Genomic DNA, 111,365 nt, shown 5'->3' with positions numbered 1-111,365 from the left:
TACAGAGGGGGGCGTTACATATAACCCGCAGCGCTCAAACAAGCCGATGCTGAATGGGACGTCAGGTCACGGGTTCATCAGATTTGCTGTGGCTATTATTTAGAATCGCTGCAGCTGTTTTTATATATATATATATATCTCCGTTTCATTCAAGGTTTGATCTGATATTAAGCAATAAATTCAGCCGCTCCTTCGGACGGCCACAAGTGAGTGCTGCTTTGATGGTCTCCTTGCGGCGGTGTTGAATTACGCCTGGGCGCTCCCGGCACTTCAAAGGAAGACATTAAACGACGCATGGTGCGAAATGGATTTCCTCAGCGCAGTTGAGGACTCACAGGTAGACCGATAAGGCAGCTGACAAGCTTGATGCGCCGTGTAGTATCTTGACTTGGGGAGCGTTTCCCAACACAGAAGGTGTGTGATGTGTTTGGAACAGAAATGACTCCCCCAAGGAATATTTGGGTTACTTACAAAGGTGCGGATAACTCACCTGCGCAAAGTTAATACCATCAATGGCTGCCGGTCAACGTCCTGCCTCCTTCTCCAAACACATGGGTGAGAGTGTGTTTTGTATAGAAGGATTGTAAGCGGGTTTTATGGTGTAGGGCTGATGAGAGAGGCTCTACATCCGATAACGGTGAATCAATGTGGGTGTGCGTGCGCGTGCGTGCGTGTGTTTTGCGTGTTTTCCGTCCCTCTCTCTCTGTCGCTTCTCTGTCCTTCCCAAAACCTCAATGATGTTGACACAGATCAGGCCTTAATCTCTGATGACTTTAATCAACGTGCCCCTCACCGTGACCATAACATTTGTGTGTGTGTGTGTGTGTGTGCGTGTGTGTGTGTTTGTGTGTGTGTGTGCGTGTGTGTGTTTGTCTGGGCGGGCCCTGTGATGGCCTGGCGGCCTGTCCAAGGTGTCTCCCTGCCTGCCGTCCAATGGCTGCTGGGATAGGCTCCAGCATCCCCACGACCCTGACAGCAGGATAAGCGCTTGGATAATGGATGGATGGATGGATGGAGGGATGGAATAGGGATGCTGTGGGGATCAGTGGTGGGTTTCATTGTGAAGGGAAATAACACCAGCTGCCTGGTGTTACAAGCACGATCCCAGTGCTCTGTTTTATTTGGACCTTTTGAATTTACCGTGTTTAGCATCAAGGAACGTATTTAGCTATGTTCGATTTATATTCAAATGTGTTTACGTGTTGGATTCAGAACTGGCATATACAGTTCAGGCGACCATCCCCTTGTCAGAGTTCCAGCCAGAACCTGTTTTATCAACGGGCATGTTTACACTCATAGGAATTTGACTTGGTGGTTGCACACCCAAAGTACACAGGCTGTAACACAACATTATGAAAGCTGGTTATATTTGTTAAGAGGTTAAGTCAAGGAAGAGACTTTATGAAATAATAGTGTGCAAAGAGAAAATCGGCACGATTGCACAAGTAGTACCATTATTCAAACTGGACTTGGGTTTTGCACATGTGGACATCGCTCTGTAAAGAAACGTGTGAACAGTGATAAATACAAATGTGGGGATTAGCGGTGAGATTGGCAGAGAGTTGTTTAAAATACCACCTAAAGCGTAGAGCAGAACGCTAACTTTCAAGTCTTGACTGTTCCAGTTTTACAGCAAGTATGAACAAAGTGTACCAAGTAGACGGGATATTGATGGGGATCACCTCTGGGCAGAAAACGTTATTCTTGAACCTGAATGCTTTAACTTTTCTTTTTTTTTTCCTGCTTGCCAGAGTGGAGTTGAATTTCTTCAGCTGCAAGAGTAATAAAACCTGCTGGTACTTGTTGATTATGGAGTCTGTGTTTTTCTCCCACTTGAGGTCCAGTCCTCTGAGACAGTGGTACTTAGTTAACGATTTCTGTTGAGCTAGTGATGTTGAGAGGCAGAGTGGTGTGCCTGCGTGCATGCATGTGTGTGTGTGTGCGTGTGTGTGTGTGTGTGTGTGTGTGTGTGCGGGTTGGGGTGATGGTGTGGTTCAGCATTATCTGTAGCGTATTTACAATATTGAGCTCCAGGTTGTTGTGGCTGCATAAAAAATCCAGCAGCTCCAGTCGATACACTGACCCGTCTTCATGGAGCATGAGCCCATTCAGCGGCTTTGCTGGAAAGAAACCTCAGGACCCTTACAGACTGGTCCTAGAGGTTGCGGCCATTGGGAGCTTCTGAGCAGGGAAGAGAGATTTCACCCTTGTGAAGTGTGTATACATCAAGAGTACATGCGACCTAGTCAGTTGGAGGGCTTGGCCAGTTTCATCCAGTCACACCTTGTGGTATGTCATGGAGTAAAACATTACAGTTGCATTAACAGTTCACAGCATCACTGCTCCCACAAGGGGCATGGTGCAGGATGGGCAGCTTGTTTGTGGACAGATTCCTCTTAGTGGCCCTCACAAACAACTCTACCAGTCACACACACACACACACACACACACCACACACACACACACACACACACACACACACACGCGCGCGCGCGCGCGCGCAGGGGTCGTCTTATAGCTCCTCTTCCACATGGTCAGAGCGAATTTAATGGCCATAAACCACCTATAGTTACAAGAAGTAGTTAGTATCTAATAGACTAATTCATGTGTAATATGTACTCTTTTGTCTCTATAACTACTATTACCTAAAGTTGCCCTCATCTGTGTCTGTGTATGCATTTGTGTTACTGCAAAATATTTTCCATCTCGGTCAATGTGTTGCGTGACACATGGTCAAAACTTCATACTTCATTCATATTTTCTTCATTTAGAAACTGTTGCTTTTTGCACACGGTATTAATGGATGGCTGGGATTCCATATGCCTTCACTTACTTGTCAACAGGTAATCTTAGATATCCTCAGGTATATAGATACTGTCTAGTTGATGTTCTTTACAGTGGCTTGCAAAAGTATTCATACCCCTTGACTTTTCCACATTTTGTCACGTTTCGACCACAAACATAAATATATTTTATTGGAATTTTATGTGAAAGACCAACACAAAGTGGCACACAATTGTGAAGTACAAAGAAAATTATACATGATTTTAAAAATGTTTTACAAATAAAAAACTAGAAAAGTGCGGTGTGCAAAAGTATTCAGCCCCCCTGAGTCAATACTTGGTGGAACCGCCTTTTGCTGCAACTACAGCTGCAAGACTTTTGGGGTATGTCTCTACCAGCTTTGCACATCTAGAGACTGAAATTTTTGCCCATTCTTCTTTGCAAACAGCTCAAGCTCAGTCAGATTAGATGGAGAGCGTTTGTGAACGGCAGTTTTTCAGATGTTGCCACAGATTCTCAATTGGCTTTAGGTCCGGGCTTTGACTGGGCCATTCTAACACATGAATATGTTTTGTTTTAAACCAGTCCATTGTAGCCCGGGCTTTATGTTTAGGGTCGTTGTCCTGCTGGAAGGTGAACCTCCGCCCCAGTCTCAAGTCTTTTGCAGACTCCAACAGGTTTTCTTCCAAGATTGCCCTGTACTTGGCTCCATCCATCTTCCCATCAACTCTGACCATCTTCCCTGTCCTGCTGAAGAGAAGCACCCCAGAGCATGATGCTGCCACCACCATGTTTGACAGTGGGGATGGTGGTGTGTTCAGAGTGATGTGCAGTGTTAGTTTCCGCCATGCATAGCGTTTTGCATTTAGGCCAATTCAATTTTGGTCTCATCTGACCAGAGCACCTTCTTCCACATGTTTGCTGTGTCCCCCACATGGCTTCTGGCAAACCTGCAAACGGGACTTCTTATGGTTTTCTTTTAACAATGGCTTTCTTCTTGCCACTCTTCCATAAAGGCCAGATTTGTACAGTGCACGACCAATAGTTGTCCTGTGGACAGATTCCCCCACCTGAGCTGTGGATCTCTGCAGTTCGTCCAGAGTCACCATGAGCCTCTTGGCTGCATCTCTGATCAGTGCTCTCCTTGTTCGGCCTGTACGTTTAGGTGGACGGCTGTGTCTTGGTAGATTTGCAGTTGTGCCATACTCTTTCCATTTCCGGATGATGGATTGAACAGTGCTCCGTGAGATGTTCAAAGCTTGGGAAATCTTTTATAGCCTAACTCTGCTTTAAACTTCTCCACAACTTTATCCCTGACCTGTCTGGTGTGTTCCTTGGACTTCATGATGCTGTTTGCTCCCCAATATTCTCTTAACAAACCTCTGAGGCCGTCACAGAACAGCTGTATTTGTACTGAGATTAGATTACACACACGTTGACTCTATTTAGTCATTAGGTCAACATTCGATCATTCAGCAATCATCAGGCAACTTCTGAAGGCAATTGGTTGCACTCAGAGAAAAGGGGGCTGAATACTTTTGCACACTGCACTTTTCATTTTTTATTTGTAAAAATTTTTTAATCATGTGTAATTTTCTTTGTACTTCACAGTTGTGTGCCACTTTGTGTTGGTCTTTCACATAAAATTCCAATAAAATATATTTATGTTTGTGGTCGTAACGTGATAAAATGTGGAAAAGTTCAAGGGGTATGAATACTTTTGCAAGCTACTGTATGCATGCTCAATAATCCAGGCAATGAATTCAAAGAAAGTTGACCTCTTCAGTCCAACTGACTGCAGGTATCCCCACCCTTACAAACAATACTGTGGCATAACGACCGAAACCAACAATCAGTTTCATATGCAAACTGATGTGGCATTGATTAGAGTAACAATGGCCATGTGTACTATTCACAGATAGAGGATTTGGGAATGGTTTGCAATCACAGCATTGTAAGATGGTGACAGATATATTCTTAGCCGCCCCCCCCCACCGGTTCAGGGATGGTCGTTCCCTCTTCACATAGATGGCCTCTTTTGACTCCCCATTCAGTGTTCTTCCCTATCAAGGATGTGCACATCCTCATCCCTGAAAGAGTGGCCACTGGTCGGTAGATGGGTGTAGACTGCAGTGTGCTGGCCTGACGTGTTAGCGCTCCTGTGTTGTGCCATCCTGTTGGCCGGTGTCTGTTTGGTTTGTACAAGCCACGGCAATCCTCCCGGCACTCTTTGTGGTGAGTACCATGGGATCTTTAATGACCACAGTGAGTCAGGGCCTCAGTTTTAGCGTCTCATCCGAAGGATGGCATCGCCTACAGCACGGTGTCCCCATCACTGCACTAGGATTTGATTTTTGTTGTTCCATTAGCGGGAGGCATGGTGACGCAGTGGTTGGTGAGGTCGCCTCACAACAAGAAGGTCCTGGGTTCGAGCCCCAGGGCAGTCCAACCTTGGTGGGTCATCCCGGGTCGTCCTCTGTGTGGAGTTTGCATGTCCTCCCCGTGTCTGCGTGGGTTTCCTCCGGGGCTCCGGTTTCCTCCCACAGTCCAAAGACATGTCAGTCAGGTGAATCGGCCGTGCTAAATCATCCCTAGGTGTGTGTGTGTGTGTGTGTGTGTGTGTGTGTGTGTGTGTGTGTGTGTGTGTGTGTGTGTGTGTGTGTGTGTGTGTGTGTGTATATGTCGGCCCTGTGATGGCGTGGCGGCCTGACCAGGGTGTCTTCCCACCTGCCGTCCAATGACTGCTGGGATAGGCTCCAGCATCCCACGACCCTGAGAGCAGGAAAAGCGGTTCAGATAATGAATGGATGTTCTATTAGCACCAGAGGGAAGACTGCTCCCTACTGGCCCACAAACACCACTTGTAGCAGCAACTCAGTTTTCTCGGGAAGTTTTTTTTTTTTTGAAAATGTATAAGAACAAATATGGCAACAATGATATTTAACAGGTATTTGAAAATGACAAAGAGATTGCCAAAGGGAACCACAACTTAGCAAACAGTCATAAACAGAATCATAAACATAAACAGAGAAGGTGTTTTAATATGTTAAGTTCTGAATGGCATGACTTAAAAAAGACAAAATAGGATCAATAAATAAAATATATAAACTATCAGTCAAGGGGAAATCCAGTTTCTTAGTTATCTAATTCAGCGAGGAATTTTTTTAAAAAAATATCACAACTTTTGTGCTTTTATTCCTTGTAGAAGTTTTAAAGAGTTCAAGTATAATTTAAATTCATTCAGGAAGATAACAAATTTGCGGGATTTGTTATCTTCCTGGAAATTGAGGATTTGTTATCTTCCAAATTTGGGGGATGAAAATTAAAAAAAAATCTTGCTAGACAAAGACATCTTGCTAGACGTACGTTACAACAGAGTTTATCATTTTTGCTTTGCAATATCATACCAAATGTTGTATTGTCTCTAGCGATAGAAAGTGGAAATGATGAATTTTTTTTGTTTTATCCATTTGTGGATGTCCAGCCAGGATGTATGAGTTACAATACATGAGAAAAACATATGGTCCGTAGCTTCAATATCATTTTCACAAAGCGTGCATATATTGTCATCAATATTCAAACTAAGTAATTCTTCTGAAAGATAAATGTTGTTCATAATCTTGAAGTGTGTTTCTTTTGTTTTGGGGGGGTATAGAGAATGTTAGATATATTGCTCTTAGTCTGTCAATGGAATTTTTATCAAATTTGCGCAAGACGTCGTTTTTATTTTGTCTTCTGGGGAATAATATTTCAGTAAGACAGTTTCTTATAAAATGATTACTACATTTTTTGTGCAGGATTAAAATCCCTTGAATTGATAGTGGGGCCAGTTGTGGTAGTATAGGTTGGTGTGCCAATATATTTTTTGTTAGGAAGACAAATTCTTGAGGAAGTGCTTTGTGTAAATAAATAAAGTCTGATTTTGAAGGGGTGCAATTATGTTTAGTGCAAAATTGTTCATAATCTAAGAAATTACCGCTAGAATCCATTAAGTCAACTATAGACCATATATTTCTCCTATACCAATCTTCATAAAATAAAGATTTATTCTGGTACAATACATATCTATTATTCCAGAGTATAGTAGTATGGGGTGAACGGTATGTACATATAACATTTTCCAATGTAACAATATTTGTTTTTGGAACTCTGATAATGATACAGGTAGTTTATCAATATTGAAGTCCATCTTAAGAAGACATTTGAATCCTCCAATTTTATTGAATACGTGATTTGGAATACAGTACCAAAAGGAGTTGCTATGTTTGATCCAAGATTCTAGCCAATTAATTTCTAAAGTTCCATTAAGGCAATCAAAATCAATAACGTTTAGGCTACCATCCTTTATTTCTTTAACCATATTACTTTTTTCATATAATGTGGTTTGTTTCTTCAAAGGAAATTTAGATTAATTTGGTTAATAGATTTTATCTATTTGGAATGGCACTAGAGTAGATTGGGTACATACAGCTTGATAAACACTCCATCTTTGTTAGATAAATTCGACCAAGTATTGAAAGGTCTCTTTGAAGCCATAAATTTAACTTGGCTTTACTTTCTTTTATTTTCTACGTTCAAAGATTGACTTCGTTTTATTTATTTATTTATTTTTGCCTTTTGTAGGGTAAACCCCCAGGTATTTGATTTATGAATTCATAGGAATATTACAAATATCTTTTAGTGGGGTATCATGCGTACTACATAGTTCACATTTGTTCACAGTGATCAGTTAGTGGAGCAGTAGAAATATCAGAGTTGATTTCATAACCGTGGCCGGATTAACCCACCAGGGGGCCCCGGGGCACGCACGTCCATTGCTCCCCACCCCCCACCCCATCAGATAGGCCACGCAAACAATAGTAAACATTGTTAAATGTAAAACTAATGCAAATACCCAACATGGTAGTGGACGCTATGCCAGTCTGCATGGGATTCGGATGGCGACTACAAAGTACAACACAATTTTGAATCGCAAAACGACGAACAGAGACGAGCATAGCAGCTCACAGCATCGCAAACATGTTGCGAAGCCTTCTTCCCACTTAAAACGGTTTACCAACAGGAAATAAATGTTTGTTTCAGAGCAAATAATTTAGTGAAATATGGGCATATTTTAGTAAAACTATCCGTTTAATAATTTTTTCAGTATGGGCATTCTAGCTAGCACATCCCCGCGACCCTGAGAGCAGAATAAGCGGTTCAGATAATGGATGGATGGATGGACTGCTGTCAGGGATTTTTTGGCAACAGTGGATGTTTTGGGGATTGCCAGGGACTTCATCCAGCACAACGACAGACGGAGACAGTTCCTCGGCAAATTGAAAGAGCAGCGGTGGATTTGACGTCCATGTATCCATCGTAGCTGTAATATCTTAACGATAGGAAAAGTGGCTCCGGCAGTCAAGTCGGTGAGCGAGGGGTAGTGGCGTTGTGGGTGGGGGCTGACGGGCCCGGCCACTCCTCAACCTGAAAGATGAGGCCAGGAGTAAAACAAACACCCAGCCAGGTCAGTAAGACATTTTGATAGATTGTGTTTACCTGAAGCATATGGTACCAAACACCTCTCTTGGGATTTTTGTTGCCAATGCCAAAAAGGGTTATTTCAGGTGCTCCTGAGGAGGAGTAAGAAGGCTTTTTGCTGTTGTTTCACTTATGAAGATGTGTTTTAAGGAGTGTCTCCTCTTCATCCTGTTACTAAAGAACAATAATTGTAAAAAGCTGTAAAAATAAATGCACAGCTTTGATAATTTTGCCATGGTCTTCTGTCTGTTTAAGTCTGTCAATTAGATATTGTAACGTGCATGGATAAGAAGACACGCTGGCCACTGGCGAGCGGGTCTGACCCTTTAGTTTAGTGGTTAGTGATGCCTCCTGCGGTGTGGGCGATACGGGTTCGCGTCCCGGCCGCGGCAGTTCATGTGGTTGCGTTGTCCCCCGAATTCGCTACAATATGTCATATTAAACTTAACACGCTGAGGGATAAATTGAAATGTAAATTGAGATTAGCAAATTAAGTTTATCTTGAAGTGTAAAATACATACTTTATATGTACATTTAGTTTGATTTACCTGCTCATACACATTTAGAAAAGTAAATGGGTGGAAATATAATCACAAAGTGACTATTGAACAAATGAACTCGAAAAACTGCACTTGAAGACAAACTTGAAATATTCCAAAAAAAAGCAACAATCGATATAACAGCAGGACTCTTGAACTGTATCCCTGATAACTCCAATAGAAAACTCAGTCCTGACCATGAACTCTGCATAGTCTTTTTAACTCTCGTTGGTATCTAACCATTCATGGGAGATGTGCAAATGCCTGTTTATTCCAATGTCACTCCACAATACACGATCAAATGGACCACATTAATCATTAATAAGACAAAGTATTACGTAGCAACAGGCATGGGCGCAAGTCCATGAATACTGGGATGGCATCCAGCACTTTGCCTGTGCCCCCGTCCATAGGGTTAGTGGTTCTGTGAGGAAGGGCATCCGACGTAAAATTTTGCCAAATCAGTATGCGGATTGACAAGACCATACCGGATCAGCCGAGGCCCGGGTTAACAACAGACGCCATCGGTGCTATGCCCTCACAGGGTACCGATGGAAACTGTTAAATCCACTGAGGCGGTTTCTTCTTTTGGCTTATGCGAAGAAGAGGAAAAAGTATTACGTGATCCATATCCATATTCTAGCCAAGACATATGAATTGAATATGGAATATTAACTTTATGAGTTATATCTCATTCAAATAGTATTCTCTCCCTTCCAGTGAACAGTGATGGGGGCAGGGATGCTGATAAATGTTTAATGGGCCCTTGCAAACTTGATTTGCTGGTCAGGCTTTTTTTCCGTTTTCTTTTTCTTTAATAAATCAGACATGGCATACAGGGCATACACAGAATAGCTCTAATTCATTATGGAGAGCACTGCACCTCATTGGAAAATGAAAAGTAACCCTTGACAATACAACCTGACTAAAAGCCTTAAAGTATCTGGTATGAACGATGATACTATGTTGAATGTAGGTTGTCCACACAACACACACACACACACACACACACACACACACACACACACACACACACACACACACACACACACACACACACACACACACACACACACACACACACACAAAGACACACACAAAGACACACACAAAGACACACATGTTGCTGGCTCTTTCCTCCTGGCTGACTGTCTGTCTGCTGTTCTCTGCTCTTCAGGGGCTGTCTCTGTGTCTTGTCTGTCTGTCTGACAATCTCCTCTCCACTTCGCCTTTCTCCAGTTGCCCTTAGAAAGACTTCTTCCAGGCTTTCCTATTAGTAAACTCGGTCACAAATTCATCAAAGTCCAAGTCCCTGACAAGTTCAGATTCGATGGCCATCAGTGACAACGCACTGAGGCCCTGTTGCATTTGCGTTGCTCCGAGTTCATTTTTCATTCTTGCCATCTGTGAAAATTATCTTTCTCCTTCGCAGTTTGTCATCCATCGGCAGAGTAAAAAATACATAGGGCTATGAACACGTTGGGGAAAGTTGATTGCAGACCATGCTTCAAGAGCACTTGCAGCAGTTTTTTGAGGAGACTTATCCTGCTCGCTCTGTACGAAGCATCCGAGTTGGATAATTTCATGATCTGTGGAGTTCTGATCTAAATCAGATGGGTACGAAGCGCAGAGTGTGCACGCCTGTTCATGGACACTGGTCAAATTCTCAGATTCCATGTTCAATAGAATCCCAAAGCTGTCATAGGCGGCGTAGGGGAGAGAGGGACGGGGGCCAGGGTCAAATGGCTCGACCAATCATATCATTCTTCTTCGATAAAAGGAATATGAACGTGTTTTTGATTTATGTTTTGAATTACGTTTTTTCTCTGCTTGAACGCCTATTGGATAATCCAGCCCAATGACTTTCATAGATTTGATGTTACAGATTTCCGTAGCACAGTAAAGTGTGTTTTAGTCATGATAAGGGCTACCATACAAATGTTGTCAGATCAGTGCCCAATCACCCACTGTTTTTGCATGACGTAATTATTATTTTGACCATCATTTTGACCACATTAAGCTCATTCCCACCATTTTTGTCTTTGCTCGGACATGCTGGGTACCAAAGCCCTGAGAAATATTTTTGGTTTGATGTGTGGTGTTGGGATCGGTGGCATCAGGCATGGGCTCAGTCCATGAATACTGGGATGACATCCAGCCCTTTACCTGTGCCCCCATCCATAGGGTTAGTGGTTCTGTCAGGAAGGGCATCCGACATAAAATTTTGCCAAATCAGTATGCGGCTTGACAAGACCATACCTGATCAGTCAAGGCCCAGGTTAACAACGGCCACCGTTGGTGCTGTGCCTTCACATGGTACCAATGGAAACTGTAAAATCCGCTGTGGTGACCCCTGAGAAACAGGGAACAAGCCGAAAGAAGAAGAAAAGTGTGGTGTTGTGATCATAATCAATGACAGAAAGAAAGCAGATGATAAATTGAAAAATTTCCACCGGCGGTGCAAGACTTACCCCTTGACATTTTTTTGTCATATACTAATGATAGAGAGTATCTGTGACCTTCTGCACACCTGAAGAAGTAGTTTGAAAAACCAATATGGGTGGGTGGGGAGCAGTTCATGAAAAAAAACTTAATAAGCCCCAAGTGTTGCTACATGATAAAAAAACAAAACTTTAAAAATTAGATGAACTGGCATCCGGGTGGCATAGCGGTCTATTCCTTTGCCTACCAACATGAGCATCGCTGGTTCGAATCCCCGTGTTACCTCCGGCTTGGTAGGGTGTCCCTACAGACACAACTGGCTGTTTCTGCAGGTGGGAAGCCGGATATGGGTATGTGTCCTGGTTGTTGCACTAGCGCCTCCTCTGGTCAGTCGGGGCACCTGTTCTGGGGGGAGGGGGAACTGGGGGGAATAGCGTGATCCTCCCACGCGCTACGTCCCCCTGGCGAAACTCCTCACTGTCAGGTGAAAAGAAGCGGCTGGCGGCTCCACATGTATTGGAAGAGGTATGTGGTAGCTGGCAGCCATCCCCGGATCGGCAGAGGGGGTGGAATAGTGACTGGGACGGCTTGGACGAGTGGGGTAATTGACCAAGTACAATTGGGGAGGGAAAAAAAGGGAGATAGGATGAATTAATATCTGTCCAAACTCATTTTCAACAGCGGTATCGATGAGAGCAAGACAGAAACTAAAGTAGAAATGGAAATATTATTTCTCACAGGGTCTGGTATGGTTTTTTTTGGGGGGGGGGTCAGGTTCAAAATAGTCCAACTTTCATGTTATTATCATTTTACTGTATGTGTGCTAATCACAGTTAATCCAAGACGGTCCATGACCTCTGAACTTTGGGTATTCTGTTCAGAAGAGTGATTCATATATAAAGATAAGAATCAGAGGTCTAATAAAAGACAAAAGCTGTGTTTTAAGAAGTCTGAGTTTCACAGTTTGAAGAGTTTTGAGCCATAGATGGATTATAAGTATTTTGTCTCTCAACTGACTGTAGGTGGAAAGAAAATGCCATTATATTCTATTCTGAAAATCATTATTTCGTCTGCATTTTTTATCTGCTTTTAGTTTTTGTATTGAGAGACCATTGAATCATTATGGGACAGAAATTCATACAAATTAGATTATTGACAGATGTTGGCAAGCACCTACAGAAACCTGACTGCACCTCACTATCTTTGCAATTTGAAGTCTGATATTGACCGGTTTCACTCATATCGGACGACCTCCATTTGAAGTCCTGTAACGCCTGCTGATATTCATTGGTCTGTTGTGCGTGTACAGGCGTAATTTATGGGGGGTCGGGGGGGACATGTCCCCCTCAGTATTTAGAAGAGGTGAATTTGGCCCCCCCAAAAAATATATCATGAATGACAATGTTAACTCCCTCGCCAAAAAAGGTAAAATAACAACACAGACAGTCGAACTACTTAAAATGTCATTCATGCTTGTTTTCCAACGATTTCATACACCCCTATGCTTGGACCATACCATTTTAACTTTGCCACTGGGATTGCCGACCTCGTTGCTGTCTTGCAGTTGCCCCTGACAACCAGGAGACCGGAGTACGAATGATCGTGTAAGCAAGTGTAAGTAACGTAGCTAGCCAGCTTGCTTGTCTAGCCCAGTACACAACCCTTTCTTACCTTTGGGGTTTCTGAGTTAGATTTTCTTACGTATTTCCGGATGAATTATAGCCTTATCTAGTTTATAACTTGTGTTTGGGGTTATCAGTTCAGACCCCCTCACGAACTAGCTAGCTAGCTAGCTAGCGCTTGCTAACAGTAGCCCCTAGACGTTTATGTAAGCTTAAATGAACTTGAACTGATAATTTCATTCAAATGCAAATGAAAAAGAGCCAACTTGATGTATACAAATTCACCAGAATGCAGGAAATTAAATGTGTGATGCTCAAAATTTCCAGGGGGAGGACCCCCTGACCCCCCGCTAAATGTCCCCCCCCGCATTGTTCAAGTTAAACTTACTCCTGTGTGTGTGTGTGTGTGTGTGTGTGTGTGTGTGTGGCTGATATTTATTGGTCATGTTGTGAATGTGTGTGTGCAAAGCATACCAATACTGATGCCCCAGGAAGATTCTTAAAATCAGCTGGGAGGATAAGCACACCAACTTCTGCCTCCTCGATGAGGTCAACATGTCTACTATAACTGCCACCATCACTCAAAATCAGCTGAGATGGACTGGCCATGTCCTCCGCATGTCTGACTCTCACCTCCTGAAACAAGTCCTTTACTCTCAGCTCGTGACCGGACGCCCTGCCCCAGCAGGCCAAAAGAAGCGATAACATCAAGACCCACACCAAAAGGTTTGGCATTGACCTTAACACCTGGGAACAAGTAGCAAAAAACAGGGAGGCCCGGGGACTGGCTGTCTGTGAGGGTGCTGGGCGCTACAACCATGACCTCCACCTTCCTGCTGAAAACAAGTGCAGACTCAGAAAGGAGCAAGTTACGAGAAAGGCCCAAACACACATCCTCAACCACTTCTTCACACCCTTGCCCACATTGCCCCAAAACATGCAACTCCAGGATCGGCCTCTATGGCCACCTGAAGACCCACAAAGACCTAGAAGGAGGAGAGTCATACTTGACTCCAAGTGACCGCTGATGATGATGTGTGTGTAAGTAAGTTCATATTGTTTATTTACAGCTGATGATTGCTTATGGCATGAAACAGGCTTGTACTGTCTCATAAAGAATTTACTTGACTCACTGGATTATTGTTTACATCTATATAAATTGTTCAGTTATAGTGGATGGCATGCTGGCTTAGTGGTTAGCACTGTTGCCTTAGAGTGAGAGGGCTCATGTGTGCAGTTAGCATTTTTTCCTATGCTGGCATGGGTTTCTTCAAGGTCTTCTGGTTTTCTCATACAGTCCAAAGATGAATGTCGGGTAAATTAGAAAATTCTTTCCCATAATGCAATGTGAGTGATTGCGTGTAAGGGCTCTGTTTTGGATTGATGACCTATTCAGGGCAACTCCCTGCCTTCCACCTAGTGCCTACTGGTATAGGCGCGTGTGTGTGTGTGTGTGTTTGTGTGGCTTATATTTATCGGTCATGTTGTGAATGTATGTGTGGGGGGGGGAGGTAGAACTCCCATTGACCAACTCAGCTTGGCTTGCCACCCATGCATTGTTGCTGTGCATTGTTGTAATCTATCTGGGCATGAGTGTTTATTGAAATAAAAGTGTACTTTATCTGCAACAAAAGCAGCATATCTGTCTCACTTAATCAGTATTAATAAACCTTTCTTGACACCACAACTAAATTTAAAAAGCAGCCATCTATTAGCTGCTCATCATTCATGGCCCATGAGTTTCTAGACTTTATCTGCAATGAGGTTGATGAGATCATAAAATTAGTTCTTCAGCTCCAGCTACTCCTGCAGAGTCTGTCTTATTTGGTTTTATCTAAAGGGATAGCTGTTTCTAATCTGAATGTCTTGCCAACCACATCTGCTGTGTCAGATCATTTTCTCATCAAATTTGAAGAATTATTGGCCTGTCCTGTTAATGTCGGCACAGATGAAATTGCCACTTGCCACATCGGTCCCTCCACTGTAGCTGCATTTGGCCAGCAGCTGCCTGAAGTCTTGGCTCCTTTCACTGTAGAGACTGACTCTGTTGAATATTTCGCTAGTGACTTAAATGTGGCCCTCTGTAGTCTTCTTGATTCAGTTGCACCTCTCACTACCACAGCTAGGCAACTAAAGAGGCCAACGCCCTGATTTAACAACGAGACACGTGCTCTTAAGCAGACCTGCAGGAGACTGGAGCAGAAATGGCGAAAATCAAAATTGGAAGTTTTTTAATTATCTTGGCATGAGTGTTTATTGAAGTACAAGCACGCCTTATCTGCTGCAAAAATAGTGTATCTGTCTCACGTAATCAATGTTAATAAACAAAAGCCCAGATTTCTCTTTGACACTGTATCTAAACTTACTAAAAAGCAGCCGTCTATTAACTGCTCACCATTCATGGCCCCTGAGTGTCTATACTTTTTCTGCAACAAGGTTGATGAGATCATAAACAAAATTAGTTCTTCAACTCCAGCTACTCCTGCAGATCCTGTCTTACCAAATTCATATCTATACAATGAGTCACCGATAGTCCCTGTTATTATATCTTTCGAGACTATCTCTCTTGATACTTTGACTAAGCTCATGTCAGCTTCTAAACCAACTACTTGCCTACTTGACCCTTAAAGACCTCTGGCCTTTCCTGGGACCTACAATGCTAGACATTGTTAGATTATCATGTACTACACTACTGGCATTGTTCCCAGCAGTTTTAAGACAGCTGTGTTCAAACCTCTACTTAAGAAACCACACCTCGATCCAGGGTCTCTTTATAACTATCAACCAGTCTCTAATCTTCCATTCTTTTCTAAAGTACTAGAGAGAGTTGTATATCAACAAGTTTCGACCCATATGGAAGAAAACTATCTATATTAACCTTTTCAATCAGCTTTCAGGGCCTGTCACTCCACTGAAACTGCTCTGACCAGAGTGGTGAATGATCTTCTACAAGCCTTTGACACCACTGATCATTGTATTCTATTAGACAGAATAAATTGTAATTTTGGTGTCTCTGGGCTAGCTCTCGCTTAGCTTAAGTCCTACTTATCTGGAAAAACACATTATGTCTACAATAATAATATTACATCGACATTCTCTGATGTTAAATATGGCATACCTCTGGGCTCAGTTCTTGGCCCTCTACATTTCCCTCTTCATATTTCACCTTTTGACAGTATTATATGCAGTCATGGAATACATTTCCAGTGCTATGCGGATGATACTTAGCTGTATGTACCTATGAAAGCTGATGATTGTACTCAAATGACTAACTTAGAGGCCTGCTTGGCTGCTGTGAAAAATTGGATGGCACTAAATGTCCTGCTTTTGAATTCAGATAAAACTGAGATGCTTGCCATTGGCCCTGCTAAACACAGACACCAACTCGATCAAGTAACAACAACAATCAACCACTCTGTGATTTCAGAAAGTGTGGCAACCTAAAAATCTTGCTGTTATGTTTGATCCCAGCCTTTCCTTTGATAAGTATGTTAAAGAAACTTACGCAACAGAGCTAAAATTCGGTCTTTCCTGTCCATGGCTGATGCAGAGACTCTAATGCACGCATTTGTTTCATCCAGACTTGATTGCTGTAATGTTCTGTTTTCAGGTCTGCCACATGCTAGTACTAAAAGTCTTCAGATGGTTCAAAATGCTGCAGCTAGAATCCTAACTAAAACTAGAAAATTTGACCACGCTACACCAATTCTTGCCTCCCTTCATTGGCTTCCTATCCATGTTAGATCAAACCTCATGTTGCTTCTGCTGACTTATAAAATCCTAAATGGGCTTGCCCCGTCATACCTGTCTGATGTCCTTAAACCATACATTCCATCTCAAGCTTTCTGCTCTCAAAATACAGGGCTCCTGTGTGTACCCAAAGTTAAAAAGAAGTCAGCTGGTGGCAGGGCCTTTTTCTTATCGGGCCCTGCTTTTGTGGAATAACCTGTCTGCTGCCATCAGACAATAAGAGTCTGTTGAGTCCTTTAAATCCAAACTTAAAACTCATCTTTTTTGCCTTAACCTACAATTACATTGAGTACTTCATGACCTGTACTGCATGGCGGGTCACTTTTTGTCTCAATGAATTTACCAAGTACTGTTCTGCCAACAAGATTATAGAGTATAGATACTGACAATTGCAAACAGTTATTTTCTCTTACATGTCTTTTCTCTCTCTCTGAATGATCTCTTCTCCTTTCTCTTCTCCTGTGTGGTGTGATGTGAGTCTCCCCCATGTGCATGTGGTCTGTCCCCCACCCAGGGCTCCATGGGGATGGTGGTCACCACCGGACACTGCTTGGCATCCCCCTCATCACGTTCTTTATATATCTTATAAATCCATATAACTGTGTTATCCTGTTTCAATGTTATATCGTTCTCTCACTCCAATGTGTGACTAATGTTTTTTTCTTTTCTCTTCTCCCGAGTATTTGAATGGTGTGATGGGAATCTCCCCTGTGTGCATGTGTAGTCTGTCCTCCTGTCAGGTCTACATGGTGGTGCTGGTTGCGTGGCTCAGGTCCTATGCTGTTCCGGTGGCATCTGGATTGCTTGGCATCCTCCTCATCATATTTTTTATATATCTTATAATTCCATTATACTTCTTTTATCTCCTATCAATGTTGTATTCTATAAATTGTGTTTTATTCTGTACATACAAGATCCATTTCAAATCTGTCCGTCTTGGGAGAGAGATCCCTCCTTCTGTTGCTATCCCCGAGGTTTCTTCCTATTTTTTCTCCCTGATGAAGGTTGTTTTTTTTTTATCCTTATCCGATGTGAGGGTCTAAGGACAGGATGTTGTCTTGCTGTAAAGCCCACTGAGGCAGATTTCTAATTTGTGATATTGGGCTATACATATCAAACTGACATGACTGTTTTACAGCGTCTCAAGCGCATTATTAAGCCAATACTGCCCTCGTGTGGTAGTACTGTAAAGCTCAGCCTCACCAGGTTTCAGCGTGGTTCATGCAAAGTAAATCTTCCTCTTGTTTAATGAGGCATTGATTTTCTGTTTTTCATGTCAAAGCAGATTTTTTTTTACAATAAACAATAAAACATTTAAATCCCTTTTCAATGCGGTTTTAGCACTGCGTGCTGTGACAGTCGTATCTTTTACAACGTGATCTGCTCACATGGTAGAGTCAAGTCAATCTTATTTGTATAGCCCGATATCACAAATTACAAATTTGTCTCAGTAGGCAAATTTGCAATTTGTGTGGCAAAACTATGCCAAGGTTAAGTGTCAGGCGGAGCAAGTGTATGTAATAAGATCAGAATCAATTAGGTAAAATGCAATGCAAATGCAATTAGAACTATGATCAGAGCCATTACCCACAAGCAACCCAAACCACTCTGCACAAACTCACAGAGGCATGCTCTCCCCAGTAGTGGTACACAGTCGTTCACTATCTCTATGTAAGGGGCAGCATTTGCACAGAAAACACACACACACACACACACACACACACACACACACACACACACACACACACACACACACACACACACACACAACAGAGTGCTCACCACAAACCAGTGAAGCACAGTCATCCCGTTGTTTTTTGACATCTGTTTCACCACACTTCTTTTTTGATGATCAAGTGTTGACAAACGATCAGAGCCACCAACACAGAGTTGTCTATGGCTCTTTCTCTCGTGCTTCTCGCCCTCCTAGTTTCCAGATTGCTGGGTAAGTGTCATTCTTATTTTCCTCATCTATTGTGTTTGGGACGATCCCCTACACGGGGCTTCCATGCAATGTGTGGTTTTCTGAGTGTAATACCAATCCCATGCCTTGATGAATACAGGATCAAGTGTATTTTCTTTTCTGTTCACAGGCATTTACTGCTTAATAAATGTTCCTGTCCAGCAAGGTGGCTCAGTAACTATCCCATGTTTATACCAGTCTGGGTACAGAAGCCATGTCAAATACATAAGAATGAGCACGCGGCCGTTTTGGGATTTCTGCTCTTATTTCGTAAGGTCTGACAGTACAGGAACAGATCGAGCCTCAATAGAGGATGACATAAACCGACAGGTTTTCACTATGACTGTGACGGAAATAGACCTGAGTGACGCTGGAAATTACTGGTGTGCTTTAGAGATTGATGGGGGACCAGATTACAGAGGAACCCACTTCCAATTATCTGTCAGTTCAGGTGAGTTGGGTTTCTTAACTTTTGATGAATACACAAATGATGTTCAGTATGTCGTGTATCTTAATGCATTTCTTCAGTATTCCGAATTGTCAAAATACTGCATCGGTCGCCGCACTAGCGCCTCCTCTGGTCGGTTGGGGCGCCTGTAGCGGGGGAGGGGGAACTGGGGAGGAATAGCGTGATCCTCCCACGCGCTACGTCACCCTGGTGAAACTCTTCACTGTCAGGTGAAAAGAAGCGGCTGGCGACTCCACAAGTATCGGAGGGGACGTGTATGGCATTTAAATAATTTATAGCTTCAAAATTGGCGCGAGCAGAAAAGCCTCCTCGCGAGTGCACAGAACATGCTGTAGCGAATTCAGGGGGCAACTACAGGAACCGCCGCAGCCGGGGCGCGAACTCGTCACTCTCGCACCGCGGGACACATCGCTAACCGCTCGACTAAAGGGTCCGACCCGTTAGCCAATGGCTAACGTGTCTACTTATCCATGCACGTTACACTACCCCCCCTCCCCTCGGGTCGGACCCTTTAGTCGAGCGGTTAGCGATGTGTCCCGCAGTACGGGAGTTACGGGTTCGCGTCCCGGCTGCAGCAGTTCCTGTGGTTGCCCCCCCCCCCCCCTCGAATTCGCTACAATACTGTATATCAGCGAGCAGAAAAGCCTCCTAGCAAGGTTGCATTTCTGCTCCACGTGCACAGTCTCCAGCCCTCCCCGGATCGGCAGAGGGGGTGGAGTAGAGACTGGGGAGAAGGGGGGAAATTCCAATAAATTATATATATATATACACACATACATATATATATACTCCATTATATATAAATTACTCAAGGGACTCAGATGACTGCCATGATTTCTACACCAGCACCTGAAGGTCATCGTTTTGTTGCGTCCTCCAAGTTGATACTAGAGCTACATTTGTGCACTTGGGATCACATCCTTATTGTTCCTGGTTGTATGTGTTTGTTCAGGAACTCCGAGGCTGTATGTGGAACAACAACAACTAAGCGGAGTTGATGGTGGAAACATCAGTGTCCATTGTTATTACAGTAACACTGGGCCCATGAGGTGGTGCAGGATGGGCAGCTCGTGTGTGGACTCGTATTTGGGAACGTTAGATGGAGCGGCAGTGGTCTTACAACGTATCCCAGATGGCACCGATAGAAAAGTCATGATCGTGAACATGAGTAAGGTGAATCTGCAGAACGAAGGCTGGCACATCTGCTCTGTATGAGACCTTCAGGTGCCTGTCCACATCACGGTCGTTCAACAAACAACAAGTAAAACTCCTACCAGCCTAAGAACACTGCAATTTCGAAAACACATGTGTTGACTAAACCAACTCTGGCCGCATAATTTGATTCCGTACTGTACTCGAGATAGATGTGGAGATTAAGTCAGAAGAAGACCAAAGAAAATCATACATTTGTACTCATCTGTCTTTCTTTCAGTGGTGTTACCGTCCCAAAGCACACATGAAATATCAACTCTCATGAATGAATCTACAACCACACAGTTCACATCACGACGTACCACAGCTATCAAGCCAAAACAGCAGCAAAGGTTTGTTTCCTTTACCACCAGCTGTGTGGGATACATGGTGTCCACTTTACTTTGCTTTGTTCCTGCCTCTGGCAGCACACGCACACGCACACACACGCACACACACACACACACAATTTACATGGCTATAATAATAAAAAATATTTTACTTTCAACAGGTGTGGCCTATTTCTTCTCCTGCCGAAAAGTTCAGTTTTCCTCATCCTGTGCACCATGTATGCTGCAATGAAATTTATGGAGGGACCAAACTAGACACGTCCAAAGACTGTGGGATTTGCCACAAGACAACTCTAGTTAATATTGTAGCGAATTCAGGGGGGAGCCCGGGTACCGCCACGCGAACACGTGTCTCCCACTCCGCAAGCGACAACGTTAACCAGCCGACTAATGGATTCGACCTGTTAGTCAAGGACCAACGTGTCTACTTATCCATGCACGTTACAATATTGCGTATTATACTGCATATTATACAAATGTCACATATTATGCACATAGTAGATCTGATGAATATTGTTAGTTTCCACCTTAAAATGTAATGTTCTTGTTCTCGTGCCTGTATGCTGAGCATCCCACACATTCTAAGTGTAAATGTACTTGGCTGTCAAATAAACACGAGCTTTCTCTTCTCTTCTCTTCTCTTCTCTTCTCTTCTCTTCTCTCCTCTCCTCTCCTCTCCTCTCCTCTCCTCTCCTCTCCTCTCCACCCGTCTTTGCCGAAATGTTTTTCGTTTGAAAAAGAGCATGAGACCACTCCTTTCAGCCTTATCACGGCTCAACCATTGCGTGCTCTGCTGACTGGCAGCGTTAACAGCGAGAACATTGTCACCTCAAAGTGATGTGCTGCTTCCTGCAACTGACCACAGAATTTGACCAGGACGAGTCATCGCATATTCAAAGTCCAAATGACCTACATTTTCTCCTGTTAGTTCAGCGCTCACTCACTAAGGCTTGCTTGTAAAGATACTACATGTGAGCGAAATGGTTCTGAATGAACCAACTTTTCCTGTCGTGTTCACTGCCAGTTGTCATGCTTATTTTCAAATCCTGATGCATTGGTGCTCACATATCGTCAGGAAACTGGAGTCACTATGGTGCACTGCGGTGCACCACAAAAGGTGTATTAGCTTTTTGGTTCAGGGTATAACCTGCTTTCTCAGTACAAAAGGAACGGTACCTATATCTATATATGCTTTTTAGAGAGACGCATACAAAGTATAATGATGCAATTGTAAAGCGCTTTGAGTGGCTGTTGCGGCTAGAAAAGCGCTATATAAAATGCAGCTTGATTGATGGATTGATGGATTGATTGGTTGGTTGGTTGGTTGGTTGGTTGGTTGGTTGATGTGGACCCCCCCCCAAAAAAGGCAGCAAAACAACATCCATCAAACTCACAGCACAAAATAAAAAGTAATAACTGAACCATATGGATGTAAAAGTTTCTTTGTTAACTTATTTAAAGAGTTTGTGCAATGTTTTTGTAATTTAATCTAAATCAGATGCCCGTTCTATCGCTTCTATCATTCGACGAATTGGTATACTGTTCATTGATTGTGTCATCGATACACCACACCTTGCTTCCCAGCTCCAGTTTTGGTTTGGTCAGATATCACTTTGATCGACGTACATCTTAACCAAGTGTCTAAATACCGATTTGAGGCGTGGCTGATGTTACACCAAATTGTGCGACCCGTCAGAATATGTGACCCTGCCCTTAAACGATTTCGGCCAAGTTGTGACGATACGGTCAAATATACAAAATACGAGGGGGAGGGGGATGCGAAATCTTGCTGCCTATTGCCAAAAAGTTATCTGATGGACAGAATGTGAAACTTGTATCTTAATGTGCAAGACTCTTGTTTACGCCGACATGTTAACTTGCTGTTTCGTATTTACAACATCGCCGTTTCCAAAGCGCTGCCATCTTAGTCTCGCAATACCAGACAATCGGAGATCTCCGTCTACCAATGCCCGCCCCGCCTACCAGTGTCTGGAGACTCCTAAATTCAAGTTAGTTGCCGCTGTCACGGCAGCAAACAAACCCCCAGCCTACCGCTAGGACCATGGCTAAGACGCGCCTTACCGGAAATGGTGCGCTCCCCCATCCTCCTCCGGAGAGAAACATCTGTAGATAACAAACAGGAAGCTTTTTAAAACGCTGAAAATTGATGTCCCGAGGTGTGTTAGATGATTTGATTCTGCTTTATCGAATGTGTCCACAAGATACGTGCGATTAAGGATTTACAGCGACTTTATTTAAAACGTTTAACCCAGGACAAGAGGAGTGTTAAATATAGCCAATGCCCAATTTCAAGTCCACAAATTAAATGCCTCAGTGGGTTTTGCAGCAATACAACATCATGTCCTTAGACCCTCGCATCAGATAAGGAATATCCCTAAAAAACAAACGGAGAAAAAATGAGAAGGAACCTCGGGGGTAGCAACAGAAGGAGGGATCTCTCAAGACGGACAGACGTGCAATGGATGTTGTGTATACAGAATAAAACACACTTTACAGAATACAACACTGAAAGAAGATAACACTTGTAATGGAAATATAAGATATATACAGAATATGAGGAGGAGGATGCCAAGCCTAGCACCCGAGCCACGCGACCACCATCACCATGTAGATCTGACACGAGGAAAGACTACATGCACACAGGGGAGACTCGCATCACACCATTCACACGTACACGGCAGAAGAGACAATAAAAACATTAGTCATACATTGGAATGAGAACGATGTCAATTGAAACAGAATACAATTATATGCAGTGTCCAAGTAGTCGCGACCACCACCGGAGACCTGGGTGGAGGACAGACTACACGTGCACATAGGGGACACTCACATCACACCTTTCACATATACAGGGGAAGAGAAAGGAGGAGACATCATTGAGGGAGAGGGAAAGACGTAAGAAAAGAGAACAGTGCGCAATAGCCAATAATCTATACTCTCGTCGGCAGAACAGTGCTTCATAAATTCAACGCCACAGGACCAGACCCGCCATGCGGTACAGGTTGTGACGTACTCAAATTAAAGGCGTCTAATTATAGGTTAGGTAATGTCCTCCGAAGCAGATATGCAGTCCTGCCGTCCGGATAAATCATGTCCTGATGACAAAACGTGTTTGTTTTTAACCCATGAATATTCTTTCGCTGCAAACGTCAAACTTTGACAGCGTTTTCTTCGGCGTCTGCGGCTTGACCGAGCCAGCATAAAGCGCACGTGTTGCTGGTACGACAGCGCTTACAAGCCCACGACTTCCATGCGTCACCGCCCCCACCAGCAAGGGCCGCCCTCGAGACTTCGGATTGGTTTCGGAAGGCGCTTATTTTAAACTCTCTTAACTATTTCCGCCCAGTTTAAGCAACAACAGCTGCGGGTTGTCCTCAGGCTGCGAGTCTACTGTCGTCTTACGTGCGTCGTTACCCGCGTTCAGAAAATGAGCGTCACACTTGTGTCGTGGCGGATCATCTATTCCAGATAAATAACGTATTCCCCCCCCAAACTCAGCGGATCCAACATGATTCGTGTTTAGTGGTTCTGTACGCGAAGGGACGATATTTATGGAAATCGATGGTCTAAGGAGGCGTGCCAGCAGCGTTGCATCCTCAACAAATCAGACACCTATGGAGTAAATACTTATTAGAAAAGTAAATAATTATTACACACTGAAAATGGGACAAAATTGCCCTCCCTGATCGACTTGATTCGCATTAAGTTTTGGAAGTGGGTCATTCTAATGTGTTTTTTTTTGGTTAATAAGGTATCTGTAAGCCCTCCACAATAAGATACTGAGGGAGGTAGACGTTTGCAGCAGGTTATACAAACAGATGGGACTAAACAGACGGCACATTTAAAGCAAGATGTTTTATTGTAAATGTTTCAAATACTACATGTGGGGTTATAGCTATGACAAAGACAACAGAAATAAAGGTACCAAAAATAAATACATCTGTGTTGATAATGGTGTTGGGCTGAGTGTCATGTCAAGGTATTTAAAAAATATGCTTTCATAACTGGGTTGCTCTAATTGCTTGAGTGACGTGATTTGACTTTGAATAAGATTATCTGCCCTTAATATGTGGAATGTTATCTATAACAATTGGGTGGGAAAAGAACAGGAAAAAAGGTCTTGTGAGTTAGGCTTGCCTGCTGTACAGTGTCCTCCTGGAATGGCAGAGATTAAAAGATTATAATCGTATTACACAACTTTTCCAAGAATGGTTTGTTTCTAAAGTCTGTCATTGCAACATCAGAGCTGTAAACATTCAACAAAATGCTTATAAACAGTATCTCCGATGTCCTCACCGATTTGCTGCCGTGGAAATGCATACTGGCTTTTACTGGCAGCACCGATTACAAAACCAATAGCAATAGCTCAAACACTGACATCGGCATCATTACCATTTTTCAACAAAACAATCTGACCATTGCAATGCCTTTTTTTTTAAATTAATTACAACGGTGATATTGCCACATCTGAAAATGCACTTTCAATACAGTTACGCTGAGTTGTAATTTCTCATCATAAGAAATGACTAATTCAAAGTACTAAGCCCATTGAGATTGTCATAGGAAAAGTGTTTAAAAAGCAGAGTAACAATAATCTTCATCATTCACCCATTCCTCTCAAGCATCAATAAGCCTACACAGTATGAGACTAGCAAATAATCAATAATAGACATATTTCAAACGACTATTCAGGAGTTTTGAGAGAAAAAACAAATCATTGCCTAACATAAAAACACTGCTTGATCCATTGACATCCGTACATTTGAATATCAGTCACTTTATGAACTGTTACAGATGCTTATCAGATTACAAAACAAGTCAAGAAAAAAAAACACGCCATTAGTGTTAGGTTAAATACACCCGGTGGTCTAGAAAAATAAGTGTAGAATTCCTTTGCTGTAGATATAGAAAAGTGCCAATTAGGCCACATAGTTCAGTGGTTATAGATCCAGCTGTAGTTGTGTTTTATAGTTCATAGTTGCTCAAGATCCTTCATATTGTTTGGTCTCTCAGTGATTCTTCATTTGATTTTATTCCAGTCTGTTAAAGCCTGTTTCTTTGCGTTTTGTTCGGTATGTGTGTACATGAGTCCTTTCCCGTCTGACAGATGGTAATGTACAGCATTCTTCATGGTTTAAGCCAGACTTCTCTGTCTTGGCTTTATCCTTGGGTAGAGCTGTTAAAACAACAGGAAGACACATCAGCACACTTTGAGTTAATAAAAGTCAAAGCCAGCACGTGGAGAAACTGTTCCACAACACCATGACATTGTTTTCACACATCATATGTTTAAAATACAATGCTCTGAATTTATAAGAAGGATTTTGCTCCCAGTGAGGGCCTTTGGATGCAGTGACTCACCCCGAGAAGGTTGCGCGGGATATACCCCTCGGTGTCTCCCATGCGTGCCCACCACCACTCGATTTCGTCCTCATCTTCTCTGCGCAGTATGGTCATGCAGTCTCCTTCACGGAACGACAGCTCATCGGGGTTCTCACCGGTGTAGTCCCACAGGCCGTAGACCACGCCCCTGTTCATGATGCCCATCTTCTCTTGCACGCCTGGGAATGGACAGGAAGGGATGAACAAGGACGAGTGATTCTCAGCACTGGATTTACATATACAACAGGAATGTTTCATTTAAAAATATGTCTACACAGAATACACCACCATACAAAAAAAGGCAGCAAAGCAAAGCATACACACAGACACACACAGGCCTACATGTAACTCCATAACTCCACTGACCATAGAGGAATTGAGAGCATTGTGTGTAGCCCTCCTCCATCTCCTCACACTTATCAGCTGCTGTTTGCATGTCGCTATAGGTCATAGCAAACACTGCTGCCCCAGACTCCACAAGGAACTTGCACACTTGGACATTGTTACAGGAGGCAGCACAGTGAAGTGGTGTCCTGGGGGGGGGGGGGGGGGGGAAGGTAGGTGAATAATAATAAACCGTAATAAGTTTTATTTGAGTAGTAACTTTCCAGAATTTTATAGTATAAAAGAGCAATAACAAAAACTTTATAAGAGAGCAATAAAGCGGTACATCAGAGAGGAATGAAGCAATACAATAAACAACATAAACAAGTGAGAAATTAATCAGCAGACTGAACAGGTAAAGAGAGGAAAAAGATGAGGGAGCAAGAAGGATGAAGGAAGAAGGGGGGCCGTGTGAATGAGTTTGGAAATGTGCCGATCTAGTCGGAAACAGAAAAACAGAGCACTTGCTGTGCAGATAGGATGATCTACATTGTGACTGAACCATCTCTGTGGTTAACTTACCAACCGTCGCTGTCGGCAGCGTTGACATTGACTCCGAACTGCACCAGGAACTTGACAATCTCGGTGTGGCCGGCACAGACTGCGTTGTGTAATGCAGTGATGCCTTCATCATTGGGCTGGCTGGGATCCTCCACCTGACACAAACAGATCAGGTGAGGGCATGCAAACAAACAATGACACACTGTCAAAATTTCAGAGATTTTTTTTTTTTTTTTGGAGACAGAGATTTGACTAATATGAGGGGTTTGTAGGAAACGTGTCTCTGAGAGACAGATAAAGAGAGAGAAATGGAGAGAAAACTAACTAAATGATAAACAGAATATTTTTACCTCGTAGATTATCCTCTGGACCAAGTCAAACTCTCCTTCAAGAGACGAGTCGAGGAGAAGAGCCAGTGGGTTGAACTTGACCCTCATTTTGTGGTCGATACGCTCAGAGCCAACCTTGCGCAAGTTGGTCCTCTTGCCCTAAAGATGCAACCACACAGGTGAGAAAAGGGCCACCGGTCTAGCAATTCTGAGATTTTTTTTTTTTTAGCACACTAAGGATATTAAAGTGCCATCAACATCCATTGAGGAACAGTAAAAGTCTTAGCATCTCAGCCCCATGTCTATTCTGTCCTGCACATATGAGAGTCCACTCATAGCAGGCTTTCCTCTGGTCCTCTGTTCTGGTGTTTCCTCTGGTCTGAGGGCAGCATGGAAAAGTTTCTCAACCTCTGAGCTCAGCACTAAGCCATCTTAGCAGCGCAAACAGTACGAAACAATTTGATTTCACTAAAAACATGATTATGCAACTGATTAGGGCCACTTCACATTCAATCTAGTTGGGGGGGGGGGCTCTGTAGGTTTTATCCAAAGGAGTTGAATCAAGTGCAACTGGACTGGGTATATATCCGTGAAGACGTTTCGCCTCTCATCTAAGAGGCTTCCTCAGTTTGTAGATGGTTTGAAAGAGGGGTGAAGGAAGCCATCTACGCGAAACTGGAAAAACCATCCCTCAACAGAGGAAGAGGTCTGCGACACCACCTATCTCCCACTTACAATGCCGTCCTTTCATCTCTACCCAGGAGACTCAAGAAGCCTAGCCTCCAAAAACAACATTCGGTCACTAACGGCTCCAACGACTCTCATGACCACTGAATAATGAAGTCGAAACTAACACCCCCAACGACCGTCGCTGCTAAACAAATGCAAATCAATAGCTCCGATGGCAACGGGCACGGCTGGACATCGGAGCACAGGAGAGCCACGCATATCAATAGCTCCGATAACGATGGGCGCGGCCACACATCGGTACACAAAAGAGCCACTCATATCTATGGCTCTGTTAGCGACGGGCGTTGGTAAACATCGGGACACAAAGAGCCATGGACATCTATAGCTCTGACAACGACTCCAAGAGGATAAATTCTGGGTCTCATCACCAGCCAGTCAGACTAGCTTCGTCTAGTCAGAAAGGCACGAACTGAGGAAGCCTCTTGGATGAGAGGCGAAACGTCTTCATGGATATATACCAAGTCCAGTTGCACTTGATTCAACTCCTTTGGATAACCATGACCTGGCTGAATGAGAACATTCACAGACACTCTGTAGGTTTTAAATGAGTCTCCAATTGAACCCGTGGGAGTTAGGTGACATGAGGTGGGGGACCAGGGAAAGTAACTGGGTTAGAACACTGATCTCTCATTGGTCTACACTTTTAGGGTAACATCTGCCACCTCTCAGTATTGATCCTCTTATGAAGGATCAATACAGGCTGAGGTACAAAGAAATTTAGACTTGTTTATTTTGAACACAGAAAAGAGCTAAATAAATGGTGGACAGGAGAAGCAGGCAAGAAATCTGGAGGAGAGGTATATCCGATTAGTAGCTGAATAGGGCCCACTTTCTCCCCAAACAATGGCTGTATTTGGTGGAGATTATTTAATTACATAACAGCCAAACAGGTCACTGCTGTTGACCAGCAGGTCATCAACAGTGAGCATGTGCAGTACAAAGCTTCGATTTGCCAAATCAACCATGACTTAGCATATGTTCATGCTCATTGGACAGTAACATGCAAAATGATACTCTATACTATGTATTCAGGACTTGCATTACTAAGCCTGACACAAGAATGTACATAATGCCCCCCACAAAGGAGCAAGTGTATGCCGTGCTATTTTGATTCAGCATTTTCAAGACACTGGTTCCTACCGGTGGTAAAGTGACCTGTCCGGTGACCTCTGGTGCCTTCATGTTAAAGGTGTCCTCTGCTAAGCTCTCCTGCTCTGCTCCGCTGGGGTATGGGGGTGGGGGATATGGGGGAAACTCTTCCAGGAAGCCTTCAGGTGGAGGTGGGGGCAGGCTGGGTATCGGTTCCTCCCGGCCAGCAGGTGGTGGTGGCAGAATGAGAGTGTCATCTGGCCTTGGGGCTGGGTGGGCAGGGGGAGGAGGGGGTATAATGTCCTCATTCTCTGGTGCTGCTGAGGGTTGATTGATCTGTTCAGTCATAGCTGGGGGTGGGATGTTAGGACCAGGGACGTGACCAGGAACCTGTCCTCCCTCCACAGTCTGATTCCCCTCTGATTCGCTGTTCTCTGTGCAACTCAGAGGGCCTGGAACCCCTGGCCCAACCAGCCCCTCTGCTGCGCTCTCTGCTTCACCGTTGGGTGGATAGGTGGGTGTCGTAGGTGTGATGATGGTAGTTTCCATGGCAGCAAGTGTGGTCTTCTGGTAGAGGAGTTTTTGAATGTTGGGTCCTGCGGGGCCCTCCGGTTCAGTGATAGAACTGCGTTTCTTGAGGGGCCGTGGAGCATTGTAAAGCTTTTTCCTCAAAGCCTCCAGGTCCCCATCACTCTGGTGACGGTAGGGATTGGAAATGAAAGGAAGCAGCTTGGTAGGGCTAAGGGGCCTAGGAATGCGTTCAGTCTCTGGTTGGTGGCCCTCAGTTGGGCTGGGGCCTCCACTATGGTCCACCTCTGACTCTGGGGCTGCCAAGCGAGGGTCTAGGTAGGGGTTTTCTGGATGCTGTGAACCTCCGCTGGAGATCACTGGTTTGCCATACACTGCATAGACAGAGACAGCATATCAGCATCTTTGTGAAAGATAAGTTTTACCATCTGAACAGCAAAAGTTTTCTCAAACTATCATCGTTAAACAAATTACAGTAGTGACCACTGGCCCTGCATCCGAGGGTACTTGTGAGCTACTTTCTTGGCCATATTTCATTGTCTGATATTTTTTGATTCACTTGAGAGTAATCACAAGGATTTTTACAGTTTTCACAGCAAATTAAGCCTAACTGACTCATTAAACTAATATGGAGAGCATTTTAAAATAGAAATCTACACATGTGTACGACTGTTTTGGCATGTATGACAATATATCATCACAATCCATTTCACAGTGACCAAGTACATAATGAAAATATCCCCTAAATAGAATCAGGTCTGGAGAAAATTCCCTTGGCTGCACTTCCACAATTTTTGCAAGCAACCAGCATGTATGGTAGTCTACTATTGTGTATGAGAAGAGAGGATATAACAGATGGCTTTGCCACTTTAGTTGATCATTTACGCAGCGGTGTGTGAACACGTTCATGTTTATAATGTGTACATCAGACAGGAGAACAGAAAGGTGGATTTAGCACAAGGGAAATGCATTGGAAAGATATATGAACTTTAGCCCTAAGTACTCTTGTTTCTTTGAGTAGGCTATAACATCACCAGGAGCTACATGTTCAATATCGATACCCACTTAATCCAATTTAGGATTGCATGGGGCTGCAGCCTATCCTACTAGTCACTGGGGGGGAAGGCAATGAGACACCCTGGATGGGTCACCAGTCCGTCAGAGCCCACACACAAAGTCCCTCACACATACCAGTGAGCAATTTAGAGACTTCAGTTGCCTTAACATTCATGTCTTTGGACTGGACTGAAACTGGGAGTACATGGAGGAAACCCATGTGAACTCCACACAGACGGGCTAGAATCAAATCCATGATGCTCAGACTCTGAGGCAATAGTGCTCACCATGAAGCCACCATGATGCCCGATGGGATGAATGGATGGATAATTGGTAATGTCATATGGAACATATAAACTTAAATTTGTTTCCTGAGTGAAACTTATCTTCTGTCAGTGCTCCTACAAACAGATACATTATGGGTCCATCGCTACACAGTCAGCCATCCAACACAATTGATCATTCTACAGCATTAGCCTGGACATTTGAAATAGCCATCTGTCTGACTCAAAAGAAAACCTTCCGAAGAGGCTGAGAAAGCTTAATTTTAAACCTGAAGTAAGGAAAAAATACATGTGTAACAGTTCTTCTAGGGTTATATGGATAAACATACTTTGATGTTTTATTCAATAGGCGTAGCACCACCTCTGGGTGTAATACATTAAATCTCGCTCACTACGTGAAACATGTTCTGCGAGTCAGGACCCTCTTAGATATACAGTTAATAAAAGTGCTGTTCTTAGAAGGAAGTCAAGTAGAATACTGAATGGGCTTTACATTGACTGCTAAGAGTAGCAGAAAGGCAAAGGAGACAAAATACAGGCAACCCTGTTCATATCCATTTCCATCAGTTGAGATTGGAATAATATGGAAAAAAATAAAATAAAATTTTGCAAAAACTGAATGTTCTTACCACTGACAAATCCATTGCCGCGGTTCTGGGACCTGTTAAGAGCCCCCTGCACAGTAGGCTGGAAGGGTTTCCCTGGGCCAGGCTGCTGGGTGTACATGGAGTAGATGGAGCTGGCGGCCAGTGTCTGGGGCTTACTCAGACTGGACTCTTTAGAGGAGGGAAGTTCAGGGGTGAAAGGCCTCACTGTGGCCGCAGGTGGGGTATCCTGTTTGGAGGGCAGAGGGAGAGTCTGGCTCTGAGAGGGGGTTAAGGTGCTACGGCCCTGGCCTGCCTGGGGATGCTGGCTGGGGGGCTTGACTTTAGGGAAGGTGCCTGTGTTGAGGGCTGGTTTGCCATAGGGTATGCCAACTGGGCCTTTGGGTTTGGTGGGCACAGGTGGGGGCACCTTTACTGGGGCTTTGGGAGCAGTCTGTAGAGAAGAGAGGAGAGAGACAGAGATAGTAAATTTGATGACAGGGCACAGTTCTTGTTAGTAACAACTAACCAGTGGTCAGAGTTTACTTGTTAATACTTTTATAAAGACTTCTAGTTGTTTAATTGAAATTAGTTTGGAATTAAAGAAAAACATCACCCCCTAGTATCAGGTGTGCTTTGCCCTTTCTCCTGTTATGAAAGAGGACATGGGGGAGGAGGTCTGTGCTACTAGCACACATTAGAAAGGGGGGGTGGTTGGTAGGGATATTTTCATTTTTTTTCCCTCAACTTTTCCCTTTTTCTCCCCAATTGTACTTGGCCAATTACCCCACTCTTCCGAACCGTCCCAGTTGCTGCTCCACCCCTTCTGCCAAGCCGGGGAGGGCTGCAGACTACCACATGCCTCCTCCAATACACGTGGAGATGCCAGTCGCTTCTTTTCACCTGACAGTGAGGAGTTTCACCAGGGGGACGTAGTACGTGAGAGGATCACGCCATTCCCACCAGTCCCCCCCCCCCAAACAGGCACCCCAACCGTCCAGAAGAGGCACTAGTGCAGCAACCAGACAAATTCCCACATCCGGCTTCCCACCCGCAGACACAGCCAATTGTCTCTGTAGGGACGCCCGACCAAGCCGGAGGTAACATGGAGATTCGAACCAGCCTTCCCCATGTTGGTAGGCAAAGGAATAGATGGCTACATCACCCGCACGCCTGTGTTCAGTTACTTTTTAATGACAGATGGGAGTGACACTGCTACAAAGATGCAGAAGGCATGTAGTTATTATTAGTAACACTTATTAAAAATGACTGACCATAGTCAGATAATCTTACCACTTACCTTGTCACTTAAAAGTTTCTTAGATATTCAGTCAAGTCCAGTTTTATTGGCTTAGATGGTCAAAATGTATAATCCAGACCAGAGAATACTATAACAGGTTTCCATGTCTACGCCCACTATTGATTTTGTGTTTCCACTGAAAACCCAAAGGCCAGAGGTTCACAGTGGTATCTTCATTGCAACAAGCTGAGCACTATACAGTTTTAGGTGTACTTAAAACATGTAGAAAGGTTGTATAAGTTCACCATGCATCCATTCAGGCCAATTAACACCAACCTCCAAACAAATTTTTTGCCAGCCATTTCATAATTGATATTAGGGCCCACAAACTAATTTGGAATCAGTAGCAGTTAAGTGTTGTTAGGGTGCATGTAACCATATTCCATAGGACAAGGCCTGATGAATTAAAGAGCGACAAGTGTGTTCGTATGTGATGTGTGTGTGTATTGTTCAATCTTCCTCACCTGAGCATCTCTGACCAAGTCATCACTGCTCTGATTTTTGCGGAGGGAGGTGGTGGGAGCCTCAGTGGGCTCAAACATGGAAAATGGACGCACCTTCTTGTCCCTCTTCAACTCGGCATCATCTACACAGAGAGACAGACAGACAGACAGTTTCATCCAATGACCATGTGGTCACACAGTGACATGGACTTAACAAAAGCTCTTCTGAAGTCGGCATTATTTGGCATTTTATGTTTTGGCCACTGTTACAGGAAGTTCTAGCAGTGATGTTAATGTGCTGAGGCAGTTTGTGTTTTTGTTTTGTTTTGCATGTTAGCTCATGTCCTTTATGTGCATTACATTGCTCTGTGTTGGGGCTGGGGTGAGAAGTCATGCGTGGCAGTGTGGAGGGAGGACCATGGCTGTTGATGTTGGAATCTAGACCTGAGGAGCCCCACTCAGCCAGCTTGGATGGTTGGAGACCTGAGGGGACAGCAGAGAGGGGAGGGAGGGCAGACAGAGAGAAAGCTGGGTAAAGACCAGTGTGTGGGTGTCAGTGTGTACCTCACTACCTCAGGATCTTACATGGAGGCAAAAGTAACAAGGGGGGGGGGGGGACTAGTGTCACCCATAATGTTTTTGAAGATTTGTCAACAAAGAACAGAGGAAACTATATACTGTATTTCAAAAGAGCTGAGGGTTTTTGTGGTGGGGCGAATGGCTCTCTGCAAGTTTGTTTCTACTTAGCATCCTCTCAGTTGACTAATGACCAAACCAACAGCCTTGTATGTTGTCGAAGTTTGAATACCACATGAGGTGGCTCTAGGTAGGGGAAGAACCACAGAACGGTAATGTAATAACTAACTAGCTCCTGTATCCTAACCTGGGGATCGATGTATCTGAATGTATTCATCCTCATCTGTGTTCACACGTGCGCGCACCCACGCACACGCACACACACACACACACACACACACACACACACACACACACGAAAAGACTTGATTGGGCTGGTCAGAGCCCACACAGAACGTCAGTTAAGCTAAAGGTGATATGTTTGTTCCAACTGACCCATTTAGAACAGCAGGAAAGAGGACTGAGGAGAAGGCTGGACAAGCACACAGGAACTGACAACAGCAACACAAACAAATATGAGTTGGCTGAGGTGATGATGAAAACATTAAGGCTTTTCATATTCTTCAACAAGGGTCACTCGAGGACAGAGCGCACACGACAGAAAATATATATATATTTTTTTTTTAAAAAACACCACACATGCTCTTGCTGAAAAGATGAAAACATGAAGACAATGCAAAGAGAGTCAACACGCAGGGTAAACACACGCATACATGGTGATGGAAGTGTGTACCTTTTCTCTTAGCCCGCAGCTCTTTCAGAGGCTTAAACAAGAACATGGCTTCTGAGGAAAACGCACACGAGAGACAAAAAAACCTTAGAAGTGCCTTAGATATCCAAATCTCCCTTTGCTCCAGACATGCTGTTGGCTAGGCCTGAGCAGGGGGACCCCAGGGGCCACACGGGGACCGACGCAACCCCCTTGAGCCCGCTTGGTGCTGTGCGCTACGGAACCACTGGAGAGGAGCTGGGGATGGGCACGTCGGCAGCAGCTCCCTCTTGTCCCCCCCACCCCCCACAAATCTCTCCTTCCTTTCCCCACTGCATATGGGCTCATCATGCAGAAAAGATCGCATGCAACATCACAGCAGACTGGAAAAAACCTGTTACTTTTAGCTCCTGCCTTTCTCCAGCTCTAACTGCTGCAGAATTGTGGAAAAAAGAGAAAATACGGGCTATGAGGGGAATAGAAAAAGAGAAAAAAGAGGGAGGAGGGAGCGAGGACAGAGATGGAGAGAAGGGCTCTCGTGCTGTTGTTTTATATTAACTAATGTTGGCGTGGGATCATTAATTTTTAATGCTATCAAGCTCTCCTGGCCCACTATCCACTGAGAGGGGTTATTTCAAGAGGAAACTAATGCATGAATAAGAGTTGAGGCTCATGCAAAGAGCATCTCTAAATAGGGTACGTCTCCACTCTGCCCTGTCGTATGTTTAACAAGGCTTCAGGCTTCCCTTTCCCACATTTCACAGCAGACTTTGTACTGTAGTCTCTAGGCAGAAGGGGGCAGCAGAAACACCATGGGAAAAATGCAGCTTTAACGACGCTTTCTTTATTTAAAAGGATTAACACAACACTTCTGCGTACTGAAAAAGTAATAAATAAATAAATAAATAAATAATAAAGCAGCCATATCATCTAAAAAAATAAAAAGTCTGACTGTTACAACAGGCTGAGTGCATGCAATCCAGTGCAGAGATTCATTATTTACCAAAATTATCATAAAGGTAGAGAGTGACTAACTGGAAATATCTTACTGTACTCAGCTTTCCTGCTCTAATGCCTTCCATTTAATGTCGGTTACCCTATTTACTCTTTTATCTCTCCAGTCAGCATCAGTTTAGATAGTCATAGACATCAATCATCAGTTGAGAGTGGTACATTAGGGTTTGGACTATCTCCTCTCCCAGGACCAGCCTGAGAGACTGTCTCTCACATGAACCTTTAGACAGCTATGGTACCGTTGGTTAGTGACTTGCACTCTACCTCTATCAAGTGGTAGGACATGGCGACTGCAGAGACCATCATTTTGGCAAGCTCATCAATAGTTGTGTGACCCCCCGAGAGACAATTTGAGCATGAGAGTAAAAGACAAGAGGGGCGGAAACACACCACGCTGATCATCTCGCTTAGCATCACAGCAAAACAAATACCCACATATGCTGCAGAGATACTTAGACTGAACACAAGTCACTTATAACTCGGTTCAGAATCCAGCAGGCACAAATAGCACCAAGGAAGCAAAATAGCAACAGCTACCTTCCGAGCTCAGGGTGACATCGCAAACCAAGGGTGGCACAGATTCCTTGGTTCCTGCTGGGGGCAGGACACTCCTGTCACATTCCAACTCTTTAAAAACACCCCCCTCCCAAAAAGAAAAAAACAAAACCCAACATGGCTCCATACTGGGTAAAATAAATCATGATAGCTACTGGAAAACAATGACACACAGTGATGGGGAAGAAAAACTTCTCTTTAAAAGAAATTATTTTCACAGTACTAGGCACCTTTGTAATTGTCCTATAGTCAAAGGAAAATGTGGGGACACTGAAAGGCTGTTTATACTCCTTTTTTGATTTGTTATAAGTCTGGTGTCCTAGATATGATAAGGTCATTCTATCCCTGCACTCATTAAAGCTGCTCTGGATGACAGCCCTGTTGAAATACACAAAACGGAAAATGTAAATCAAGGTGACCTAGTTGTAGAATGGCAAAAGGGAGAGATTCAAGTTTGGCCTCCGCTGACACTGAATGTGATGGTTGGAAAGGAGGTCAAAAGAGGCAGGATTATGTGCGCTTTCTGGTTTTTCACCTGTGTGGGCCTTGCCCTGTGGGTCGTGGGCTGGTAGAGTGGCTGTGCCGTCTGGGTAGGCTGGTTTGACAAGCAGCTCGTGTCTCACTGGGCCACGGGGCATTGTAGAAGACTGGTTATACGGTACAACCGCCGCCACGCGGGATGGACCCGACTGCTGACCTGCAGGGCTGTCTGAAGGCAGCTGGACAGGGAGAGAGGAGGGGGAGAGAGAAAGAGAGAGAGGGGTTTGTTGGGCAGATAGGATGTACTGAGAGCAATGCAAATCCCTCACAGTAGTGTAGCTCAGTGGACAGCAGAGCCAAAGTACTATTCAGACATTCAGGAGCAAGTGACAAACCAGAAAAATGACCATACATTTCCTCTGTATTATCTGATATATTACTGCTGATGTGAGCCCTAAATACAGAGTGCTTTAAGTTATGTTTGACCGCATCTAAATAATAGTGTTTTAAGGAAGAAGCATAAAACCAATTACTCTCCAGGACCCAATAACAGTTGCATTAACTACTACCTAAAATCAGGTAAAATAGTCCCCAACTGACTGAAAATGATACCGAAACGCTGTGTGAAAAATCCTCCTATTCAGCCTCAGGAATACAGCAAAGCTGTGTTCCTTTAAGAAAAGCTGAAAATCAACTCCCTTGGACGCCAAGAGTACGGGGGCAAAATAAAGAACAAGTTCTAGTGTGGTGCAGTGTCATGCTGCATAGATCAGATTAGACAGAAAGAGAAAGTCCAGCTCCACAACTAGCTTAGTTACCTGGAGGTGAGTGTCTTTGGAAGCCCTCTGTTTACCAGGATAGCCATTCTTGGAGAAAACAAAAACACAAAAAATGCAACAGCAGTTCAAAACACCATACAATTCCTTGTTACTAAAAATCTTCCGTTCCTCGGTGTCCCCTGGCCTATGTGATTAGGGCGGGTTGAGATGACTGGGCTGGCATCTCTCCGTCCAGTAAGTATGGTTATACATGCTTGTCGGGTGATGTCAGCCAGACCCTTGCTGTTTGGTTGGCGAAGAGAGCAGCCGGACGGAGCGTGTCTTTGTGCTGGTGTGAAAAAGGCCCACTCATTGCAATTCCAGGCAGAGTGTGGGTAAATCAACTCCTCACTAAGGCCTATTCAGCCCTTCCTCTCTACGGCGCGCGCGCACACACACACACACACACACACACACACACACACACACACACACACACACACACACACACACACACACACACACACAGAGTTACTCACTCCAACACACACAGAACATAGACATACATACACCTTAGTCTCTTCAGCTTCCTCTCCATTTTAAGAGAAAGGAACATCAAAAAGAGGAGGTGGGCTTCTTTAGTGTTTGATTCTCCCACTTTCAGTTCAGTGGACAAGTTGCTCATTTATCTAAACAGGACTCAGGCATGGCTTCAAAAAGGATACGTTACATTTCCATTGTGAGATTAATTACCTGTATAATGTACAGACTTATGAGTGGTAATAAACTTTGCAGACTACATTTGCTGCATAAATGCAACTGTAGCATAATAAGCAGGTTATTGTCCATATTTACAATACAAATTCAGCATATGGAGCATTTCTGCTTGCATTCTGGGCCAGCAAGCTATAAAACTGCATTGGATTATTAGGGGTGCGAGCCATCTTGACTGTATGATTACTTGTTTGAATGTTAATTTAGTCGAGAAAAAGAAAGTTAATGTGAAAGTTCACCAGAGCAGAGTTATTCTTTCTGATAGGCAGTCAGTCCAATTAGGAAAGTGAAATTAGTGTAATTGCTGCAAAACAATAAAGGACTTCTGAAACAGAGTGATGTTCTTGAATATGCTGAACAAAACGGATGATCATCAATAACATGAACCACTGTGTTTAATTGCATTTGCTGTTTTTGCAACTTGTTCACTGCTTCCTCAAAAGGTTCCTCCAACACGTCAAGTTCCTATTTAGACTTAAGTACACATACTATGTTAATGTTCCCTACTTACACCATTTCAAAAAGGAGTTTTGTTTACTCAGATTTAACAGTCCCATGGCAACTTTGGTGTTCAAAGCAGCCCAGGGGGAATAGAGGGAGGACCAGGCAGACATCTAAGGGCAAAACCAAAACACTTGTAGTAAAGTGTTTATCATGTGCTGGATATCACTCAGCACGGCTCTTCAATATCAAGTAATAGCTAAATTACAGTGTTCTCAAAGATGAGATGTATTTCTCGCCATAATTTTTTTTTACATCATAAAGTTGGAGTAAGTATATCGTTTGTCATTTCCTGTTTCTGTCAGAGCTAAGCCAGGACAGATGGTATCTACTGTTCTGACATTCCTGCCCGTCTGTCATGTCTGCCTGCTCTTGTTAGTCATCTCTTCTCTTCTAAAAAGGAGTCGTTTTTGCCAAACAGAGCTGAAAACATAGTGCAGGGAAGCGTTAGTGTGAATTTAGATTGTGTATTTACTTTGTGACATGATCAGAACAATGATCAATCCCCACCAGCCATTTCAGACAGTGAGAGAGGGAAAGATAAAAGAAAAACGATAACAGGAAGGGTTCACAGAGAACTTCCTCCCTTTGAGGCACTCATTTCATTTTTTCCCCCCACACAGAGACGATAGCAGATTTAAGTTTGAGGAGCCTTACATTGGAAGGGGACGGTTCTGAATGCCAGGGTATCTGAGGCTTCCGGGGGTAAACAGAGATACAGACAAACAACCTTAATTCTCTTTGACCCCTAGGGGGAGCTGTGAAGCAAAACTTATGCCATGGATGTGAATAGTAGATGATCAGGCCTATGATGACAAACTATGTTGACAACTTTGATGAACACCAAGGATGACATGTGAGGGTGTTTCTGCATCACAGGCCGTGATGTTTGACTCGTGTATATTGTAAAACTCACTGGCAGGTTTTCTTTCTGCTGCAGCGCTGCCTTCTTCTTCCACAACCGCTCACGTAGCTCACTGACCCGTTTATCCATGGCTGCCACCTCCAGGTTGCGCTTGTTCAGGTTCTCCCTCTGCTGATGCAGCTTTGCATTCTGTTCCTGGTTAAGTTTGTTCCTCAACTGGCAACAGGATATCACACTCAGACGACTTTATTTTATCCCAAAAGGGCAATTCAGTTCTACAGCCTACCCAAGTCTACACACTGGAACAGAGTCACTGGTATTGCTTATCCTTGGAGCTATCTTATTTTGTATTCATACTGAATTTTGTGCAAGCCTTACACGTAAATGATTAGGCATCTCTCTCTAACAGACACACCTGCAGCTCCTTGTAGAGGCGGTCCAGTTCAGCCATGGAGCTCTGATTGTCATTGAAAGCATCCATCTTGCCATTTTTGAGCATTTCCAGCTGGCGGCTGAGCTCCTCAACTTTGGACACGGCTAACACCAGCTCCCTCTGCTTCTGCTGAAACAGGTTGTTCATGTGTTCTATCTCCTCCACTGGGGTAAAAAAAAGAAGGGAGGGTGCCAAGACAAAAAGACAGCCAGGGAGAACAGGATGAAGAGGACAGTGGCAAGGTGAAAAAGAGATCAAACAAAGATAACAACAAAGACAACATTAAGAAAGAATGAAAAGAAAGTCACAAAGCTGAATCAGTTCTTCTGGACATTTATTAAGAGAGAAACGTTTCATCACTTATCCAAGTGACGGCTTCAGTCTCTAGACTGAGGGGTGACTTTCTTACCTGGATTATTGAGGATGCATAAGGACAATGAAAAAAAAGATTTTGTAAAGTGGCGCATTTTCCTATATCAATATTTATTTACTTAATAACACCCATCCCACCCTTCATTAGAAATTGAAATTGTTTCATTAGCCTACACAAGTAATTTGACTTGGTGGGTTATTTGTATATACCACGTTTAACATAGTATCAAAAAACAGGAAAAAGAGTTTCTTCTCCTCTATGAAGTATTCCTTCAACACATCCCGTCCAGTCACCCATCCACCAGTCCACGACCCACAACCTTTGCTTACCCAGCTTGCCGTTGCTGAGGCGTTTCTGCTCCACCTGGCCTTTGAGGGCCCGGACCTTCTTCAGCCTGCTCTCTTGGTTCTCCACATTCTCCCGTAGGCGCTGCAGCTTCTCCTGCTCTGAGGCCTGCTGCTGCTGACGCTGTTCCTGCTGCTTCAGGTAGCGCAGCCGCTGCTCCTGAGGATATTGGAGGTGGATAAGAGATAGAGCAAAGATTTAAGGATTTCATCATGCGCAGAAAAAAAAAAAGATTTTTCTTTAAAACTTTGCTTCATCAAGGTGAAAGCTTTTTCCAGCATCTGTACAGTTCCCAACATGATACCTGGGACCTGTTCAGTTTGACCAAAGTCTTCGACCATTGGTTACTCAGCAGCTCCGCAGAGGAAACGGGGTCTGAGAGACTAACTGCACATGTAGTACATAGCTAGATTTCGTTTTCACAGTTATCCATCCTTTTCTTCAGTCATTTCTATTGCTAAATTCTCTCTTAGTGTTTGCTTTAACGTAAGCCACTTTATTTTGTCATTGTATTGTTACAACAAATTGTATTGTTACAATGAATACAACGAATGGATGATCCGCTGTGGTGACCCCTAACGGGAGCAGCCAAAAGTAGTAGTAGTATGGTTACAAAGAATTGTATTCTTACAACAAATTTGTTCTCTGCATTTAACCCATCCTATTGTGTAGGAGCAGTGGACGGCTACAGCACCCACGGACCAACTCGTTCTTCTTTCCATTCCCTTGGTCAGGGGCACAGGCAGGAGTATTAACCTTAACATGCATGTCTTTCTGATGTTGGGAAGAAACCGGAGCACCCGGAGGAAACCCACGCAGACACAGGGACAACATGTAAACTCCACACAGAAAGGACCTGGGACAGCCTGGGGTTTGAACCCAGGAACCTCTTGCTGTGAGGCAACAGTGCTAACCACTGGACCACCGTGCCACCCGTATGTATGGCAGTGGAGTGACCCCCGTTGGCATTCATTTGTAGGCTGTGTTGGAAGAAGTTGCATGGTAGGAGATGACCAATGACCACTCAAATTCGTCATGATAAACTATTGTAGCATCATGTTAGCTTTTGCATTGAATGAGGACTATTTATTCGTCTCCCTGCTGGTAGCATTCGACTCTGGATGGCAAGCTGGAGTTGTGTGTCCAGTATGAAGAAAAAGACGGATGACCATGAAAATTAAATCTACTTATGTACTGCATGAGTAGTGAGGATAGAATAGGCATAGACTTCAAAAATGTGAACTGTTTCTTTTAACACCTTACTCAAAAGCTGATATGGGATATGAGTGCATTTCAGTTGCTGGATTTGATACTGAAACTTTCCAGCCAAACGTCCGTCTTCTTATAGTACCACTGCCACAGTCCTTTACCATGAAAGAGAAAGGGCAATCAAAGAGGATTGAGTACCCAAGAAAAAGATAAATATTAAAAAAACTGAATAAAATTCTGAAGAACTCTCAAGACAGTTAATGAAACAATTGTGCCCTTGAAAGTGTCATAGCTTTTCTAATGTAGCAAAGCCACTGAGCAGATATGGAGGTAGACTATGGTGTCACTGCTGTTAAACAGATACGTAAAAAAAAGAGCCTCTTTTAGAGACAAAGGGGCGAGAGACACGGGTGGAGAATCGACCGATAAGAGGGATGATGGAAATGCCTTAAGACAAACAACTATTCTCTCCATTCTGGACAGGGTAAGGGCCCAAATGTGCCTATCCCAGGTCTCTGACAACTACCACTGAAGAGCCTTTGAGCAAGACAAGGAACCCCCAACTCCCCCTCTAGTAGAAGGCAATCCTAGGTGTGAGAGTTTGAATGTGTGTAACTCTCCTTCCCCTACTCAAACTATATCCCTTTGGTTAATGGCTTAAATAAGAATGTACTCTCATTCAAATTGCCAAGCTCAACAGCATCATTATCATCCTCGCTCTATTACAGTTTCCCCAGAAGAGTACAATGGGGCCTTTATATCCAGTGGCACTCCAGGTGCTGTGTGTTGATGCTAATGCCCGTTTTGTTTACTTGACTGGTGTGCAACTGCAGGCGATTGCTCAAGGTTACATTCCTGCACTTGCTGTGTTATCCTTAGGCATACACTGACAATGTTTGGATCAGCACGCAGCCTGCTGGGGTGGCTGCGGCGCACACAGACTAGGTGAAGCCTGCAGGGTATGTTCAAGGTGGAGTAGCAGCTGATGTGGGGTTAAGACAAAGAGAAAGAGAAAGAGAGCGAGAGAGAGAGAATGTTCCCAATGATAAAAAAAAATAAATTCTGGTTAATAGATACAAGCAGTATTATATTTTAAATATGTCCCCCGATAATCTAAATATGTTTTGCTAAGCAAAATGAAAACAGCTTCGGGCACCAGCACATCAAGACACAAAAATGGAGGGGGGGAGGGGGGACACAAAAAAAAACACAGGGGCAGCCAAAGGCTAAATTATCACACTTGTTCTTGTCAAGTCTCTCTTACTGTTGCCATTATTGAATAACTAAGGTAAGTAAAAAGTAAAACCCAAGTTTAGCAGGAAGATGGTAGCCCGATACAAACACTTTCCAAGACAGACAGCTCTTTCTGTGACACCACCAGGCTTCTCAAATATCAAAAGACTGCACCTGCAACCTACTCACAATTCACCGCTTGTGCTCTAAAATTATTCCCCGACCCCCACATATCCTCCATCTTCATTTCCAGAAGTGTGCTGGTTCTGTCTTAGTGCCTTTGTTGTGTGTTCCATCTCCCCACTCCCCCTCCTCCACCCCCTCAGTCACCCTCCTCTTAATCTCTCACAATTTCTCTCTTTTCTGATGCCTTAGACTTCCATCACTATTGCTTTCAAGTTTTATGTCCTCTATAAGCCCTCTACACCCCCTCTCCCTTTTGTCTCCCTGCATCCATCTCTTGCTTTCTCTTTCGGTCTCTCTTTTTCTCTCACTGTATACCTTGGAAGCGAGCAGCTGTTGTTGGTTGTCTATCTGCTGCTGCTGTCGGGCGGCCATCTCCTGCAACTCGGCTAGAGTCATGTCCATTCGGGGTGCTGCCACCTGGGTAGAGACAGAACAAGGAGAAGCAGTCAGCGTGAATGCAGGTGCACATGAAAATCTTCCTGGGATTTCTGATCTTGTGGAGAGGTTTTGATGTACGACTGAAAACAAAGCACACACATATACTATAGCCTAACTATAATTGAATTACTCCATGTAAAACTCATTCCAAACAAACAAAAATTATTTTTGAGTCATGGTACATGTAGAGTGACTTAACTTGTTTTCCTCTCTGCTTTAGGTCTCTGAACACACATTTGTCCTCATGTCATGATTTTGAAACATGTGACTTACTGAGAATGAAGCCACTGAGACAAAGCAAGTAGTGCTGATGAAATATCTGGCAACTAACAGGTAAATGTGTTCAACATTTTTGATAACTAGTTTTTTGTCCAAAGGTGAGCCTAATTTTCCTCATGCGGCAGATCTTTTAAAAATAACCCAACACTACTTGTGCTGCTCCTTGTGTTGTCAAAAAGAGACTTTACATCAAATTAATTTTTCCCGGAATAAAAATAAAAATTGTTGTTGAAGATCAGTGACAGTCTTAAGATATTTGATTCTCTTGATAATCTTAAGACATCTGATTAAAAAATATCAACACAAAGCAATTGTCCATTTTGTAATACAGAACAATGAACAGGGGAACGGTTTGCAAAATGGGCAGCACACAATTCTGAAATGACGCCCTCTGACTGATTTAAGTACTACATCACAACTCACCCCATTCTCCATTCTTCTGTCTGGAGGGCCCTTCACTCCATTTCTCTTGGAATCAGAGCCTCTTGAGCCACCTGAATAACCAGCAACACGACACAAGACCCCGTCAGACATCACGATGTGCTGCAGAACTGCACCAAAGACGAATGCCTCTGTTTAGTCTTAAACTCAACTGCTCCGGCAAACTTTTTGGCCTTAACACACAGCCGTCAAAAATGACTGGAACTTCCTTTCTCCATTTGCCTGTCATTCTCTGTCCCTCTTCCTTCTAAAAACCAACTGACACAACTAGGTGTATGTCCATTTTCTGGAGGCAGGTCAGCAGGAGGTTAGGCAAACGCAGACTGACGAGTGTTGATGGAGCTAAGCCCCTCCTGGGAACAAAGAAGGATCAGTATTGCTTTGTGACTTGTAATAATCTCAGGATTTGACTTGGTACACCACCCAGGAAAGCAGAGCCCACGACAAAGTGTACAAGTTTGCATACACGTGTACATGTATGTCCATCCATTCCATGCGATTGGCTTTTGACAGCTGGGGGTTGTAAGGAGTTGGTAGACTAGAACAGATCCCTTAAGTGTTGGTCCCTGACATAAGCTCTAAAGCTACATCAAGGTTTTGCATGACCCCTGACATATGTTACATACATAGAGTAGCACAGTGTTAGTCATGGAGACAAAAAACACCGAAGCCCCCACAGGAATCATATGAAGACAGATAGCTAGTGCCATAGTGAAAACAACAAGCTTAGTCTTCTGACCTGCTGAAAATGAAAACAGCTACCCAGTGTCATGGAAATGAGAACATCCAACATGATGTCTTTTTAACTTACCAGACACAACTGGTAAGTCCAATTGTACAGTTCTCTCTCCATAAGAGGAAACGTAGGGTAAAGAGAATAATACGGGTAAAGCAAACAAACTACACAACTTTAATAGAAGTAAGCTAGTACACAACTGTGTTATTAGACTGAGCTAAACTAAGTTAACAATGTGGGAAAACAAGAGCAAACTAAGATAACAGGAAGGGAAAACACCCATCTAATCCCTGTGCCAGACTCAAGCTGTGAGAGGTAAAAGGGCTTAGTTATGCAACCAGGGGCTGAGAGGATAGTGCAGGACCAAAATACTAGAGTTTTCTGTGTTCCTAGGAGAACTGAAAAGTAACTGGCTTATGACGACGTAACTGGGACACCCTGCCTCTAAGCTGGGCCTCCAACATTAGGGGCTAAATAAGGCTTGAAGGCTTGTCAAGGGATTTGATGCCTGCCAATTATGAATCCATTCAAAGGAGACTTAGATATCAATTTTCAGTCCTTTTGTATTGCACTGTGGTAGGAGAGGCTACTTGGCTCTTGCTCAACTTCAAACAGTCTTTTACATAAAATGTTTTTGACCAGGTTGCAGCAGGCCTACCTGTCTTTCTGTGTAAAAGTTGAGGGACTCTGGAGTTAACTCACCGACCGACCAGATGTTAAATGTCAAAAACAGACATTAAGTAAAGACACAAGTACCACGTAACATGTGGTTTTCCTCTAAGAAGTACTCAAGCGATGCTTCTTATACAAGAGTGGTCTTCCTGCCTTCACCTACTGACACCCTTGCTTCTGTTCTATTGTAGGGTGTGTGCTTGGCGATTAGGGTTTGTGTGTACATGGAGGTGGATGCTTACTTGACTCCCTGCTGGGGGCTCGGTCGTGACGTAGGAAGAAGCGCACCTCTGTCCTGTGCTGCCCCCATCGCTGCAGCACATCCAACATTCTCTCTCCTTCACCCACAGGTCGCTCTACAGGTGGAAACATAATGACCAAATCAGTCACTGGAAGAGGAGATGAAACATGTGCCAGATACTGTCATCATCACTATTTAGAGAGAGCAAATGAAAGTGAAGTGTAAATACTGTATTTACACAGTGGTTCTCTGAGGAAAGTTAACCTAGTCGGGATTAAATTACTTGACAATATCAGCATAGGTGTAGGTGAAGGGTTTATTTGTGTAGCGTATACTTTGTGAAGCCTGTTCAACAACACTAGCACGACTTGGCTGACCTACATTCAGAGGAGATTCATTTCAAAAGGACATCCATCTCTAGTTGATCTTGCTGAGGAATGCCTTTAGGAAAAAGCCCTGATCTGTTGTCAATTATTCTGGCTGGTATTGTGCCAAAGAGCTCATCACTTGTTCTCCTACGTCTTTTCTTAACCTTTTTGCTGCCTTTTCATTACACAAATGGACTGACACACTAAAAGGTGAGGGACATTGATATTGGGCGTCTAAAATCATGACTACACTATAAATAGAATATGCCGATACAGCATGATAGATTTAGATCGCCTCATGAAGCAAACCTTAGTTATTGATATTATGGATTTGAACAGACAAAGACCGTTTCATGAATAGAGGTTAGGGAACCTATCCCACTGCCTTCAGGGGGAGCCGATGTGATGTGGACTGCAATTAAAATAAGGTGCAAGATAATCTTTTCAGTCGTCAGCAGCCTCTTTTAAAAGCCACTTGATGATTTCTTCTCCTTGTGGAAGCACTTTAGCACAATAATTGGCACTCTCTTATGGCAGCATTGCCATGGAAACTGCAATGAAGCCTGGGTCCTTGAGCTTTGATTCTGAATGCCTTCTCAGTCTGGGCGCGCACGACGCTTTGCCGTCCACCCTCATCACCCTAGTGCTTGAGATAAACCCAGGAAACATCTGCACACTTTGTTGAAACATACTTATCATTTCATATGCGATGCAGTCTGCAAGTCAGACAAATACTAACCCCTCAAAAGGCAATCACCAAGCAAGGCCGCTGCTAAGCCATCTGCCGAAAACGGTCTTTTAGAAAAACAGATCTTACGGTTATCAAACAGGAGTGGTGGACAAGAGATGGGAAAATATGTCTATGAAATTATTCCTGTTTATGGATACAACGTTTCACCAGCAAAATCCCGGGAATAAAAATATTGCGATGTCTTTTCCCTACCGTGGGCAAGGAGAAGATGTCAACAAATGGTTAAATGGCAATAATCGCTCACCAGATCCACGCCACATTTCAGCAAGGTGGCAATCAGTCTCTCCTGGCTCCTTGCACAGCTCCACCACATCCCGACACAGTGTCTCTGGGGTAACGGGCACCTCCGTAAAATGCTGATCATTGTTACTGAGGTACACTGTTAAGAACATCTGGGAGGGACGGAGGCAAAGAGGAACAGAGAGAGACAGAGAGACAGAGAGAGATAGGCAGAAATAGATAGAGTGATAAAAGAGAAATACATAAACACTAGCTCAAGGTTCCAGAATTGCCTTGACAACCTTTCGTATTAAAATAAGTGTTTACTATGAGTGTCCACTACAAATCTTTGTAAATAGTGTCAATGTTCCCTTTCTTTGGGTGAGTGTGTGTGTGTGTGTGTGTGTGTGTGTGTGTGTGTGTGTGTGTGTGTGTGTGTGTGTGTGTGTGTGTGTGTGTGTGAGAGATTGACTGATATCACTCTCCTTGCGCCAGGCCTCATTCCTCTGTGTCAACAGAGAAACGAGAGGCCAGTACTCAGCATTCCTTTCAACCATGAGCTAACCAGCGCTGTCACCACTGTCGAGAGTCGCCACCCCTGATATAGACACAGGCCAAGCACTCTAACCAGCAACACACAGCAGACTCTGTCTGGAGGGGCTGGATCTGTGGGTCTGTGTCTCAAAGACAGATGGTTGAGACTGGCTCTTGGCAATCTAACGAGGACAGGACCATCTAAATGAAGCTTTCACTGATACGAGTGGAATGTGGAAACCCTCAGCTGCCAAGCAACCACACTGGTGTGGATTATGAAGGTAATAAGTATTGCAGCCAGCATCTTCAGCCAGCATCATTCTTGTCACATTTCTTCGCAAATGATCAGCAATGTGTCTTGGAAGAGAAAAAAAAAAGATCAAACCAGCGTGTGAGGACTTCTGTGGTAGTTTATCAATCTCGACAATTAGATTAGGACACTTGGGGGTAGGATTTAAAACATGAGAGAAGGCCTTAGTCTTCTGCACATAGGTAATTTCAAAATAGACATCTGAGAATGAAGACTCATTCTTCACCACATGATGCTCTACAATCTAAACACCAACACTAAAAACCTTCGCTTTGTGTGTTTTGTTCTGAACAGATGTGTACTTTTAATTAAAGGAACTGCTGGAATGTGCTCATTGCTATGAGCCGTCCATCAGTTTGGAATGACAGCTTAGTAAAAAAAACAAACATCATAGGCGCTTCTGGGGCATGTTGTAAGCTGAACTGATTGAACCCTCTGTGTCTGACTTAAACCAAATTTGTAATACAGCAGCCAAAGCAGTAAAGCACAAAGAGCATTTGAGTTATCATTTGCCTATATTAGCATTACTCCCTCCCCCCCCCAAAAAAAATTGTATTTGGCCAGTTACCCCACTCTTTCGAGCTGTCCTGGTCGCTGCTCCACCCCCTCTGCAATCCGGGGAGGGCTGCAGACTACCACGCACCTCCTCCAATACACATGGAGACATCAGTCACTTCTCTTCATCTGACAGTGAGGAGTTTCACCAGGGGGACATCACATGTGGGAGGATCACGCTATTCCCCCGAGTTCACCCTCCCCCCGAACATGTGCCCCGACCAACCAGAGGAGGCACTAGTGCAATGACCAGGACACATACCCACAATCCGGCTTCCCACCCGCAGACACGGCCAATTGTGCCTGTAGGGACCCTCCCCGACCAATCCGGAGGTAACACGGGGATTCGAAGTGGCGATCCCAATGTTGGTAGGCAACAGAATAGACTGCTATGCTACCCGGAGGCCCACATAATAAATATTATATTGATCATGGACTAGCCTGGATTAATTGGTGAGTATTAACTGAATACAATGGTGTCATAGTGCATCAACCAGAGTACTGAACAAATGCCTAATTTCCCCCTGTAAAGTCCCCCTAATCATTGCTAGAGTGACAGGCTAATATCTTTCCCAAATGGAGCTATTGAAGTTAAAAGCTGCATATCTGGTGAAGTTATTTAACTCCTGTTTTTCTTTAATATCACCAACAACAAAAAAAAAACCCCAAACAAACAAAAACACTAACAAATATCGCAATATCATTCAGCCATTATGCACAGCCCTACTTACAGGGCTATGGTGGGACCGTCAGGTCAGTCGGGCCACAGGCATCAAGGACTTAGGGGCCGAGCAGCAGAGCAGCTGCAGCCCTGATAGGCACAAAAAGGTGGCTGGAGGGCTTAGGAGCGGTGGGGTGCACCAGCAGGGACATCAACTAAGCAATACACTTAACCCATGGACCCCAATCCTTTATATTCTTCAACTGTGGGTCTTACTCACTGAGCAGGCAGGTGAAATGTTTGCACTGAAAAATCTCCATGGCAACAGATGCAGCCGGAAAACATGTGTATGACCAGCAAAACGGGTTGGAGATTACAGGAAGGGAAGGTGTGACTCATGGGGTCTTACACAACCAACTGTTTTGTTCCATAGGGAAGTAAAAGAATGACCCCTTCCATGGGCCTAATGAAGCAGTGAGTCATCCTTAATAGTAATCGACAGTACAGAAGGCTGTAAATAGATTTAGTCCCCATTTCACTGGTTCCCATCACTGCCAGTGGAGGACCTAATAACTATCAGGTGAGAGACTGCCAGGAGGGGGGGGGGGACCGCAGAAGTGGATCAAATAATATTTCTTGTCCATACCCCCAATAACAATTGTAAATGCATTGTACATAGTGAGCCATCCCATTCAGTTTCAAATTAGATCAGGCACAAACTGAGCCATTCCTCTGCACAGGAAAGAGCCAAATCTCAGATCTCTGTCTTTGGACCATAAAAGTCACTCTGAGACCTACTCCGAGCAGCTGACATCATCATACAACTTCTCAGGAATGTGGGACGTTTGAATGACCCTGTTAATATTTGGAGAGCCAAAGAAAGAAAGCAGAAGGGGTGGGTAGGAGGGTAAGCATGGTGAGAGAATGAAAGGACAGCAACCTTTAAGGAAGGGGGAAGGGGGACATAGTGCACGTTAAAGGGCCCATTCTGCACAGCAATAAAGTTAATGATACAGGGCCGCTCACCCTCCTCTCACAGCCTCCATCCAGATGAGTTGGCACTTTGCTGCGTCTGCATGACCTTCATTCATTCACCTCACACACACTCTTGCTAGCTCACATCACACATAAATTATCCTGCTTACGAGCCACTTGAGAATACATTATCGGGAAAAAAGTGTGTATTAGGAAAACGGGAATATCTGACTTTGATGTCATCGGCTACCACAACTTATGGCTACATTAGGATTTTCAATAGGCTTGAGCCAGTTTTCATTTTCCTACCATCACAGACGATTCACTCTGAGATCCTTTTTACATCGTCATTGGAGCTGCAACTAATTTCTGTTTTCATAGTTGATTATTGAAATGAATAATCGACTATTTGAATTACGAACCGCACAATTACTCATTGGCTCTTATTTAGCTATCAACTTTTAAATTTAGCTTGAGGTTGTTTTAGGCCTGTGCTAACAAACAAAGACAATAAAGATGAATACTTCGTTCAAAAATATGTCTTTTAATGAACTTTCCTGCCAATACAAAAGGAATAAAAATTCTAATATCAATTTTTTTCTGTCAAAATTTAAAACCAGTAATTGTCAAAGTAGCAGCAATAAAATAGAACAAAACTACAGCAGTTTTCCCTTAATCAAATAAATCAAACAATCCATCTAAATTTTAAAAAAATAAACAAGAGGGAAAGGATAGAAAAGTGCATTCTGTGGTCTACACTCTGTTGCAACTACACGAGGCTACATGTCAATCACAGTTTTGTATTGAAATAGAGGAAAGTCAGCATCACCACATGGTCTCAGGAGAGGCTTGCTCTCTTCTGAAATATTCCCCGCCAGATATTCCCTGCTGCAGAGAAGATTCACTCTGACGGGGATGATGTCGCAGGAATGCACAGAAAAGATCTTGCCAGCTTTGATAATGTGAGAAAATGCCCCTCATTTTCCCTCCACCATCTGAGGGGGTCTTACTTTTTGTGTATTGCTGACTCTGCAAAATACATCTGAACTTCATTTCTCACCATTTGGATCTTTTGGTCCTCCTGGGATTCCTCTTCCTCACTGAGACTGTCTGAGTCAGACTGAAGGAGATTATCCAGTGCTGATTTTTCACCTCTGCCTGGGGCATTAACCCTCTGCTGCTGTTCACAGCCATGTACCCCAGTCTCCTTTGCTTCTTTGAAGGCTATGGCTTCAACTGCCCCTTGCACCATCTTCGGCAGCCATAAACTTCAGCTTTCTGAATCTTGGGTCAATGGCAGCTGAAAGAATAATTGGGTTGTGTCTCTGCTGAGATGGTGTTCAGACTCCCCCATCACTTGGTTATCCCTTCGTTTTCTCTTAGGGTGTTTTCTTACACCTGTAGTCTGTTCGCTTTGGTCCCAACCAGTCGATGAGTTGCTACGTTGTTGCATTTTCCCCTTTTTGTTTGCTTTGGTTTCACACAGCAGAATTTCAAGTGAACCGCAATTTATCAACGGAATCCATGTGGTAGCTGTCATTCTTTTCATTGGTCAAAAATCTCATGGGGTTGGTGGGGGGAGAAAGGAGGTTTTTTTTTCTTCTTTCAGGATAGTTATTCAACATGGACCATTGGCAGAATTGGCATTTGTTAATAATTGCGGTCATCGTTTGGATCATATACCAAGCAAAAGTATTTGAGCAGAACGGCATAACTGAATGCACTTCAAAGCAATGTCTAGAGAATAATGTGTTGCTTCACGTAATGTGATGAAGACGTGTTAAAGGGAGCTGGTTTAATCCAAAAATAAACGTGCAATGCTTCCTGCAGTTGGGTCAGATCACGTTCATGCCACAAACAAACCATGCCACAGTTCATTTTTAACTGGACAGAAACCACCTCTTCAACAAGGTCTCAGTCCAGTTGTTTTGGTCCGCACCCAAGTGCAGTTGCTGTGTTCACTCCTGCCCAAACAAACCAAACCAAAGGGGTAAACACTCCGGGGTTTGATTAAAACGGACCAAACAGCTCAGGTGTGAAAGCACCCTTATGTCTTATTTGCACGGGACTAGTATTACCTAGGGACCTCTAGTAATTTGTAATAACAGTGGAGGTTATCTGTGATCTTATTCCCATGCAAATAGGCCAATGTCTGTAATTTGTAGAGTAAAAATTCCAGCACAAATTACCGACCATATTTCAGCAAACACAGAGGTCATCTGACAATATTAGTTCTGTGTGAACTGGCAACTCTGACAGGTCTCACAGGACAGGGAAGCGGGGCAGGCTAAGCTAACTGACAGCCCATGCAGACCGGCAGTTCCAACAGTCATCCTGGCTGGCGTTTGCCCTCTTGGACAGTGAATTTTTTAATTATTGTTTTATATGTTGGATATGTGTGGGGCGGCACAGTGGCGCAGTGGTTAGTACAGTCACCTCACAGCAAGAAGGTTCTGGGTTCAAGCCCCGGGGTAGTCCAACCTTGGGGGTCGTCCCAGGTCATCCTCTGTGTGGAGTTTGCATGTTCTCCCCGTGTCTGCCTGGGTTTCCTCCTGGTGCTCCAGTTTCCTCCCACAGTCCAAAGACATGTAGGTCAGGTGAATCAACCATACTAAATCTTCCCTAGGTGTGAATGTGTGCGTGTGTGTCGGCCCTGTGAACTGGTGGCCTGTACAGGGTGTCTCCCCGCCTGCCGCCCAGTGACGGCTGGGATAGGCTCCAGCAACCCGTGACCCTGGTTGGGATAAGCGGCTTGGATAATGGAAGGGTGGATGGAATCGGCAACTCAGTAATCTGAGGTCTTATTTTTTTAGCAAGGTTTTTTTTGCTATCTCCACACCATTTTTTCCAGCCTTTTTCCTGGCCGAGAATTATGGAGGCTGCAGAAATGATAAATTAAAGTTTTGACAGCATTTTGGGTCCAGATTAAGAAGGCTCATCTCACTACACAGCATGGCAACCCATTTGCAGAAAGAGCAAGCTCAAATCCTCCAGAAGAGAAAAATCTCTGCAATGAAAGTGAGGGCTGGCATGTGCCAGCTGAGGTGAGATCCCGGCCCCTTGGACACACGACCGGCCCGTCTCGCCTGCACCATCGGGGAGGTGGCGCCTGAGTGCGTGCAATAGGACCAAAAAGATGGTGAACTATGCCTGGGCAGGGCGAAGCCGGAGGAGGATTTCAGAAGCGGATGTTAGGCAGAGCCTTGATATTTTCAATCATATCCGGGGGGATAATGTCAGTAAATTCAAGTAAAATACAGACTTCACTTATCCTGTGCAAATGCGCTACACGAAACACAGATGTGGGTGAATAATTTCTAAATCACATGAGGTCCCCAGGTAATACTAGCCCTGTGCGAATAGGACTTTAGCATATTAGATAGTCACAGACACCATAGTGATAGAAATTAAACAGTTCAATGAAACCTGATGAGCCTATTTGGAAGGAACAAGGAAGTACAAACATAAAAAAAAAACCCCACATAGTCACAGTGAACCAGAAAACCTTCAGTGTAAAACAACCGGACACCTGAATCCATTTTTGGATTTATCTGGGGAAATTCAGATAAAAATGTACTGCTCTTGACTTAGGTTTATCAGCCAAAGTGTATGAAAGCAGCTGAGCGCTAAATCGCACTTCGATTCCTACCTGCGACGGGGCAAGGAGATTGCCCTTGGGGAAGGAGGTGCGAATGAGCTTTTTCTGCAGCTGCACCACTGTGATAGAAGTCTAATTCCATCACAGCGTCAGCAAAGTGAAAGCTGCTGGGACCCTGTCTCTCAGGCTTTAGGACAAAGTGTGACAACTCACAAATGCACGCACTCAATATAGACAGTGCAAGGACAGCAGCACCGAGTACAATACTGTAGTCGAAGCTGTTGAGAATCTCAAAGCGGGGGGCAAACCGGTTTTATATCTCAGAGAGAGATTAACATTCCTGTATAAATTATACTGTACATAATGGCAAGTTTCAAACTCACTCACCAACAGATAGTGTAGTGGCTACTAGGCCTGTCGTTAGAGATGGTCCTTTTTGGAGTAACCAAGAGTAGGAGTGCTTTTTCACTACAAATAATGGCAAACAGCAATCAGATCAATTGATGCAATGTGCTCAAATTGTGCTATGTCTAGACTGAGTGATAAAGACAAGTATGTCTCTCAGTGATGAAAGGCTGCATCATCAAAAGCCTCAGACACAGAGGCTTTAAGAGCAAACCTGAGAGGAAGAGCAATCTACAGCAAACAACACTGCACTGACCTGCCCTCTGTGAAAGGACCAAGGGGCTGCTTTCAGAGAGCGAGAGAGAGAGAGAGGACAGAGGCAGAGCTGTAAGAGGTTATACCACATGCCGACTTGATGCCTCTCTGGCTCCATCAGAAGGCTCTGATGCAATCAGTCTTATCCTGCCTGAAAATGAAAGAGCCCTGTCCTCCTTGGACTGTGCCAGTGTGCCAAGTCTACTGACTCTCATCAGCTAAAACAACCTTGTGCCTTTCAGATAAAAATTTGACCATTTTAGATGTGAAGTCAGTCATGAATCTTGCATATATTTAGTCTCACGTTCAACTCAGCCATCGGCATATGGCAAAATATTTTTTCTGCACCTCAAACATTATTCTCTCTTTATCTCTCCCTCATTTTTTATCACCTGGTATTGCCCATGCGGTTTAATTCAGGGTAGGATTTCACAGAAATGAAAATAAGACATGCTACATACAAATCAATCTTTTGATAAAAGTTTTCAAACGTTGCTGATGCATCAGATTACTTTTTGGGCTGTTGGTGAGCTTAAAACCTGATTCCGCTGAGCTGAACCAGTGCAAAAGCATCCATTTTACAATGCCAATGTTAAGCGTCCAATCAGGATATTATGTAAATAATATGTAACGTTACCTACTCAGTTGAAAATGTACAGTCAGTACTAGGCCTACTTCAAATTAAAAACGTCAGACAATGACCAGGTATCACTCTGTACACAACAAAGACATTCAACGGTAGTGCTTTGCATCTACATATGTGTCGTTGTTGAACCGAATCTGGCCCTCTTTTCTCCCCATAGGCCTCGGCATGCATGCCATTAAATACTTTTGACTGACAGTGAGACAATTGCCGATACCTGTGGTTAGACATATGGGGAACAGGCATTTCAGGCCATACTACTTGTTTGGGCAGAGAAGCAAGATGACTGGAGTTTAAATATAAACAATTTACCCAGGGCAAATTACAGGAAGGAATGTCGCTTGTGCGTGGCACTCCCACTGTTAATTTAGATAGTGCGCACGTGCATGCCCTCACAGGAGTAGTGCACACATGCACGCCCTCACAGGAGTAGTGCTGGACCCAAGCAGCGATTGGTTGGCAGAGAATTGTCGGCTTAATAAAAACACAATGGGGTGGGTGAAATGAAATTCAAAAATAAGCTGGGGGGGAGGGTTGTAATTGTTGTATCAGAAAGGTTATACTGAAGTCAACGTCCAACAGACTTAATAGCATTTCCATCCCAACGTCCCAGAAATGCAGTAGCCCATTCTCTCCTTGTAAGGGTCAATTCTACTGCATTAAGTCTCTTAGGACCCAAGTACAAACTCAACTGCTCTCTTATTAAGTTATAATAAAGACTGTATGACACCGCAGTTCCTGCCTGACAGCTACAGAAATAAACAATGTAACAGAATTACATGGCCACTACATGAAAGCCTACTACAGTAAAGAAACATCAACATCACTTGAAACAGTCACTGCAAAGGGAGGTTTCTTTTAAGGTAATGGCGTGGTAACTGGAAAACACTGGTGTGCAATACTCTGAAATGGGGTGATTCTGCCTTATTAGCAGTAATGAAAGCGTTTGTCTGTTGTTACTCGTAGCTTACAGAGTGGTTATCTTTTTGGTCAGTCATTTCTCTATGTTTACTATAATGCCAAAAGAAAACACTTGAAGTCTGGTTCTCAAAAGACTAGACTCCCTTCCTTGTGTGAAATAAAGGCAAAGCCATGCATTTTCATATTTATGTTCTAGGCACTGGGCTATTTTAAAATGACTTACAAGGAGTATTTAAGTGGAATAGGCTTCAAATCCTGTATGACCAGAACCAGTAAACCAAAATTGAAACTGTAAGTGTTGGAGCCATAGTGCCCTGACAACACTGCTGTGATCAAGGAATACAAGTTGAATGTGTTAAAAAAAAAAGAAAGAAAAAAAGTGACAGCTAAGGAGAAAGGGGTAGCTTTGGGGAAAAAACAACTTCTGGAAAATGAGTAGTAAATCTGTTCTAAGAGGGGATGTTATTCAGTGGGGAAAGCTTCGACAGGAACCCAGAGCAAGAGGCACACAAAAAATAAACAAGACTAGGTCAAAACCTAGTATATGGCTGGACCATTTATGGTCAATGTTCAAAATTGTGGCCAATTTGTTACAGAGACAGTCAAGTCAATTTTTTTTGTACAGCCCAATATCACAACTTACAAATTTGCTTCAGTGGGCTTTATAGCAGCACAACAACCTGTCCTCAGACCCTCACATCGGACAAGGAACAGTCAGTGGTATTGTCTGTAATGTGAATTCCTGGATATTAAATGTTCAATTGCAATTTTCTGTAGTGGTCCCAGTACTATTTGTTGTTAAAGTGTACTGAAGTAGCATATCATATGACATGGTTAAACTATGTTTAAGTACAAAAAAAAGGCTATAAATGCAGTTGCAAGAACAATACTTGCCACTCACATCTTGGGACGTTTGACTTGAAAGAGAATTTAATTTAACTGCAAGTACACCTATTCCAATTACCTTTACACTCCCCCTCTTTCGTCTGTTTCTATCTGCGGATGTCTGATTTTTCTAAGACTTGCTCCGTATTGACAGGCGAATTCACAAAGAATGGGTTGCGGCTGCCGATAGCACCATGAATTGCGCATCACTTGCAACCACTATCTGCCCCGTCTCAAGGTCTGATTCACAAAGGATATTACAGCGCAAACATGCCCAAGTTTTGCAACCGAGTGCAATTTGGCCTTATTTTGCGTCTGATTGCAATTATCCATGAGGCAAAGTATAAATGGCGGCTTTGCGCCAAGAACACAGTAGACAGGCTCAATGCCATCCTTGACGTCACCAGGTGTAGCAAGAATTGTTAGACCGGGCAACCTGTTTCTGCGAATGATTTCGGTCTCAGTTAAATCAAAAAGTGATATTCTCCTGTGAAACACGTGTTCACAACTATGCCTGGCATGACGATCCCTTCACCTGGCTACAAATCACTGCTGCCATGACCATTGGAAAGTCTAGGCCTGACATCTCTTATAAATGCACTTCAGTGTCCACCAACTCTCTTGTCTGATAGACAGAACTGTCAACTCGTTACACTCCATTTCCATCTCCAGTCTGAGATTGATTTCCATGGGGGAGGGGGATTCGATTTTCCCTACTACAGACCAACATATCCGCCTGAACCTAATGTCATTTTAAGCTGACACTGATGCATAGCCATGCCAACATACTGGTTTTGCCAGGGCTTTAATAACACACGATCCCGCAAAATGGGCAGCGTCTCGAACTGTGAAAACCATTATCGAACGATTCCGAATTCCATCCAGTATCGTCCCACCCCTACTTTCTATGCTATAATGTTAAACATAGAGCTTTTTTTAAAAAAATCTTTGCAAGTATACACACACACACACACACACACACACACACACACACACACACACACACACACACACACACACACACACACACACAAGGGTGAAAGGCAAGGTGAAAGCAACGGCAGTAAATGGGGGCCACATTCTTGATTATGTCTCAGGGCTTTCAAATAAGCTGCAAGGACCCTCTGTCCATCTGACAAATGCACACACTTTCATTATAGATATTGCTGTGGTAAGCAATCGAGCCAACTAGGTCTTGTTGAGCAAGTTGCCTCTGAATCTGATTACTACGAGTTTAAGACATGCTGCTCCAGAGATTGCGGTAGCATCTCCATTGGTGTGTGTGTCTGCCTCTGTCCTCTCTGCTCATGTTTCAAGTCTTGACACAGTTCCAGCATGGCAGTAGATATATATATATATATATATATATATATATATATATATATATATATATATATATATATATAAATACGCATGGGTGCAGAACATCCCCTCACAGCTTTATGCATTATTCCTCTTCATCTCTCTCTTTTCCCCTGCATTAGGATGATAAGGGGGTGAGAGAGAAAAGGTCAGGGGTAACGGGCAACATACAGTAGCTGCAATATTTGGGGGAAGTGTGTGGTGTCCTTAAAACACACTGAAACTGCAGCAAGTTTTGTCTCAGCCCTCTCTTTCCAACCTCTTTCCTCTATCTGCACTGCAGTACTTGGTCTATCATTTCATAATCTGTTATCGCTCTTCCAGCCCTGGTCTAGGTGATCGGACGGCTCAAACTTTTGAGCTATTCTGCGAAGGATAAGGGAAAGTCAAAATTAAGCACGAGGGTAAGGACCTATCCTCTTTCAAAGCCTTGCCCGCAAGGCTGCAGTAAAATATTTCACAGCTTTGGTCTTTGTCTTTAAATATCATCCTGACTGCCTAGTCACTAGCCTCCTAGAAATCCAATCAAAATCTCGTTTGTAAGATACCTAATAAGATCATTAAAAAAAAAATCAGGAGACATTCCAGAACATGGTACATGAAAATTAAACAATGTCAATGCATTTTTTTAATGGTGAAAACATTTTTTTTTTTAATAATCAATTCTAGTGGCTATATTTTAATGATCTAAGTGCACAGTCTAAAGCACATGATGCAAGTGAATTTAAGGCATGTCCAAATCCACTTTTACTAGTTTACCTGCAGATAATCTGAGCACAAAGTAGGGTGTATGGTTCAAATGTGTTGTACTTATAGTCTCTTAATTATAGGCATGTTTTGGGCGTAATGTAATATAAACCAATAGGAGTGTCATCTCCCATTCCCTTTAAAAGCCAGGAGCTCTTGCGCCTTGGCGTATTGCTATTATAATGGCAGATTTGCCAAGTGGCAGGAAAGTTGCCCACCCGCCTATGTAGGTGCATATTAGTATCTTAATAATGCGCCCTTAGAATAACAGTAAAATACTGCGCGATTGACTTGAGACCAGGTTTTTGTTGGTCATTCGCTTTTCACTGCCTCAAGATAGCAACGCACCAACAATGCACTTGACCACACCTCATTTTAAGACCAACACACCCATGGGCGGAAGTACATTTGCTATTTAAATAATGTGGGCACTGAACGGGAAAAATTACAACTGCATCGGTCTGACACTAGCAAAGACTTGCGTTGCGCTTGGCATTGCTTTGCAACAGATGTAAGCTGGGGGGAGTCAAATTTGCTCTCCCAAACAGTGGAATAAGTCTTTTTGGTGCCTAACCTGTCAAAGCTCAGTGAAGCAGGGGAGTCGGTCGATACAGGAGATGGAGAGTTTCTCCAGAGGCGTTAACTAGGGTCAGGGTAATCCAAAAAAAAAAAACACCCTTGGTACACCTCCCATCCTTGGCTCTCTACTTGTATTTCAACCTCCGACAAAACTGTCAAAAAATGTCATTCTGAAAAAGAGCCCAGGGCCACTTTAAAATACATTTACTGTCTACACCTGGATTCCTCACAGATGTCAACAGCTCAGTATTCTAAGGGATGTACGTTGATAAATATGTATCCATCCATCCATTATCCAAGCCGCTTATCCTCAAGGATGGTCCGAATGCCCTGTAGTTCAGTAGCCACGTTAGCTAAGTGCGGGGTATCTGTAGATTCACGCTGCATCGCCATCTTGCTCGTTGGTTCGGTAGAAGTTTTAGTTCGCTGATTTTGAGGCGGATTACGAGTAAAATAATGACTCTTTTGGGACATATTCAATCATGTAACCACGAGGCGCAAAATAGACGGAATTATACAATCATAATCTAGATTCTTCTGAAAGTTTTGTTGAATTGGCCAGACACTACTTCTTCTATGCAGCCATCTTGGGTGAGCGTACCACGTGACCCTCAAGCCACTTATCCTAATTGGGGTTGCAGGATGCTGGAGCCTATCCCAGCAGTCACTGGGTGGCAGGTGGGGAGACACACTGGACAGGACGCCAGGCCATCACAGAGCTGACACATTCACACCTAGGGAAAGTTTAGTATGGCCGATTCACCTGACCTACATGTCTTTGGACTGTGGGAGGAAACCGGAGCACCCAGAGGAAACCCATGCAAACACGGGGAGAACATGCAAACTCCAAACAGAGGATGACCTGGGATGACCCCCAAGTTTGGACAACTCCGGGGTTCGAACCCAGGACCTTCTTGCTGTGAGGCGACCGTGCTATAATAAATGTGTATGTGACTCCTAAATGCACTTTCTCTTCCTCTCAGGGGAAGTTAATTTCACACTTGTATTATGAGACATTTTTGGATTATGTAGTGTCACATTATGCATTCATGACATTTATTTTACTTTTACGCATGCCACACCTTTTGGATGAGCACCTTGGGTAGCCTTTAGGTAAGGTCACACAAAATTTGTGCGCAGACTACTTTTTTTTTTCCTCACATGTATTGGATTTTCTCAAACCAAGTAAACTGGTCTGATGTTAGTCAAGAACGACATTTGAAAGTGATCCAGGCAAAAGCCAACAGGAGTTAAGCTTCAACAACAGCCGCGGGAGCCAACGTTGCATGCACACAGACGCTCATTTAGACATGTTTAGAGAATCACGTAGTATGTGACATTTGGTCTCGTGTATACTCTATACACAAGAGAACAAGCTCTATTTTCTTCTTTCTAAACTGCAGGATGGCAGGTGACCATTTACTCAAGAGTGGTAATTCATTTGTTACTACCCTTGTCAGAAATGATTTGATGAGTATTCTAATAGTCTGCGTTAGGCTTAAAGCTATAAAGATTTCCATGCAAAAAAAAAAGTCCTTTTTGACACTTTCAATCAATAACGTACCTAGGACAATAGCTAATTCATGAATAGTTGCATTATGAAGACTTTTTTTTAGATGTCTTTATGCATGCTCAATAATCCAGGTAAGAAAATCAAAGCAAGTTGAATCAGTTCATCTGGACACAACGTTTATTGACAGATATGTTTCCTCTTTGACTCCCCGTTCAAACCAGCATTCCTCCCCATCAAGGATGTGCACATCCTCATCCTTGAAAGAGTGGCCACTGGCCTGTAGATGGGAATAGACTGCAGAGTCCTGGCCTGATGCGTTAGTTCTCCTGTGTTGTGCCATCCTCTTAGCCAGCGTGTTTACTTTCTCCAATGTACAAGTCACAGCAATCCTCCCTGCACTTAACAGTGTACATTATATTTCTCCATTTGTGCTGGAGGGAAGGAACGACCATCCCTGAACTGAAGGGGGGGGGCAAAGAATACATCTCTCGCCATGTTACAATGCTGTGATTGCAAATATTCCCAAATCCTCTGTGAATAGTATACACATGGCCATTGAAACCCTAATGGTCACACCTTATTTGCACATGAAACTGATCATTGGTTTCAGTATATGCCACTGTATTGTTTACAAGGGTGGGGATACCTGCAGTCAATTTATACTGAAGAGGTCACTTAGACGAGTGATGAAACGTTTCTGTCAATAAATGTGTCCAGGGGGCGTCCAAGTGGCATAGCGGTCTATTCCGTTGTCGACCAACACGGGGATCACTGGTTTGAATCCCCGTGTTACCTCTGGTTTGGTCAGGCGTCCCTACAGACACAATTGGCTGTGTCTGCGGGTGGGAAGCCGGATGTGGGTATGTGTCCTGGCCGCTGCACTAGCACCTCCTCTGATCGGTTGAGGCGCCTGTTCAGGGGGGAGGGGGAACTGGGGGGGGGGAATAGCTACACCCCCCCCCGGTGAAACTCCTCACTGTCAAGTGAAAAGAAGCAGCTGGCAACTCCACATGTATTGGAGGAAGCATGTGGTAGTCTGTAGCCCTCCACAGATTGGCAGAGGGGGTGGAGCAGTGACCAGGACAACTCGGAAAAATAGGGTAATTGGCCAAGTACAATTGGGGAGAAAAAAAAAAGGGGGGGGGGTAAATAAATAAATGTGTCCAGATAACTGATTCAACTTTCTTTGACTTTTTTTAGTTGTTCATTTTGCTAAAGGTTACAATCAGGTAGTGCTTTCCTGGAAAAAGAAAAGATACGGCGCATAGCATTTTATGTCTTCAACACAGCAGCTAAAAGCTCAAGCATAAGGCAGGTAGAGGCGAGTTGCTGCGGCTAAATACCAAAGTAGGGAGACCAGCCTCAGATTCAACCATATGTTTTTGATCAGCAGTGGGGAAAGGTGATGACAGAAAAACACCGGTGACTATTTTGATAGCTTTGTGTTACACAACACATCTACACAATACAAAACTAAGCCCTATGGAATTACTACAAAGACAAGCAGCTTTATGAATGGGAGGTTCGCCAAAAGCAAAGTGTGATCAAGACTGTTTTTGATCAAGCGAAATTGGTCGAGTTCTGATTTATTGTTCTGAAAGCACTTAGTGCTGACAGAAAATTCATCGATTACAATTTTGGTAGATGATTAATTATTTGAGTCATTTATCAAATAAAAACACTTAACATTTGTTAGTTGCAGTTTTATGAACGCTAAGATTTGCGTGCCTTCTGATTTATCTCATTATAAAATGAAAACATGAGATTTTTTTCGGCTGTTGGTCAAAGTTAACAGTTTTAAGACATTGTTTAGGATTCCGGAAGCTTAAGATGGGCATTCATCAGTATGATTAATTGAATAAGCGAATAATTAACAGATTAAAAATAATCGGTAGATTAACCGATTATGAAAATAATCATTAATTGCAGCCCTAGAAGCACTTCAAAACATCGGTCTTGTATGACCATAGTTGCCCTGACGTGACTGTGCTTATGTAACTTCGACAGACCCTCCTACAGAGCAAACACAAAGGCCGTAGTGGCGATGGAGAAAGCCTACTCATGTTTCTGTTGACATACACAGCAAAGCCAGGCTACCCAGAGCATTACCTCATTTTCCCACCCTTCTTATCAAGCTATTGAGATAGTTGCACTCTCAGATAAGACACTGCACAGCATAACATCTGAGGGTTTACAGTGTCCACATTAAAATTTGTGGGGCAGGCACATATATTTCTACCCGTTTGAAAATCTTCACTCCAAGAATTTTTTGCGAAAGGACAAGAATGAGGAAATCCTTTCAGCGATTTGCCCCTGTAACTTTTCAAATGCAAAAGAATGCAGAAAAGCAGCTCGCATAACCTCATAAGCAGTACACAAATACTTTTACAACATGTATTAATGTTTTGGTTGATTGTATTTATCTTTAGAAAGTGGTAGAATGGAGTGAAATTAGGAATGGCTGGCCTCAATGTAGCATTAATCAACATCAGCGGAATGAAGACAGGTTGGACGAGAGATAAGGGTGAAGCAGGATGGAGGACCTGTGCCCTACAACAATCCAATAAACAGAGAGCCTCTCTTATCAGGGTGCTGCCACAGCACAGGCACAGACAATTGCTCTTCCATACCATGTCGTAAAAGAGTGGTGGGGACTCATTGTGTTCAGAAAACAGTGACCCCCCTCTTACCCATTCCAGCCAGCAATTATGACACTATGTTCGAGCTCCGTGCAAGCCCCTAACCTACACAAGCTGGGTCGTGGGATATTTGTATAGGCACAGACAATACCTCATGTTAAACATGGCTGTATAGAGCCCATTATATGCCGTTCGGGCTGACAGCACAGACATCCAAAAGAGTCAGGCTATATTTCATTCGGACAGCAGCAAAACATACACAGATACACACATACATAGACATAACGGAGAGGAGTTGGGAGCAATGCCCAAGGTCTCATGTGGCCTATGAAGAGATCTTGCGGGAAACATCATGGCAGGGTGACAATTTAAATTGATGGTCATGAGAATGTAGCTTGGCAATAACAAATGACTACGGGAAAATAGCAGAGCCAGGTCATGCAACAGACAGGAGTCATCCCATTGCCACTCTGTCTCCACTGACAACATGATTAACTCACTGTCCCAGTTGTTTTACTGGAATGAGAGAGGTTACAGCGGGAAAGAGAAGCCAAAAGGACTCAGAGCACATTTGTGCAGGAAATAAAGAGGCGATCTTGCAAAAGGTTACAAACCATAGCTTTCCCCACTGAATGTAACCATTGTATTCTATTATGTTGCTTGACAAATACATCAGTGTACAAAATTGACTGTAGTTGGGACACAAAAATATGCTACTGTAAAGAGCCACATAATTAACCTTAAAATATGGGCTGTCAGCTCCTTTTATGAGCTGCTGTCTGCTCCCTAACTATCTGGCTAAGCTATTTATGGTTAAGGGGCCAGCATTGTTCAAAACCACCTATGCATCGCATAATTCATTATTTCATCGTTTCTTGTGGAGAGTTCTCTGTGCACACACACATATCTGCTTCTACACACCAAGGCACTGAGAGCGGATCCCTAGCACTGCAGCAAAAGCAACAGCCCACTGATGATGATGATGACATGGGCATCTTTCCAGAACCAAGGTTACTGTAGTGCCTGTTCTCTGTGTATTTGAAGGGTGCCAGGTTAATTAGATGCCTACATAATATAAAGTCATCTCAACAGATTGGGTGATTGAATACAATCCGTTCTTGTATAACTTTTGCGATGTCTGTTGTTCGTCTCAAAATAGACCCACCATATGTAAGACGTATCACAGTATTCCCAATTACTGAATTATTTAAATTCACGTTGCAAAACAGAATTTGGTTTGTTGTCAAATTGTATATTACACGTTAACCTTGTAAAAGGGCGATTCGTACATCGAGCAAATAAAAGGAAGACGGAGTTACACTGGCATAAATACGGCAGACATAACTGGTTTCATCTCAAAGTTTGGACTGCGGTGGAAGGGGTTGAAAACGACACAAAGACATAACTACCCCCATTTGTCACGTCAATTTAAATGCCCAGGTGCTGCGCGTTGGCGAAAATGTTAACCTAGGGCGTTTAAAGACAGAGGACAGGAGGCTACGCGACAAACACACAACTCCTAATTTATTTATTTATTTTAAATAATAAGAAAAAAAACAGGAGAGCTAAAACTTACCGGCATCATTTTAGCTTCGTACCGCATTTAGCTAACCTAACCCACGGAGAATGAATCCCACCGTCAGTTTCGACGAAAGCGACGGGAATGCGATCACTTTAATCCCGCAGCCTAACCCCCGACGGGCAAGGCGACTTTCTCCTGTTGGGGGGTCCTGTCCTGTATTCAAAAACACATTAAACCACTGTTAGCGGAGATTTGCCAAACACTCAGCAAAGATAAAAGTTGCACCGTAGCCGTTCATCTGCTGCCCCAAAAGACCTGTTGCAACAAATAACGAGGCCTCCACCAGAAAGTTGCCGTGGCGATTGTTTCAAGCATCGCTTGGAAGTTTAAAGCCTGGCTGCGACCTCAACGCTCCCGTCGAGTAACTCCTGATTTGTTCGGCTATTAAAGTGGCTCACGGCAAAAAACAAAACAGCCAAATATAAAGCTATCAAGCGTCTAATTGGGATTATTACAGCAAAATACTTGCCCGAGGTCGTGTAGGTGTTCAGCCCGAAACCCCGTTGACAGTGCAGTCCGATAGCTCGCAGCCTATCCCAAAGTGACGTATGGGAGGAAACTCATCCCACTTTGAAATCCTAAGCCCCACCCTCATCTAGGGCCGGTGTTAGGACGATTTATGCTGCCCTGTCGAAAAACTGCTACCGTCCGTAGCGCGAAACGGTGGCAGTCCAACCCTAACCTTAACCCTGCCCCCTCCCAACCTCTCATAGCCATGCGCAGAACCGCTAAGTAGCGCTTCTCGATAGGTAGCAAATATCGACGGAACACCGATCCGACGCTCGTACGCAACTTGTTTCTTCTTCTGATTTTTTACGGCCTACAAGCAGTAGCAACCCCCTTTTCATGCAGAATTGTCTCAGATTAAGCTCATTCTGATTTTAACACTTCGTTTTGTCAACAACAGTTTCAAATCCAAAACGACGAAACGGGAAATGGGAAAGAAATTTATTTCGGAGGCTTTTGCCTACAACTCCCAGAATTCCATATCGACGGCGAGCGAAATGTTCTAAACAAGAACCACATTTTGTTGTTCGTGCACGCCGTTTTTTTCCCTCTCATGCATGCAGATCGTCGTATGCAAGTGCTTTGCATAAGGGTTCTACTTGGTTTCGTCTTATAAATATTCCCAGACACTACCCGAAATCATGGCTGATCAAGTGGCTACTATGTGCGATCAGCTTATTAAAGCTGTAAATGTGATGATGGATGCAGAATCAAGCGAAGTATACCGACTGGAGGCCTTAAAGGTAGCATCATGATGGGTTTGAAAGCTAGCTAGTAAGCATTTGTTAGCTAACAGACGCTAGTATTTATCGCTATTTTGATTTGAACGGAATAAGAAATGGCTAAATCCGAAAAGCCAGTTTTGCCATTAGCGTAAACCTTAGTTTAACAGTTTCATTAAGTTTATTTTGTTAACAGTAGCCCATTTAGCAATAATGATAGCTACTTAGCTAGCTAGCTTGCCGTGGTCATCAGCGCCACACTCGGTGCTGACTTTTAAGTTCATTAGGGCAAGCAGCACCGACGCCCGTTGGAAGTTGTAAATGAGACGAGTTGGCCATCAGTTGTTAACGAGAGCTGTAGTTATAAATAACAGCTTCGAATTTATTTGTTCGTGTGATGGTTAGTTGCTTAGCCGTGTTCACTATGGCAAGTAATGGCCCTGCCGATACTTTGAAGTCATCAGCCACAAAAATGTAATGTCACTCATCTAAATCCTACTTAGTTTTGCTAGCAAAGTTGTTGCAGTGTTGTTACAGTTATTCCGCTGTGTTATTTATCCGGCTGTTATTTTGTCGCAACAGTTTTTTGAAGAGTTCAAAGAGATGTGTCCTTTATGTGTACCATGTGGCTTACAATTGGCTGAGAAAGACCAGACAGCGGTTGTAAGGCACTTCGGTCTGCAAATCCTTGAACATGTCATCAAGTGAGTAAAAACACACAAGTTATACGAGGTGCTATATACCATGGTTACACGATAAAGCACTCTGCTTCAGACTCACTCTGCAATAATTGTCCTTTTCTCGTTTCTGTGAGAGCAGGTTCCAATGGAATAATATGCCACAGCAAGAGAAATTACAGCTGAAGAATTGTGCCATGCAGCTGTTATCAGATGTAGGTCTTCCAGGTTAATGGAGAAGTTTCCATTAATGTGCAGGAGCTGTCATTCAAATGAAATTCAACTGGCCGAACAATCTTTTAGATTTAAGTTAGTTTTCCAAACTACCATAATGAAGACGCCTTAGTAATGCTTGTTTTAAATCTTATAAGGGAACCCATTCCATCTTGGAAGAGGAGAGTCATATTAAAGATGCCCTGTCACGCATCATAGTTGAGATGATAAAGCGAGAATGGCCTCAACATTGGCCTGATATGCTGAAAGAAATGGAGACTCTCAGTGGCTTAGGGGTAAGTAACTCACAAACTTCCTTCATGTGCGCTTTAACTGCATGGTGGAATTTCCCTCTGTTTTGATTGCAATTTGCATAGGATGATGTAATGCTTCACATGCTAATGATGACCAGTATTTGACTTGTTGTGTTTGTGTGGCTTCATCATATGCTTGATCCATTGGCAGAAGGGCTAGCAGCACAGATCAGGGTTCATACTGTAATGTGAGTCCTGGAAAAGTAAGAGAAAATTGTGTCTTCCAGTCCCAGCGAAGTTAGAAAATATTTTTGATATTATTATTATGGACATTGTGTTTGTTATGAATTTTCCCCCTAACCATTTTTCCCCCAGTGAGTTTGGCTGCTGGCAGAAAGACCATAACCCAAAAAATATATCTTATATCTGACTGTTTAAATCAGCCAAAGCAAAAGTTGAGACACTTAAAGCAGCTGTTCACCCCAAAGAGAAAAATACTGTAATGTTTCAGTGCAAACAAATATTGGTTGTTGAGATTTCGTTTTTATGTCAGACTTGTAAAAATAGTGCAGACCTTGACTTAACTATCTTGATCAAACAAAATAAGTTCAAAGTTGAAATTGTCCCTCCTAGGAGGCTCAGACCGAGCTGGTGATGTTGATCCTTCTGCGGCTGGCCGAGGATGTGATTACCTTTCAGACGTTGCCCCCCCAGCGGCGCCGAGACATCCAACAGACCCTCACCCAAAACATGGACAACATCTTTAGCTTCATGCTGACCATATTACAGATGAATGTTGACAACTTTCGCAAACTGGTCAGTGGGTTCTTAAAACTTCAATTGCGCTGTTGATTTCTTTATGTCAAGGGACTGTAATCTGCTCCAGAAAGGGATGGTATGGGTGCAGGCTTTTGTTCCAGCTAAGCATTTTACATACGTGAGCCTGCTGATCTAGGTCCTGAGCAAAAACTCTACTGGTTGAGTATGAAGTGTAACTGCTTGGTTGGGAAGAAAGCCTGCACCCATACCGGCCCTTTCTGGAGAAGATAGCCCACCCCTGCTTTATTTGCTATTGAATCAAATTCAATGAGATGTAAGGAGAGATAAGCTATTACTTTTTGATGTTGCTGTCATTTTTTTGGGGGGGGGGGGCTTCATAAGTGAATAACTGAAGAATTAAGCTTTAATTTTCCTAATGATTTTTTTTTTCTTACTCAGAAAATAATACCTGGACAAGAATTGCAGGTAAGAGAATGTCTCCACCTCTCCTCTTGGGGGAAAAAAACCCCATTAACTTATCTTGATGATTTTAACAACTGTGACTTGACTCTCCCTAGAACACTCTTTTCACCCTCCTCTGTCTCCTCCCCTTCTCCATTCCATACTGTTCAGGCCAAGGCCCACTGTCGAGTTGCTGTGGTGACGTTGAACACACTTGCAGGCTACATAGATTGGGTGGCCCTGGCCCACATTACCAGTGACAACTGTCAGCTTTTGAAGATGCTGTGTCTGTTACTTAGTGAGACAGAGCTGCAACTGGAGGCAGTGGAGTGCCTGCTCATCGCCATCAGCAGGAAGGTTAGTCACAGGATAACACGTGTTGAAGAAGGATCATACAGCAGTCACATATGAGCCAGAACTTTAAACTAATAGCAGTGGCACATGTATGGTAACTTTCGAGTATGAAACTGGCAATCATTGACTGTAGAACCATAGATCTGATGCACAATTCAACAATGGTCTCAGTAGCAACAGGGAAAATTTTGCACCACTGTATGTACTAACAGTTGCCTTGTATGTTATGGGGATGAGAATATTATGCTGTATGCAGTCACTCATTGCTTTGTCATTCTCCCACAGGGCAAGTTGGAGGACAGGAAGCCATTTATGCTGCTGTTTGATGATGTGGCCATTCACTACATCCTTTCGGCGGCCCAGTGAGTATCTGGTCCAGCATGATTCATTGTATCGTCCCTCATCAAAGGTCCTGGCTTACCTTTTTTAATTACTGGCTTGTGTTCATGTGGTTGCAGGTCAGCAGATGGTGCAGTTATATGTAACGACTACTCTCCGACACAGTAAGTAATTCTACACATAGGGGGTTTGACAGTGATGAAATGGACCCAGAAATGGTCATGTTCATTTCAGCCTATGTGAAGGTCTGGTGGTTTGTAAAAACTGCTGTGTATTTACTATAGACCAGTGAAGACATTGGGAGTAGTGGAGAGACATTACAGCTTCCTGAAGAGACTGTGTCAGGTCCTTTGTGCCCTGGGCTCCCAACTCTGTTTATTAGTGGTGAGTCTATTAAGTTTTCAACAGGTAACAATGATGTGTTTGTCTGCAAAATCTATCATCCACACTTGTCCAGTTTTGGAACACTGACACAGACGTTTACCTTCAATGTACATTTTCTGCCCACGATTTTATGACATCTTAAAAATGTTACTTACTGTCCACAGGGTTCAGATGCAGAAGTAGAGGTTCCTCCCAACATCTGCAAGTACATGGAAGCCTTCTTGGCCTTCACCACACACCCCAGTTTGGTGAGGCTAATTTCGAAGGTTTTTTGATAGGCTTTACCATTGCTTAGATTGTGGAAAAGTTGCATTTGCTTGCCATATACTATTAACCCTGGCACCACCTTAGTTAAAGCAGCAGTAGACAACTTTTCAGAATTGCTCCCCAGTGTTTCCAAGTGGTATTGTTGTTTGCGTTGCTGTCACAAAGACAACGAGATCGCTTTCTGTTTATTAGCAGCCTAGCTACTGTTCAAAGCAAGAAACAACCATCAGAATCTCAGTTTTGACTAGATACCCCGATCCCAGCACTATGATAAATGCCAGCAGCCATACCAACATGTACCCTGGCTCTGCCAAATGATGGAAGCTAAGCAGGTATGGGTTTGGCTAGTACTTGAATGGGAGAGCTCCCAGGAAAACTGAGTTGCTGCCGGAAGTGGTGTTAGTGGGCCAGTGGGGGGCAGTCTTCCCTCTGATCCTAATAAAAACAACAAATATCAAATCCCAATGCCCCAGTGCAGTGACGGGAACACTATGCTGTAGGAGATGCCATCCTTCCGATAAGACATAAACAAGGTCCTGACTCACTGTGGTCATTAAAGATCGCATGGCACTTATCGCAAAGAGTAGGGGGTTCCCTGGTGTCCTGGCAAAATTCCCAACCTGACTCTCCCCATCTGGCCACCTAATCATCCCTCCGTGTAATTGGCTCAATGATTCCTCCCTCTCCACCTCAAGCTAATGTGTGGTGAGCGTTCTGGTGCAAAATGGCTGCCGTGCATCACCCAGATGGGTGCTACACATTGGTGATGGTTAAGGTGAGTTTTTCCCCCTTCAATGTGAAGCGCTTTGGGTGTCTAGAAAAACGCCATTTAAATGTAATGATTATATTATAAAGGCAGATAAAACATCCGGTAGTATTAATAAGTTGGCAGGTTGTGGTAATTACTGATCCAGTAGAAAGAATGCCAACTGAATGTCGGTTTGGAACCCTCTCAAGTCCCGGGTGTTATATCGATCTCTGTTTCCCCGTCAAGATCTGTTTCCCCTAGCCAGAGTTCAATAGAACACCGGGATGCTTGATTAACATAAACCTATCTTCAAACTAAGCTTAACCTAATACTTATCTTAACCTAATCATAACCAATAGCTAACCTGTTTCCACGTGAACGCTTTTGTCTGGCTAGAGGGAAATGGATCTCAATGGGGAAACAGTTCAATATAACGTGAGCTCTTTCCATTGAAGAGATGCCTGTCCGAGGTTCACTCTTGTTTTACCTCTGTTTCTGTCACTCTCCCTCTTCACCTTTTTGCCTCCGTTATTAACAGGGTTCTTTTTATCTTGCCGGGTAGTTTCCATCACCACTTCGGTTGTTCCATCATCCGCCATTTCCGCTACTGGGGATAGCTACCAGTAGCTTCCGGGGAAAACAAAAGCGCTATCCTCTTTCTACTTTGGCAACACAACACAATGGTTGACACATTTCCTTTGTGCCATAAATCGAGCCCTCATTTTCCTGTGAGATTGTACCCGTTGGCAGACAGAATTGCATAGTGAAAGCGAGGCTTTATAGGGAACCAATCTAAATGCCGATGGCATCATTATTCTATAGCCATTACACTGTGCAATCAACATTTACTTCATAATGCAGTTAAAGCAAAAATTTGTCTACTGCCACTTTAATTCCGTCCTCCAATGTTTCCTCTCTTCTCTAGTTTTTAAAGTTTTCCACTCAGATTACATGGGGCGCTCTCTTCAAACATGAAATTCTGTCAAAGGACCCAGCTGTGAAGGAGACGGCGCTCGAGTACCTCAGAGCAACAATGACCAACCTAGTCAAGGTGCTTGGACAGTAAACCATAGCAGTATTAGAAACCATTTGGAATTGTTAAATGAAAATAATATCCTGTATAATAATTCCTCCATCTCTCCAGACTGGCTTTCCTTCCAAGAAGGACAGCCCAAGCTGTGAGTACTCGCGTGTAGACTTTGACAGCGACGAGGACTTCAACTCATTCTTTATCTGTAAGTAGTGTTGATTCAGTTGTAGTTAGATTAATTCTTGATAATACAAGAAAGTTTTTTGTTGTTTTTGGTTTGTTCTTTTCCTTCATACTCTGTACTGATGCTCCCAGCATTCCGAGCGCAGCAAGGTGAGGTGGTGAGGGGCGCATGTCGCATCACTCCTCTTGAAGCCTTTCAGATGGCATCGGATTGGTTACAGTACCAAATCGCCAGCCCCATTGACACAGGGAACATCACCCGTAAGTGCAGTTTGTGCTCATTTTTAGCAACTTTTGTGTGTTGTTGGGCATAGAAATTGATTTATGTGCATGTCTCAGTGTTGGTCATTTTGGCTGTAGCGATGATTCCCCCTCCCCATCTGCTTGTGATGTGATTAGTCTTATTAGTAAAATGTGCAGTGATATGAAATTGATTTTGGGGGGGGTTAGATTCTAATCTAACCCACTGGGGTTAGATTAGACAAAGAAGTGAAAGTGATTGCAGAAAGAATTTTTTGTTTTCCATTTCCACTAACAACTTAGGCCGGGCTCACACTAGATTATTAACACTAGAACGACCAAGGCCGTCATTTTGACGGTTTTGGATTTTCAAAGTTTATTACCTTTGTCGGGGGGGGGGGGGACAGACCTGCCGCTGCCTGAATGCTCCTAAAATTGCATATATTTGCATTAAAATTAGTTTTAAATCAATTGCACAAAAAAGTTATAAGATCTACCTAAAACGACCATGAGCTGCCAAAAAGACTGCTCGTAATTTGCCCGTGATCGTGTGCGTCATGTCACTATTTATGACGTGTTTTGGTTGCACGGTTTCCTTCACGAAGTTCATTGCTCTGTCCTAGAAACACACTAGCGTTCTCCAGTGCAGAGTAATAGTCTAAACTTGATTTGTGATTAATGCCAACATGTCTGGTTACAGACACCGTTTCAGAAGCACCATGACTACCACCGAGGCATTGCAGTATTTACAGGCGTTGGACAGCGGCCATTTTAAATTGTTTGAAAAATAGTATTAAAAGTTGTTAAAATGTTAATTTTGGTGTCAATCGTTTCTTAACAGACATACTAACATATGTAATGCATTAATATCTTAATTGGGTATTTATCTTGACAGAATATAGAGTTTAAAAACCATGGGCGGTCATGTTGATGGCCCATGGTCGTTCTAGTAGTTTTTAAGTTGTTTGTGACTGTTTCGATATTGATTTTCAGTTCTTTTTTTTCATTTCACTTTTTATAGGCCTTGTTACGTTTGTTAGAGTAGCAATATGTGTTTTCTATTTTGTTTTTCAGGTAATATTTTCACTTTTTCAATTTTGCTATTCAAGTTCTACCATGCGTCTCTGAAGTTTAAATTGTTTGAAAATAGTATTATAATTGTTAAAATGTTAATTTTGGTGTCAGTCGTTTCCTAACAGACATACTAACATATGGAATGCATTAATATCTCAATTGGGTGTTTATCTTGACAGAATATAGAGTTTAAAAACCACATCATTTTGACTGCCCGTGGTCATTTTAGGTAGGAGTGAAATCCTGGTCGTTCCAGTGTTAAAAGGCCAATTATAACCCCAATTTGGCCATGTCGACTTATTTTCAAGATCGTTGAGAGTCTGTATCAGTTTTGGCAAAATAGAGCAGGTCAACGTGGACAGTTGGCACATGTTGTAGAGTGCGGACTCTGCAGATTCATATTGCTTGCTGCCCGATTGAACCTTTGGCCAGTCAAAGCTGTCATGATGACGTCGGCCATTTTTGATTTTTATGACTGGAATCTGGACAAGTCTGAGCTTGTTGGAAAGTGTGTGTGCCTATGTGACTGCAGTCGTAACTAGTGTGCTTGTCTACAACTGCACTCCATGAAAGTCACTCGTTCAATGTGTGATGAGATCTTTTCCCAGTCAATTAGGACTTAAAAAGTCGCCTCATATGTGCCCGATTTCAAGTCAAGAGCTTAGTCATAATAACTAGTAAAACACAGAAAGTTGCATCAGTTCATCTGGACACAACATTTGAGAGAGAAACGTTTCATCCCTCCAGATGTTGTGCAGATGAGCTGATTCAACTTTGTGATTATTTTTTTTTAATCTGGATTATTGAGCATGCATAAAGACAACTGGTAAAAGAGTTTTCATGCATCTTGATGTCTTTGAGTGCTCAAGATAGGGTTGCCAATTAAGCAACTTTGTCGCCAGATTTAGTGACTTCTTGACCTTCCCTGGCGACTAAAAAATCTTATCTAGTGACAAATTTGGCGACTTTCAGGGTGTCCGGGTGGCGTGGCGGTCTATCCCGTTGCCTACCAACATGGGGATCTCCGGTTCGAATCCCCGCGTTATCTCCGACTTGGTCAGGCATCCCTACAGACACATTTGCCCGTTTTCTTTCGGGTGGGAAGCCGGATGTGGGTATGTGTCCTGGTTGCTGCACTAGCGCCTCCTCTGGTCAGTCGGGGCACCTGTTCAGAGAGGAGGAGGAACTGGGGGGCAAAACTCCTCACTGTCAGGTGAAAAGAAGCAGCTGGCGACTCCACATGTATCGGCGGAGGCATGTGGTAGTCTGCAACCCTCCCCGTATCGGCAGAGGGGGTGAAGCAGCAACCGGGACAGCTTGGAAGAGTAGGGTAATTGGCCAAGTACAACTGGGGAGAAAGATGGGGGAAAATTCCCCCCCCCCCAAAAAATGGCAACTTTTCACAACTTTGGCAACCTCCATTCTCATTGTCGAGTAACAGCAAAAATCATCTTTCACCAATTTGTGAATGACGTCACGTCTTCCTTTCCAAGTGCTCTAGCCTTGTCCACATTTAAAAGTTAATGATTGACCTATGTAGAATCAGCCACTTTAATTATGCAGAAGTAGATGTTCTACACATCTAACAAGTACTATGCAGCTCGGCCAATGTCATTGGATTCATTTTGGTCAGCTGATGAAAGCTTATCCCCACAAAACGGTCAGTCATTTAATAGTTAGTTGATGATGATAAAAATGAAAAAACAATAACAAAAAGAAATATAAAAAACAATGACAGTTACCTTTACACCACCCCCACTTGTCTTCCCCACCCCGCTCCTCCAAAAAAAAAAAAGACCCAAGAACCAAAAAAAAAAGCCAAACTGCATAGAGGACGGAATACCATTCAGCTACATAATGTATGCAAATTAGACGTGGTTACGTGTTGTGTGACGTCATCACATAATCTAGCAACTTTTAGCAACAGCCAATAGCAACTTCCGTCCATTCATCCATTAGCCAAACCGCTTATCCTGCTCTCAGGGTCACGGGATGCTGGAGCCTATCCCAGCAGTCATTGGGCGGCAGACGGGAAGACACCCTGGACAGGCCGCCAGGCCATCACAGAGCCCCCCCCCCCACACACACACAAACACATTCACACCTAGGGACAATTTAGTACAGCTGATTCACCTGACCTACATGTCGTTGGACTGTGGGAGGAAACCGGAGCACCCGAAAGAAACCTACACAGACACAGGGAGAACATGCAAACTCCACGTAAAGGCCGACCTGGGACGACCCCCAAGGTTGGACTACCCCAGGGCTTGGACCCAGGACCTTCTTGCTGTGAGGCGACCACGCTAACCATTGCGCCACTGTGCCGCCCCCAATTGCAACTTCTTGTGACGTTTAAAAAAAAAAATGTTTTATTTACTCATTATTATTATTATTATTATCATTATTTATTTATTTTTAGACATGTTGGATTCTCATTTTTCCCCTTCTCTTTCTCACCCTCCATACTCTGTCTTTTTCTCACTCTTGTAGCCAGAATGCCCGATGGCCGGTGCTCTCTCCTCTCCCCATCAGTGGTCAAGTGGGATGCCATGACAGTTTTCACAGAGTGTGTGGTCACCCAGACTTTGAAAATTCTGGACGAAGAGGTACAAGAAACCATATTGTGAAACAGTACAAAAAATTATTTTCATAATGCTGATAGTTATGATCATAATAAACCAGCATTAATTTGTATAGCCATTCTAATGCAATGGCATTGCTTGATTTGTAATTATATCAAACTATATTTGAATTCACTTCCCTACACAAATCTGTGATGAAATTCATTGAGAGCTCGGCATTGTTTTGTTTACAAAGGGGAATTTTAATTCAGTCAGTTTTCATAAATTTAATTAACACATTGGTTTATTTCATTGTTTAAAACAACTTGGATCATACCTGTCTTATTTTTTCTGAATTCCAGTTAGAATCAAAGGTTCATTTTTAATTGTTGGATCATTTTTGTTATGGAAAAAAGGAAAAAAGGTAGCTGACAAACCGTTTTCATCAGTATTTTATCAAGGAAAGTATCACTGAGTAAAACTTGCCCTTGTCTTCTGCCTCTTGTTTTATAGAAGCTGCCCATAGACCAGGGCATAGAGCTCTTGCAGGCTGTGCTGGACTACAACACCAAAGACCCACTCATCCTATCCTATGTCCTCACCAATGTCTCTGCCCTCTTCCCCTTTGTCATACACAGACCTCAATTCTTGCCCAAGGTCCTCTTCAAGGTCAGCTGAGCCAGTTTTTGGTTCCTTATGTATTGGATGTATTTATATGACATTTTATAGGTGTCAGGGACGTGGCTTCTGTCCGTCTCTCTATCTTTTTCTTTCGACATTGCATTGAACTGTGTTTCCCAATTCCCCACAGCTGTTAACCGCCATCACCTTTGAGGTTGTCCAGGAAAACAAGGTGAATTGCAGATGCAGGAAGAAATTCCAATCTTTATTTTTTTTCAAAACCAAGAAATGGACATCTCACTCATAATTTTTAGGCACTCCGGAGCAGAGCCGTAAAGAATGTCAGAAGACATGCCAGCTCTTCCATCATCAAGATGTGCCGAGACTACCCACAATTCATTTTCGTGAGTGAATGTCCTTGTGTTGCTTAAGTGAAACGAGGCAGCATGAGGGCAATCATGTTTGTTCACAGTTGACAGCAAGTACACATGTGTAACTCTAATACCCTTTGCTACAAGGTTTGATAAGTTTGCTAATGAGTTTCATCTGCCTCTCTCCCCCAAGCCTTGTTTTGACATGCTCTACAGCCATGTGAAGAAGCTGTTCTCCAGCGACGGCTCATTGACTCAGATGGAGAAATGTGCGCTAATGGAGTCCCTGGTGCTTATTAGTAACCAGCTCAAAGACTTCGACAAGCAGAAGGCCTTCCTGGAAGAACTCATGGCCTCAGTGGTTACACAGTGGACCTCGGATGAGATAAAGCAGTGCGTTATTTTCACACATATACTCTTTCCAGCAAATGCCCTGAGCACCGTATGTTGTTATGGAGATTTGAGTGCTGTCTCTCCCTGCCTGTCTCAGTGTTTTGTGCGACCCTGCCCTGTTCCTGTCCTTTGTCGGTGCTGATCAAGTGATCAGCGAGCAAAACAAAGAAGCGGACACAGTGGTGATTAACAGGACACAGGTACACTTGTCTGTGTTTGGACTGTGTTTGTATGTGAGCTCAAATCTCCTCCTGAGGTGTGATCAGCTCATTTAGCCTTGCAGCTTATGTATTTTACCTGTTCTTTTCTTGATACATGAGAAGTGGCTCACATTGTATACATCAGCCAGCGGCACTTTATATTAAATGGTATCTTCTAATCTCTGGCCTCTGTTTTTGTCCAGTTGATTTCTTGGTTGTGCACCACCTTAGGGGTGGTGAAGAGGGCACGCTGGCCAGCAGACCTGGAGGAGGCCAAGGCTGGGGGCTTTGTGGTAGGTTACAACCCTGCTGGGGCTCCCATCTACCAAAATCCCTGCACCAATCTGATTCTGGCTCTACTGCCCAGCCTCCTCACTCTCATAAAGTAAGCTGATCTTGCTGTGGATTCTGTACGTGTCTCTGTGTGTCCAGCTAGGTTTCTCAGACAATTAATAACTATAACATTAATGAATATAACTGTATTGACAGTTTTACCAATATCCTCCTTATCCCTCTGTTTATACTGATTCTATTGTCTGATTCTCTCATCTCACCCAAGAACTCATAACAGCCTGTTCATGACAGAAAACATGGCCCGTCTGAGTGAGACCTTCTCCGGAGTGCACGAGTTGTTAGATGTGGATAAGAACATAGTTCTCGGTGAGAGATGCTTACATTGCTAAGGGTTCAGCTCTTTATGAATTTCCTTGCCATTGTTGTTTTGTCACTTTACTGCCCATTATAAGCAATCCTCTGGGAACACTGTTGTGGTGAGGGGAAAAAAAACAGCTCAATGAAGTGCTTTCTATAGGTCTTCCTCAGCCTCTGCAAGACATCGACTCTCCAGTGTACAAAACCAACCTGGAGCGTATGCAAGGATTTTTTGGGACAGTGTATGAAAACTGGTAAGAGAAGGGCTGTAGCAGTATAGTTTTCTTAACTTTGATTCTTTTCCATAAGCCACCTTCTCTATAAATCCTTTCTATTGATTAGGAATTATCCTTGTCTCTTTTATAGAAAACATTATTTCTTCTTTTGCTCTACCTAGCTTCCATATCCTGGGGAATGCAGGTCTATCCCTTCAGCAGGACTTCTACACCATTGAGGGTTTGGCTGGAAAAATAGTTGACTCCGCCTTTTTCGTTCTCGATCATGTGCCTGACCACAGGCTCCGGCTTATGATTCATATCCTTACTTTCACTTGGGTCTGTTTGATCTGCTAATCATCATGTTTTCTGTGCTTTATACAATGGTACGCGCATAGAATGCATGAAGTTTATTGGCCTCTTGTACAGTCCTGGGCACTATACAAGTTTAGTAAGTTACCGAGAAAAAGCTATTGCTCAAATATGACCAAAATTTTTCCTTAACTTTTGAACGTGTGTTTGTGAAGCAGCTGGTGCTATCATGTCCTCAGGAGTACCATGAGAGTCTTCTCTGCCCCCTGCTGGGACCTCTGTTAGTCTACATGATTCAGGTCAAGATCTCTGGAGTTTCCTTATGTGTGACAATCTCATTATCCTTGTCAGCAATGACACATTGTTCAGCCAACGCTATTTTGAATCACTATTGCTTTGATGCCAATACTCATATTTTTGCTTCTGTCTTTGGTATTAAAGAGACTCAATGTCAAGTGGGAGATCATTAACCTGAGGAGTACTATGAAGTAAGTTACTTTGTATGTGCTCACATAGATGGGTAGTCTAAGTCATGTAATCATAAAAAATATGATAATTGCATGCCTGTGACTTTAATTGTATAACAGTGAACTAAATGGGTAAAATTCATAGGTTTATATAGGTATAAGAAGGTAAATATTACCGTAACTTTTTCACCAGTGCTGGACATTCGTGTTTTAATGACAGCCATGTGTATGAAGATTTTTACTAGTTCCCTTCTTTCTTAAATGGTTGCTTACTGTCGAAATCAGCTAGTTTAGTGTTTAAGTTGGAAAAAAGCCTGCATACACATGGCAGTTTGTGGCACAGTTTCCCACTGCTGTTTTAAAATGATGCCTCTTGATTCCTTTGACATGACTGTAAATTCAACCACTTAAGGATAGTTTCACAATTTCAATCCTAGAGCACATTAAAACATTGTCAGGCACTTCAGCATTGAGAAATGTACCACATGGCTGAATCTTCTCACTGGGCTTCAACTAGTCCAAACATTTAAACCTTCCACAACCACATGATGTCTCATTTTCAAAAAGGGGAAGCTCACTGTATAGTCATACAAATCTTCATTTACTTTTTCTTTTCTTTTTTTAAAATTCAGAATACGTTTGGAAAAGGAGCAAAATCTGATTTGATTTGAAACTTCTCTATGCTAGTACGCAAGTGTTGTAGTGCAAGTACACCCCAACCATGTGAATACTTGAGAGCAGCTCATGTAGCATTAGCTACAGATGTGTACTTCCAGAGATCAGCACAGATTTAGCAAAGGAAACAGATTTGCAGAAGTGCAAAATAGTCATTTTAATTTGATATAATCCAACATATCCAATGACCGTGTACCCTGGGGAACTCTGTGGGGTGCACCGCAGGAGTATGGGATACTGGGGCAGTTGCTACAAGCCATCCAGTCCTTGTATAACCAAAGTGAGAGCTGTGTCTGCATTCTCGGCACAAAGTCAAACACGTTTTCGGTGGGTGTCGGACTCCGCCAATGTTATCCCTTGTCTCTGATTCTGTTTGTGATATTCATGGACAGGATCTCAAGGCACAGCCAAGGTGAGGAGTGTATCCGTTTTGGGAACCTCAGAATTGCATCTCTGCTCTTCGCGGATGATGTGGTTTTGTTGGCTTCATCAGAACGCAACCTCCAGTGCGCACTGGGGCGGTTTGCAGCTGTGTGAAATGGCCGGGATGAGAGTCAATACCTCCAAGTCTGAGGTCATGGTTCTCTACCGGAAAATGGTGGATTGCTCCCTCTGGGTTGGGGATGAGTTGTTGCCTCAAGTGAAGGAGTTCAAGTATCTCGGAGGTCTTGTTCACGAGCGAGGGTAGGATAGAGTGGGAGATTGACAGGCGGATTGGTGCAGCATCAGCAGTAATGCGGACGTTGTACCGGACCGTTGTGGTGAAGAGGGAGCTGAGCCGGAAGGCAAAGCTCTCAGTTTACCAGTCAGTCTTCTTTCCAACCCTCATTCATGAGCTTTGGGTAGTGACCGAAAGGGTGAGATCACCATTACAAGCAGCTGAAATGAGTTTCCTTCGTAGGGTGTCTGGGCTCAGCCTTAGAGATAGGGTGAGGAGCTTGGAGTAGAGCTGCTGCTCTTTCGCGTTAAAAGGAGTCATTTGAGGTGGTTCGAGCATCTGATTAGGATGCCTCCTGGGTGCCTTCCTTGGAGGTTTTCCGGGCACTTCCAACTGGGAGGAGACCCCAGGGTAGACCCAGAACTCGCTAGAGGGACTACATGTCCAATATGGCCTGGGAATGTCTTGGGATCTCTGGAGTACCCTACTTAGCTTGCCGCCACTGCGACCTGACCCCGGAGAAGCAGCTGATGATGAGATGAGATAATCCAATATATAACGACTTGTGACTACTGTAAGCTTCTTCTTGTCTAAAAGTAGATATTTCAATGTTTCTTTAAGCCTTAAAACATTGCCCCACTGGACTGTATTGAAGCCTAGTGAAAAGGTTCACTAAAGTGATGTTTCTCAATACTGAAGCGATTGATAACATTTTTTTTCCTGTATGATTCTAAATGAAACCCAACATTTTAATGAAGTCAGAGTTATCAAAGAAAATGAACCTACCCTATGTCTACATGTTTGATGGGTACCTATGTCTGAACAGAATATTCTTTATGGGGCGTCAGGGTAGCATAGCAGTCTATTCCATTGCCCACCAACATGGAGGATTGCTGGTTCGAATCCCCGTGTTACCTCTGGCTTGGTCGGGCGTCCCTACAGACACAATTGGCCATGTCTGTGGGTGGGAAGCTGGATGTGGGTATGTGTCCTGGTCACTGCACTAGTGCTTCCTCTGGTCGGTTGGGGCGGCTGTTCAGGGGGGAGGGGTAACTGGGGGGAATAGCGTGATCCTCCCACGTGCTGCATCCCCCTGGTGAAATTCCTCACTGTCAGGTGAAAAGAAGCGGCTGGCGACATCACATGTATCGGAGGATGCATGTGGTAGTCTGCAGCCCTCCCCGGATCGGCAGAGGGGGTGAAGCAGAGAACGAGACAGCTTGGAAGAATGTAGTAATTGGCCAAGTACAATTGGGGAGAAAAACGGGGGGAAATCCAAAAAAAAAAACAAAAACCCATATAGTCTTTACAATTAGCATTGAACTTGACCATCTGTCTTCATTTTCATGTTCAGTGATGATGATGCTGAGGAGGTTGTATTGGAGGACAGCCAGGTAACCCAGGAAATGATGGAGGAGCAACTGGTGCGCCTGCTTACCAAAGAGATTCTTGACCTTCTCAGTAAGTATGAGTACTCGTGTATAATATTACTCTAACTGTGAAATTATCCTTCATACTGGTGCCTTTAATGAAGAATAAATTGTTGCTTACTTGGGGCCATTGATTCAAATCAAAGTAGTGGTCAGTATTTATTCCTTCATTGGTTTGTTGTTTTGGAAAACTCCATTTGTATGGCATTTTTGATTACCAAAAATGTTAAGTCATTTGTCGCTTTTCATTTCTGTAGTTGTTTACTACCATCATGTCTGAAAACAATGTAAAATGCTGTGCATTGTAGCAGACAAGACCTTCTTGTAAGTTCCACTTTTGTGTTTAAATACTATACTGACAAGACTGATACACTCTTAACATTATTGAAAGTAGCTTTTCTATGTTTTTTTTATTTTTTATTTCTGGTGCTGCACTCAGATGTGGTACCATGAATTATGACTTTGTTGGGGTTTTGTTCAGGAATGTATCTTCAATGATGGTTTCTTCTGTATTTTGTCAGTTTTGTGCTGTTTTAGCAAGCTAGACAATAGACCATTTAACTGTGTGTTGCTGGTAACAGCCAAAAAGAACTCCTCAGCTATTTAGGGCTCGGGTGATAAATCTTTCACTGAACATGATCACACACAATACAAGGTAGGACTCGAGATGACCAGTAATGACGTGTTGGAGCCAATTAGTGCTCAGTTGTATCAATAGGAACCAATCTTTGTTTGGTTAGGTGTACCGCCTGGAAGGTTAACCATTTTTGACCACACACCCAGAGACACATGCTGAGGCAGCTTGTTGCTGCCGTCATTACTTGTGGTTCTGGATTTTACTGTTTGTTTGTCTTTGGAAATACGTTTGGGTTTAATGGACACTAACAATAAATGGACGCAGTGTTCAACTGGCAAGTCAGTCTCGGACTTTGGTTCATCAGACACGGTAATATGTGCGTCAATTACGCTATCTGTGGTGCAACACCTTAACGGCTTAAAGCGTCGACTTAGCCTCTATAACAAGTGTGTTGTGTTTTGCTGAAAGACAAAGAATAGAGTTTATTACAACAGCTATAACCAGCTCACATTACATGAGTGCTGTTGACAGGGAACCACACTTGTCAAGCTTTACACCGACATTGAAAATTTGTTTCTCATCAGTTTTTGATTGGTTTATTGGCAGCGTTACTGTTACTAAAATAACTGTAAAGCAGTTTCTTGTGCCCTGTTGGTGGGGAAAAAAATTATACCTTGTGAATGAAGGCAAAGTTGCAAAACCCCCAATATTGATTTGGATCTAGCCAGGTGACTATACACAAACTCTTTTTATACAGGTGATGATAACCTTTTCTTTTTTTACTGGCATGGAGTCTACTACTACTTTTGGCTACTCCCTTTAGGGAGTTGCCACAGCGACCATCCGTTTCCATTTCTTCCTGTCCTCTGCATCTTCCTCTGTCACACCAGCCACCTGCGTGCACCTGCATGTATTTTTATTGGCATGGAGTATTTTCAGAAAATGTGCCAGTGAAGTCACTGATGGTGCACATTTTAAATGGCACCTTTTTCCTCCTCCTTTTCTATTAAAATAGAAGTGCAGGATACCTGCCATCTCTCTCCTCTAAAACAGTTTACCTGTCTGTGCACAGAGGGACAACAATAATTCCCCAAAGACACTGAGCTATGAGTGATATTTAGCCATTACTGTATTATCAATGTATTGAAAACTTTAAAGGGTAGGAAATGTGGCATTTCAAGAACATACCAGTTGACCTCCTGATCAGCCTTTATTGTACTAAGACCTCTTGGGAGCCTAGACATTGAGTTTTCAAAAGACCCTAATATTGCTGTCTTCCCTTTTTAGCTGCGAGCTGCATTTCCCGCAAAGTGCCTGAACCAGCAGGGAACAAGGAAGAAGGAGATGGTAAGTTTCAAGGGACAACCCAGAAAGTTGAATCAGTTCATCTGGACACAACGTTTATTACATTTATTTCTCCCAATAAACGTTGTGGTCAGATGAACTGATTCAACTTTCGAGGATTACCTTACCTGGATTATTAAGCATGCATCAAGACAGTTTCAAGGGACAGATTTTGAATCTAATATTGTTGGTATCATTTTGTTTCTAAAGAGTATGTTTACATTTCCTGGTGATTATGATGATGAGTGTTTAATTAATGTGTGAAAATGTGTTCCTCTAGATGAAGAAATGATCACAGACTTGCCTCAGACAGTCTCCGCTACACAGCCAACAGATGAGCTAACCGAGCTGGGAAAATGCCTGGCGAAACACGAGGTCAGTCTCAGACACATTACACAGCTTCCATAAAAGACAATATATTATGGCTGTCACCAGTAAATGAATAAGTTTTAACTTAATAAAAAAAAAACCTTGATGTAGTCAGTAATGATGAACAAAAAGAGGCAGGAGCCAAGAAATAAAAGAAAATGCCCGAAGTTTGGAACCATTTTCCACTAAAATGCAAAGAAGAAGTGGTCTGCAAGCATGCAAAGCTAAACTTGCCTACCGCAACGGCATAATGTCCATGTTGCAGCACCTCAACAGAAAGCATCCTTTGTCCAAGTTGATTTGAGTGGCGCCTTTCTGTTCACTGAAGGTCACCGTAAGAGAGCTAATGGAACAGGACAATACAAGAACATGGACCGGATATAAAAAAGCATAACGCAAAGAGGGGAGCTATTACATTACATTGGGCTACAGGAGGGACCAGAATGTAATCTGTAGGCCAATGAATCTTACATTGTTGCTCTTGAATAAAATGCTTAAACATACTTTTTTTCCCTATCCAGTTAACTCATAATCGTAATAATCTACAGGTTACTTGATTACCAAAAGAGTTATTAGTGATCAGCCCTACAATATATACAGATGTTTCGCATGTTTTTGGATTCCAAGTTTCTTTTTGTTTGTGTTTCCTTTTTTCTGATTGGTTATTTTGTTGCGCCAGGACATCTACATGAATCTGTTGACCTTCTCCTTCACCTCGCTGTCATGGAAGGACGCTAGCATCTGTCACCGCACTGCTTCCATGGTCTGCTGGACCCTGCTGCGACAGGTAACACACCTCAGTTTGAAGTCTTTTTTTTTTTTGTGAATAAAGTTAAAGGGTCATTTTTTAAAAACACATTTTTCTATATGATGGTTTCAGTGAGTTACCTCATAAGCTTAGTTTTCATTTGCTTTTTGTCTTTGTTTTCAGGTTGTAAGCTGTAGCCTTCTCTCTGAGGCAGTGGTGTGGTTCTACACCAGTGTTCTGAAGGGCCTGCAGATGCATGGGCAGCACGAGTTCTGCAACAACACACTCACACAGCTGGCCATGCTCATCTACGATAACTTGGTGAGTCTGGAAAAACTCATTCTTTTATGATTTGTTCAATTATTATTGTTTTTCTTTGTCTGGTCCCGTCTACCTTTTTCCTCAATACCTTATCATACCCTTTTCCCTGGCAAGTAGGACAGAGCAGTAACAATCTACTTACGCGGAAGTTATTTGAGTTAAATACAATCCAAAAAAATTCAAAGTGCTATCTACAGGACTTGGGAAACAGTCTTGCACTTTGCAGCTGTTAAACATCCCGACCTCACTCCCTTTGTGTGTGTGTGTGTTTGTTTTCTAGCGGCCGCGCTACATGGAACTGAGAAATGTGATGAACCAGATCCCTGACATCAATATGGAAGCTCTGGAACAGTATGATCACAGGTTGATGGACCCCAACCCCAATGCCCAGAAAGTCAGCGATAAGAAGAAAAAGGACCAGTTTAAGAAACTCGTTGCTGGAGCTGTGGGGGTAATGCCAAGTTTTATCGCTGGAGGGCAGTGTTTCTCTAATATCACCACTACGCGCTGCATCTGAACGCACTAGTGTGGCAGTGTGACTCATGGCACAGAAATGATTTGGGCCATGTTGTAAATGTTCTGTGTTAGGTGAAGAAATTGTTCGGAAATTTAACAGGGCTACAAACTTTGGTAAAACTTCCTCCGTGATGAAATGTATTTTGTTTTTACAGTATCTCATTACAGATATGTTAATATCTTGTGTCTCTTCTTGGCCCACAGAAAGCCCTGTGCCAGCAGTTCAGAAAGGAGGTTCATATCCGGAATCTTCCATCCCTCTTTAAAAAGCCCAAGCCAGAGAAAGACGTTATGAGCGAAGAAGGCTTGGCTCTGGAATCTCTCTTTTCTCCGGAGTGTGGAAACCTTTAGGATCACATAGAGGCTCCAATACACATACTGGACCACAGAAGCAGTCGTATGTACACACCAGACTTTCCCGTACCTTTCTTTATACAGGGCAGTGCCAGCCTGGATCCCGTGTCTTGTCACCATGCTCCCGTTTTTGCTCTTCCTCCGTCATGCTTCTGCGATGTCCTTACTTTGTTAATCGCCCATTTTTTTTAAATTTTTTATTTTTTTGGAATCAGAATATTTTATTCATCCCCAGGGGGAAATTGGGTTACATTGTTTGGTTATTTGGTTATTGTTTGGTTAAATTGAGTTATATTGTTTGGTTATTTGGTTATTGTTTGTTTAAATTGGGTTAAATTGTTATTTGCAATCTTTTCACCAGTTGTTTGAACCAGTTGTTCATTAAAGTCAAGTCAAGTCAGTTTTATTTGTGTAGCCCAATATCACAAATTTGTAGCCCAATATCACAAATTTTGCCTCAAGGGGTTTTACAGCAACAAAACATGTAAATACCATTCAATGTCAAACACTTTTTTTTGACAAGGAGTGAGTTCTAGAAAGCAGATTAGGATGCTACATAGGATAAGAAGTTGTCTTTAAATTTGAATCACTGGACGGCCTGAATTCTGTTGCTGACTTTGCTCACAGATGCATTTTTGATCTTTTTCAAGGGTTCTCTTGTCAACAGTATATAATTTCTATGAGTCAAATTAAGCATAGTAAATACAAAGCAGGGAATCACACTTGAAACCCCATTTTGGATTGAAGGATTTTAAAAAAAAATAAAATTAATAAAGCTGGCGTACAAGTAATCCAGTAGGTTAATTTTAAAATGGTATGTGTTTTTGAGTTTGGAATATTCCTCGGCTCCCCAGTTAATTTCAGACCTCGACCTTGGCAGGTATAGTTTTGAAGCATAGAGGCTGCAGGAAAACTGAGATGCTACACCACCCTGGGCTTATATATATATATATATATATATATATATATATATATATATATATATATATATATATACACTACCGTTCAAAAGTTTGGGATCACCCAAACAATTTTGTGTTTTCCATGAAAAGTCACACTTATTCACCACCATATGTTGTGAAATGAATAGAAAATAGAGTCAAGACATTGACAAGGTTAGAAATAATGATTTGTATTTGAAATAAGATTTTTTTTACATCAAACTTTGCTTTCGTCAAAGAATCCTCCATTTGCAGCAATTACAGCATTGCAGACCTTTGGCATTCTAGCTGTTAATTTGTTGAGGTAATCTGGAGAAATTGCACCCCACGCTTCCAGAAGCAGCTCCCACAAGTTGGATTGGTTGGATGGGCACTTTTTTGAGCAGATTGAGTTTCTGGAGCATCACATTTGTGGGGTCAATTAAACGCTCAAAATGGCCAGAAAAAGAGAACTTTCATCTGAAACTCGACAGTCTATTCTTATTCTTAGAAATGAAGGCTATTCCATGCGAGAAATTGCTAAGAAATTGAAGATTTCCTACACCGGTGTGTACTACTCCCTTCAGAGGACAGCACAAACAGGCTCTAACAGGTACTATTTAATGAAGATGCCAGTTGGGGACCTGTGAGGCGTCTGTTTCTCAAACTAGAGACTCTAATGTACTTATCTTCTTGCTCAGTTGTGCAACGCGGCCTCCCACTTCTTTTTCTACTCTGGTTAGAGCCTGTTTGTGCTGTCCTCTGAAGGGAGTAGTACACACCGGTGTAGGAAATCTTCAATTTCTTAGCAATTTCTCGCATGGAATAGCCTTCATTTCTAAGAACAAGAATAGACTGTCGAGTTTCAGATGAAAGTTCTCTTTTTCTGGCCATTTTGAGCGTTTAATTGACCCCACAAATGTGATGCTCCAGAAACTCAATCTGCTCAAAGAAGTGCCCATCCAACCAATCCAACTTGTGGGAGCTGCTTCTGGAAGCGTGGGGTGCAATTTCTCCAGATTACCTCAACAAATTAACAGCTAGAATGCCAAAGGTCTGCAATGCTGTAATTGCTGCAAATGGAGGATTCTTTGACGAAAGCAAAGTTTGATGTAAAAAAAATCTTATTTCAAATACAAATCATTATTTCTAACCTTGTCAATGTCTTGACTCTATTTTCTATTCATTTCACAACATATGGTGGTGAATAAGTGTGACTTTTCATGGAAAACACAAAATTGTTTGGGTGATCCCAAACTTTTGAACGGTAGTGTATGTGTGTGTGTGTGTGTGTGTGTGTGTCTTTGGACTGTGGGAGGAAACCGGAGCACCCGGAGGAAACTCACACAGACACGGGGAGAACATACAAACGCCACACAGAGGATGACCTGGGATGACCCCCAAGGTTAGACAATCCCGGGATTCGAACCCAGGACCTTCTTGCTGTGAGGCAACCGTGTTAACCACTGCGCCACCTTGCCGCCAAAGTCATGTAGGTCAGGTGAATTAGCCATGCTAAAAATTGTCCCTAGGTGTGAATGTGTCGTCCCTGTGATGGACTGGCGGCCTGTCCAGGGTGTCTCCCCGCCTGCCGCCAAATGACTTCTGGGATAGGCTCCAGCATCCCTGCGACCCTAAGCAGGATAAGCGGTTTGGATAATGGATATATATATATATATATATATATACAAAACTTTGTTAAAAGAAACACTCAATGGTAGGGAAAGTGCCAGTGAGTCAAGTAAATTCTTTATGAGACAGTACAAGCCTGTTTCATGCCATAAGCAATCATCGGCTGTCAATACATTTTATTTCATGCCATAAGCAATCATCAGCTGTCAATAAACGTATTGACAGCTGATGATTGCTTATGGCATGAAAGAGGCTTGTACTGTCTCAAAGAATTTACTTGATTCACTGGATTATATATATATACCTGAAATTGGCTGACTGGACAAGATGATATTCAGTTCTTAAATCCCGAAAGATTTGCCATTGGCACCTCTGGTACAACGTGCCCTGTTAGGATAACAAATCTTACCTGGAATGCACTGACAAATTGTTGCTCTAGACTCGTATAAAGTATTCTAATAGAGCAATATTTTGTAGTTCTTTTCAAAAGCTTAATGTTATGGATCATGTCATTTTGTAAAGGCAATGATACATTGCCTTTCAAAGGTCCCCTGAAATGGCACGTAGAGCACCGCAGAAGTCTACAATTTGATGTACGAATATTTGAATGAATGGTCGGATGGGATTTTGTCCTGGAACCATACTCCATGTCTGATTTGACTAACAAGCAGTAATGGCCTGGCATTTTTAGAAGAATGTGGATATAAACATGCTACTTTCCACTTTGAGTTTAACGGTAGAAGGTCACTTGTCTTCTCTCACTCCCAGTTCGTTGGGACATTTTTGTTTTGTAAGTGCAGGATGACATAACTAAAAAAAAATTGTATTCATTAGGAAGGGAAAGAAGTTTTTCTTATATTCTTTAATTTTGTGTTTATATTTTTAATCTCTAGATTATAGTGTTAAATAGATGTGAATTAATTCACAGGATTGAACAGAGACTTTTCATTTCCTGGAACCTTTAACAAACATATCGCCACATTTCACTTTAATCACAACCTGTTAGGCCCAAGTGCTGTTTTGAATTGTAGTGCAAGGACCCACAACCATTTGGTGCCAAAACACACGGGTTATCAGTCCAGGACCCGTGCTACATTTAATGGCTTTTGAAGACCACCGCCAAGTAACCCGGTCCGCGGAGCAAGATCCATGCCGTGTCTGTGAGGCCCTGTCTGTCCATAGGTGATGCTAACAGTTGATGTGTAAGCTAGGTACTACAGTAGTCCAGATGCTTACCTGCTTATGCCTGCATGGGATGTCTGATGTTTTTTTCCACCTGTCTCTTTGGTTTTTCACCCGTATTTCCAGCTATGTATGAAAAAAAAAATTAAAAAAAAGTTAGCCCTACATTCCTTCATTGTTAAAGGGATCATTTTGTTTTTGAGGTGTATGTCAAGTGTTTTTGCTCTTACGGCGCTGCCATAGTGAAGTGCTTTTTGATGTATCGTGTCAGTTGTTTCCAAATAAACGAGAGGTATTTCCTCTGTTGTGGCAAAGTTTGAGCCTTTCTCTCGCTCTCTCCCTCATGTGCATTCGGGAGTCTTAGAAATAGATGGTCATGTTGTTTTGAACTGTTACCAATTTAAGTAGGACTGTAGGACATTTTGGGGAATGTTGATTTTTTTTAATATAACCCCCCCAACCCCCCCCCCCCGTTTCAGTAATGATTGTTTGTTCACATGTTGCCATGTTTTTAAACACTTGTTTAACACTAGAAGTGGCTCGTGTGCAAAGAACAAATGTAAAAGTGCTGTGCTGTTTATATTTTGCCATTTTTGAATAAAAAATGGTTTGATTAAAGGCACAATTTCACTTCTGTCATGTTTCATTTTAACATCAAAAAAATGTTTTTTCGTTTTGATTTGTATTTTTGCCTATTTTTCCTTTTTTGGTTAACGGGTTACTTCATCTTAAATTTATGAAATGTGATTTGGGCATATGTTTCCTCATCGCCACGTAAATTAGGTTTCACTTTATTTGGCACGCGCTGCGTCGCACAGGTGCGCGGATCAGCGAAGCACATGCAGGTGTGTGTGTGAGTGAGTAGCGTATTGGTATATATAAGCCTCTGTTGGTGCATTTTTCTGGGGAGTCCTCCAACCATGGTCCTGTTCATTGGCTTTTGCTTGTGCTTTGTCGCCTCCGGTCAAGCTGTAATGACCGGTGAGCCGCACGCCGTCCCACCGAACAGGACCGACGTGCGGAGGGAAGCGTTGTTCGCCCTCCGTGAATTCAACCGAGACAACGTCCAGGACGAGTTTACGTACAAGCTTCTCAACATCACGTCAGCCAAAACTCAGGTAAACCCTTCCAGAGGGGTCCTCCAGTTGAAATGTAAGCGCATGGACGAAATACGGGAGAACGTCTTGTTAGAGCCGTGCACCTCTTTTTGTTTGTTTGTGTGTGCGTGCGTGTATAGGTAGTTGCGGGAATTAACTACATCCTAGACGTCCAACTGGGACGCACCTTGTGCAAGAAAAGCGACTCCACTGTCGCAAAACGGTGCATTTCTCAAACCGTCACCAAGGTAAGTGTTGTTGGTGGTGGTAGTAAAATCCTCCTGAGGGGAGACTGAAGAATAGTTATGCGAATGAGGGAGTTGAATTAAAGGTTGTATATGTGCCATATTTTCTTTTGTTTTGTTTTTCAGAAACTTCAGTGCCACTTCGTCGTTACAGAAATCCCATGGAAAAACGCGACTGAAGTTACCAAGCGAAAATGTGGTTAAATCTGAACTAGAATTGTTTTTATTGGTGAAGGCGGCGCAAAGTAAAACTCATAATTGTTTATTTTTTGCCCCCCCCCCCCAAGCTGTGTGCGCGCGCGTGTGTTGCTCGCGCTCTGACACAGTAGGATATATGTGACGTCACACTGGTTTTAGTTTGTCCGCAGTAGTTGTACTCATGTAAATTCAGTTGTACATGTTAATCATTTTGATATCATGTGTCACTATAGCCAACTCTGTTAAAGCCTGGCCACCGGCCTGCAGTCTTGCTGTGATGTGGTGGTGAATAAAATGATGGCTGAAACTGATCTTAAGCAGTGATTGTCATTAGGCAAGCGACTACCAATTTTGAGAATTTTCAAATCAGTTTGATACCGTTTGTGTACCATGTCAATTTGCCAGCATGAAAAGAGGCGGATAAACAAGAATCTGCAAATTAAAAAAAAAAAGGTGGGTGAAGTGCGTTCAGGTGCATTTGCCCACAACAAAACCGCTGGTTGTAAGGGTGTGGGAGAGATGGCGGTTATGGCAAATGAGTGGCTGGGGCAGCTTTGGCAGCTGTAAGGCTCTGGTTGCGTGTCAAGCTCATTCAGACACATGGCCTCTAACGGAGACAAGAGTAGCTGCGCCTCTCTGCACTACGCCAGTGTCCAGAAGGGCTGTGTGTGGAGGATTACAGGCATTTTCAGATTACTGCTCAGCAAGACTGAACGGTCTGCTGCTCTGACCCCCTTTTCACAGGAAAAACACACAACACACTGAAAACAAGCACACAAACACCCATAGCAGAGGGGGAATCATGTTTAACAAAAGGATGTTAATGAGTATAATTTGGTTGGGGGAATTTTTTTTGAGGGGGTGCTCCCAACCTCGCGTAACAATGGGTCGGGGGGGGGGTATGAATACACACAACCCCATTTTGAAAAGTGATCAGGATGCTAATGGTAAAATTGTATGCGGTGTTAGATATAAGGGGCTACATCTTTGCTTGGCTTTGACTACAGTTAACAGCCGTATGGATAAGCAGCTCACACACACACCCCTCTCAACAAGCTCCTAATGTCTCTAATTATGGATGTCTTAATCAAACCAACCACAACATAAAGAATTGGCTGGCACTGGATTAGGTGGCAGGATTTTGGAAGGTGTGTGTGTGGGGTGGGGTGGGGGGGGGTTATTTCTTAATGTGGGCTGACTTGCTTCAAAGCGCCAGTGCCAGTAGTGTGCCCTGTCCATCTGCCATTCCACTCACCCACCCAGTGACACACATACATGCGCATGCACACACATATATGCACGTGGGTTTTGTGCATGCACATCCACTCACACCTCTCCACCCCACTCTCTGGCCCAACCCTTGTCCTCACTTAGCCCGGGCAGCAGATGGTGAGGGGTGAGGCTTCGAGCCCCCCTCCTCATTCCATGTACCCCCCCTTTTTTCCCTCTCCCTCACCCCACCCCACCCCTCTTTGTGTTGCTGAAGAGCCCCGGCTAGCTCCCTCCCTCTTTGGCTAGCTGCCATTGGCGGGACTCAGTCAGGTGTCCTAATGCTTCAGTTAGGGGAGGAAACGCTGGTTAATCTGCCCATCGCGTGCCACCGGCCATGGCCTGGCCTCTTTGTGTCTGGCACCCCTCTGATCAATCCCCCCTGTACAAACACACACACACACCCTGATACCCCCGCCCTTTTATGTCTTCTCTCCCTCTCTGCTAACCTGATTTCCCTACTCCAAGACTACTTCATCCTTTCTCATGGGGCATCCCCCTTGTCCTTTTTATCCTCCGTGCCTTATTTTAACCCCATGTGTCATTTGTTAAACTGTTTTCACATGAAAGATAACACCGGTGTCTTTGACCTGTGTGTCCCATGCCCATATCCGTTCTTGAACGCTTATCCATTTTCTGCTGACTCATCACCGCCACACTCCCATGTCCACGCCCATGTATCTTGGGACGTGCCATACTGAATTTCATGGTACTCGCTGCCTCCCAAACACCGAGACTGTTGTTTAGACACATGCTGTTTGGGGAAGAGAGAGAGTGCGGGACACACCTAGTAGACGGAAGCTACGTCACATTTTGCCACGCATCGCGGGACACCAGCCAGTAGCTTGTTGGCGGCCATTTTTTGACAATCCGCTGCCACAAACACGTATCGTAAATTAGCGAAGGCTATTTAATATCTACACTTGGCTTGTTATGGGAGATTAATTTTTCAAATTGCTATCAAATGGTTCAATAAAGTCAATATTTCCCTCCAAAAAATGGGACGAGAGCTTGTCAGATTGGCGAGTGGTGGTGTCCCGTCTTTACTTGTCTATATCGTTTGCCTATTTGATTTTTATTTTTATATAAGGCCTCCCAGTCTCTCGCAGGCTCTCCGGTAACCTTGCCCCGTACAGACTTTCTGTTTCAGGACGCTGCGTTGTGTTGATCAGGATAGATGATGTTTAGATGTTCCTTGCCTGGAGTTGGTGGGGCTTTGTTGCGTAACCAGAGAGGGGTCATTACCATTTGACCTCATGACCTTCTGTTTGATTGACCCTGGGCTTGGTCAACGCTTCAGAGCGCATACGCTGAGGTACAAGGTCAGAGTTCAAAGTGCATCCTCAGCTGCGCTGTCATGGAAACAGCTGTGGGTGCTCTTCTTCAGCTCTGTTTTCATTTAGAAAGGGACAGGTAAAAATGTCCGTTTAGACACGACCCTGTCGGGGGTTTTGGTCGCTCTTATAATTTGTTGGGGAAAAAAATTATTTTCCGCCATGTATTAGTAAATAATTGTTTCCTTTTTTGAACAAAACGCCAAAAGCAGAAGCATAGTGTAATTGGTAAGAGGATGTTTTAGTTTCTCTTCATCCTGACAAAATCCAGGAGAATTTAAGATGCCGTTTTACCAGCCTAGACCAATAGGGAGACGTTGACTCCTGATAATCTCCATTTATTTTTTTCTCCCCTCTCCGGAAGTTATGGCTAGAATTTTTTGCTATGTCATACTAACACAGCCTTGCATGGAGACTCACATTTGATTATGATGGGGTTTTTTTTAGCAACTGACATTTTATGATTTGTGCCTTAGAGCATCCATTGTGTGTGTGTGTGTGTGTGTGTGTGTGTGTGTGTGTGTGTGTGTGTGTGTGTGTGTATGGCAAGGCATAGATCCTTTTCTCAGAAGTGTTGTGAGCAAAGCTTCGGAGTCCACCATCGTTGTCAATCGAAACATACCCGTAGCTTGTTTTGCACTTCCTGTTTGTCACTGTTGAGAAGGGTTTCTTAGCAATCAAGGCTGAAGCAGAAGGTGGTGGATGGATCAATACTTTCAGTGTAACGTGTGGCCAATGGAATAAGGGAATGATTTATGTAAGGATGGCGACTCAGATGGGATTTGTGCTTGGTGGCCAGAGGAGGGGTGGTGGTGGTGGTGCAGAGACCCAGCGGAAGAACTGTAAATTGTTGAAAATACGACCGTGCAACTGTTGATAATGGTACCATCTTTCCTCTTTCATCCCACAAACCCACCATGCTTTCTGACTGTCCCACGTAATCCAAGCTGTAGTATTAAAGACGGGCCGGGCGAGCACACACACACACACACACACGCACACACACACACACACACACACACACACACACACACACACACACACACACACACACACACAGGAGTCCAGCAGGTTGTGGACCACCAGCCCCAAACGGCATATGTCTGTCTCCTCTCCAGATTAATGAGACCATGTTAATATCACCATACAGTTAAAGAGGAGGGGACGGGGGCAAGGGATAGGCTGGGGTGGGAAGAAAGGGGTAGCGGGACAGTTAGAGGATAGACCGCGATCCAGAGGGAGCAGCTAGACAAGGGGGATTTGAACAAGTATGGGAGAGTGAGATGGAGCAAAGTCTCGGAGAAAGACAGAAGATGGAATTGTGGAGGCTGTAAAGAGTAGAAGATTTGAGGATATGACGGCCATGGCGATGTAGGTGTGTGTGTGTGTGCGTGCGCGCGTTACGCGCGCGCGTGTTGCCTTACTGCGGTGGCCCCACCTACTCCTTCATCCTGTTAGGGAGGCACTGTCCTAAGAAGGAGGGGGAGGATCCTTGCTTCAGCACACACACACACACACACACACACACACACACACACACACACACACACACACACACTCTCCTCCGTAAGACAGCAGTCGCTGAAGAGCTGTGGATAGACTGTGCGAGGTTCTGCAGGTGTCCCACCCCTCTCGCTCTCTCTGCTCCCATGGATGCTTTGGAAGGTACTGCACTCATCTTTCTTTCTCCGTTTTCATCTCTCACTTTGTCCTTTTTTTGTACCCCCCCCTGCCTTTGGATGTCCGTCTCCTATTCACCACGCTCGTTAGTGGCTCCCTCTCCTCGTGAGTCGGAGGAATTCAGTAGCCCTCCATGCTAACGACTGCCTATGTGTATGTGTGATTTGAAGTGTGTTTTCTGGGCAATTGTTGGTGAGAGTGTGATTTATTTTTTGTTTTGTTTACGTGCTCTGCCTCAGCCGCAGTTCTTAACTTTAGTTGAATGGCTCTGATGTGCTACATGTGGCTACAGCGTCAGTTTCTTTGATTTCCAGTAATAATGCCTTTTTCAAAACAAAATTGTGCGGGGTTGATACGTTTAGCCACTTGCTGCTTTATGGAGTCCTGCACTTTATTACGTTTTACTAGTGCTGAAGTCTCCTCTGGGTGGAGAGAGACAAAGCACATTATATATGCCTCGACTACAACCTGTGTTTGCATACCCATGATATTTGCACGGAGAAATGTAATTCAATTAATTCCAGTGGGATTTACATGGTGTGATATTTATTTACTATACTAACAACACGGGGTTGGTTGCTGTTGTTTGTTTGTTTTTTTTAAATTTGAGCAAAATTTAAATGTTTTGTTTTTATTTCGTTGAGACGAGAGATGGAGCGGGACAGTGCGAGTTGTTGTGGGGATGGGTAAGGGTGTTTACATTGCAGAACGTCTAAGGACACAAAACCTCGGCGAGCTAGCTGCGTTGGAGACGTGGCGCTTACTTGTTAAATTGCTCACAATGTTTTGCACGAGGTAGATCCGCGTTTCGCTCACGCGATAGGCAGCCGTCAAAGTGTCAAAAAGCAACGCTGGACTGAGCTGTTTTGTTGGACAAGAGGCGAGAGACGAACGCGCCGTGATCCAAGTACCAGAAGCGCGTTATGCCAAACGTGCCGTGTATGTGTGCGTGCGCGCGCGCGAGAGAGAGCGAGAGAGCGCGCGCGAGAGAGAGAGGGAGGGAGCCCACGCGGCGTGCTGTCCTGCTGGCCAACTGATACACCCTCTTACTCACGCAACGGACTTTACACCGGACACACCATGGGGTCAGCCGCTAACATAGTCAGCAGGTGCGTTTCATTACTTCTACATAATTCATAGCTGCATGCAGTATTTCCTGTTCACTTTCCGCTATCTCAGCCTTGTATGACACACAGAGCTTTAATGTAATGTCTGACTGGGAATGTTGCTAGGATGACTAAGCTATTATTTGCTTTGGTTTAGGCTACCAGATGCTTTTAAGTTTGTTTTTCTTTTCTTTCTTTTTTTTAAAGAAAGATCAAGATGTCTTTTCAACCGTTTCACTGTTATTTTCATTCACAATACACCACCAACTGCACGGTCTACGTATGGCCACACACCACCTAATAATCGCTTTCGGTGTTTATTTTTCATTAAAGCTGATCGTGTGGTGTCACTGCTATCGATGACTTTGGTCCAAGTCCTTTGCAAACCAAATGGGGGGGGGGGCATTTGTTCAAACGGAGCCGACAGACCGGATGCAAAATACATGCTACAAATCTGCTCCTCCAACAATCTCTCACCTAAACCCTGTTCCTCCACTCCTCCTTACGGTTAAAACGGTGCTCTCTCCCTCTCCCCCCGTGTTAGGCCTGTATTGACCCGTTAATAGTATTATCCACAGTGCGTGTGGCGGGGCGAGGGTCACCTCCCTCCAGGGTTTGGATGGTCAGCCCTCTGGCCACAGCTTGGTCAGGGAGCGGCCAATAGGACCAAAGCTGTGGTCATCCTTCAATCTCCTTCCTTTCACACCGGAGGTCACAGGAGTCAAAGGGTAATAAGTTTAACCCCTGGAGGGGTGGGAAGTCAGAGGTCACACACAAGGCAATAGGGAGAAGGTTTGCATCATCAATCAGTGGCTCTCCTCGTTATACATGTGCTTATCAATGGCACATGCTCGCTTCTGCCAATCTCATTTGCATGACTTGGTAAGCACAATGGTGCAGTTAACATTAGACACATAACCTTATCTAATTTACGCAGGGGGATCTTAATTTGTGTTTTTGAATACACCAATACTAGTTCATCAATTATTTGATTGTAAGCGCATTTTTATTATATGATCGAGCAGGTTTTTGTTATGCACCTGTGCATGCCACGTGCGTTGCATATATAAAAATGATCCGTTGATTGCCCCGTAAATAAGAAGAAAGTGATTCATAATGTAAGAGCGGAACAATTTGAAACTTTCAATACCTTTTCATCGCTTCAGTGCCTCAATTTGGTGCCAAATCCAATTATCAGATCCTTCAAACTGCATTCACTTCAAAGACGTAGGCAGATCTTCTCTTGAAGCCAGCGCCCTTAAGGTTTTAGTACGCTACACCATTAATACCACGCTACATTGATCTGGTATCAAATGTAAGACGCTGGCCTGTCAGTACGTTAGCCTGTTATTTCAGCACTTGATATTGGTGTTCATACAATTCCATTTCTGCCATTACACATTGCCGCCACATGTGTCTTTTAAAATATGAATTATTCAACCCTTAAAACACATCTTCCTAATAAATGTTGAATTTAAATTTTTCTTGGAATTTTTTTTAACTATGGCTGAGCGAGGGTATTCCAAATGGTGCTGGGCTGATGTTTCAGCATCTCCCCGAGGTCTCCGCTCCCTGGCTGCTGTTAGCGATGTGTCAGCATTAAGCTAGGCCTGCCTGATAGGCTGCTTGGGCCATGGTGGCGACCAGCCCAGACTGGCAAACAGCCAGACTAGACATGCCTTGGCACCAGACAACAGATGTGACAGAGGGAAGGATGGTGTGTGTGTGCGTGGGGGGGGGGGCGACCCATACTGAATATGTGTGGTGTTGTGATACGCGATATTGTCTAGTCAGTGTGCATCGCCTTCAGGAAGGTTCTGTGTGGTGCACATGCATTACAGTGAGTGCTCTGTAGAACGTGTGCATGCCCACTTAAATGTGTGCGAATAAGATGTTACATGTTGCTCAGTCAGCGACTGCACAGACGGAGACCATCAATCAAGAATGCATGGCGAGCCACATCGCTTTCTTGCAGGTCCCTCAAGTCCCTTCTCCAGGATGGAATTACACAGCACTTTACCTACGTGGACCCGGTCGTCCCGCGCCCTATTTTCCTCAAAAATGTAGTGCCTACACCCTGTTCCGCGTCTCGTGTGACACATTTCTCCCATAAGCGCTGTGGCACCTCTTTCTATATGACGTGGTGCCACTCAATATACCTTGCAATGTCTTGATTTGGCCAAAGGTAGATTCTTATTTGCGGTAATGCCTGCGGTTTGATTGTGTTCCTGGCTCCCTCCTTCCTCTTAAGAGAAATATATAATTTATAAGGGAGGGGATCAGCAGGTCCCCATAGAATTTGCGTCACAATGGCAACCGTATGCTCACAGATAGTCCCAGCTACAGTTGCACTGTATTTTCAGCAGGTCTTACCCGCTCTGTAACTACTACGGTACTGGATCAGCCTCGTTTCAGATGCACGTGTCCACCTGACATCTTGGTCCCCTGCAAGTAGCTGGTGCTGCTTTGCATCTCTGCTTGTCACCCTTGTGCAGCTCCCCATTTCCTCCATCCTTACACGTGGCTATTATGCTAAATGCCATAAAATGTCATGTACTGTACTTGTACCCTGTATTTTAGAAATTCAAATATATAAAATAAGTACTATGCTATGAGAAAGTATTACTGTATGGTGAAGGCAATAACCAAATGAGGGAGCAAGCGTTGACTTTTGGGTAAGCGATGAAGGGGGGGTTGGCTGAGAGCTACACACAGCATGTGTTCTGTATTGGAAGTGTAGGCTCAGGCGAGTGCATATGATAAGTAGCAGTAGTAGCACATGGCCATGGTCCCCTCCTTCAGATATAGCTTCACTGCCTCAGACATTGACTCAGAAGACTTTCTAGGAAACTTTTCGACTCGTGTTTGTATATGTGTTTGTGTGTGTTTTTGTTTTTGTTTTTTTACAAAAAGGATTAACCCGCTCCAGGCGAAGAGAGACAAAAATTAATTTGTGAATTATCTACCGCACGCATCCCCACAACTAGAACCCTAAAACCCTTTCTCCATCTCGGCTAAGAGTGGAAGCGGTTGTTTCGTTGTAATCAGGATATATTGTATTTATGACGCAAGACTGCCATTACTGCATGGAGGACCACTGAGACCAGCGAAAGATTTTGTTTTTCTTTCCATTTGAAACAAGCAGCAAATCCTGCCATCTGATGGAGGTTGCTGGCAACATGGTGCCTCGGTTGTCATGGAATGCTCTTTGAAAAGGTCACCTATTACTGCATGCTATGTGGTGATGTGGCCAATAAACCAGCCAATAACTGACACTGCAAAACATGGCCCAATTAGAGTGTTTTGTCCGGGGTTGTTGCTTCAAGATTAGTGATCAAACCTTAAATACAACGTTGCTGAAACTGCCAGGGAATTTGAGGGCCGATATCCGGCTGTTTAGATGATGTTAAAATTCTTTTGGCAACAAAATGCCCCGGTGTAATATTTTGCTAATTTACCAGATGAGCTTTGCTGCAATGTTTAATATTGGATGATTATGTTTCCAATTTATTTTTTATTTTTTTTAGGTCAGGGGAGAAGGTGACAAAATGCTGAGGCCTCATTCAGTACCCCTGAATGTGCTGCTGTCATCATCCAGGTGATGAATGAAGCCCTTGAAATGACCAGAGGCTTGAAACCCGAATGCGTGGAAGGAAAAGCCAGTTCTCCGATAGGCCCGAATCGACTCCTCACTCATTTACATGAGACATAAATTCACATTTAAATGGCAGAAAATTGCCCTAGTGGCTGATACACTTCAGCCTATGAAATTATAATCATAGTCTGCCTTGTGTGTGTGTGTGTGTGTGTGTGTGTGTGTGTGTGTGTGTGTGTGCATATCTGATAAAAGCGAAGGGATGTGTGGAGGAATTGTGCATCCAATAACTGAGATAGGATGTAAATATGGTCCAGACAGAAGGGTCTGATGTACCGTCGGCCCATTTCCTCTGCAGTTACACTGCACAAGCTTAATGGCGACTAGTCACACACCAGAGGAATTGGCAATTTAAAATTGCTCCCCATGTTGACGTAGAGAAGGACCTAATTTGAAATTAGGAGCTAAGTATAAATGAGTGGATGACATGCCAGTAGAATAGCAAGTTAAACCAGGCGTGTGTTGCAGGCTGTAATTGTAAGATAATTTTGGGTGTAGTGGGTCTAGTAGTCCTTGTGTATAGTCAGCGTTTTATTCAATTTGCGAAACACACACTTCCAGTTAACCGAAAGGAAAGGCAACATAATGAATCGAGGTGCAATTAAGAGGGGCGTTGTCTTAAACGGGATGCACACCAGTATCCTTTAGTTTCTTTACCAAGTGCATATCTTCTCCCTGCATGGTGTGTTGCACATGAGTGTCTCTCTGCACACACGTTTTTGCTCTTCCCTGGTCTGCTGGCCTTTAGCATGCCCGAAACCTTCTATCTATCTTATCCCCTCATGAACCCTGTGTCCCTGTTCCCCTCCCTCTCTCCCCGAGTGGCCCGCTATTCTTCCTTTCACATCTACAGTAGGGCTCCTCTAACGGAAAGGCCTGGGACAAATACACATGTCACATCAGTTCATGGCGATTGCAATTGTTCGAGAGCTCCGTGGATTGTCTGTGTGCCTCAGCATGTCGCGGACACGCAAAGCAAACCGCTGGCCCCCTCTGACCCCCCGCTCCCCAAAACACACTCTTTCCCTGACACACAAGACAAAAACGCACACATATTGACTATACACACCTATTGCACATGAACACTCATGCCACTACGCGCTCTCATTTATACCCCTGCCGTTATCTCCACCTAAATCGGCTCCTCACATCCCTCGGAGGAAACTGGACCATCAACAAACCTTACAATATGGCTCACCGGGACGCCCTTTACAGGCCAGTTTCATAATTCGGACTGCTCTGCCCATTGTGCTGCGCTCCTTTGATAAATTTACCTCCAGCTGACACATTGCGTCTCTTTTTTGTTGGAGGAAGACAATTGCTTGTACAGTGGAGGAGCGCGGCCTTAATGAAGTGCTAAAGCGGACACGTTGGCTGCAGGGCGCAGGGGTCATCCTTTGGACTTAACATTAGATGACAGCTAACGGATTAGACAACGTTGTTAAAGGACGGAGAGCAAAGTTCATACGGTGATATCATTGCATTATTGTCTTGCCCGCATTGTGCCGCATTGTGTGAGGAAGTCAGTAAAGCGTAAAAACTGACCCCCTTTTCGGGGACAGAACACGGAGTTGACATTGATGAGTCACAGTGAGGGACAAACAGAAGAAAACAAGACTGACTCATGGCATGAATGGGGCTGTGTCCAGTTCAGTGCAGAAACGCACCGTATAACTCCGGCCGTCCCGGCTGACAGGTGGCGTCACCTCAGGTGAACGCCATTTCCTCCCGGTATAAATCCTAGTGTAACTCTCATGGCCGTTTTGAAACTTGGGATTTTGTTCGGGTCATTTTGCGACATCTCGATATGTATCGAATCGCTGTTCTCCTGAGAAACGTATGCGTCGTGTGCTGACGTACAGCAACCATCTGTCCCACTGACATTTAACTCACATGTTGAGTACAGTCACGTGCTGCTGTGTCTCATCGCCGACCTGAGAACATTAGCATGTAATGGAACAAATTGTCAAAATAGGGAATCGGAGATGACCGGATTGAGAAAATGCAACTCGATTTTTAACCAGGCGGGAAAACCAATGTAAGCGACAAAAACTCATCTCACGATTTCATAAGGTAGAACTTCCTTGATAGGCACAATGATGCTTTTTTTTTTTTTTAGTTTAGTGTGATGAATATTGGTGTAGATCGAGCATCCCTCCCCTCTCTCCTGTGTCCTCTTGGTCATCGGACTCTCTTGGTGCTCTTACTGTGGGACTCCGTGTGCGGGTCCTCCAAATCCTGCATGGCCAGCAGGAGGACCAAGGAAGGCTGCTGAGCAGGCTTAGACATAAAGAAACCCTACATTCATATGGAAAGCTTTACAAAACTCTAGTAGGGTCCTCAATTTAAAACCTAAGAACTTGGATTGCTGTTTATGACTTCTAAGGCAGCTGTTTCAGATCTATTCCATAGAAGATATAGAGCATAATAACTTCTATTGAAAATCACCTTGTGTGCACTGTAAGCCCTGCTATTGTTTACATACTATTCAACTTGTTTTTTAAGGTCAGAAATGTGTAATTTGGAGCTTGAGCAGATCCGCAAAAAAGTGTTTATTTACCATTATAGCAGTTTTGCATTATTTTTATGCTAAATTGTTGGGGTGGGGTGGAGAGGGGGGGTCTCATGATGTTGGGACAGATGGCATTTAGCTCTAGCTGTGCTGGGCTCAGCGGGACCCGAAGCTTAAGAGGTTAGGCCTGTCAAAACCACTCTGTTCATTCACTGCCTAACAAAGTGTGGACTGTCAGCCTGTTCCGTTTAATAAACTTAAGATTTTTCTTTTGTCAACGCCTGAACAACACTTTGCAACCCAATGACCTGAATATCCCAATATGCATCTAGGCTAACTGGAAAAGATGGCACCCCTGGCCAAAGACTTGCCCAAAATTTGTGGAGATAACTGCCTGTTTTGTCGGTTGAATTGCACGCGTTGAATCAGCAGACAGTTAGATCATCAGCAAAGTAGGGCCATGGAAAACTTGTTTGAATTATTTTTTTCCGTGTAATGTGTTGTCATTTCTGTTTCTGTAAGAATCTGCCATGAAATCATTCAACAAAAATTTGAGGGTTAAAGGCCATTGGCAATTTTATGAATCTCAGCAAAAAGATAGGAGATTATACATTAAGGCAAAATTTTTTATACAAGTCCATACGCAATTGTGTTACCTGCATTTTGGATGTCACATTTTGTAACTGCAGTAAGTGCATAAAAGATCTGAAGTTTGTGAACCCTCCTACTTGACCACAAGAGGGGGACATACTGTAAGATGTGAGGTGATCCTCCAGACCCTCCAGACCAACCATCCACTTCCCCAACCTGTTCTTATGTGCTACCAGAGGTTTCTATTTGACAATTCCACAAATTTAGCAGACCAGAATAAAAACTAATACTTAATCCTGTCAAAATATCCCAGAAGCCAGCCCATTATCCTTGCAGCACTAACTTCGCATGCTTTATTGTGCCATCTTTTCCTCCCCTCTCCCCCAATCTCTAAATTTGTTGCAGTAGCTGATGGGGTCAAAGGCTGTGGGCCAGTGAATCATGACCTGGGAGAAGGACCTGGGTGACATTTGACCCCTTGCTGGGTGTGCGGCTGACCCTGGAGGATACGACCCAACAATGGAAGGCACGTGCCCTGGCTCGGTCACCATGGTAATAGAGGACCTTTTAGGAACGGGGGGGGGGCAGGGTCCTTTCTTGGGTCTTTATCCCGATCCATGTTAACCATCTGCTGCCAATTGACTCCCATAGATACAACACCAAGAGCAAACATGTCCATCACATAATGGTGTGTGTGTGTGAGAGTAAGGAATTCAGAGACAGACTGGGTAATCTCTGCAGGCAACTGTGATGGTGCTTTATGTTCTCACAATCACCTGGAGAGATTCTGCAGTCTGTCCAATATGCCCTTTGCAACATACCCCCCCCCCTCCACCACCACCTCCACCCCCACCCCAAGGGATTGACTCTAGATCGGCTCAATAGCCTGCATTACAGGGAACCTACAAAGAATACCTCGTCATGGTGCGGGCATTACATTCCCCCCCTTTTTTTTTTTTATCGCGTTATGAAATATGGAGCAGGCTGGCCAAATCGCTCAGCAAAGCGTAGTGTGTGAAACACACGCCAGAGATCCCTCTCACCTGAAACTGTGAAGAGAATGGATGGGACATTAAAATCAAAGGTAATCATCTTTTCAATTGCTTTGAAAGGAGGGTGAGTCGGGGAGAGATGATTGAATTGCTGTCTTGAACGAAGGGGGTAACAGGTGCAATCCACCTGGAGGAGAGCACATGTTTTGCACACACACACAAACACACGCACATGCACACACTTCAAAAAGTGCATCGAGACACACAAATATCACCTTTTTTTATGATTACTTATGATGTACCCTGACACTTGACCTCTCCCTTACTCCCATCCAGCCTGTCTCTCACCTGCGTTTCCAGTCCTTTACCCCTCCCTCACCTCCACCTTCCCTGTCTCATCCTTTTTCTGCTTGCGCTCGGCTGTGTTTTGGTGAAATCTCAGCTGGCAACTGTGAGTCGTTCACGAGCTCCTCTCACAATGGCCTCTGGGATTATGCTAAACACAGCGCCTCGGCTGCTCTTCCCATCGACCCGCACCAGCGACGCCCCTCGGAGCACACAGGGAAAAAAGATGGAGGGCTCTCAATGAAGATGTCACTGCAATTACACAAGCACATTTCACAGGCTCCCTCGCTGTCTGTCCTTCCTCCTCTCAGACCCTCTTTACCCACTTTTAAAAAAAAAAGAAAAAAAGAAATCTTTTCGACGGCCTTTTGAAGTGCCGCTCCATCTCTTGCGGCTCTTTCATAATGTATGCCCACTTTGAATTTGCATCAATTCACTTTGCAGATGTTTCTGCTGCCATCTTGACTTACGATGATGTGCAATGTACTGTGTGTTGGCTATTGTATTATTGTCGGTTGAAAAGAATAGCAGGGGTTTTTTTGGGGGGAGGGGGTTGTGTAACGCCTCACAGTACCCAGATGTTGTTGATAGATCCGGATTTATCATTAACAAATTGTCCATCGTTGCCCCCCGTATTCATGCCGGGGGTGAAGGCAGAGCTTTCTGATGTGGATGATACTGCATCAGGAACTGATTGGCTGATGCTGAATAGCCAACAGTACCTGATGCATTGCCTTCAGCATCGAAAGAAACGTCATAAAGCCGCCGGTTCCCTTTGCACTCTCTTGCCGAGCAAGCTGAACGAGTGTGCGCTTCTCGGGGTAACTGTGACACGACCGTGTATCTGCTGAATGTTGTTGAAAAGGAAAACGCAAATAAAGATGACAACTACTCATAGATTATTTTTGCTGTTTGTATTTTTTTAACCTATGTTGGATTTGCACAACTCTTGTCTCTAGCTACCTGTTAATAAAGTGATGGGTTTGTTTCTGCACCTCTATGAAGAGCGAGAGAGAGGGGGGGGGTTGTTAGCTAATAATATAATCAGAGATGTTGTGAAACTCGAAGCTGTACTTCCATTAAGCCAAGGTCCTATCTATCACCCTGACATTTTAATGTATACTTATGCTGTCTGGTATGTTCCCCTCTTGTTCACTTAAGACAGAATGGGACCCCAGAGCCGTTTGAGGTCATAGGTTTCAACAGGTTTTTTTGTTTTTTTTTTTTTGTTTTTTTTTTTTTGCGTTTCTAACAGAAAATTTAGACTTCCTTTTTTTCTCCTCTGTGTGAAAAGAATGTGCAACACATGGTCAGCCCCTGGTAAGATTTCGTTTTTTTTTTCCCACACCTAGAGAAAGGCCCAAGGGAGGAACCCACCCAGATCAGCCTTGGCTCGGATTTTGCAAACACACACAACTGTCTGATGTGGTCGCAGTGAGAAACGGGACTAGAGGGAATTTCCTCTCGTCTTCTTTCGTCAATTTGGGCCACACCGTTGCCAAAACGCCTTTGATTAATCAAACGCTGCATCTCGCTGTCCACAGTCGCTTGCGCATCAGCCGAAGAGCTTTGCCAAGCACAATAAATATTTTGGCAAGGAGTCAATCAAAGCCAACCTTTTGCACAATCATTTGCTCAGGTGGTTCACTTTACCCCCGTGGTTTGCTTGCCTGCTGTGCGTATGTCACATTCTTCACTGCTTCATCCACTCAAGTGAGCAGAGGAGACATAAGCGACAGGGCCCAGCTGTATTATGCAGCGAGGCACAAATCAGCGCTGCAGCAATTCAAATGGCACGAGAACTGTGTCGCCCAACTCTGGAGCAGCGAAGTGCGGAGAGCTAAATGAATATATATTTACATTAAGGGTGAGCCTCTGGTGTCCTGTGTCATTCACACCCACAAGGGGGGGGGGTTAAGCAGGTCGAATCTAAAGGAGCTGGCGATAAGGCCATCTCCATCCACACAGATCAACAATCAATTGGCACACGCTTGTTTCGCTTGTTGTCTCTTCACCCAATGGGAAACGCAGCCGTGTGCGCATGCCAAGTACAGCAGATGTTCCTAAAGTGCAGGCATCTTGTAAACACCATGAGATATATTAGAGACTAATGTGCTGGTTGCTGACAGACTCTTCAACAGATGATGTGAAGTCACCACCTGCTCCCATAGACGGGGGGGGGGGGCACAGAGGTCCTTCACATGTTGGACCTGCACGGACGTATAGCTCCCCATTACATGTAGATGCCCCCCCCCCTGAAATAACACAAAGCGACGAGGACAATGTGTAGAAAAGAAGAAGAAGAAGAAGAAAAAGATGCATCGCCTGCAACATTAACCCGCGTACGATTTCGCGCATGCTTAAGAGCTCTCGGGAAATGTGCCGACTTATTTTTTTGGACACGATCTCCCGTCCGAGACTTGTCGGGTCGGGGGGGGGGGGACGTGTCGGTAAACAGTCTGTAGAGGGAGCCAATCTCCAGTAGCCTGCCCGCTCACTGCGCCGCGTCCGCGCAGTCCGGTGGTAAAACTGCGCGTTTCCATCCTATCCGGAGCTCCACCTGTCCGGCACACCGCCCCCCAACCTCCTCTGCGCACCGCATGTTCGCCACAAGTGTTCGCGCACCGAGCAGCCGCGCTCCAGTTTCCTCACCACCCCGCCCGGTAAAGACCAAAGCGCACTGTCGGAACTGAAACGAAAACAACTCGGGGGGACTTCGTGTGTTTCTCTCTCTCTCTCTCTCTCTCTCTCTCTCTCTCTCTCTCTCTCTCTCTCTCTCTCTCTCTCTCTCTCTCTTCCCCCTCTCCCTCCTACGACGTCAAGAGAGGTAGAAAGGGCAGGTAATAAACATACCAGGTACGTCTCGACGCACGTCCGCAAACTGTAACCGCGTGATTGTATTCTTCTGCTCACAGGCGGCGGGGGGGGGGGCGCAATCATAAGACCTCCACCTTACCAAGTACAGGTCTGATTATATTTTAACGACCGTGGAGTGTATTGAGTTTTTTTTTTTGCATGGCTAATTAACATCATCGGTGGGTGTGGTGGGTGTTTTTTTCTCTTCTTCTTCTTCTTCTTCTTCTTCTTCTTCTTCTTCTCCTGACACTGATTGACACGAGGGAACGTGTTTACGCAAGAGCTTTACGCGCGTTACGCACCGAGCCTTGCGGAGCAAACGGCAGAAAAACACTTCACTCAGTTCGCAGTCGCAGATTTGGCGGGCGCCGCGCCAACGCAAACACCGGAGCCAGCGGCGGGAGATGTGCGGACTCGTTTAGCAATTCCATCAGTGATGTAATAACTGGTATTAAAACGTGTAAGGCTGTCAAGGGGGAAAAATTATCTCGCATGCTCAACCCATCCGGCTCTCTCTCTCTCTCTCTCTTGGTCTCTGCATCCATCTCTCTCTCTCTCTTCCGCAGCTTTGCGTGCCGGACGTTTCGCCGAAATGCTGGCGACCTGCGTGTGTCTCTGTGTGGTCTTCGCCCATGTCATCTCCCAGGAGGCGGAGGAGCCCATCTCCTACACGGTAACGTGGACGGCTTTGCGAGTGTTAATGGCTAACAGTTGAGCATCCCACCCCCCTACCCCTGGTCTCAGTGTTGCAAAGTTTGGATTACGCGTAACACAGGGGATGCCATCGTGTGTTGCGCTCCTCTGGTGATGGGGGGGGATCCAGGGTGTTTTTTTTGTTTGCGTCTTTTCATTTACAAAAAAGAAAAAGAACAAGTCTGAAACAATTAACTCCTCTCATCAATGTAATGGTTTTCTACCTTTTACAGTGCACAGATGGGTATGAGTATGACTCTGCCCGGCAGCAGTGCAGAGGTAAGATAAAAACAATGAGCCGAGATGTGTGCATTGGTCACTGCACATCGTTGTGTGTGCATTAACTGTTACTCTACTCACTACTCAGAAATGACTTATGTGTGCTGTGATTTATGTCTGTCACTGGGTGCCGGTGTAGTCAGAGACACATTCCCACCACGGAGGAAAATAGAGTTGCATTGTTCTGTATCTTTTGCTGCAGCTTAGTCTGTGTTACGCTTCTATGCATGCGATGTTATGTGCTTATGATAGGTAGGTAACAGCCAAATCCCTTCAGGGAAAAAGCCATTTCCAATGCCCCCTCCTCTCTTCCTCTCTAGACATTGATGAGTGTGCCCTCGTAGAGGAGGCTTGCAAAGGAGGAATGAAGTGCATCAACCACTTCGGCGGGTACCTCTGCCTACCCCAGAATGCCCAGATCTTTGTCAGTAACGAGAACGAGCAGACGGAGCAGACGGAGCCCATTCCTGCCGTCCTACCCGCCCCGCCGAGCCGGGTGCAGCTCACACGGGTCCATTCAGGTGCCCGCAGGGGTCAGCAGACTAGCAGGACGGTCCGCTGCACCCCCGGATTCACCGCTGATGAGCAGAACTTTTGCAGAGGTAGGACCACGGGCTTGTCAGGTTTTGTTTTTTTTCTTTCCGAGAATATGACCCGCGTATCCAAGCCACCCTTTTTGTTAGGAGGTGTGGGTTGCTATTAAGTCTAGAAAACAGTTATTAAGAGTATAAAGTGCTTTTTGCAGCTGCATGCCTACACACGCCATCTGTACCTCTTACTTGGGCGAATGCTGATAGCAAACCCCCCCACCCACACACACACACACACACACACACACACAACATAACGCAGAGTTATTGCAGGTACAGTCATTGCTGTGTGCAATAATGAGGAAATTATCAGTTGATGTATTTGCCACCAGCTTTCCGGCTTTTCCTCCATGAGATCAGCAGCATGCCCGCAGTACATCCGACTTCTCTTAAAACACAAACAGCTCAGCACGGCGTTGCGACCTTAAGAGGAACGTGCCTCTGGATTTATTTGTTAGCTATCTGATAATCACCCAATAATGACTGGCGCCTTCATAGGCAGCGTTCCCAGGATGAACTCGTCATCCATTTGTTTGACAGTCGTCAGCAGCTAAGCCATCCGTGGCATCCAGATGTGTTGAGCGCTCCTCAGTGTTTCACGCTCTGTGATGTCAGGTTTTGTAAACTATCCGGGTGCCCACAGTGTGATGTTTTTGGCCTGCGCTCAGCTTTCTACGCAAAACATGAAAATTGTTCTCACTCTGGGCGTTGAAGACCTCCACCTCAGGGCAGCCAGAGAGCCTGTATGGGGTGGGGGGTGGGGGGGGACCTTTGTGCCATCTGTGCCGAGGTCTCACCATTACACCCAGATATGCCCTTGTCTCGCCTATCTTGTGTTTATGGAAGCGGTGTGGGTGTGTTTCTTGTGTCTTTGATCCTTTCAAATGGGAAGTGCTTCAAAGATTCTCTCTCTCCATTCTCTCATTTCTCTCCCTCCCTCTCTCTCCCTCCCTCTCTCTCTCTGTCTCTCTCTCTCTCTCTGTCTCTGCAGCTCTATGTCCTTCAAACACATACATGCAACAGGCACAACTTTGCTGCTTTTTTTTGTTTTGTTGTCCTGATGAGATTTTTCTTTGTGGGGTTTTTCCTCATCCGAGTTGAGGGTCTAAGGAAAGGGGGTGTCGTATTGCACTGTTTGTGAAGCCCTTTGGGACTACTTTGTGATTTTGGGCCATGCAAATAAACTTGACTTGACTTTCTGCCAGATGGTTTGTGGCTAAGCTCACAATCTTGTTTCTATCTTCCAGTCTTGAATTGGCCATCTTTGTGACGTGCACGTGTGTGTGTGCGTGCATGCATGTGTGTGTGTGTGAGGGGTGATTTGAAACGGGGGGGGGGGGGGATCATACTTACAGTCAGTTTAATATGTCCGCACCACGGTTAAGCGCTCCTTTCACCAATTAGCAGCAAGTCTGCGTGGTGGTGTGTGGGTGAGATTTGTGGTCACCACGCTATACTAAAACTAATACCTTTGATTTCACACCTGGGGCAAAGATATGTGTAAGGTACCTTACAGGCTTCTCTGAACTGCA

At 43.8% G+C, this 111,365-nt stretch overlaps 4 protein-coding genes across 9 annotated transcripts in view; 3 read left to right on the top strand and 1 right to left on the bottom strand.

Moving 5' to 3' along the window:
* Window positions 1-24,500: 24,500 nt before the first annotated feature.
* Window positions 24,501-65,809, bottom strand: tp53bp2a (tumor protein p53 binding protein, 2a). 2 transcript variants are annotated; one of them, XM_056291659.1, is made up of 20 exons: window positions 65,656-65,809; window positions 47,523-47,670; window positions 46,161-46,274; window positions 44,493-44,563; window positions 43,668-43,769; window positions 40,709-40,883; window positions 39,989-40,170; window positions 39,625-39,789; window positions 39,366-39,404; window positions 37,494-37,541; window positions 36,731-36,914; window positions 33,642-33,764; window positions 33,303-33,424; window positions 31,584-31,992; window positions 29,138-29,988; window positions 27,269-27,406; window positions 26,940-27,073; window positions 26,400-26,566; window positions 26,013-26,212; window positions 24,501-25,827 (listed from the first exon to the last, which is right to left on the bottom strand). In XM_056291659.1, exons 1-20 carry the CDS (start codon window positions 65,680-65,682, stop codon window positions 25,786-25,788), a joined length of 3,441 nt encoding a protein of 1,146 aa, XP_056147634.1. In that variant the 5' UTR covers window positions 65,683-65,809; the 3' UTR covers window positions 24,501-25,785. The 2 variants fall into 2 exon arrangements, with proteins under 2 accessions (XP_056147634.1, XP_056147635.1); XM_056291660.1 differs by lacking the exon at window positions 39,366-39,404.
* Window positions 65,810-66,740: 931 nt separating this feature from the next.
* Window positions 66,741-87,600, top strand: LOC130122840 (exportin-5). The gene is made up of 33 exons (XM_056291882.1): window positions 66,741-66,911; window positions 67,473-67,594; window positions 67,710-67,782; window positions 67,939-68,076; window positions 68,668-68,850; window positions 69,253-69,279; window positions 69,427-69,612; window positions 69,895-69,971; window positions 70,068-70,112; window positions 70,233-70,332; window positions 70,497-70,580; window positions 72,273-72,398; window positions 72,492-72,582; window positions 72,693-72,821; window positions 76,365-76,480; window positions 76,949-77,104; window positions 77,247-77,288; window positions 77,371-77,460; window positions 77,621-77,820; window positions 77,918-78,020; window positions 78,224-78,405; window positions 78,580-78,680; window positions 78,832-78,925; window positions 79,069-79,205; window positions 79,400-79,497; window positions 79,640-79,686; window positions 82,353-82,459; window positions 84,293-84,352; window positions 84,630-84,724; window positions 85,398-85,505; window positions 85,650-85,787; window positions 86,068-86,238; window positions 86,508-87,600. The coding sequence occupies exons 1-33, from the start codon at window positions 66,810-66,812 to the stop codon at window positions 86,652-86,654; spliced, it is 3,675 nt and encodes a 1,224-aa protein (XP_056147857.1). The 5' UTR covers window positions 66,741-66,809; the 3' UTR covers window positions 86,655-87,600.
* Window positions 87,601-91,311: 3,711 nt separating this feature from the next.
* Window positions 91,312-91,937, top strand: LOC130122514 (cystatin-like). The gene is made up of 3 exons (XM_056291446.1): window positions 91,312-91,509; window positions 91,629-91,736; window positions 91,860-91,937. The coding sequence occupies exons 1-3, from the start codon at window positions 91,312-91,314 to the stop codon at window positions 91,935-91,937; spliced, it is 384 nt and encodes a 127-aa protein (XP_056147421.1).
* A 16,027-nt stretch (window positions 91,938-107,964) lies between these two features.
* The window catches only part of efemp1 (EGF containing fibulin extracellular matrix protein 1), a 19,096-nt gene continuing 15,695 nt past the window's right edge, over window positions 107,965-111,365 (top strand). The window contains exons 1-4 of one of the 5 annotated variants that reach the window (XM_056291673.1): window positions 107,965-108,271; window positions 108,838-108,944; window positions 109,198-109,243; window positions 109,564-109,845. In XM_056291673.1, coding sequence (XP_056147648.1) covers window positions 108,864-108,944; window positions 109,198-109,243; window positions 109,564-109,845 — 409 coding nt within the window. In that variant the 5' untranslated portion in view covers window positions 107,965-108,271; window positions 108,838-108,863. Of the gene's footprint in view, window positions 108,272-108,559; window positions 108,732-108,837; window positions 108,945-109,197; window positions 109,244-109,563; window positions 109,846-111,365 lie in introns of those variants that run through there. The other 4 variants (XM_056291677.1, XM_056291675.1, XM_056291674.1 and 1 more) reach the window with 4 other exon arrangements.

Source organism: Lampris incognitus, chromosome 13 (assembly GCF_029633865.1).
Source record: "Lampris incognitus isolate fLamInc1 chromosome 13, fLamInc1.hap2, whole genome shotgun sequence".
Taxonomy (NCBI): domain Eukaryota; kingdom Metazoa; phylum Chordata; class Actinopteri; order Lampriformes; family Lampridae; genus Lampris; species Lampris incognitus.
The sequence above is the reverse complement of the archived record's forward strand: the minus strand, read 5'-3'. Positions and strand labels throughout refer to the sequence as shown.

Coding starts and splice junctions, on each gene's coding strand:
- tp53bp2a (XM_056291659.1), bottom strand. CDS start 65,682: ATGCGGTACGAAGCTAAAATGATGCCG. Junction 36,915..37,493: donor CCAAAGACACTCACCTCCAG/GTAACTAAGCTA, acceptor CTCCCTGTCCAG/CTGCCTTCAGACAGCCCTGC. Junction 27,407..29,137: donor GACAGGTCACTTTACCACCG/GTAGGAACCAGT, acceptor TTGCATCTTTAG/GGCAAGAGGACCAACTTGCG.
- LOC130122840 (XM_056291882.1), top strand. CDS start 66,810: ATGGCTGATCAAGTGGCTACTATGTGCGATCAGCTTATTAAAGCTGTA. Junction 70,581..72,272: donor TCACCACACACCCCAGTTTG/GTGAGGCTAATT, acceptor TCTCTTCTCTAG/TTTTTAAAGTTTTCCACTCA. Junction 86,239..86,507: donor TCGTTGCTGGAGCTGTGGGG/GTAATGCCAAGT, acceptor CTTGGCCCACAG/AAAGCCCTGTGCCAGCAGTT.
- LOC130122514 (XM_056291446.1), top strand. CDS start 91,312: ATGGTCCTGTTCATTGGCTTTTGCTTGTGCTTTGTCGCCTCCGGTCAA. Junction 91,510..91,628: donor TCACGTCAGCCAAAACTCAG/GTAAACCCTTCC, acceptor GTGCGTGTATAG/GTAGTTGCGGGAATTAACTA. Junction 91,737..91,859: donor TTTCTCAAACCGTCACCAAG/GTAAGTGTTGTT, acceptor TTTGTTTTTCAG/AAACTTCAGTGCCACTTCGT.